This window comes from Oxyura jamaicensis, chromosome 4 (genome assembly GCF_011077185.1).
Source record: "Oxyura jamaicensis isolate SHBP4307 breed ruddy duck chromosome 4, BPBGC_Ojam_1.0, whole genome shotgun sequence".
NCBI classification, from domain to species: domain Eukaryota; kingdom Metazoa; phylum Chordata; class Aves; order Anseriformes; family Anatidae; genus Oxyura; species Oxyura jamaicensis.
Window position 1 is genome coordinate 62119349 of NC_048896.1, and position 143865 is coordinate 62263213.

Genomic DNA, 143865 nt, shown 5'->3' on the forward strand with positions numbered 1-143865 from the left:
CCTTTCCTTTCCTTTCCTTTCCTTTCCCTTTCCTTTCCCTTTCCTTTTCCTTTCCTTTCCTTTCCTTTCCTTTCCTTTCTTTTTTTTTCATTCATAGCTGAAGTCTTATCAAATTTTAGTTGTTTCACGGTACAATAGATTATTAAGAAGGGAGTTGGGAAAAAAAAGCCTCAGTCATTATGTGGCTGTTTATTACTGTCCCAAGCAACAGAGCAGGAGGTGCAGAACAGCTTGTTTGAACATTCAGCATCACTGGGCTGCAGCTGTTGGCAGTGTGGGCTGGCCAGACGTGAGAGCAGAGCCTTTAGTGACAGATGAGAGAGGGAGTCAAAGCCTTCAAACACAAGTGGCTCATTTTCAGTGTGGCAGAGGAGATGCCATCTCAAAGAGATCTTATATCCAAGAGATTGCTGAGAGTCTCTGAATAGGTAGGAACATGAAAAAGAAGAGCTGAAGCTGAAGACTCAGAGACAGGGTGAGGAGTGTATGCTTTGCCTTAGCAAAGGCTGTCCCCAGCTTGAGAACTGCTGGGATGAGGACATTGTGTACCCGGGTGCAGCTGTAGCATTCAGGTAGAAGTAGGCTAGGGTATTGTGACCGCTCCCTTGGGATGGGGACTTTAATCCCCGCTTTCATTAGCTAGAGATTGCACAAGGCTGTTTAAGTGAGTTTCTTATGTTTTGGGGCTGTCTGCCTAAATGCATTGTGCAACGGAGACCAGCACTAGCTTGTTCTGCAGCATGGTCACTGCATCCAGTGCTGCCTGCATCCACTGGGGCAAAGCAGCTGTCCAGATGTACGGGCTGTCTGTCTGTCTGTCTGTCTGCAGGCAACTCACGACACAGCTCCTGCACTCCTGGCTGCAGGGAGGGTTAGCTGTCTGGGATTTTCATTTGTTCAGGGCTATTCAAAGAGCTCAGGTCTGTTTCCATGTACAAAACACCATTTATGACACAGTCAATTCTCTGTTAGTTGAAATTAATGGAAGACTGGGACTCTCCCAGCACACTCCCTCAACTATTAACACCGTGGGATGTGCATGGGAATGCAATGTGCAAATATCCACACATCACCAGGACAAGTTTGGTAGTCCCGAGACACCATTGGCTTTCCCTGACCTGTGCTGGCTCCTGTGGTGCTCCTGAACACAAAATGTCCCCAGAACACCAGTCCTCTGCCCCCTGTGGCCTCTCTGCTCCAGCTCAGTATCCCTGCCGTGCAAAGACATTTGGGTGCCTGGGTACCCGGCCAGGTCTAGCAAGCTTGTGGGATCTCAGCACCATTGCCTTGCTCTCCCTCTCCTGAAACGGGGCAGAGATGCTGCTGTTGGATGGAGGTGCTGCCGGGTGATGTTCCCAAGCTGGCCTTTGAAGCAGCAGCAGAGGCCTGTCTGTGTGGCTCCTTGCCTGGGCAGACCTGCCTGTCACATCTGTGCCACCTCCCTGCCTGCCTCCCTCCTCCCTTTCATGTGGCCAAGGTTAGGGAGAGAGACCTGACTGCAACCCCAAGAAGATCTTGGGGTGACGGAGCAGCACGGGACCCCCAGAGTAGCCCTATAACTGCTGAGCCCCTGCTAGACCTGGTGCAGAGGGAGGAGCTGCTGCCTGTATCTCACAGCAGCTTTGCACCAGGTCTTTTTGCCTCAGCTGCACCCCTTTTTCTGTGGTTCACAAGTAAAATTAGTTTTCAGCCAGTGTGTGCGCTGTGTGATGAGCACGGTGCCCATCCCCGCTCGCTTTTTGAGGTAGGTAGCTATCAGTTTCTTGGCAGAGCTTTCTCTCTGTCATTAGTTTTTTTTAGAGGAAACCAGAACAATGTATGTGCTCATTTTATGCACCACTTTAATCCCAAAATATCTGCTCAGGCTCAAGTTTACTGCAAGTGAGAATTAGTTTACTTTAAAGCAGTCCAAATGGAGCATGATTGAAAACTGCATGGCCAACTGTTCGTACATCGGCCAGCAAGGGGCAAAACATCTATACAGAAGTGGAACAGGCTGACTAAAAAGGAAAGCTACTTTACATAGCTCCATCTTCTCCATCTTGGGCTTAAAAAAAAAAAAAAAAAAAAAAAAAAAAAAAAAAAAAAAGCAAATCCCAAAGCCCTTTCCTCCCACCAGATCACACGCCTATCAGAAAGAACAATGAAATGTAATTTGTAAGAATGCAGGCTGCAATGGTGCCTTATGAAACATGGGTGTAAAAAGACTCAAAACACGAGTCTGAAAAGAATCAAAAAATGATAAACTCAGAACCCATGTGAATGGCTCTGTCACTGTGCTTCGGTGTGCTGTTTTTCTATGTATAGAGACAGAAATAATGACAACTATTTATCACTTATTGATGAAGTTGCTTTATTGTCACCAGGATAGGAGTTCAGGAACTGAAATTCCACTGAAAGAATGATATTTTATCACTGAGCTCAAAACCCAGGGCAGAGTGTCTTGAGAAACATTTACAATCGCATTTTAGTCTGTGACAAATTACACCACAATACTGCTTGGACAGTCCTTGGTATTAACCAGATGCAGTGGGATTCATGCTTCTCCATTGTACAAGAAAATGACTCACATATTCCTCTTTCATCCTAAGGGACAGATGAAAAACTGATTGCAGGCTCTTGCACTGCTCTCCTTTCATGATGCCTGGCCCGTCCTGTACTCAAGCTGGGTTTAAAGAGAAGAAAAGATGCTTGTGTGTAAGAGATTAAGTGTGTTCAGACTGTACCCATTAGTTATTCTCGGCCGTGGTGCTGCGCTCAATTTGCGGTGTGTTCCAGTCCTGGGGTGTGATTACAGGCTGAGCCCACGGTCGGTGCCCCGTCCCGTTTTCACACTGGTTTTTGCTCTACTTGCTTTGCAGGCTTTCTTAACCACGTGGCGTGAGAGGCTGCTCTGGTAAACGGCTGCTGCTCTCATTTGGAGCCTGCCTGAACAACAAACACAGTCTCTTTCCATGGACCTTAAATGTAATGAAAGTTTGGCCCAAACAAATGATGTTTATATTACAGCATTTTGAGAACTATAAGTGCTGATGAGACTCAAAGCCAAATATAACTGAAGTCAATACAGACCCGGAGAAATTGTTTTCAGGCTCATGCCAACAAATTGTGATTAATTTCTTTGTTGTGGTGCAAGCTCGCTTCTGAGCATGTTCCCCATTAGCTCGATGAGCATCCCGTGCAGTCACTGGCACGCTCTGCATAACAGATCAGCTCTCACTTCTGTCGCACTGACAGCACCACACAGCGCCAATCCCACTGAGAAGCTGGGCAACACTGCCTTTGCTCTTTCTTTACCTCCAAACTAGAAAACGCTGTTTATTTTTCCTCTGAGGAGGAGTTTGGGACTCGGAAAAATGAGTGTCGCTTGTCCTGGTCTGTATTGTAGCAATGGGACCAGCAAGGTAACATATCCTAATGCTGACAAGTAAAAAGGTGCCTCTGGGTAGAAGTGACTAGTTCCTCAAACTCTCTCTTATGTCAAGCCTAATCAGAAAGTCTTGGAAAGCTACGTATCTCAGGCAGGCTTTGTTGCTGGAAAAACCAGGAAAGGTCTGTTTTGTTTAAACAATTCCCTTGCAAGTAGCAATTCATCTAAATAGAAACTGTTCAGCAGAAAGCACAGATTCAGAGAAATCACCTACTTTAATTATCTGCAAAGTTTGAAATCATCAGAGCATTTTCTTAGGTAGTTTTATCATTTCAATTTTTTAAACTTTTTTTTTTTTTTTTTTTTTTTAAAGAAACAGAAGCAAAAAGTGTAAAAACTTGTAAATGGCTTAAGATGCAGTCAGGATTTTTAGCTGATCTGAGGCAGTTTCTTCCTCTTTAGATCTCTGGGTCAGGGTAGCTGTCAGATTTTGACCCCAAAGTCTTGCAAGACCAAAAATTTAATCTGCAACCAACTTAGATTTTCATATCTTATCACAATATGGACTTCCTAAATCTATGGAATACCAGCTTTTTCACAGTACAAGCTTTTGTCTCCTTTCAGCTTGCTTTTCAGCCTTAATCACTCAGAAGTATGAGCAAGCATGTTCCAGTCTCTCACCATTCTGCTCTCTGACTTTCCTTTGGCTGCCGTCCATCACATAAGGAGAAGTCCATCAGAAGTAAGGAGCCACAGATCCCATGTAGCTCTATGGGAAGCAGTGGGGAGGTTTCAGAAGCTACTGGGACAGGAACAATGGGAAAAAGGGCATGGGGGAGGAAACTCATTTCCTCCTCTTGCATATTTTTCTCTGGAGTTAATCATCCCAAGGACCCTTTAGATATCAAATCTGAGCATGGGCCCCTTATCTGCTCGTGTATAATGTTTCAGAGCTTTTGCTCAGCATAAACAGACTGAAGCATGTGCACTTTCCCAGAATAGATTAGTTCTTACTTTCTTGAGCTTTTCCTGTCCTCCTTGATCAAACCAAGGGGAGTCGGATTCATGGCCATAAAAAACCTGGAACCTGGCACATCCAACTGCAGGAAGTAAAATGATCGATGAGGTCAAAAAGTACATGGGGTCATCATCTCAGATTGTCAAGAAAACTCATCAGTGTTTTAATCCTCAAGTATAACCAAATTTCCTTTGAAAATTAACTTTTCCATTAACTTTTCCATTAACTTTCCATTGAAGTTAACTTTAGATTGATGTTGATGAAGATCAGGGGAGTTCAAAATTCGGCTCTTAAAGCTGCTTAGCAACTATCTTGGTAGCAGAATGCAAATTTTCCTGTGACTATCCCTGCATGACAGCAGGTAAGAAAGGTGCTATCTTAGTCATTTGGACTGTCAGCAATTGGCCAGGGTGTAATATAAATACAGTTTCTTCTGTATAATGTAGGTCTGTATACAAAAGCTTTAATCAACCTGGATGTACAGTAAGTGCCGTGAAGTGGGAACACCCTGGTAGTTATCCACTGTAAACAAAGATTTATTTCACTTTGTTGCACAAAAAGTTTTAAAACAACCTTTGTTATTGTTAATAATTATATGTATTTGAGAAAAACAAAACCATTTGGGGCCCATTTCTACTTCATTCTGAAAACATGTTAACTGAAACTCTAGCGTCCACTCATGTTTAACATCTCTGTGACATGAAGCAGAATTGGTTTCTTCATGTGTTTAACACAAAAAGCATGGACCTGTTTGTCCTATGCATAAGCATATCACCTTTTTGTCTGACTGATCAATATGAAACCAAGCTGTGTGTTGAGATTCTATTATCATGTTTTCTACTGGGATGCTAAAATGTTCTTAGATGCAATAGTCACTGTTTAAAATGAGTGGTGAGGGAAAGAAAGGTAATCTCTCTTTCTAGGAAAATGTTATGGTGAACTCTACTAACTTGATTTAGAATAATGGAAAATAATGTCTTTGTTCCTCTAAAATAAACACAATTATCCATTCTCATAATCACACTAATCTGTTTGGAACTAACTGTAAAAGATCAACTAATTAGTGTGTGAACTCATTATGCATGATTCAGGAACAAATCTTTTGTCCTATAGACTCCATAAATACCAGCTTCCAAACAGTTAATGTAACTGGTAGAAGATCATACAAATTCAGAACCTAATACAGCTTTAATCTGACTGAAAGTTATGTTGCACAGAGCTTTCAGTTCCGTTATTTGTGTTACCGGGGGCACAGCCTCCTCCCGCGTGCCTGTCCCAGGCCTCAGCTGAGAGAGAAGCAGATGCCCCCCCCCCTTTCTCTGTTCATTAGGGGGTGATCTGTCTGTCGTGCCCAGGGTCCACACACCTATCCATAATGCTCCACCACCCCAGCTGAGGGTGGGGATTTGTTCTGCAGTCTCCTCCAGGATGATGAACCATGCCTCTTCTTCCTTCCAGGTGATTCTGGGTGGCCCACCACCAGCCCCTGGGCCACTAGAGAGACAAATTTCACTACCAATGCAAGCCTGGTAGCTAATGATGTTTTAATAATGCATTATGGTCATTTAAGTTAATAATTGTAGTGGGTTTACGTGGCAAGGTTTTGGTAGCAGAGGGCCATAGGGGTGGCTTCTGTGAGAAGAATTTAGAAGCTGCCCCATGTTAGATAAGGGTCCTGCTGCTGACCAGAGCTGAGCCAATAAGCAATATTGTTTGCGCCTCTGTGAGAGCACATTTAAGACAAGGAAAAAAATAAAAATAAAAATGCTGCGCCACACAGCACCTGGGAGAGTGAGAGGAGTGAGAATAAGCCTTGTAGGCACCAAGGTCAGCGAAGAAGGAAGGGGAGAGGTGCTCCAGGTGCTGGAGCAGAAGTCCCCTGTGGCCTGTGGTGAGGACCATGGTGAAGCAGGCTGTCCCCCTGCAGCCCATGGAGTGCCACGGTGAAGCAGGGTTCCAAGCTGCAGCCCGTGGAAGAGACCACAGTGGAGCAGGTGGACCTGTACCAATGGAGACTGCGGCCTGTGGAAGGCCCCTGCCAGAGCAGATTCTGGGCCAGAACTGTAGGTTGTGGAGAGGAGACCACGCAGGAGCAGGTGACCTGGCAGGAGCTGCCGCCCGTGGGGGACCCAGGTTGGAGCAGTTTGCTCCTGAGGGATGGACCCCATGGTAGGGACCCATATCTGGAGCAGTTCTTGAAGAGCTGCTGCCTGTGGGAAGCCCCCGCAGGATCGATTCAGCAAGGACTGCACCCCGTGGGAGGGACCCCACAGCACAGGGGATGAGAGTGACCGAGAAGGAGCGACAGAAATGAAGAGCTATAGACTAACCACAACCCCCATTCCCCTGTTTCCTGCACCACTTGAAGGCAAGAGGTGGAAGAGCGTGGATGGGGGGGAAGGCGTTTTTGATTTCTTTCTTTTATTTCTCACTTCTCTAGCTTGTTAGTAATAGGCAATAAATTTTACTATCTCCCTATGCTGAATCTGTTTTGCCCGTCACAGTAATTGTTGAGTGATCTCCCTGTCCTTATCTCAACACTTGAGCCCTTTTCATCGTATTTTCTCACCCTTCCTCTTTGAGGAGGGGGAGTGAGAGAGCAGCCATGGTGGAACTGGGCTGCCCTACACAAGTAAAACCACTACAATAATGAATTTGTTCTTGGTTCTAGTGTCACATACAAGGTATTTAGAGGCCTGTTGCATATGTAAGACCTACAAAACATGATAGTTCCTTCTGGTTCCTTGTTTCATTAAAGAAAATGTTGAATCTAATTATATAGACTCCAGGGTTATTACTGGCTCCATTCAGAAAGTGGCAGGTACAATGAGCGTTAATGAGAATGTTATGGTGAAGAAGTCTTCACTAGGCCTGTTGTCTCTGGGTCTCAACCGCATAAACTCCAGGATGTATTTTTATAACTTTCAGTCTGTTTTAGCACTGTCTTGCAGAGAGTGTTTGACAGTAACCTTTAATTTGGGGAGAAGCTACTGCAGACTCTAATTAAGGAAGCCATTTGGTTTAAAAAAAAAATAAAAATAATAATTAACCAATAGCTGTAGCATTTTAAAGAATAGGAGACCTCCCCTTGTTAAGTAGTTCTGAGAGGATATTTTTAATTAGGACGTCTCCCAGGGAGGTCATATGTTCTAGCTGGTGCCTTAAGCAAACAAGAAATAAGCATGAAGCCTTTTTCCTCATGGAAACAACCTTCCATTTAAATACATACAAGGTATTCTAGAGGGAGTCTTTTTGAAGGCAACTTCTTAACAAGTATTTACTAATATAATAAAAACAAAGTTGGGAAGCATTTTGATTATAGCTAGGCTCAAATTTCATTTTGAAAGGAAAAAGTCTTTTGATTATGTCTTAAATAAAAGCTTGTGATAATACAAGCTCCTTTGTAATGTTTAGTTTGAAATAGTTTATATATAAATAGAGCCATTTAATGTAAGAGTAACCTGATCTTGTCTGTATTTTGAACAGTGAGATGCTTCATGCCCTACTATAGGATCAAAAGATTCTCATCTCAGTAGATAGCTGTTTAAAAAGCAGTTTCAATAGTAATTGAACCTAATTACTTGCTTTGTAATGCTTAACCAATATCTTAACCACTTCAAGACTTGTTAAGAAAGAAAGGCGATACCTTTGACAATTTTAGCTAGAGGAACTCATAAATGTTCTATTGAAAAAAAAAAAAAAAAGAAAAAAAAAAAGATTATTTTCTTTCAAAAAATCTTGTAAAAATGAGCTAAATTAGTATGCAGTTTCAGCTTTAAAGAGGTTCTGAGAGTAGTAGTAAGTGCATTGATGGATTTCAACACAAACCTCAGAGGAGATCAGTGTTTTAATTCTTGTTTTGCAGAGGGGAAGTTCAAGGCATGGAGGAGGGGGTGAGTTACCAAAAATTGCCCCAGCGGCCCAGCAACAGAGGTCTGCCAGACATTTCATGTGCCAGCCCAGGCTCCCTCCACTCACCTGCAGCAGTACCACAGCATCAAGCACAGAAACAATGAGCTGAGGGAGTAAGAGGAAAGGTAAGAATTGAATGTCCAGTTTCTCAATTAGTTGATTCAAAGGAAACGATTATATCAGTCTGATATCCATCCATTTTGCATACATGGACTCTTTACAACTGCAAGGATTTGTCAGGGAGTCTAGTGATAGGACAAGGAGTAATGGTTTTAAACTAAAAAAAAAAAAAGGTGGATTTAGATTAGATATTAAGAAGATACTCTTTGCTATGAGGGTGGTGAGGCGCTGGACTAAGTTGCTCAGAGACACTGTGGATATCCCATTCCTGGAAGTGGGGCTTTGAGCAACCTGGTCTAGCGGTAGGTGTCCTTTCCCATGGCAGGGGGGTGGGAATTAGATGGTAGATGGTTCTTTAAGGTCCCTTCCAACCCAAACCATTCTATGACTCTATGATTACCGGGGTTTCTGACACATAAGAAAGAGATTTTATAACAGTCAAAGCAAATCAGTTATATTTAGTGTTGCTGTGAAGGCTTCTGGGTGTACAACAAGGAAAGATCTGATATTTGTGGTTCAGGAACCAAAATCCAGACAAGATTTTCATATTTATTTCATATTTATTCTCTGTGCTGCTCAACAACATTGTACTTTTTATTTTTGCTACAGTGAAGTCAATGTTCCTTGGAGAGAGAGAAATGAGTTAATATCACATGCTTTCTCCAAAACATGCTCATCCTTGAAATGGATATATGTGCTTGTACAAAAACACACTCTTTTTTAAAAACATTTTTATTTATAGTGTTCTAAAACATGAAGTAAATTATTATAGCTACTAGATGAGAAAGAAAAAAAAAAAAAAAACATAAATGTGCTTCAAGGGGGTTTTCTGGTCTGCAACAAAGCAGGTTGCAAGCCTTCAAGCTTCAGCTGTCTTCAGGATTAGACAAGCTGAATATCTTTGAAGGGACCCCTGGTCAGTACCGTAATGCTTTCAGTGTGCTGTGTTAGGGATTGTGAATCCCCAGTTGTATTGTGCTAAATTGCTTGTGCCTTGGTTTAACAGAGGACAAAAGCTTTGACATTGCACTGGCTATTTCTAACATAAACATAATAGTTCATGCCAGCCAGCCAGCTGAGAGACATTGTGTAGGAAATATAGAAAATGAGATGGTTTAGATGTGAAAATAAAGTCTTGAAGAAAATTAGGCACAGCAATTATGATATATGTATTTTTAATTAAATTTCATAGATTTAAAATGTCATTCAAAGAGAGGAGAATTCCCAAGGCTAGCAATTATTTTACACAATATGTAATATCTAGAAAGTACTGTTACCTTTCATCAAACCACAGGAAAAAAATATATATATCTTTGAGTGTAATTTGGGAAGATTTATAGCACTGGAAAAGTTTGCAAGAATGACAATGTTGATATCCAAACTTTAATTTCAGCAATGTTTGCTATTCATTTAATCTTTTTGCTTTAATCTCTGCAAATGAAATTGACTTAAAACTCCTGATTTTTGTTACTATCCAAGCTAATTCTAGGTCCAACAGAATCTGTGATGAATATGCCTGAAGGATCATAAAAATTGCTCTGTTTGGCACTTGCTTTTACACAGGGTGTGCTTTGTACTATATATGCAAAAGTGCTACTGGTTTATCATCACATACAATCTTTTTCTATATTTTTTCTAATGTTTTTGTTTGCATTTAATTGCACTTTGGTATGTGCAGAACACAGCTTTCCAATAGCAATATTCAGTCAGCCTGCTAGAGAAAAGCTCAAGGACATATTTCTACTAAGCAAAAACTCTGAAAGAAAAGGGACAACAGATAAAATACCCACAGAAACAATTCCTCTAGAAGATTCTTCTTTTGAAAATACATAATTATCTAATCACTTCCATCCTGGTAAGAAGCATAGAATTATCAGACATCTTCCTTTCTCTTATAAGGGAACAAATGCTGCATGGATTCAATTAGAAAGTTATTTAATAAAGATGCTGCTAGAGTTCAGTTCAAGGAGAAACCTGAGGAATTCAGATATTTCTTTGCTGTCTCCCAGCATATAAAACAATCATGTAAATTGTATCTTTTAGCTCCTCAAAACAAGAACTCCAGTTGTACAGGAAGGCAAAACATTAATTGGGAAGACTGTTGTGTAAATAAGCTGGAATACAATGCCAACAAGAACACATTTATAACACGAAAGTATAGGGATTACTCTTGTTCACCTCTGAACTTGAGTTTTTCATTATTACAGCCAAGAAAAACTATCTGAGCAAGTTTCATGACCTCTTAAGCAGCAGTCATTAGACAGGATGTTTCATATCAATATGAACTGAATTAGAACAGCATACTTAAATGTGGGGAGGGTATAACAATATTAAATAGCTAGTAATATATTTGGTACATAATGATTTGTTAAATTCAAATAACGAATCATTATATGCTTTAGATACATAGTAACAGATTCTGGCAAATAGCAATGTATAACTTAGCTGTTGTGAGATTGAAATTAATGGAAAAACTATTAAAAGAAAAATGTGAAATCTTCCAGGAAAATAGTGCTACCATGTGCAATAAAGAGTCCTGAGCACTAGCGTCTAATCTCTTCCTTAGCTTCCTCATCTCTAGAGCAGATCTTTTGAATTAATGAAATTAAAGTGGTAAGCAAAAGAGAACTTCAAGAGAAACCATTCCTTTCAAGTTATTTTCACATTAAAAATATCTTAAAAGAACAACTAAAAAAAAGAGAATGATTATTATTCAATGTGCTTTTCCAAACAGATGCAGATGTAGGAAGCCTATATTTACATGTAGAGGTACAACGAGTTAAAATAGCATCTATGCAGTTCCCTTTCATAACTGAACCGTTGTGGCACCAGAGTTTTGTGCACAGAAAATCTGTATCTGTAATCTGGAGTCAACAACATAGCCTACAAATGTATTTATTTCATAATAACAGCTATTTTTCCAGCATTCTATCTCCGAACCTGGTTCCAATTTTCCCGGTGGCATGTGTTGAGTATTATTCCCAACAAAAATTCTCTCTCTCTCAATGCCTGTCTTGGTTTGGCCACATCTCAGTGAGACCCATGTTCAGGGTCTTTGAGAGCAGAGCTTAGCTGCAGGCTGGAAGTCCTTGGCCATGTCTCCATGGCCAATACTTCAGCTGTAGGGCCCCTTTGAAAGATTCTGGTTGTAACCTCACAAGTGTAAATATAGAGAGTTATGCAGAGATATCTGTCTATACACCACGCAGATTGAGTTTATTCACTGGGGAAGCTAGTGCCTGAGTAGGCTATGGGAGAGACCGGGGGCACCAGCATGTCTGTGCCAAGCCAGGGATGCTCCAGCTTGGCAGAGCTGAGTGATGTGTGTTCACAGTGATAGCTGTCAAATTTCTGCTGGTGTTATGTTCTTCTGTTAGCAAAAGACTACCTCCATCATTTAAGATGAGACTGTGTCAACCCTAGACTTCTAAGAACTTGCTTCTCAGTTGGTAAATACAGTTTACTGGGCTAGGTCAGGGGACTTCACACCGTACCACATCGATACATGGCTGTCTGCTGTGCTACGGTTTTAAACCAGACTTTCAGTCTCGTAATTTCATTTTTTTTTCTTTGCTTGTACATGTAATTTTTACTTACTGTAATGCACAGAACATCTTAGGAAAGGTACAGGAGTATTAAGAATGCAGTTTTATGACAGGTGTAAAAATTGTTGATTCTGTATACCTTTATACCTTGCAAAGCATTAGTAACTGCATCCCAGCTACAGGATGTAATTACATTGCTTGGTGCATTGTTGGCCATTAATAGGATTCCTTCCATCTGTCTGATGTATTTCTCTTCCAAGAATACTGTTGTGTTTTATTACAGCCATTTAAAAATTCCTGGTGCTTTTCCAGGTTCACTTGGGGCATGATAATACAGAAGTTCACCCAAAACTGGTGAACTGTTGAACCCAAAACTAAAGGAAAACTGAACTTTATAAGACAGACAAGGATAGTATTTTGCTTGCTGCTGTCTCAGGTTTATGCTTTTGCTATCATAAAATACCTTTAACTTCATTACCTATGATTGACATTTTCATATTTTTATTACTTCAGAGTCAGCATTCAAATACAAAAATGCTTTTCAGACAGCAGGAGCTTCACAAAATCGAGTGTGAATGAACCTATGTTCTCCTGTATCTATTCAGCTCTCTCACTGGATAGGTGACTGACTTAACAGACAGATCCGACAAGGCATCTATTGCATCGAAGTACTCATTAGTTTAATGTAAAGGGGGCAAAGTCCTGGCCCCTTGTCCCTCGCCCTCCCTTGCTCTTTGTTCCCACCGTAGCAGCTGCAGGCACGACATGCTCCCACGTGAAAAGGGAAAGATCCAGCCCCAGCTCTCAGCATTTGTGACATCCAGATGCTTATCAGAGGAAATGCAACATTTTATGCTGGGGTCCTGGCACCAGCAGGAATGTGATGTCTTGGAATGGTAATAATATTCCTCTGTGCTGTAGGTCTCGACAGCCCTCCTACGTCCTCATATGCCACCAATAGCTGTACGTGCAACCCGTCCTCTCAGGGGAGCGCCAGCCATATGGAGGCATCACCACCTCTGCAAATACAAATGATGGTTTGTAAAGAAGGGCAATGACAAGTCAGCCTGTACAAGGAGCACTGGAAAGTAAATATATTTGGTACTCCTCATCAGGATTGTGCTGGCAATGCACCCTCTGAGATGAACAAATCCCACTGCTTCCAGCATCTTCTCAGACAAGGCTGGGAAAGCAACACCGATGCCACAGAGAGTGTTGGGGTTGCCCTGAGAGCAGCTGGCAGTGATCGGTCAGAATTACAAGTGGATTTTAATGTTTTTTTGAAAACAATTGAAGGCTTTTTTTTTTTTTTCCATACATTTGTGGTTTTGATTTAGTTATCAAAGAAAAAATGAAATTCCCAAGCCTATTGGTATCTTTGCTGCCCTATAAGAGAGAGGTCTCCTTAAAAAAAATGCACACACAGATTGTTTATCTTTCCTTCTTGGACATAAACCATTTAAAAATTTATTCTTGATATCCCACTACAAATTAATTTCTGGCTCAAATTCCTTTTTTTCACATTATATCCCTTCCTTTTAAACTTATAGATCAGTTGAGAGAGAAAAGCAAAATATATTCACTGTGCATTTCTTCCCTCCCACAACAACAAAAAAAAATACCAAATATTCACAAACTTAAGGAGTAGAGAGCATATCAAATTTTTGGATTAGAATAGGCTGACTAGACCTCATGAAAGTGTAAGACAGCAACCACTTGTTTTTTGAAGTTAGTTGACATATAATGAGTTGACGTTTTCATTATTTTATTGAAGCAACCTCTTTCTGCCCCAGATCAGGGAAGAGTGGAACAAGAATTGTTTGATGTTATCTTTATGTACAGATTAGTTGGAAGAATCTGTCATTGTCCTGGCAAAAGTGAATATTGCGTGTATATTTTAGGAGAAGGAGATAGAAATTAGATGGAAGTCCCAACATTACAGAGACACCCATCCTGAATGTGGACATATCATTGTGTTGCTCCAATGAAATCTGAGCAGCAGTACCTTTTAATGCACTTTTCCTCAGCCCTTCTATTGTTTCAGCTGTCTATAGTGTCTTGCTTTGAATCACTGATTATAAATGACCTAAATTCTCCAATTACCATTCACATATTTTCTTCAGAAGGCTTCTGTCAGTTTCCAGGACATACTATTTTAGGGAGAAGATCTTAAAATAGGCACATGATTTTTAGAATAAAAGAAAAACACTGCAGTCTGTAAAGCAATCTGAATATAAAAATGGTCTGTCTTTTTTCCCACTCTAATTAGGAAAACAAAAATAGTAATATTGGAGTGATGCATATCCAATTACACTTGCCATTCACCAGGCTTGAGGCTTTCCTACAGAGACTTCTACCATAATGATAAGGAGATGGAAAAAGAAAGCAGTCATTAGCAATGCTCAGGGAATTTGTTTTTCTTGATGTGAACCACTAGTGTGGTAGATCTCAGAGGCAGCAGTATTGGGCGGCTTTTTCTTAGATAGTTCTCCTTGTAGTGAAGAGTGTAATGACAGTCTTTTTGTGGCATCAAAGTGTGTTGGCTACTGGAATGGCTTTGGTGACCTAAGAAATCATCATGCTCACATTCACTGAGCTGTGTATGATAATTTCATTTGAAGGAATAACTTAAAATCAGTGGTTCCCATAAAGGAAGGGTCTGGGGTCCTTGGCCAGATCAGAAGCTTTCCAAGATTCAGTGGCCTTACTGGCAGAGGATGCCTTGGTTTATTGGCAGTAGCGGGATGAGAAAACAAATTAATTTGTGTCATCGGTTCTTGCTTTTTTCTTTTACGGTTGACATATTCTCAAGCTTCTGCTTTGGAGGTGTCTTCTAGAGGCCACCTGAGAAGCACATTTCAGGAGTGTTTCAAAGGAGAGCACCTCTGGCAGCTGTAGCAAGTAGTGCTCCTGGGCTTTAGTTTCTTGATTTCATGGATATGAGAAGGAAAGAGTAGGCCAGATGCCCTCCAGGGGTCCCTTCCAGGCTAAATTATTCTGTGGTATTTCTGTAAGAATTTGATCTGGTGAATAATTTTATGTTGGATTTGGTTTTGAGTAGTGTTCACTCAGCGTCACTTGAAGTGAGCAAGTGTCACTTTCTGAATAGTTCTAGCTGATGCCAGAAAGCTGTCATTCACCACAGAATCTACGACTTACTGAGCAGAATCATTACATCTATAATCTTTAAAGAAAGAAAACTGATGCAATCTGTGTGCGAGTGAATGAAATGTGGCCAGGAAGACAAGCTGAGAATCGTTCTCTAGTAAGTGTTGGGAAATTTTGGAAGACAACATGTCGCTGAGAGATTAATTATCAGACAGGGGGGGGGGGGGGGGAATTCTGAGACATACACATGTACTGCTAAAAATTTACCTAAAGTGACCTTTATAAGCTCTAAGACAATGTCTAAGGTTAGACTATTCATCACTGCTCATTTGCCAAATGAAATTGGTGGATTGGTAAATTATTAGGATAATTTTTATCTACCAAAATAGTTCACCAGTTTACACAGAAGAATATATCATACTAAAAACTGGCCCGCATTTCAAACTGTGGATTAATAACAACTGAATGCATGCTGGCACATAATTTAGATTCCAGCCATGAAGTCTCTGAATTGTGAGCTGGAAACTACAATAAATGTATTTAATAAATACAGCTATTGTTTTTGCTGGCATCATGCTGCACATAGCAGCTAGAAGAGCACTCGGTGACATTTAGTAATCTTAAAGGCCAGGAAACAGTCTGAAAATCTTCTTTGCCTTATTTGGGGTATTGAAATGTTGTTCCAAATGGAAATAAAGCACACAGATCAAATTGCTAAAATGGAAAATGTATGTTGATGGTTTTGAAGTTTTTCCTTATTTGAAACTCTTATTTATAATGGAATATTTATTAAAACATTTTTTTTTAGGTTGGATATTTATATAACTATTAAGCTGTACTTTTCCCCACCACAGAAACACTTGCAGATGTTGGATATTTGTTGTCAATGATTAATTGAAAAGGAATCAAAATGTAACACTGCAGTGAACAATTGATGAACCTAACCAGCTTCATTTCTCTCCTCCAATGATATTATCAGGTACCTTCTCTCCCAATCAAGGCTTTTAGAAATAAAAGCATTTATATGTACATTTTAGATCTCGGGCCACAAACACAGTTCCTGAGCCATATTGCAAATTCCAATCTCAACACCATAAACTTTCTTTTAAACTTAGGTGTAACTCTTTGCCTTAATAGATGCAATTTCATTTTAGATGTAAGGTATGTGTGGAGACTTGAATAAATAAGTACTCTTCTTTTGTTAGAAATAGACTTCATGGCATATTTTCCTTATATTTTAAATCCCACAAAATAAAAGGAGGATGGTAATTTTCTTCCAGATTTTTCTATGGGTAAGCTTTTGCATACATGAATGAAATTAAAATAATTTTTTAAACCCTATTTTAAGTTTTACTCATCCATATTCTAAAGCTGATGAATGAGCTTAAGAGCGAATCTGATGTGCTTAATTCAGGCAAAATAGAGACAAGAGGGAGGAGTAGTTATGTTCCCTGAGCACAGAATTCAACAAGATCAATTGAGTAGGTGTTGTCCATCCTACTCAAAAAGTTTCTATTGATTTGTGAGGGAGCTCATGCTGACTTTTTCAAAGAAAAACAACACATTACAGGAATAGTGCCTTGATTCGCTTGAAGAATATTAGGAGCTTAGTGACTCAAATAAAACACAGAAGCTTTGAGCAGTCACACTGTGAGCCCAGATTTGCACAGCACTTAGGTTGCTGGAGCCAATTGTCTTATCAAGAAACTTTGATCTAAATGGGTCCAATTCACACAAAGCAAAGTCATTAAATTCACGATTTATAAGTCAGGCTGTAGGCACAGGGATGCAACACATCTTGTGTTAGCAGCAAGAACACACAGAGCTCCCAGCTCCTGGACTAAGCTCCTACGTGCTTCCTGGGAACAGTTGCCTATGTGCAAGCATGGGAACAGTTAAATATCTGAGAAGTAGATTCAGAGAAGACTATACATTAAGCCAGAAATCACAGAAGTAGGAAAGGCTGAGAGGGGACTTATTGCTTGCAGTCCATCTTTCAAAGAGAGTTAGAAACCTAATTCCTGGCTAGAGAGTAGCATTTAATCCCAAAATGAAATTACAGCTGTGAACCCTTCTCTGAAGTTAATCACTGCAACTGGGATGGTCTTTTTCAATAGCCACAACAAAAACTAGGAGGAAGATGCCTCCTTTTCAGGAGAGTGCTCAGTATGGCTGTGATGGATCTTGGCCAAATTTTGCCTTGGCTATTGGGCACGAGCATATTTCCCAAGAAACACAATGCCCTACTCTCATACTCCAATCTCGCGATTTTTCCTGGTGAAGCTTACAGGTGTAAAAGTTTAATTATTTTATCCTTTTGTTGAGGATACTGGCTTGGTGCCATGTCCTAACCTTTCCTCCCATTCACCCTGCAGAATAGAGCAGCTTCCCTGGTATGGCCCAAACACAAAATGTCCAGTCAGTCACCAGCCTAACGCTTACAGACTGATGGCAGGAATCACAGACTTTTGCCTTGGTGTTTGATTCTGGAGAGAGTCTGAGATATTCTTAATGTTTACGAATGAAAAGTAATGAAGAACTTATTAACTAGAGTTTCCTCCAGGCAGAAATGTGAATTGCTGATCTTTCTGTGAACTGTGCTTGCTACTTGTCCTGATGACAACTAGTTGGCATCTTAAAATATCTTCTTAGCTGGTGCCTTAAAACAAACACCTACCAAGGGAAGCCATTTATATCATAATATTTGCAGTCGTAACTATATGTAGCAGCTCCTGATTTGTTAGAATTGTTAGACTCTCAAAACTCAATGTAAATTGGTGTCTCTTTTTCCTTTACTTAGTTTTGACTTGTTTAATTTCTTCAGTGTCAGGATAACTATGATAGGGACAGTGATTTTAGTATCTCTGAATATATCTGGATATCTGAAACACAGATTTGCAGCGCTGGATTTTTCTCCAGTGTGTGGATTTTTAAACACCAATTTTTGAGTGTTAAAGGTAATCACATAATCAGGTGTCTGTGTGACTATAAACAATAGCAAAATGGAGGTTGTCTTAAAAAAATGACGAATTCAGGTTTTCTGTTGGGATTTATGTTGTTTCTAGCTGAAAAGGCCTTAAGAATAGAGCTTTTTATTTCTATGGGCAGATGGGGTAGAAGGAAGCTTGGAAAGAGAGAAGGAAAGTGTTGTTTTGACAGTTTCATTTCTGATAGTCTTTGGTGAAAGTGTTAATTTTTGTTTGTTTCTGAGAAACCTACTTAGCATTATTACTAACTGGCCTGAGCTTTGGAGACTAGCTCACCAGACACAAATTTCTGATAAAGGCTGTCATTGTATACCATAAAAGTGTAATAAAACAGAAGTTTTAACACTCTGTGTTGTGGACTTCCGGTGACAGTGCAGTTTTCAGTCACCTAGTTATAGGAAATGAAGAGTTTGTAAACAGAAGGGGATGAAGGGGTTGGAATTAATCCAATTTAATAACGTGCAAATGCATTCACCATCTTGAGTTTCAGTGTTAATGAATTACATTGCAAATGTCATTGTGTCTTTATCCAGAGACACATTCAGCTTTCTGTATGATGTTGTAGTTATTCAGTAGCATTCTTTCCTGGTTTTAGACACCAGCTGATAAGAATATAAAAGCAAAGCAAGCACAATTTTGTGTACCCTTTTCAATGTCTAAAGTGAGCAAATGCAGTCTCCTGTGTCCAATGCAGACCTGTTAAACTTCCTTAGCTTGCCAATGTGTTTCCTGGCAAAAGTCGGAAATGTAACTTAAAGCAAATGAGTTATTTACACTTGAATACTCAAATGACTGATAAACACACCTGGATATATTTACTTTTCAGTAATTGCTGATTTGTTTTTCCATAAGTGTAAAACAATATTTGTTGTATTCTTTTTATTGGGGTTTCTCATCAAATCATTGAGGTGTGAGAGTAAGGCACCCAACTATAAATGTCATTGACCGTAAAAAGCCACACAAAATTAATTGATCTGCCAAACTGCTCTGTCCCAGGAAGGATTAATGGACCAGTTTATCCACTGTTAAGGAAACTCTCAAGAATACCTTGAGACTGGTAAGCTGTTGTTTTAGTTAATGAAAGGAATATTAACTTACTGTATTGATTTCCAGAGAATTTACAGGTGAAAATTGCATAATTATGAATATATTTATATAAGACATGAGAAACGGTCAGAGAAAATGTCTGCAATGAACATCCAATACACAATTGGGAGTTCAATTAGTTCACTTCAAATCTGGGAAGATTAAAGGATTTTGAAAGCAATGTAATATTTCTGACGAAGCCCTCTCTTCCAGCAGTACCTTGTGGCAGAGGGGTTCACTAACTGCTGTCACCTATCAATTATCAGAGAGAAAACTATTTCGCTCTCCCATTTATCCTCCAGATCACATATACACACTTCATCCACAAGAGCAGATTCGTGAAGCCAAGTGCCTGCAGCTCTTGAAATCAGGGACTGGTGTATTCCAGTTTAGTCTTATTTACTAAATACATCATCACACCAGGCTATGGATTAAACATTCATTCTTCATGGTTCAGAAAGCACTCTCGGCTCTTCTGTGACATATGGACAAAGCTGGTGTGGCTACAATTTATGGAGTCAGGCTGCAAAATTGTGATTTATTAAATAGTATCAATCTGGAAGAGGGGAGGAAGAGAGTGAAGGACACAAGATAAATAATAGAGACAGTGCATTACTGTAAAGCATGCTGGAATTGATTTGTAAATGTAAATCCCTTCCTCCCTCCATCTGAAACTGCAAAAGCAACCAGTAATTGGAATTATCTGATAAACGTTACTGAAGTGAAGAAATGTTTCGGGTTTTAGTGCCAAAGTCTCCAAGAGCACATTCTCTATGGGCTTACTCAGCCCCAGACAGGTCAATAACCTTTATTGCAATCCACTGGGGAAATAGAAATGTCAGAACTATAAAGTAGCCTCTATCAGTCCCTTCCAAATAACCAGTTTGACCTATGGATCTAAATACTGAAAACAAATAGTAGTCTTCAGCCATGAGTTTCCAACCATCTCCCCCCACTGTTTAGACTTAAACAAAAGTGACCATTTTGGTAAGGATCCTAGTCATCATTCAACAGCAATGAGTGACCGTTTTTCATTATTATTACTTTTTAAACACAGCAAGACCGCTCTGCTGTCCTCAGAGTCAGTGACACATAAGTCATTTGGCTGACATTTTAATAAACATCTGTTTTTTTCAGAGCAAACCACAACAGTCATCTTTGTTAGGATTTCCTGGCATTCTAATGTCATCTCCATGGATATTGTAGTCTGTTCCTGCGGAAACAAAACAAATATAAAACCAAGCACCCCTCCAGAACTCAGAGTGAGATGGAAAGACCTTGAGAGCTTTCATCCCTCTCCATTTGTGCTTGCCACCCAGCCTTGAAAGCAGCTCAGCTTTGATAAGGCTTCACAAGAGGCTGGCCTTCTCCTCCCTAGGTCTTGAAGTCTTCCTGATGTGGAGCAAGGTTTGAGGACTTTCCCAGATGGGAAAACTGCAGGTGATCAGGTTAGGTTGGAAGCTATCGCTGAATTTCCAATATCCCAAGGGGCTGAAATGGGATGCCTCAGAGGAAGACACTTTGGTTTACTATCATTACATTATATTGTAGATATTAAATTGTGCTCAGAGTTTAACCTAGCACAGTTCTCTTGCCCCAGAATTGCACGTATTTTTAAGGGTGTGGATGGTGGGAGTAATACTGTTCAAGGTGGTGCGAGAGAAAGGCAGACTGCTTTCTCGTAAATTGCTAGCTTAAATAAATAGCGAGCATGCCAGACAACCAAACCTGTAAAAATAGTTTTGTTTCACTGCTTCTTAATCCATACTAGCCAGGAAACACTGAGAGAGAGAATGGTAGTAAGAGCTGTGTAACACTGTGGAAATATGCTGTTATGTCTTAGAGTTCATGTCAGTGAAACCCATTCTTTTTTCTGAGGTCGCAAGGTGAGAAACTTTAGAAAGTGAGAAACTCTCATATTTATGAAGGGACATGGGCTCACATTAAATATTTTCATTTGATAAAAAGTTAATCGTTAAATAACTGGCTTTGGAAACCTCTGCTTTTTTTTTTTTTTTTTTTTTTTTTTATTAAAGTGCAAAAATCTATGCTGGAAAACCTAAACAGACTATTTAATCACTGAGTGTGCACTCTGGGAAGTGTGAATTTATGTCCTCTTTGCTCTTATCAGAAGTGAGAGGGCAGGAGTAAGATCAGCGTAGTGTCTGGAGAAAGCAATCTCAAAAATACAACCTAGTCAAATAACCTGCCTTAAGAGTTGTAAATAACCTCCCACATGCCTATGCAGAGTAGAAACTAAACATAATTCACCATATGAAAATTCCTAGTTTTACTCTAGTATCAGCCCTGATCACTGTAATATCACACAGTTGTCTGGTTAAAGCAGGGAATCAGACAAGCTACTGATCCCATTTTCTGAGGTTCCCTGGGATCCTAAAAGAGGACTAAAGGTTTGTTGCTGTTGTTTTAACTTATGTTAATTTTAGGATATACCAGTTGGCAGATGCCTCATTCAAAGTACATCTGGGTGTACTGAATCATCAGCTCCACAGGAGTATCTTGGAGCTGTGCTGGGTTTCATGGCATATTCGATAAGGAATAGAAATTGAACAAATCTCTTTAGGCAGCTGGAAAGTTGCATACTTTGCGAAAGGGAAATCTCTTCAAAAAACAGAATGAAGGCAAGGGCCCCAGATTATCCTGAGAGTAGTTAAAATATAATAATGTCTAGGACCTACAGGCAAATTTTTGGCAGTAGGTTGCAATGTGCCTGAGAAAGAGGTCAGAGACATTATCCGCATGTTTCAGACAGAGAAGCTGAGACAGTGAATGGTGGGTGATTTGCACCGTCTGGGGGAGGTCACGGTGCCTGTGCAGTCTCACAGGCCCCCACTCACTGCAATTACAAATGCCACACTTAACTTCTAGGGCAGCATCTCACTCAAGAGACAGGTAAGTGTGGCTCAGGGCCAGGGAAATACAAACAACTTAACAAATGACACCCCTGTGCTTTGAGGAAAATTAATGATGCTATATTAATTGCTACTTTGGCAAAAATTTAATCTTGAGCTCTCCTCCAGCTCCCACCACTGCTCTGAGCATGCTTTCTCTGCCTCGTCACATCATGCTTATGTTGAACTCTTGAGCTCCTCTTTGTACATTGCACTGGTCAGCTTTAAGCCTTCCATCCATCTCCCAGGAATGCCATCAGTCATCCCTATCTCCCAACATGGCAAACAGTGATGTTACTGTGAAATCTGCCATATTTTCAGTGCCTCTTGAGCTCTGTATCCTCTTGACAGCTTTCTGTGATATCCAGCAAGACCTAGGGAAAGGCAGGCATGTAACAGTAGTAGTGTCACTCCAGCTAAAACCCCTCAGCCGGTCTGATGCCCACAGCTCTGCCTCCCACCAAGGCACTCCTGCTCCTCTCCTTGGGTCTGTTCCCAGGGAGGAGAAATGAAAGGCCAGTCTGCTTCTGCTTGAGCCAGGCAGCCTAATGCTCCTCTAACACCAGCAATCCCAGAAGGCAGTTGACTTCATAGAGAGGTGGTCATGTTCCGTGTAAGGGTGGAAAGAAACCAGATCATGCTTGTGTTTGTTTTCTTGAAAGCATTGTTGGCTCCAGAACCCTCCTGGGGAGGGCAAATGCTAAGTGTCAGGAAAATGTTTGCAATCAATGTCTTACGGTGGCCACATATTCAGAATAGCTGTAAATCCAATTTAGGCAACAAAGCAGGAGAAGGCATGTATATATATGGTATCTGTACAGGCCTTCCCAAGAGCAAGGGCTGATCCCCATCTGACCAGATGGCTGGCAGTATTTTGAGTGACCTGAATAATCTAGCACCAGGCTATTGGAAGGAGCTGCAGTGACACACATTCAGCTTGGCACAAAGGTGGTAATACTCTGCTTTCACCCCTCCAAACAATTTCAAGCCATCTTTCTGAGGGCAAAGCTTCATTTGGTGCACTGTCAGTGGTAACATGTGCGAGAATATCTTTAAAAGGCAGTATCAGCAGGCAAGGACTTTTTTTGTGCTCCCAGTGAAGCAGTAAAGCAGAAGAGCCACTCCTGCTGATCCAAGTCTGCTGATCAAACAGAAATACTGTCCATCGAACCTTCGATTTCTGCAGAAATCAGAAATTCCTACTACAGAGAGGTGGCTTAAAAATGGCTTGAGAACTTTCCATAGGGAATCAAAAATAGCTGAACAAACTAGCTGGCCAAATCCTGATCTCTCTTCCTCAGCTGTAATTTCTGCCTTCTTCCCAGTGCAAGCACAGTTAATGGCTTACAACTGTTCAACTGTTGCAAAGTATTGCTGAACTCTCATTTCGGTTTGGAGAGTGGTTCTGCTCCACCACATGCCTGCCTTTAATGAGGAATGACTATGCCATTAACTTTCTGGGAGAAGAATAACTGCCAGTAGTTATCACTGTTCACCTTTTGTTGAGCTATTATCACATATTCAACCAGGAAGCACAAAAATACTGCATGGCCTATGTGTCCACGTGGCGTGGAGGGAGAATAATTGGAGCAAAAAGTCTGGGAACTGACTATGCACTGAAAAAATATTTTCCTATGCTATTCATTAAGGGTTTATGAGTAACAAACACATTTTCTTCCATCTGAGAAGCCTGAAATTACTTTCTTATGAGGAAATAGGATGCACATTTCAGATCATTTATATGTAATAAATTAATCAATAGTTCTGCTTCTCTACATGTAAGGACTAGCAGACCCATTCACAGGAACACTGGGGAGTGATGATCTGATCAATGCACATGAATTATGTGTATTGTAACCAAGATATGGTGTTTGAAGTTGATAGATTGAGAAAATACAGATCTAAAGGAGTTCATTGGTCTGGAGAAACCCATCCTTCTGCCCTTCAAACATATAAAAACATCGCATTTTACTAATCTGTCAGAATTAAAGCTGCTTTCTTGTTTTATGGAAATGCTTCTCTAACTATAGAGACACTTCTTTGAGTGAAAAAAAGCAGCAGCACTGAGCCAGAGGACCATTATTTGCCCAACTTCTCAGTATGTTGGTGCGTCCACTCACATCTGCTCAGGTTGCCCTGAACATGATCCAGGCTTCCCTGAAGAACCTGAGCTGGCAGGAGATTTTAGATCAGACTTCATGTATAGCTGATTCCCAAGACAAAAAGAGCATTTTTGACCTGTGCTCTTAAAGGTGCTAATGTGATGTAATACCAGCTGTCCTGAGACAGAGTTTAAGGTGGTGAAAAATCTTTGCAGTGGCTCAATTCCAAGTGTTACTGCTGTAAAGTAGGGTTGTATTAAGATATGATCATTTCACTGTAAATCTGCTCTACTATTGAAAATTGATTCCAGCTGCAGGACCTTGTAAAAATTTCTGGTTAATATAATTGATAAAGATGTGGGATTTTTTCATTGCGTTGTTCAAAAATCATTGATGCTTCTGAGGAGATCCACATTTCTACTACAGTTAGTTATCCTTGTTAACACGTTTTATTACAACATGTCTGAGGTATGTATTGATAAGTCAGCAATGAATTTAACAATTAATAATGAAAATGGTAAAATAATAACATTCCTGGAACTCAGATGACTCTTTGTTGATTTAGTTGTTGGTATTTTTTATGTTTGTTTGGTTTGGTTTTTTTTCATAACTTCATGGCAAATAACTGCAATTTAATCTATATTCTTGATATAGTTAAAATGGACTTTTGAGGATTCATAGCAGGAGTGAATTCGGACTGCTCTGTAGCTGAGCTTTTAATTTTGCATTTTTTTTCTCTCAAGCAAATTCCAAATTTTTCCAAATAAGCTGGAAATTATGAAGCAATAGCAAGCAAATGAGCTGTATTTTAAGGACTGGAGAAAATGCATCTATGTTTCATTGGAGAAAAAATAAAAAATAAAAAAAAATCATCAAATATTAATCTAAACATGGGTAATTAATTAACCTATATACATATATATTCCCCACCCCCCCCAGATTTCTCTGTTAGAACTTAATCATTCTTAATCATTCCACAGCACTAGCAATGTTACTTCTTTGAGCCTGGCAGGAAGCATGGTGTTTTCAACATTTTCCCTTTGCAACTCATGGACTCCTTTAGGTTTCACAATGTGGCTTGGACTCTTTGCTGCAGTTTCTGAGGTGTGCCTTCCATGAGACAAGGTAGAAACGCAGAACAAATCTTCTGAATGGAAAAACTGGGTTGACAAGTCTGAATTTCTGCGGTTTATATTACCTGTTAGTAAAAACAAATAAGCAAATCCCAACCACATTAGGCAGAGAGAGAGAATAATTCATGCATATATTCTCTGTCTTCCAGCATTTTTAATTAGCCAGGTTTGATTCTTCACTTCTTATTTTCCTAGATTGAAAAAAGCACATGTTAATGGTCTTTCCTAAATACAGCTATAAATTCTTCTAATCATTTTGCATTTGTTGTAATGACATCAATTATTTATGGATTGTTATTACTTAGTAGAAATAAGGAAGCCTTCCATTATTCTCCCATATCAATCTCACCCTTATGATATGTGTTTTGACATATCATTGCAGAACTGTACATGGCAGGATGCCAAAACCAAGCACAGGTTGGAAAGGACTGAGATCAATAGTCATGGGTGTACTGCTGTGTTACACAAATGCAGTCAAAACACACTAGCTGCAGTACTAGAAGTAACACTTTAGCACTCCTTTTTATATCTTGTTTGTAATAATCTGAAGGCTGCTCCCCTGGATGTAAGTGGATCCTTTGTTTTTGGAAGAGGGAATGTTGCCAAATGATTAATAAGGGAATGAGTGTAATACCGCAGCAATGTTAATTTCTTTCAGATGCTAAAAGTCAACATTTAAAAGACAAACACTGTGCGTATGCAACCTGTAACTCAGAAAACATATCCATAGCAAATATCCTGCTCAGCCATACCAAATGATATCAAATGTGCGGTCCAACTTTGTGATGTTGACATATAGTTTAAGACCTCAGGAAGCATTCTAGTTGACTATGAGAAATGCCCAGTGTTTTCATGTATGAAAGATGACTCAGATGCAATGCCATGTAATACCTGGCGTCATTCTGGTATGAGGGATGTTACCTCCTTTGTGAGAGCAGTGAAGTACAAATGCCTTGTTATTTAGACATAGTCCATATTTATTTATAGTGCCTTCCATTTTTCATTTATAGTTTTCTTTCTGCCTACGTAACTCTATAATGCTATCTAAATACACTCAGCTAGATGTTCCTGTGAAAAATAAATGAGAACAGGACTTTAAAACTCTGAGAAAAAATGATAATGTGTAGAAATAGAAAATGAAATAGTTTTGTGTTATAGAAAGTATGGGGTTTCTTAGATAACCAGGCAAATAGGCTAATATTTTTAAAATTATAATAGTAGAAATTAGTTAAAAATAATAGCTGAAGAACAGATTATCACAACATAAAATGGGCTTCTTGTATTGTGCTGAAATCAAGATTGGATGCATTGGAAATGAATATGTGAGAAGGAAATACTGTGTGCTAGCACCCAAAAAAAAAGGGGGGGCGGGGGGGGCAATCAAATTGTGAATGAGAAGGGTTGGTGAGGACATGGCAGGACTCTGTAGTCACTGAGCAGGAACAACAGCTCCTTGTTGGCTGTCCCCCAGCTGTCGATCCCTGCTGTTGCTCCCACCTGCGCTGCGGGGCTGGGTGGTGAGGTCCATGTGGGCATCTGGGGCCACCAAATGCTGGGGCATCTTCTGCTGCATCCCCACTTGGCTCCCACTGCAGCACCTTCTCTTCCTCCAAGTGGATCCACACCTTGGTCAGCCTCTGGCTCGTGTCCCTCATGCGCTGTCTCCCTCTCCCTCCCTCCCTTTTAATTTACAGCAGAGGGTATAAAGTAATTGCCCAGCTGTGGGGCCAGGCAGAGCTCCACACCCAGCTCTGTGGCTGCCGACGGTCTCGGCCCACGTCCATGAGGACGCTGCAAGGCAAGCTCCTGGGCTGGCAGAGGAGCCTCAAACGCCATTCAGGACAGAAAGCCAGATGGAAGTAATCCCTACTGGAGCAGCCAGTTTTGGTGTCAGGTTTTCTGAGGAGAGCGGCGGTGCCGGCGCCTCGTGCCACGTTCGCGGTGAGCAGCAGGGCAGCTGCCAGCAGGCTCTGGTGGGGCTGGAAGCTGCTGTGGCTGCTGCTGCTCACGCCAAGGGCCTGTTCCCTCCAGGCCAGATCGCAGCCTTGTGTTTACCAGGTTAGGGGAGGGCGGGAGAAAGATTGTATCTCAAGGAGAGGCTTTTTTTGAGAGTAATTTTTAGATAAGGAAGGAAGAGGAGAAGCAGGCATGGAAGGAGATGCACAGGAGCAAAACAAAGTATTATGTTTTAAGCCCTTTACAAAGGTCAAATCTGTCTAAGTCAGAAAGCAGCTCTGGACACTGATCTGCAGTTGGCCTCTCTTCCCCTCTCAAAGCTGCTCAGGAAGAAACTTCTACTCTGCACCTTCTGTGTGTTCACTTGTATTTGCCTAAGCTTAGGTCATAGCTGTGAGTCTCAAACCCTGGGGTCTCAGTGGGACATAAGCTTCCTCCTACCCACTGCAGAGAGGCCCAGGAACGAGCTGCTGGTGGCCTTGGATGGGCCCAGACCATCAGAGGACTGCAGACTGGGAACAAGGAGTCTGGCCATCACCATCCACAGGTGAATGTGAGGAAATGAGTGCATGGACCAGACCTTGCTCCTGGCATTTCTGTGCTGCTGTTGGAGACAGCTGTGAATCAAAATTCCTTGTGTTTTTAATTGTCAGTAACCAAACTGTGTCACCATGACCAAGTAACATAAATGTTTCTCCAGATGCATCAGGTTGAAGGGCTCCCCCCGACCAGGTCTGCACTCCTTTGCAGCTGAGGAAATGCCACACAAAGCAAATGCTGCATAAAGGAACTACACGCAGAGAAGGTGCCTGCAGGCTCCATCCAAGGCTCCAACCTCTCAGTAGGACAGCTTTCACTGAGGGGCAGGGGGGTGCTCCTGGCAGCCACTAGGACCAGTAGTTAGTTGTCTCTTGTGGGCATACCAAGCTGTGGAGCCTCCAGTCCTTATGGGACAATGGCCATGGTTAAGCCAGGATACCATAGCAGGAGGGAGAAACAGTAGTTTTATTGCCAATTCCCAAGCTCATCCTTCATGTCTCCCTTCCCCAGTAAAATTACCTTTTAATTTTACAATAGATTTGCTGTCTGTGCAGGGAAAACATTTCCACCTGGGAGAAGGCTAATTAATTTTCCCAGACTCTGGGAGCTTGATTTGTTGTTGTTTGTTCTGGCTCCAGAAGGAACCCGACCCTTTTGCTGTGGTGCTGAGCAGAAAAGATCATTTCTTCTGAAAACTATCCTTATCATGAAACCCTTCTTGAATGTTGATACAGTCTATGTCAGGCAATTGTTTTAGTGCAGAGGTAAAGCTGGAAAGTTATCTAAACAGCACCATCATTTGGAGAAACTGCCTTGACCTTCTTTTTGCAGACATATTTGTTCTGCTGGACAAGTACTTTACCTGTTTGCTTACCCTGTCCACCAATACTTGTGTAATTCATAGGCATCATGTACTTTTCTTTGCCAGAATATTATAACTACATCTGGCAGCTTTAATTTCTGTGGTAACTTTTTTTTTTTTTTTTTTTTTTTTTGAGCCAAAGTACTTTTAATTAGATTTAGATTAATTTAGATAGTATAAACATGTTCCAAAAATGTAAGACAGCTGCTCTGTCTCATATGATAAGCAAATTAAACAGGTCATGTTTTCATTCATCATAGCTGCGGATCAGGTGGCAGGGATAGATTGCAAAGGTAAGACGGATTTTTTCTAACAGATGCTGGCAGGGCCTTTGAACATGAAAGGATGCTGTTAAACTGCTGAACCTTAAGTGACAGCACAGTGTTCCTTTGCACAGAAAAGTTGTCTTCTGGCTATGCTGACAACATAAAATGTTCGTGCCATCAAGAACAATCTGTTTCTGAGTCTTCCTTGTGAGTACAGAGGTGGTAACTGAGCATAATGTAGCTGAGGCAACTTTTTGATGGGTTCCCTTATGGAGAGTAGGGACTTCAGGGAAAAAAAAAAAAGGCTTGGAGAGGAAGGCAAATTACAGATGGTGTAATACCCTACTGATGAAAGCTATGACATACGTATGGGTCTAGGAAACAGGAAGTAGGTCCTCAACCACAGTTTGATTCATACCAAATCTTGGAGAAAGTTTCCATCTGGTGTTTCGGTTTGGCCCCATATGCAGCTAGAGATCTGCTTCCAAATGTCATTCTCAATCTGGATTCAGGCTGCAAGCAGCCTGCTTTTCCAGGTTATAGTAAGAGCTTTAATTTGGACCCTTAGTAGTATTTGTATCTTCATTCTGATTTAAAAAACATAGCAGAGAATTTTAAACCCTTCAGATTCTGTTGTCATTGGCCAAAAAGACTGCTAAAATGAAAAGCTTTGTTTCCTTGTTTCCTTTTTTTTTTTTTTTTTGAATAAGAATGTTGATGACTCTGGTGTTGCCTCTGCCATTAAAATTGGAGTGTAACTTTACCTTTTATCCTGTTGCTCTGAAAAAAAAAAAATAAATAAGAGGCCGTACATCTCATTAACCTGGCTGTGAGCTTGAGATCTCTAAAAAGCATGTAAGACTGACTCCTTAGGTGCTAGGGAAAGCGATTGCATAACTGAGTTTTCACTCTGTTGATGCGTATCTGTGTAAGATATCTGTAGTCATCATGCATAGGCATGTGCTGTCTTGCATTTCTTGCATGGCTGTAGGTATTTGTGTAGTCTACGTTTCGTGGATTAATTAAAAATAAAAAAATAAAAGCAGCTTGCTTCCTTCCTTCTGCAGATTGTGAACAATAGCTCTGACTAATTTCAAAGTGTTTTGTTTCATAGATTCTGAACAGAAGGTACTATCATGAGAAAACTTATTCAAAGAAATAAATTCTACATTTAATCTGGCATGCAGTAAAGTCATAATTCTCTTCTGGGAATTGCATTTTCTCTCCTTGTGGATCCAACTCCCAATAAAGTTTTTGTATAGATGTCTTTTTAATATACCTTTCTTATTACTCTATAAAGTTCTTCTAAAAAATGAGGACAGTAGCTATGACTGTTCATCAACTCTCTCTCTCTCTTTTTCTTTTTTCTTTTTTTTTTTTTTTTGTATTATTTCAGTATTTCATTCTTAAAGATATTTTAAGCAAATTGCATTCCCGTAATGCAATCTCCTCACAGCACTGGCAGCAGCAAGTGTCTCATATTGTGGATGGTGTAGAAGGTGATAAGAAGCTTAGAGGAGAAAATAGCTTGGGAGAAAGGAGGATTAACCTCTCTTACTGAAATTGGAACAGATACCAAGAAATTATATTTGGCCTGAATTGCATTCCTAGTTTGAATTCATTCAAATCTGGGGGAGGATGTTCTGGGGGAGGGTGTGTGGGAGGGAGCTGTAGTTCTTGTGTTCGCACTCTGGCTGCATCTGCGCAGGAGACAGTAGCTGATATGGAGCTGTTTTGGTTAAGTACAATCTTTTTGTTATTGGGAAGAGTAATTCTTTTTTAAAAAAGCCTCTTCCTGCATCTCCATTTCTGACAGCTCTTCCTTTCTGAGCTGCTCCGTCTTTCTTTGGGCTGTTCCTCAGAAACATTTCCCGGGGTGAATCCACCAGCAAACAGCACCAGCGACCGCGGCTGACTCCCAGCTGTTGATCTTGGACTGGAGGAGGAAACGCAATCCTCTTTTGTGGAGGATTTTGAGTCTGGTCATTTTGGTACCATTCCAATCCAAACCTAAACCCAAGGATTTCTGAATTCTCCACGAAAGAGAGCACTGCCTTAGGGGGAATGGGGCCTTGTGGGCTGTCCTAGAGCTGCAGGCCTCCAGCTGTGAAGGGGACCACATGGTGGGCCCTCCCAAAGATGCAGGGCCTGTGACTGCAGGCCTTGGAAGCGGGGCGAGCATGGAGGTGTAACTTAACACTGAGAAAGACAGACAGGGCCTCCTGTTCAAGTATGAAACATAAACTGCAAAATCCCAGCAGACTTTAAGCCTCCTGCTCTTAGAAGCGTCCCTGGTGCTGCCGAGCTCCTCTGCCTGGGCAAGAGGCCAGGCTTTCCGCACGGGTGACTTGGAGAGCGCAATTCCCCCGGGGCGTAAAAATCTCAGCCTGTGAGCTCTGCCTCTCCAGGGAAACTGCGATACGTTTTGGATCCGTGTCCCAGCCTTCTCCACAATTTCCTCTTTCCTCAGCAAAAAATCTGCGGGATATAGCTAACAGGGAAATTAGGCCTTTAAACTTTCACTGCTTGGCCTCGCATAGCAGTTGTACCCGTGGTGTCTGAAGGATGGGTCTCAACATTCAGCCACATACCTGCCTTGCTAACACAACTTGTGCTCTCCTCAAAGGATGACATTCTCCCTTTGCTTGTACTCGGGACTTTCTTACCCCATCCATGGCACAACTCCGGTTGCCCTACTAAATATTTTAGAAAACATAACTTCAAATAAAATCTCCAAGGCTTAATTTAGACAAGAATTTTTAAACTTTTCCATAGACATGAAGTCACCAGTTGGCACTAATGTGTGTTTATAGAAATAAAATCTGCTGGTTATTATTTGCTTTTCTGTTGGTTAAGCTCCTTTAACCCATGCTGTCTTTCACACCAGCCTATACTCAGCAGTAGCCTGACAGGTGGTGAACATCTAGATCAGTCGGTGCTTCAGTGGTTGAACAACTTCCACAACAAACTGGCTTAAGAAGTGTCAAAGTCAAACCTGAATGATACTTTTCATGCTTAGCTTTTAGATTAAACACCTCTGGCTATGCCTAGATTACCTTTTCTGTGGTAATCTCTTTTCTCAGCTCCTTGACATAGTGAGGGCGATGTCTGGAATTTAAAGCAAATATTACAGAGTAATTATGGGAAAGAAATTTTGAGTCCATGATAATTGTTTGCATAAAAAGAATGATTTGGAAGTGATATCTGATCAGACAGCAGAGAATTACACCTTGGGCTCCTCTGACCCATTGGTACAAGTTACATTTCAGAGACTTGAGCAGATGCAAGGATCTGCTTACAAAGGAGCATTAAGAGTAAGAATTAAGTATACAAAAAAAATAATTGGAAGATATTTTTTAGAAATGGTGATCAGAATTTATTGGTATGTGATACATAAAAGGAAAAAGCAGAAAGATTAAAAATTGTAGTATTGATTTTTCATTTTTCTCTGATTTTAAATAGATTCCTAGATGTCTGTAAAGAGACTGTAATTTCAAGTGTTACAGCATGACAATCAAAATCTAATATTCCAATGCACTGTTCCCAAAGAAGATGGCAAACTTGAAAACTAGTAAAACAGTTGAATTCAAAGAACTTTCCTTGAACAAATGTCTAAATTACATATTATTTCTGTCACTTTCAAGGAACATCAAAATCAGCATGCTTCTTTAAGCAATGTCCAAAGGGGAGTGAAAGGACTTCATTGTTTATGGTGTAAATGTATTTAAGCATTAAATGGCAGCCTATATTGTTTATATTGGATTTAGATCCAAAGCAGCTCTTGAAGCTGTTTTGTCAGGTGTTAAACTGCACGTAAAGACACCACATTACTGACTTGCAATTGTACCATAAATTATCAGATGATAAAAAGAGGACAATGCACTACTATTATAAAGAAGAGCTATAAAGAATATGAATCTTCTGCAGATATCAATAACATGGCAGTCACAAGATTAAAATCTGAGTACTTTTATGTTGTCTGGGCCTGAAGTGTTTATTTACCTTAAATCTATTTTCTGCCTTGTGAGTTGTTGAGGTTTGCAAGTATTTACGGTCAAATGGATCTGAGGCTGAACACATGACCCAATCTAAGATCTTGGAGGTCAGAGAAAAAGCCATCATTTCTCTTGTGTCTACCACTGGGTTAGAGGAACACAGATATTTATATATGCACTGGTTGGGGGGATGAGATTTTTGCACCATAAACTTGTCATTTTGTTGAAATATACAGAGTGGTTGTTTACTTCTAAATGTAAATCATAAGGCACAAACAGACATTAGGACTGCGTATTCTATCTCATAGATTCAGTACAAAACCATGCACCCAGGATGGATATTTCAAAGCTTATGAAAACAACAGATCCATGTTTACCTACAATTTATTTGCAGGCTGCAGCAGAATTGGTTAACAGCTGATGCAAATCGTTATGAGCGAGCAAAGGGCCCACCCTCCTTGTAACTCTACTGAAACAGAAAGACCTGTAAAAAATATTTCTCCCAATTTTGAAGAAATCTTGTGGCCTTCAGTTGCTTTTTGTTTTAATCCAGTTTATATGCCTAATCCTTAAAGGCAAATAAAGGTAAGCAAATGGAAATGTTCATAATTATCTTCTCCAATTGATACATGGCATTTTTGGTTGTGTTGTACTGGAAACTGAAGTCATAGCTTACATTCCCAATATCATATGAGAGATTCTTTAGGGGATCGTATTTGACTGGCTCAAAGTGCATAGATATTTCAAAGTGGCAGCATCTAGCTGCAATCTCTACAACCTGCCAGCAGTACATATCCCAAGAGAATGATGACCAGAATGCAAATGTATTGTTTCAATCATAATAATAATGTTACGGAACCTTCTACATGTCATTTTAATCTCTTGAGAAATATTCAAATTTAGCTTAACATTCAACCTAGTCAGCCTAATTGGCCTTGCCTACCCTAGACTTTGGTTACAGAATTTTGCACCTCTGTAAAATATATTCCTTGCTGCTTCAATCCTTCCCTTTTCTGATTCCAAGCATGGTATAGGTTTGTATTGCACAAGCCTGTAGTGCAACTAGGAATTTTTCCCTTTTGTTTTGTTTCATCAGAGGTTGTAGTATTGTACTGAAAGGGCAAAAATGTGAGCAAAATGTGCTTTTAGGTTCAGGCAAAGAAAAGTTCTCTAAACCTGACTAGCAAAAGCACGTGGTTCTGACAACTGTTATCTCATTACCATTGTTTTTTATTCCTCCTTGTTTGCCAGGTGGTGTATTTTCAGGATTTCAGAACATTTCCATTGCCTGACATGGAATAATTTGTATATTTATTTTGTTACTATTCATTAAACTGTCATATGTGTTATAACCAACCCAGCTATTTGGGTGTGAGCCTGAAAATGGAATATTGAAATAACACATTAATTCCTGCTAACTTCAGTGGAAGTATGTGGTATTGTTCTTCCAAAAAGCAACCTTAAATTTTCAGGACTCAGCAAAGCTTAAAAAAAAAGATTTTTGTTGTTGGTTTTGTAATAGCAAATATTAGGATGCTTATTGTACAAGAACTCTGCAACAGCAGCAGCAGGAGAGTATGAATCTGCAAACTCTTAACTCTGCGTTAGCCAGGGAAGAGGAATACCTAGGAATGGTTTGTTCCCTGTCAGGGCTGTTAAAATTACATTGAGTCAGAAGGAGCTGAGAGATAGTGGAATAAAAAATAAAAGGTTTCTGTTTGTTCTGCTACTTTTGAACAGCTATTTTTTTTGCTCCTGAAAGACAGAAAGTTGAGCCAAAGATGATTTAGGAAGTGAAGTTCTTCCCTAGCCTTCTTTCCCCTTCCTGGATGATATCTCACCAGCAGATCCTTATGTATTAATCTTTTTTTTTACTTCTTTTTTTCTTTTCCTTCTTCCCATTTCCATGCTGAGCCTTGGCTTCCATCACAGATTTTAGGAAACAGGGAAAAGAGGACTTTTCATTACTTTCTCCTGCTTGTAATCTCGTCTCTGGGGATTAAAATTCTACTTTCCGTAATCTCTGTCCTTAATGTACGTTAAAGCTTTCTTTGTCCTTCCAACAGACACTTGGCTATTCTTAATAGGATCATTGGAGATAGCACTTCCTAAGCATGTTATAGGCTTGAAGAGTCTTACAAGGTTTGTTGTGTTTCAGGAGAGTACAAGTCTTGAAAGAAACATCTCTTCTGGATCATGTCTACATAATCCCTTGGAAAGAGTTCCTTTCACATTACCTCCAGGCTTGGCTAATGCTTTGTTAGCCAGAGCAGTTACCTCAGTTTCAGCACCACTTTTTGTTTTTATTACCTATATAACTGGGAAATTATTTTAAAGTCCAAATATTCTGAAAATGGAGAAACAATTACAGGATGGATCATTTTGAGGACATCTAAAATGGAAAGTCCAATCTCTTTTTAAACTTATATGTCTCTTTTATATCTCAGAACAGGACATATAAATACGAATAAAGTTTAGCTTGATCTGTAAAGTAATTACTGTGAGAGTGAAATATGGCAATGTTAGCTGGTGATCGCTAACTGAAACAACTAGCAATCAGTAGTGGCTGTAAGCCATGGCTATCAGACTACAGTTTGGTCAGCCACATGAAATGATGCCGTCAAAGTTATTCTCACAATATCAACCTCATCAACTCCCCATGAGGCAATAGCAGAGCTGACATTGAGATGATTTCTTTTATTTAATTGAAGGGATAGTCTCAGTAGTTCAAATCTGACCCTCCATCTGTGGGCAACTGAGGAAAATGTGCTTTTCTGCTGAAAAGCATTATTGGAGAAAAAGGGAAGGAAAAGGCTAAACAGCTAGCTCTTATTCATTTGGAGCAGAAGGGCACCTAGTTCCTTTCTCTGACAAACTGTTTTCTGAGAAAGGCTCACCACCTGACTGGGGATTATGCAAAACTGGGGTGGGTGCATGCATTTTTTCCTCAGAAGTGTTATTTATGCTCTCTGGTAAAAGCTGTCGGTAATTGTGCTTTGTTTTCTTTTATCCACTATCTGATTGTTTAAATGGTAAATTTTGCTATGTGCATTTAAGGTATTTAGGATCAGTTGGCCATCTAACCTTACTTCAAGTAGTAAGGTTCAGGTTAAAATGTAGGCAAGTTTAATAGTAATGTGGATAAAATAAATACCAATGAGCTTTGTTTTCTTTTGACAAAAAAAAAAGAACAAATACTCACAGCTGAAGTTTCCCACAGTCCTTCTAGATTCATTTAAAGACTTAAATGAAATATATGGTAATCATGTTTTTAATAAATTTGTATAAGATTGTATTGATTCCTAATTGTTGTTTTGTTTGTTTTGCTTTTTAAAATGGAATCACCAGACACATAATTAGCATGGCCACACAGACACTTGGATGCTCATTTCTACATTTCTCTTCTAGTAAATGAGTTTATTGGGGTAGAGAAGGACCAAACCCCAGCTGTGTAAATCTGTAAATCTTGGTCTCAATACTAGTTTGAAGGATTTCTCTGAACCCTCACCTAGTACCATATTATATTTTAAAATATGCTATTATGAACTTAAAAGATAAATATGCTTGCTGTCTAAACATACTTGTTACCTAAATTATTTTCATTGCTTTCATTGCTACTCGTTATTTGTTTTTCTTGTACTTTCATTTTCTTTTTTCTCATTTCATACATAGCTTTATAAAACCTACAGCGTTTTAGCACGAATACCTTGCCTAGCCATTATCAGGAAGCACTTGTTCACTCAGAAAAATGTTGTGAGGTCATTAATGCAATAACTCTTCCTGACAGGTAAGGAGTTAAACTCATGACAAGTTCCCAGCACTAAAAGGGCAGAGGATTAATTTTTGCCTGTTGTGAACAAGGTAGTCTTGATAGAGAAAGTACCAAGAAGCCTTCTGGTTGTCCAGAACATCTATTTGCCAGCACCCGCATAGACTGCTCCAGTATAAAATTTCAATAGCTGAGCAGCTGGTTTAAAATATCTGGAAGGAATATACGTGGATTATCTCAGGAAGCAATTACTAAATAGCAGTAATTTATAAGAGGGACTGATTCTTCATTTCCCAGTGGTGTAAATCCAGTGTACAGGCACTTTTTAGAACAAATTGCCACTAGAACCGTTTTTTCCCAGAAGGAAGTAGCTTGGTGCTATGAATGTCTGAAAACTAATTTCTTCTTGAAGCTATTCAGAGGGAAAGTATGTTTTGGCCAAAGCATGTATTTACATTGAAATGCTGATCAAAATGCCACCGAGGTTCAAAAGGCAAGTGCCTGGGGTGGGTTTCTCTCCCCTGTCAGATGCTGTCATCGTATCCAGAGCGTGACTCCGTGTCCCAGGCTTCCAGGGGCCACTGTTTCAGGCTGCTTCCAGCAAGAGACTCCCCTGGAGCTGCCAGGGTTGCAGTTTCAGGGCAGCCTGGCTGTATTCACATAGTTGCATGCTTTTGTAGTTAATGTTTTTCACATAATTCTCCCTCTGCAACAAATTTCAGGGACTCTGCTTCCCATCTTGACTAGCAGCTGAAACTCCCCCATCTCATGGTCAAATGGGGACTGTGTTTTGAGCACGCTCACTCCACTGTAACTAGGCTTTGTTTATCAACTATAAGCCACACATTGCTGTTTCCAGACAGTATGAAAATGAATCATCAGCTGGACATTCTGAGTATGTCATTGTGTGCTGAGTGCATACAATTGCTGGGTGCATACCAGTTGCACGTGGGAGTGATAATGGTCCATCGCTGATCTGGTTAATGAAAACTTCTGTAGGTGATGCTGCTCTGAGCCTGTTGGCAAACAAACAGCCGGCAGCAGATAGGCCTGCGAGGCAGGCTGTATGCTGAGAGTTGTGTGGCATCATTATGCGCGTGTAGGCGGTTGAGATATTTGCGGTGAAATCGTGGCCTCATTGAAGTGGGCGGCAGCTGCCTTCAGTTTGGCCAAATACTAGCCTTTCTGATGGTATTTGCTCAGAACACTTGACTGAGTTCAATGGAGACTAAGAGGCATAAAATGCAGCAAGATGCCGTTGCCTTGCAAAACGAGCTCTGGAATCAGTTGACAACCATAGGCTTTGTATTTATTCCACTGTCTAAATTTTGTGTCAGTTTTCAGTCGGAATGGCTTTAGCTTGGAATGTAGAAAATATATGGAGATGATCTGTAAGTTCTCTGTGGGGATTTGCAATTTTCTTGCTAAACAATTCTTTACGTAATAAGAATAAATGATCCAATTCAGGCTGGATAAAGACCAGCAGTATTGCAAAGTATGTAGGCTTCCAGAACAAGATGACCTACTGATGCCTGATGGACTAAAACATATTTTAAAAGCCTCTCTCTTTCATGTGTATTTTCCACAGAATAAGAATGATAGAAAGAGGAAAGCCTGACTTTTAGTATTAAGCAGCAACATTAGCGTATCATGTGAAGGCTGACCTTGTCTCTGTGTTTGTGTTGATCTGAATGCGCTGGTTTTCCTCGGGGTTCAGTTCCTGGCAAGGAAACACTCTTGCACAAAGTCTATTAATTACTGTTACTTTACAACACTGGGATATAAAAATTCCAGGTATTTTTGTGCTTTTAGAAAAAGACTGTAGGTTTGTTAGCAGTGTATAACAAGGTTCAGCGAATCTGGAGGGAGAGGGAATATAACCTCTGGAAGGAGACTGTGCAATTATCGCTCACAATACCATTCAGTAATGCTGTCCCTGCTGTGACATATCCATCTTACTGTAAGACATATAGCTGTGCCTTATCATCAAAATCTATTTCAACTGGTATGGCTTAGATCGTCCTGTTTTCTCATTTGTCTCTGGTATTTCCTGGTCTTTAAATCTCCAGACCACCTGGGGCTCTTAACCCCCTTTAATAAATAGGTCCATCACATTTCTCCCATGTTCAAAAATGGCACAGCTGCTTCCAATATGCTATGCAGGGATCATAAAAATAAGTACAGTATAAAACATTATTACAGCCCTATTTCCAGTTCCTTCAGCGTGGCTCATTTTGAGGCATTAGCCATTCTGCAAACTCTGCTGTGATTATTCTTTCCAATTGCTCTCTTTTAAAGTAACCTGGTCAGATGCTGGTATCTTAGGCTATGCAGCAGCTGTTTAATAGCCTCAAAGAAATCTGCATGTTTTAAAAAAAGGTGGGCAGCATTCTATCCCCAAAGAGCTTTTCATCTCCCAAAGGAAGCTGCTTCCTCTTCTGCCCTGGCTCTGGGATGCACAGCACTGGCATCGCTTGCATATGGTGTGGGGCAGTGTGCGCGTGTGGTCTGCAATGGTGGGTCCTCAGTTTCTCCTCTGCTTTTGGTGTCTGCAGGCACCATCTCTTGTGGACAATAGTCTCTCACGCTAATGGGTCTGGACAGAGAGGAGCCATGGCTTTCAAACAATATTTCCCTGAAATACTGCCTGAACTCATGCTGCATCTGTGACCTGGGCTAACAGAGTAACTGTCAAAAGCTGGTGCATGGTGTTTGGGTTTTCTGTTCCTAATCCGGTCATTCTTTTCACATCAATAGAGACAATATAAATGTCTGTATACATACATCTCTGCAGAGCTCAGGGATTTATTTAAACACATTACAGGATGTTTTCAGGAATAGCAAATTGTGGGTGATGCTGGCCTTGTTGAGGCTCAGCACCAACACCTACATGGTGACTGCTGCATGGGTCAGGATTTTACCCAGCCCACTTGTATTGTACAGTACTTACAAAATGTAAGCAGTTGCAAGTAAGGAGCAAACAGTCCGAGGTTCCTCATTTGCATTTAACCTACATTATAAGCGGACATCTGCAGGTCATTACACAAAAAAAAATCCATCAGAGATAGTAAACCTAATTCTCAATTATAATCTGTTTTGTTTTCATTTTGTCATATTTGTTGTTGGTTTGGTGTTTTGGGCATTATTTTTTTTAGTCACTTTAGAGGTGCCGTTACATAGACTCAACATCATGTATGCTAGCTGACAATAATCTGTTTAGACTACTGCATTTACATTTTTTTTCTCCCCAAGAATGAGATTGTGTATGTGATTTAGGCAGGAGACAGTGCAGCAATGCCATTTTGTTGGCTCCCGGTGTCTGACGACTTGCACCTCAGGCTGCATATGGCATTAATATACTTTAGCTGGTCCTCTTCCAGGAGCAAGATAACATTTTTCAGTGCCTCTCAGTATGTTTCTTTGGAGCAGATGGCTGCAGTATTTCTCAAGAGATGTCTGCCTCCCCGGAGCTCTCTGAGAGCAGGCATCCGCTCTCCTGACAGCTTACGTGACACCCAGTGGTGGTCACTGCACCTAACTAGTTGGAAATGGCAAGCTGCAGCCCTGTGCAGTAGAAGTGTGGGCACCACCTGAGAAATGCTTTCTTTTCCGGGCTCTGTTTGTCCCGCTGTTTTGGGCCTTGGGAAGGGACGCAAGCAGAGGGCCTCCAAGGAATCGCCATCCCAACATGTGATGTTGTCCAGACAGTTCAAAGATTTAGAAATTCCAGAAATGAAATATCTTTCCAAGGAAGAAAGGGATTCCTTCCCTCGGTTTAAAAGCATGAACTACATGCAAGATCTTTGTTAACAGCAAATTATCGAGGGTCTTTTTTGTTGGGGTAACCTTTGAACTATGTGCTTCTGCAGATGATTGTCTTCTTTTTACATGTCATTTGTCATGCTGCATTTGCTGCTCTTCTGTACTGTCAGTGACTAAATAAGGGCTTTAACCCTCATAACCCACATTCTCTCCAGTGGTCCCATTCTGAGCTTGGCATGCCTGTCCAGGAATGCGGATGCTTGCCGTAGCAGCAGAGCATCATCAGAAAGGTATGGGCTGTGACCTCGCAAGGGCATCACAGAGCAACAGCCAAGATCTGGACAGAAAAGGCCCCATTGTCACCTAAATATAGTTTCATCACAGACGGCATGGAAAACAAGAGCTGCAAATGATGTTTTATCTCCTGCAGATGATTTTGCTTCCAACTTTTCTTCTCTGTGTGGCCAACTGGGAAGATGTTTTTAAAAGCTGGAAATCTGTTCTTAATCCAGTCCATTTAGTAGTAAGTATTGCTACAAAAACAGAGCATAACAAATGGATAACAAAATGCTCCTGCCCCAGAAGTACTTCTCAAAGTTTACCTAGAGAATGACAGTGCTTTCAAATGAACTCAGTCATCTTTAACTAAACCTTCATCACTATTTTAATGTTTCTCTTTCCTTTACACAGCCAAAAGGCACTGATTATGGATCTAATCACCAATTAAGTGGTCCAACAATATCCCCAGTAAGGAGGAAAAAAAAAAAAAAAAAAAGAGCTAGAATAAAAGTTACAAGTTTGACTATAAAAATGATGACTGACAAATTGGCAAGTGGACAAAGTATTTTAAGAACTTTCAATGATCAAAGAGCCAGACAGAAGCTATTGAGGTTATTTTGGGCATAAAGAGAATCCAAAATCCCAATTTGCCCCCACAATTTTCACTTTTTTTTTTTTTTCTTTCTAACAGTTTTCCAAGTTTTGTCTGAAGTGTTTTCTTATTTGTTTTCATGTTAAAACGTAGATATATTCTGGGTGATGACTAGTCAGTTTCCATTCTACCTTCTGTTTAGTCCCCATTCTTGGATTAAGACTGTCTATAAATCCTGCAGTAGATTAAACCTTGTTATCAAGCATTCTAGACCTTCCAGTGTCTCCCAGAATGAAAAAGACATCAGATAGTTTCCATCCATATGTCTGTTGTCCAGAAAATATTTGCACCATTCAGCAGTAGGAGTGTAACTCATGAACTAATTGCAGCAACCTCATGCATCCATGAATCTGGCTCCGTTCCATGTGCATGAATCATTCACAACTAGGCCTGGATCCCTGTGAATGTGTACAACCACTTATTTTTAGCAACCACTTATTTTTGTCAAGAAAGTGTTGACTTCTCTGCTGGGTCCCTTGGGTTCTCCTGCTCTCAAGTGCCAGCAAGCCTTCGGTACCATGGGCTACAATGCTGCTGGTTGCACTGCCTTTCCTATCAGCAGGGTAATGTGCTGAGCAACCACTCGTGGCTTTCAATGCTGAGAAGTACCAATGCAAATGGTCTGTCACGTCTGAGAGGGACTTGTCGCTGTTAAGCCCGGGCAGCTCTGGATTGTCAGGAGTTCCTCTTCACCATTAGGAATAAAATTTTCTCTCTCTTCCAAAAATGGTAGCGAAGCTGGAAAAAAGAACTGCTTTGTTCTGATGTGGTGATAAAAGTGGGAGATTTGCTGTGTTTGCACATCATGCTTCTATTCTTGAAATGACTTTTATGAACAACGGTAAGGAAATTAAACAGGGTTTGAATTTGCCCTTCATGTTATAAACAGCTCTAGTATTTACAATGCACTTTGCACTTGACTCTGTTGTAGCAGGAATGTTAACAGCAGCTAAATTAAAGTTGCCTAAAGATTTCCATTAGCCCAGGCAAAAGATATTTGTAAGTGTGTATATAATCTTTCACTTACATGAAAAATCAAAGTTACTTGTTGTAATTCTTTCCATCTTCATTTTTAGATATATTAAAAGAAGCTCAAACTTCTCAGTGTAGGTCAGTTTTTGGCTCCAGTTTTCTATCTTTTCGCCTTTTTTGGCTTTTTTTTTTTTTTTTTTTCAAGGTCAGGAATTGTGAGAAAGCTCTGATATGAGACTCAAGCTTTGAACAGTCACAGCTACACGTGGATTTGCAGAAAGCTCAGCACACAGCACCAGCTCAGCAAAGAGCACTGGGAGAAGCTCCAACCTCTCTGTGCAGCAGTCCCTGGTTGACAAATGGAGTCCTAGGGCACCTCTTGGTGACTTGCTGGGTTTCATGGATAGTTATCTGGGAGAGAAGAGCATGTGCCTTCAGTCTGTGTCGTATCAGGAGAGCGAGCATTTGTAGAGGGCATAGGTTCTTTGGTGATGTGCTCTTTTGCCTTTTTCTTTCTTTTTAAGAAATAAATAAATAAATAAATAAAAATTAAAGTTTATTCTCCTGTGCTTGTAGGAATAAGACTTTCAGATTGGCCTAGTTCATTATTATAGGTATATTTTAAATGTGTAAATGAGGCTCTTTTTCCATCCCTGAAGCAGTGCTTAGACAATAGAGTTAAGAAATTTTAAGTGCCTATGAATAAGCTGTCACACTGTTTAGACCTAATCATAAATGAACAGAAGCTGAAGAGCTGCTTTGCAAGCAAGTTGACCTGCATGTTTTAAAGGCAGACTCCTCTTATCAGGTGAGAGGGAGACAAGGGCAGAGGATCTATAACTTATCCTCTCATGTTTATGGGAGAGAGTCACCTGCAGTATGATTACAGGTCCCCATGGTGTTGGTTACTTGCCCGTAAACTGTAGGATAGTGTGTTGCTGAGCATTTGAATCTATAGGAAAGCACCTGAAGAATTTCAACTTCACCCTCCTTCACCATCAAGAACAGTGGCCTCCATCCATATATCCTCAAGAATCATTTCTGTCAAAGTGCCTTTATTCCCCTCTTGCCCTAGGGTACATCTTTATTTGCCATCCAAATATCTAATATCTTGATGACTACATAACTGAGATAACAGTCTAGACTTTCTTCTGATCTACCACTGGGTGACCGTCTTTAAATTTAGAATTGTTTCTGCGCCTCATTTAACAGATTCAGAAAGGGGCATACATTGCTATTCAGACTCGAATCAAGGCACCTTTGCTCTGGTAGCCCACAACCCACGGCAAGCACTACTGGAGACTGTGCAAGAACTCTGCTACATGCAAATATAGGGTAATTCACTTGTCTCAATTGGCCTTATCTGCATTTTTAATGGATCATGGCTTAAATCTTGAAGTACAAAAGCATAATCATTAAAAATATTCTTACAGATAAATAAAAAATCTGGAAACTTTGGCTTTTATATAAATATTAAAACTGTTTTTGAAGTTTGTTAAATTTTTGATAGTGGAAATGCCAATCACCTTGTGTCCCTGGACACATAACCATGCTTTTTATTTATATTTTACTTATATTCCCCATCTTCTAAACTTTCTCTAAGGTACCTGCTCCTTTGTAATATGCCATTTTAAAATTAAATGAGCGATCCTACATGCACTGTACTAGGTGGGACCAATCTGGTGATTTTAGGTGACTCAAACAGTAGTATTAAGATGTCCTCTGTAATATTTTTCAGTCCTTTAATTACAGAGATGCTGTGTGGCCCAAGGTATTTGAATGAGACCCTAGTCATGTATATATATTTTACTATTTATTTATTTCCTGTAGGTTACGCTACATAAATATTTGCTGTTACAGCAACAGACACTTTGCATATTCAGTTATAACATCGTTTGGTTACACAATGCAATATGCAATTACTTCTCTGCTGCAGGTTTTGCTACCAGTAAGGCTCGTGTTTCCGCAGCCAAAAGATATACTGGAAGATTTTTTTTCCAAAATCTTAACTAAACTAACAAAGCAATTATGGATTGCAATTGATATGTCAATGGAATGTGTATTCTTTACAAAATCAAGTTAATCTGGGAGAATTTATTAGCTGTAGTCCCTCTCCTCAGAGTAGCAACATGGGAGGGAACCAGTATTCCTGAAACACTGATAGAAGTTGTACATGGAGGAAATGCTGCATTTCCTTTGTTCTTTACATGTTCTATAAATATTTCATGTGTTTGTTAAAGCTGTGTTATTTCTGGAAGCATGCCTACTGTCTTGTTTAATTTTTCCTGAACCCTTCAGGGCTGCAGATAGTTTGGGATACACAGAGATTTAACATTCCATATTTATGCTCTTGCTAATAGGCACCACATGAAGATTAGAAATGTAAACGGGTTGTGAGGAACAGAGAGGGAAATTTTTAGCACATCTAAAAAAGGCCTGGACTTAGAGTCCTTTGGATAAAAGTCTATTACATTTCTATTACTCATGCTTGTGACTTTCCATCCTTCTCACAGGGAAAAAAAAAAAAAAAAAAAAAAAAAAAAAAAAAAAATGTCTCAGAGCACCTTAAACTTGATCAGATATCAGGACAGTACTGAAGAGTTTTGAATCTTGATGCTGAATTATAGCAAAAGATTTTTTTTTTCAGTAATACTTTCTTTTTCCATCTCCGTATATTCATTTATCAAAGCCAGTGGTTTTTCACAGCTTCTCTTGATCATATCCAGATTCTTCCCTTGGGAGAAAGTATTTCTTAATATGGAAAGGTTCTCCATTTACCTCTGCAAGTAAATAAAATCACTTTGTTTCCTTTTTCCATAATCCGAACACACTAACCTCCCATTGCCCAGCTCTGAATGAACAGCTGTAATGTTCTACGGCAGTATGTGCAACAAAGATGCTTGAATATCAGAGAGAGAAAAATAAATAAAACTTTGAGTCCATAAATATGCTGAGATAAATGAATAAAATTGTTGAACTGCTTTCAGAAATGACTCACTGCTTGTACCATCCAGTTAGAAACACAGGTCAAATGATGAAAATTTGTTTGGATCACAAATATGAGTTTTAACATGGCCATGATGTATAAATCATTCTTTAAAGTGGAGTATAGGGGCCTGTGTTTCTCAGGTACTTATGAAAGTTTTACTCATGTTTTTATTTTGCATTCTCTTCCACTGTTTGTTTATTTGTCTAAACATCTATATGGAGGAGTCAGTGAAAAATGAGTTGTGGATAACAGTTCTCTGATCTTTCAGATATAGTAGTAATGCTGTTTTGAAAGGAGTCATCCCCTAAAAAGGACTCATTCTCTTGAGCTGCTCCCTTTTTACCTCAGGGACCCATATCTTTGCCTGGAAATTCAGCAGTGATGCTGGCTTGGTAATGTCCATTGGGAGTCACTAGAAAAACATATAAAAGCTGTGCATGAATAGATTTTTCCAATGCAACTGGAAAAAGAATGATTTCACCTTATGCTGTGTACAGAGGTGAAGTAGTGTAAATGTATACTTAAGCCTCAGAATCATATGTTTTCAGGATATATTTTCCTTGATTATTGGCATCTTCAGGATGAACTGATAATGTACAGGATATTTGATACAATGCTACATTGATATATGTAGGGTGAGCTTTTGTTTGTGCTATAACTAGTGAAAAACAGGAGGAGTCCAACTAAAAGCAATGAGATTCCTCAGAGCATAAAATGCTGAGCAGAACATACAGGGCTGTCAAAGTATGGTTTCTTGTATTTTGAACTCCTCCTTCTACAAGGTAGGTAGGAAAGGTCAGGTTTATATTGAGAAAAGAGGAGGCTGGTTGGTGCATTAAGTCTCGAGGGCCTTTTTTCTATTTCCAAGAAATAGAATAGGAATCCCATGCACACCCCAGAAAATAAAAGGCCCAGAGAACAGAGACCTGAATCGTCTGATCTCCCCAGAGATTCAACATTTTTATTTGTAGTGATGATATCTGTAAGAAAGTAAGGCAGCAGCTGATTCACAAACCATAATGGGAGTTTCAAGGGTATTTGCTCAGTGAGTGAAATCTTCGGATCATGACTACAGGTCTTGGCAATCGCTCAGTTATTTTTACTTCAGTTTTAAAACTCATCTGTTCTATTTCCACATGTAAAACAAAACCCACGTGGGTTTCTTGTGTTATATTAGCATTCTCCTATTTGAAGTTACAGCTTTTTATGAGATCTCACATATCAAAATGGAGACCCCAAAGGAAAAAAAAAAAAAAATCAACAGTGTGCCTTGTTTCTCTAAGGCAACAAATAATTAAGAAAAATCTTCGCCTGAAAATTCATTGGTTTAGGGGTTTGGCTCTACATACCAACATGTTAACTGAGTGTAACTATTCAGAAAGCATCTTCTCCTGTAAGCCTAGCTATCCAAACTAAAGTAAAAAGAGCTTTTGAAGCAGTCAACAGTTCTGCATCTTTCAGCAATACCACATAAAACTATTTGAAATAGACACCTCTTAGAGTCAACAAAAGCTTCTCCTGACAACAGAGGAGGAGGATCAAGCCATAAAAGGAAAAAATGAATTGTCTTGCCCTAAAATTTGTTTGCAGTTGTCATGCTAGAGTCAGGGCCCATTTTCCTCCTGCCATGGGTAAACGAGATGTATGTCAAAGATGTTGGCACCACAGACACAGCTGTAGCCTTCCTTATGCTTCCCATTTATACTGCAGAACATCCCACAAGAGGATAGACCCTTTAAATGTAATGCCGTAGGAATTTCCTTCAATAAAACCTTATCTGGATACTGTAGTTCTAGGGTTTTGTGATGTTTCCATGGATTGCCTTAATGCAGGTGAACCTTTACAGCATTTTAACAATTCTTCATTTGTGTTTGTTTCGGTATTATGATACCACAAGTATGTATTTATTTTTGATTTTGAGGGCAACTCATCAAGACCTTCTTGAATGTAATAAGTCTTTTTTTTTTTTTTTTTCTCATTTACCGAGACTTTTCATCAAGTTCAAAACATTCCAGTGCAGCCCAGCCCTCTAAGAGTATTCAGTATAAAAAAAAAAAAATTAAATATAAGTATTTTTTTTAAATGACTCACCTTAAGAGGCTGAAAGAATTACATTATGTTATTTCAAGCCCTGCCCACTCTTTTTAGTTTGTACTGGACTTTCAGACTGCCTTCAGAAATCTGAGATAATTTCCTGCAAAATCTTAGCTCTTTACAATCATTTGTACCAGTGTTTGATCTGTGAAATCTTGATTTAGACTTCCTAGCAGATTTGTACTGAACAGCATCTCTAATCCCTTTTAGGACGTGTTCTGTAGGCTGAAAGAAATTTTTTAACATAGGCAAAATTTTAAAAAGGGCTTTACCTAGAAGATTTCCTTTAACCCAGTCCTCTTTAAAACACAAAACCCAACACCAGATAGACACTAATTCCAATTTGTAATGAAACCTGGAAAAGGGGGGAGTGCCAGTGGATATGTATAAGTCTCAGTATGAGCCAGACAACTTAATAACACCATTTATTAGAGAAGCCTTAAAGGTAATCCCATTAAAGCTATTCAGCAGAACATAGATATTTTTCTGAAATCTGCTTGGAAGCAGACAGGATTACTTGAATGAAATGTGAGCAGCTTTCTAATAAACCTCATCCCCCCACCTTTTATTCCTGAATGCTTTGGACCTTGGTGCTCTACTGCTCTCTCACTTGATGGATGAGGGGAAATTACTGCTTAGAAGTAGGGAGGGATGGAAAGGTGAATGTACAATCTTCTGCATCTCTTCTCATGAAGCCATGGCATGGCAAGAGAGTTTGTTGATGCTGCCACAGGTTCCTTTCCTGGCCCTGGATAGTGGAAATTCGGAAAATTCACCTTACATGGCTGTTAATTTCTGGTAGATAGACTTGGTTTTCATCCCTATGGGTACAGCAATAAAAGCAAGGGGGACTAACACGTTATACAGAAGGCTTTGCATGGGCATTGTTCCCTCTCATTTTCTTAATGCTTATCTCTACCTGCTTTCCCATCCATGGAAATGCCAAGACTCGAATATGTGAAGTGTCCCCACCTTGTGTGAGAGGCAGTGGTTGGGTTATTAGCATCTGGTGAACCCTTGCTGCTGAGAACAAGCACTGGTGGTTGAGAGAGGTACAGAGAAGTTTAGAATGACAGGAAACTACGATCTCGTTTGAACTTGAGAAAGGGTGCATTTCTGTTTTAAAGCACTTTATCTAAACAGAGCTTAAGGAAGGAAACCTTGTGAACTCTTGTTAAAAACCTATAGCTATAATTTAGCAACTCCTTTCATCTAGCATGAAGGGTGTTGTTTTTTTTTTTGTTTTTTGCCTCGAAGAAACAAGGATGCAGTGTTCTCATTTGCATGTACTGTGTCAGTGAAATAGGGATACTGGAACGATCTTTTCACTTCTTATTCGACTCTTTTAAATATCTCTGTTTCTCTTGATTTTTTGGAACTCTTTAAGATCACCACAGAAGTTGTCCTCAAAAGATAGTAATTTTTTTTTTTTCTTTTTAAGTGACAATGTCTGCTATTATTTAGATTTAACAACATAAGGAGATATCTGTACTCTGTGTAAACATTCTGCAAGTAGTTTAATCCAAACCTACAAGGATATCTGATTTCTCTGAAGGTGTCCATAATTATAAGGCAAAGCTCTGAAGAATGCAATTATTCATTTTAGAAACTTGGGCTGGAACATTGCACAACTGTTTGTTTTAGTCTTGGAAAAAGAAATATGATGGATCCAGAGGATTTTTTTTTATTTTTTTCAGGTCAGTGCCTACTTGAGTTTGGGGTAGTGTACTAGTATGACAACAGGGGTGTGCATCAGTGACATCAGTTACACCACTTCAGTCAGTCCTCATGGACATTATCAAGCCCTCTCTGTTCTTTGGAATTTACAATGCCCTGGAAGGGGGATTTTCATCTGGTATTTGGCTGGATGCTGGGACTTGTTTCTCCTGGTGTGTTGCTTTTGGAGTGTTTGAAGTGCAGCTGGTGGTAGCAGTGTCTCCCCCAAACATCCAGAGGATGAAGATGCTTTGGTGTACTTAATGTTGTTTCCTATCAGAACTGTTTTACAACCTGACCTCTGGGTAGCAGCTTCCTTCTTGTCAGTGCTTAACTAAAAGAAGCTCTCTGCTTTAAACAAGATGATGGCTGGATGGGCTGAAAATTTGCAAGGATATGGGAGGACTGGAAAGCTTTGTTAAGCCTCCCAGGAATGGATTCTGTGCTTGCTAAGAGATTAAATGCTGCTCTTCCAGTGGTGTGTGATTAAAAAGTGGAAATAATGCTGCTTTTTTTTTTTTTTTTTTTTTTTTTAGGAAGAAAAAAAGTTTATTGAAGGGTTTAGTGTGCTCGGAAAGTCACTGCTTCAGTGCATCTGATTTTGACTTTCTTCATTTTCCCAGCTGAGACTTGTCCTGATGCTTACCAACAACACTGTGTTGATATATCCGTAGCCTGTCTGGTGGCTTGCTAGTTAACCATCCCTGATGTACCTGAGATACTTAAAGCTTCCTTCAGTGTCTCAGTAGCACCGCCATCTTGATGAATTATAGAGAAGTATGTGTTGATCATTTTCCATTTTTTTGAATGAAAGCCCAAACAATCCATGCCTTCATGTTAATTCAGACTTGTGTTCTGTTTCTGCCTTGGATGTTCGGGTAACTGGAGACCACGTTTTCCAGCATGTCCCTCTTTGTTCTGCTTGCTGTCTCTTCCCTGATTGAACTTTGATTTCATTTTGGCCTGAGGGGAATTAAGTCAAGACAAGGAACAAAAGTTAGCTTTGACGGTCGACAGAAAGGGAGGAGGGTGTTACTCATCTTGGAAATATATCAGCTATGTCCATCTAAGTGCTCTGCCTGGTTAATACTGGTATTAATATGGTCAGGGTTCCTCTGTTGAGTGAATCCATAATATTTATCTATCCCAAACTGGAAATACTCCCATTTTGGTGTCTTTAGTATGCTTCCTGCATTTCAGGATGTTTTAAACTATTTTTCTTCCTCTCACCATAAAGATTTTATTTCCAATTTACCCAGGAGCTGTTGAAATTAATTCCTGTTCATAGCAACTTTTCCTTTCCAGTGAGCATTTCAATTTGCCTCAATTCAGATGTCAGAGTTCTTACAGCTGGAAGTAGAATGGTTCTACTTGATTTTTTTTTTTTTTTTCCTCTAAGTATGTGGAAACATGCGTATTTCAAGTGAAACTGATTCATGATACTGTAGATATTCTTCAGAGGTATAATTGGTCCCTCTTTCAGCTGTCTTTTATATGTACTGTAGAATTAGGTCCTAGTTGATTGTGCTTTCAAAATAGAGCATAGTAAGAAAATACATCCATTTTCCAGAAGGCTACGTCATCTTAAAAAGAAGTGGAGAGGACTCTGAGAATCTAGTGAAACCTGATGACTTGTTTCCTTCTGAGGTGAGAAGAAATCAAGAAGTGCAGTGAGAAGCTTTCTCTTTTTATTTTACTTCCTTAAATCAAAATCAGGGAGGACAGAGCGATAGAGGGGCTATGAAAGACATCTACTTGCTCGTCGTTTAAAAGCTTGGTGAAATACTTCCAGCAATAACACACATCCTGAAAAGCAGAGCCTCTGACATCCTGCAGCCATTTGTGAATAAAGAGCTGATGTGCTGAACAGCCTCACTTGGGAGGAAGGAAGGGGATGAGGTGCTGCAGAGCTGCACGTGCACTTTTAAGGGTTACAAAGGTTTCGTCTCCTCTCTGAGGCATGAGGGCAAGGCCATGAGAGGGTCATGAATGTTGTCTGTTGTTGACAGTTTAAAACCCTTTGCTGCTGCCCTTTTCTCTGTTCCATTCACATAGTATAACGAGTTATCTAAACTCTCAGTGCCAGCTACATAGTTTAACCTGATGGCCAGATGGTAGAGGGCTTCCGTAAGGCTGAAAAGTATGTAGGAATCATCAGCTACATTAAACTTCATTTACGGAAGGGGGCAACCAGGTGGTCCCTTCTTTTGTCACTTCATTCCTCTTACAAACCACCAAGCAACTGGGTGACCTGGAAGCAAATGCTCCCTGTCAAAGAAATTAATATCTAAATCATTGTTCTCCAAAGTGGAACAGGAATGTACCAAGGTTTCCGGGAAAGTTCTTTTTGTGCACTTGTCACACATCGTTCCTTTCATTAATATAACAGATTAATTGTTGCTTTGAGATATTTTTCTTTACTCTCCTTCAGGCTATGCACTTTTGATTAGAGGTGACTGAATAACTTATTGCCAAGTTGCTTATTGGAAAAGGTTTGCTTTATTCCATGCAGCCCAGAATAATTTATTTTCAAATGATTATTCAAATTATTATTCAAGTGATCCTCAGATAGTTTCAGTGAAAAAGTCTTGGTCTAAGGCTTACTTGAAAACAGATTTGTTACAAAAGCAGTAAAACTACTGAAGAGCATTTTGATATTCAAGGCTGTAGGCTGGTTTGGAGTGGGTGAGCAGACCTCTTATTTTGATCCACGCCTCGACTGGTTGTTCACCAGTCTGTTATTGGTTTTCTAATGTAAACACACTTGTGTTTTACAACATTCACTTTTTATAAGTATTCTCCACAAGTCATTGAAAATGTACTATTTCTATAAACATCCCTGCTACTAAATTCATTTGAAGTGATATTCACTGGTAAATAAATGTAGATGGTGCAAGAAGACATGAAAGAAAAATCCCTTGGGGAAAGAGTGAGGGAAGAAATCACAGAGATAACATATCCTTTGGAAGTTTTTATATAAATAGACCTACAGATTTCCACATATTTAGTCACTGGAGAAGATTAAAACGTTTGATGTGCAGTTACCATCACAGATGAAAGCAAAGGTAGTTTTCCAATTGCATTTGGTCCTTATAATTCAAGTGCTGACAATCACCGAAAACCTAATTTAATGAACGTTTTGTAACATCTTCAAGTGCTCCGTGGGAATTCCCCCCTCCCCTCGCCTGGCTGCGCGCTCCCTCTCGCTGCGGTTTCATGTCCGTAGGCCCATTCCTAGCAAGCCCTTCGCATGCCAGCGGCTCTCGTCTCTCTTGTTTGCTCTCTGGAGCTGCTCCCGCTGGCGCAGTCGCTCGACATGCCTACAGCTGCTCTGCTCTTCTCGGCTCAGTCAGGATATTTGTTTAAGCAACACAATTGCTTGTGGCTTGGTCAGCACAAGGTGAACGCGCTGCCAGGCTGGGGCTTGGCTCCTCCTCATCCTGTCCCCAGAGGCATGCCCCTGGCACAGCAGAAATGTTGGTGGCCTTCCAAATGCCTGCAAGGTGTCACTCCAAGGCCAGATACAGGTCCAAACTCCCTGCATCGCCTCATCATTTCCCTCACAGATCCCATTGCCTCTCACTTCTTCCACTGGTTGGCTCCTTATTACTGCATAGGACAGGCACTAGGCCTCAAAAGGACAACTGCCCTTTGCAGCTTTTCTGTAATGCTCTATTTTTTGTTGTGCCTAGTTGGATTTGCTTTCCTGTGGAGAGGTCCCAGGGAATTATCGCCTGTCAATATTGTTCCAATCTTCTTCTTGTCTCTCCAGTGTGGGGAAGACTCACAATGCGAGGTTGGAAAGGCATGCGATGGCAAATCATGAAGGACTTGGGTCACTTTCCCCACTGGTGGTCAGCACAATGCCCTCAGGCAAATGCCTGTTCACCCCTCATCTTCCCTGTACTCTGAGAGTGTAGCAAAAACGTTCCTCTGGCACAAATATCTTTGATGGCATTCCTGGGAGCATAGCTATCCCATCAGGGCTGAGCAAGACAAATGTTTATGATCCCAAGCGAAGGAGGAGTTTGGCTGTGTTCAGGAAGGATGCTGTACCCAAGGGCCTAGTGGAAAGCTCCAGGAAGAGCTTCTTGTATCTTGGGTGATCTCTGCAACACAAGCCTCTGAGCAGCTCGCAGCCCCAGGGCAGTGCTGTGCTGAAGTCAGTCAAGTGTATTAGGAAGAGCAAAGGGAAATCAGGAAGCTGATGAGAGGGGCAGGAGGAAAGGGAGGCTGTTGGCTTCCTGAATGACCTTAGGACAATATGGTTGCTTATAATCATTTGAGCATTTTTCAGAGAAACATTTGCAACAGTCCACAAATGCTGCATAATGTTGTAGAGAAGGTGATTTAATGAGAATAACAACTTACCCTGTGAAAGCAGTCAGAGGTTACACCCCACCTCCACCATGAGACAAAATCCTCTCAGGCTTTTCCACTTTATCAGGAAAAGCATGATTTAGGAGCTAAACATTGCCACCAGGCAGGACTGGGGCAAATCCACCTGTGCAGGCATGGACACAAGGCAGTGCAACAGCAGATGCTTTCCCCAAGGACTGCAAGGTGCTTAGGGTCTTTTCTGTGGCTGTGATCCTTCCCTGCTCCAGGCCAGCAGCTGAGCAGGGCCTCCCAGAGCCACTCTTCATGGGAGGCACCGAACTGTCCCCCGAGAGACCAAGCTGGCCTCCATCGTGTCCTGTGGCAGTGACTTTCACAGAGCAGGCTGTGGTCAGTGTGGAAAGGGGGAGTCATTTCACTGCTAGTGGTTTCGCGTATCCTCTCCCAGTTTCAGTGAACAATGCTATAAATGGAATTAACGTGGATATTTTTTAATTCTGGAGAGAAGAAATCAGGGAAAAGTCACCCTATGAATATTTTAGAAAACGGCTTCCTGGCACAAGCGCATAAAATAAAAGACCAGAAGTTTTTCACATCTTTGCACTTTTAATGAGCACAAGTACAAGATCCAGCACTCTGGGAACAGATTTTACATGGAGGTTTTCAGAGGAATTTAGTAATTTCAACATTCATTTCCCAGTGAAAATTCCAGATACAGGGGAAAGATTTGTAAGGGTAATCACTGCTTTCCAGCATGCTACAGCATCTCTTTTTAAGAGTGACTTTTTTTAATGCACCATCCTTGTTCTTGGGACACAGGTTTCCTTCTTTTGTTCTCTTCCTCACTCCACCCCTACCTCCAAAAATAATGTGCTTCTGTTAACCAGTATGCCTCTGTTAAAGTGATATGAAATACAGAGAACAGATGACACAGTGCATTGTGTGATAGCTAATGGTCATCTGGGGTGTGGTAGTGAGCTTGTGTACAGGGTGTTTCTAAGTTTAGCTCAGTAGCTAAACCAAGTGGCATCTCTTCTCTTCACTCAACTTAAAAGGGAATATGAACTCAAGCCCAAGAAACTCATTCCAAAATTTTCAGCATCTATTTTGTGTACATACTTTACTTTTCATAATGCAGGGAGTTAATATTCCTGTTTAGTCTCGTAATTACTAGGATGCATGCCAGCCCTTTTCACTTTTATTTAATCTGAATCTTCCCAGTCTGCACTAGTTTCACCCAAGTTTAATAGATTTATTTCCTCAACTGCCCCACCAATTCACCTTGTCTCAAGGATAAAAGACATGAGACACTCACAGCTGTGGTGCCAGATTTTCCTTATGATTTCTATATACTCTATCTTTTGTGTACTTGTGTCCATGCTACCACCCACTAAGTCCTCATGTGTATTTTGTAAAGATGTACTTCATGTGAATCCAGGAGATACATGTTTCACCTGGCAGATTCTTGTTTTATTTTAGGTCCAACAAAAGCAGTAGATCTCCATTAAAGCATTGCCCAAACCAGTGGTCAAATTTAATTCCTTTTTTTCTTGTGGCTTTGGAAAATACTCACAACTATATATGATTAAAAATAATAAATAATAATAAATAATAAAAATAATAAATAACTTTAGAAATCATTCTATTTATTTATTTCAAACAGCTGAAAACAGTTTGCTTTTGCTTCCAAGAGTGTAACTCCAGATAGAGATCAAGCATGGACATTTTCAGCTCAGAAGATCAATACCTGGGAAAATAACCCTACGCTTTGCAAAGGGGTCACTGAAATTAACATTTTCAGTATTTGATCACACTGTATTATGGTAGCCAAAATATGCTGTCATACAAATAGCAAAGAGCCACAATACAGCGGGCACCTCTCGCCCCACAGTATTCTGCAGGATCCTTCTTCTGTTGAGGTGAGAACTAAGCATGAAGAAGAAACAAATAAATAAATAGACAAATAAAACCATCCCCAAAGAAGGCAGGCGCCCAGGTTTGTTCATTTTGGCCAAAACAGATGTTCTGTCAATCCTTGTAATGTTTAAACTACAGGTGTTAAAAATAGCTTTTCATGCAGATGCTACCTCTCATGCTGGGTGGGACTGGGAAGCTTGATTTCAGGTGGGGTGGATTCAAACATCACACCCCACTGGTGTTCTCCCCATTGCTCCATGGGCAGTGTTCTCCTCTAGGCACCTAAATCTGACAGCTCCTGCTTGCTGAGAGATTGTCCTGGTTTGGGCCAGCCAAACCAAGCGTCCTGCTTTGAAACGGCAAAGTATGAAAAAAATAAGGCTGTCAAGCACCATATTTTTCTTCTGAGAGGAGAAACAGGATGGGGAGGGAAGCTGCTATGGAAATGTTTCGGTCTTCCCAACCATGGGCAGCACTGTGGAGCAGTCTTCTGAGCCATATGCAGGGGTGGAGGGGATGGATGCCTCCTGACTCCCACCAGGAGCCACACCTGGGGTTAGCTACTCTGTCAGCTTGATTTCTGCACAGCCAGTCAACATACTGCCTTTTCTGCTGGCTGGTTTTTACCCTCTGTGAGTGTAGCAGGAGGCACCTGGTGTAAATTCAATCTTTGTCATTATGTTTTGCCTAGTGAAGCACCAGCAGCAGAGTAGGATTAGGATCCAACGTTTATAATTTTTCCTGATAGGGATGGAATGACTGAAACAGGACCAAGTGGCAAACACAAGACTGGGGGGAGATCTGAGCATTTCACATGCACCTTTGCACAATGAAGTCTGTTTGTGACAATGACGAATTGTATGGCATAACATATGTGGCAATATGCAGTGAGATGGAAAGCTAAAGCCATGCAAAGTGGTATAATGGCAGGAAGGTTCATTTTTATGCATAGATACAAAAAAATGCAGAGAAATTCCAGAGAAGGAAGCCCAGGAGGAAACAGACAGGTTGGAACCAGCCTGAGCTTGGCCCCAGGAGCTCTCATCTTTCTACCCAGACAGCTCTCAGCTAGGGCAGCAGAAGCAACAAGGCCTGATGTATGGGTGTCCCTTCCCTTCCCCATGCCTGTGAGCAATTTTTGGCATCGGGGCAATTGGTGCTGTGAGTGGAGGACATGCCAGCTGTACTAAGGTGCTGGCCAGCCCCAGGAACCAGGCAGCAGCTGAGTCTCTCGATTAGCCACCTGCTCTCTGGAAATTAATGTCCTGGAGACTTTTACGCCACTGTCAAGTTCAGTTGTGACTGGGCAGTAGTGCTTTGTTATGGGGACAGCGATAAGCAGACAGACAGACAGTGTGGTCTCTAGCACTGTGCTTCCTTTGGAAATCAGGCTAAAAATAACGCAGTCGTGAATAGAGCTTAATTGAGAGGCACATTACAGAAGAGAGCTGATGGAGAGTGAAACAAATGTGTCAGTCCCGTTGTTATTTCACAAGTCTGAATGTCAGCAAATGCCCCTCAGAATGTTTCTAGTAATTTACTCTCTTAAAGCATAGCATACAGACGTACCTCCTGATCCAGAGCTCACTGTTCTCAGTGAAAATTAACATCTTGGTAATTTTAAACCCTGAAAAACCACAGAGAATTGCAGCAGAGCTGGGATGGGGTCCAATAGTATCTTAATGTTTTTTTTTCTTCTTGCAACAATCCCAAAGATAATAATTACATGTTCTGTTTAAATAAACAGAAGTGCTGCTCTCAGTGCTCCTGACTACTATCAAAGCATTTATGCAAGTTCATGATCTTAGGACTTCCTAGCTGGAGAGGAATTCAAGAGGTCTAACAGCAAGAGGGCAGAGGAGAAACTGAAAAACATAATATAGTAAAGGAAATTGGCAGCACAAATGATTCTATTAAAAAAAAAAAAAAAAAGGGGGGGGGGGGACACATAACTGAAAAAAAATTATGAATGTGATAGCTTAGCTGAAATTTTTGGAAAAAAAATAAATGTAATTAAAAAAAAGGAAAAAAAAAAAAAAAAAAGCTACTCAACCCCAACCATTGTTTCACTGCAAGTCAGCTTGAAGTATTTTAGCTATTCTGGGTTATTAAGTCCTCTTGTTTAACTGTGGAAGAGATCTGTTCATTTTCAAATGTGGAAAAAAATAAATAAGCACCTTTGGAAACAAGAAGTTAAAATGTTCATATACTTTTTAACCTCAAGACTGTTTTCTTATTTGCTAGCCTTTCCTTATTGCAGACCATTTAAAAGCAATCAAAACATTTCTCCCAGACTTTAAACTTGGAAATCTGATGGCACAAAAGAGATTTTATGTTGTTAGTTCTCTAGGATTTTGCAGAAGTACATATACATTGAGTTGTTTAATGGGCTAACGTAAAATCTATTGTGATTTAGTTTGGCTTTGAATTTAGTCTGCATTTGGTAGCAGAAGCATCAGAAATATGAATCCAAAACTAAAGCATGTATTTACAGACAGGTATTCCTCAAAGAAGAATTAGTAATTACCTTATGTCAGAGAAAGGGATTAGACTGGAATAAGACTAAAGTCGTCATGCCAGTGCATGATGAAAAGACAAAATGGAGCAATGTCACATTAGCCAAGAATGGTTTATCCCTGAAGGTTAAGTTCCTGATGGAACTTGCAACACAGCAATAAAACAATAGAAAGAAGCTATTTTTTTCAAGTCAATATATCCTTTAGCTGTGGCCAACCATGAGTAAAACCACTGCAAAATGAATGTGAGCAGCTACAAATTCTGCAGCCATTTTTCCCAGGGCAGTTTTCTTTCTCAGCCAGCTGACCCACAAGCTACGAAGCTGCAGGAGTTTGGTGTCATCCCAGTTCCAGGGGGCAAGGACGAGGAGCCAGCTGCTCTGCAGCAGGGTCAGCCCAGCACACACAGCCTGTGCGGTGACTGGAAATATGGAGATGATTTTGCACCGATGGGGATTGCTAAAGACCTTAGGGCCTCTGTAGCCAAATGTAAAGCTTGCAGAAATTCCTCATACGTGTGTTTTCTGTGTCGGTGAAAACACATTCATTCAATGTTTGGACCTTTATGGATTTTAGCTACTTCTGGTCAGCTATTCAAATGGGAGCAGACAAGAGATGGAAGTGAATACACCTCCAATGAAATCTGTTCGTAACAGTGTTGTGCACTTCTATGGGTCTCATCCACTGGCTGAAAAACATTTATGAATTCTGGAAAACTAAGCTCCACAGCTGTTTCGTGTTCATAACAGATTATGTTGACTATATTGAACAAAAGGAGAAAATATGATCCTGTACAACAACGATTATTAGCAGAGCACCATTTGTTGATGGTACATTCAGAAATACAACTTCACGGACACAAACAGAAAAGGCTCCTGACCTGAAAAGATGCTCTTCTCTTCCCTCTCCATCCCCACCACCAGCCTCCTCCTAGTCTCAGGTACAAATCAAGGCAATTAACTCCATATTATTCACTCTGTACTGAGAGTCACAGACTGGGCATTTCAGGAGGTGTGGGTCTGAGAGTTTGAAAGGGACCTGAGGGGCTGGTGTTATCAGTCCTATTTGATTCCAAATGGGACTTAGGCACCTGACTTCATTTTGCTTGTCAGAACTCCCAGGCATAGGCTCTGATTTGCATTGCATATTCACCTTTCCAGGTGCAAAAATATCCATTAAATTGTGCTCACTGAGGTAAAAATTCAGTCTTTTGGAAATGCTGGTGCTTTGACAATGCAGCCAGCAGATGACATCTAGGCTAGGCAGAACTTTTGAGTAACTGTGAAGATATTTTTGAGCATAAGGTAACGTACATAAGGTGTTCATTGCTGGCTCTGATATTTGTGTGTATATAGAACCATAAGTGGCTGGCTCTCTTGCAAACATATTTTGAAAAGCCCCTCTCTCTGTCTCCTGCCTTGGACTCACTTACGCAAGAGCAACTCCCTCTCTTCCCATGCATGCGGCTGTTTTATATAGGAGTGTTTGTGTGCTCTGCCCAGCTGTATGTGTTTGAATACGTTGCCAGACACAGCCATTCCAATGAAATCATTTGACTGTTATTCGGAGGGCTGAAATTTCACCCACTTCATAATTTATTTTACTCTCTACAGAGCCAGTCCATCACTTACCCACTGGAATGTGTTGCCAGCTGTCACAGCACACTAATACTCCTTGGCTAGCGAAACTTCAAAGTCTGTTAAGCTGTCCCAATGTGGGGGAAAAATTGGCCGAAAAGTTTGGTGTTTCTTCACAACAGCTTGCTTGCTTGCTTGCTCTCCAGGAATGCACAAATTCCTGTTTCCCATGCACCGTGGCAGCCAAACAAGAGCAGAAAACCTGCCTGCTGTCCCTCACCTCTTTCAGACAGCACCCACAAGTCTCTCATGAGACTCTGCATCTGTGTGAGTGAGAGCAACCCCAAGCTCTCATGTCTCTATGCTGCTGTGTTTTTTCCGTATTAAATATCATACTCCGTCTCATCTGGAGAGAGGCTTAACCCAGCCTAATGGGGAAGAGCAGTCCCAGAAGTGGGGAACACAAATGGGAAAGGCAAAGAGAGAAACTGTAAGTCAGACAAGAGGAGTTCGTTGGTGATGAGAACCTCAGTTTTCCAGTCACTTCAAGGGCTCTGCTTGGCCCTTTGGAGCCTCTCCCATTGTTGGTGAGAAGGGAAAAGAGGAGAGAGGAAGAGGTTCTGGGGAAGGGACCACGTCCTCAAGAGCTGGGGGAAATTTACACCGAGTCCTAGGTGTGCTGCCTTTGCCAGGCACAGTGAAGCACCCACTTAAATCTTGGGTTTGTCCTTCATTTCCTGCCGCTCCAGACAGATTTCGTCAAAATCAGGCATTCCTACTCAGACTATGGGGCTTTGGATCATAACCTCAACTGTATTTTCTTGAGGATGGTAGAAAACTGTTGGCCTTCATTTGTGATTTTCAGAAGATTAATGGTAACCGGTCACTACCTCATTTATTTGTAAGTATAGCTTAAAGGGAGCACTGGTTTCATCAAAGGGATTGGCAACAGGTTGTATGTTACACATAATCTCCACCAGCTGTAAATGCAGCTATACGATATCTTATACCTCAGTTATGCAATTGTATCTATTTGTCTTTTTCCTTTACTGTTTTTCTTAGATATTAATATTTCTAAGTAATTTTCCTGGGGGAAATGCCAACCTTCCTCCCCACCATTTGCCACTCCTTATATCTAATTCTGCTCATTTCCCCTTCACTTTCCATCGCTTTCTGGTTCCTTTGTGCAATCCTTCAACTTGGGTCCTTCTTCAGTTCAATGGAAGACTCAATTCCAGACTTTAGCTTTCTAAATGTTGTTCCTTAGTGACTAAACATAAATCTCTGGTCTTGTTTTGCTATTTTTCTATGAGATGTGAAATACACCAGTCTACGACTCTTGTCTGAGCAACCAAGGGGTGTCATCAAAGCATTATAACAGATAGAATAATTTCTTCATCTTTTATTGGTCTTGATGTATTTACTTTCCTTTATATAAGTTAACAAAAGCTGTGTTTACATTTTTGTCTTTTAAGTTGTCGGTGGTGCTTTTATTTTGGGAAGGAATGAAGGAAGGAAGAAGACATCCCTTCCTCTAAAAACAGGGGCCGTGTTAGCTTATACAGGGGACAGCTGTATTTCTAAAAGCCTGGTTTCATTTCTGAAAACCAGAATATTTAATGCATGGGCTAACCCAGGTGGAGGCTCGTTTCTGTGATAAGACTCTTTTAGGGGCTGCTTTGAAAGGCAGTGTCTATTTTTAATATTGCTGCACACCTGTGTCCTTGAGGCTTGTTTTTCTCTAGCAGGAGGGAAGCAGGGAGCGGAGCAGTGGGTACAGGCTCATTGTGGGGAGAGAGGGAACACCAGTCAGGCAGTGCTGGCTGTGCAAGCTGTGCAGTTTTGTTCCTTTTCTAGCTATCCTTGGTGGAAAATGTTGCTTTTGCTTATTCTGAGAATTTAATTCTTTCTTCACAAGCTAGGAATGTCTCTACTTTGTATAAAAACACCTTAACATGACTTATTTTTTTCTGACTCAGTTATATCTTGGTCACTGGAGGACACAGGAGAGAGATGTCAGACTCAGTCCTGCTCCAGACCTGTTCCTGCTCATCTTTGTCTCTTGATGTTAACAGAAGGTAGGAGAAAGGGAAGGTTATAAGCACTGATGGATCGTATCCGTTTCTTCTTAGTGCCTATCCTAAGCTTAAACATTGCCAAATCCCCAACACAGCAAAGAAACACCAAGGAGGAAAGTACCTGCATTTCCTGGGAATTTCAGATGTGAAACCTACAGGCTGATCCCTGCTACCCTGTGCTTCTGCTCACCTATAGTGGTCCTGCAAGAGGCACGTGTTTGTTCAGTCCACAAGGGAACAGTCTCTTATGGTGGTTGCTGAGACTTCTTGTTTCTTCTTCATCTTCAGCCCACCATGCTTGCATTTAAAAAATAAATAAAATCAACCCAACCTACATACCTTAAGTAGCTGCAGCACAGAGCTATGGATAAGTCACACCCTGCTCACACACACGCAAAAAAATCTCGAGAGAGAGAAAAAGCATTCAGGTCATCTAGTTATTTTATGAGATTCATTTCATCAACTTTTGCTAAGGATTTGGAAGGTGCTCTGCTGTAAAATACACATTACAGAGTTATACATATTCACTGTGCAAAGGGGCTGAAGATGAAGACAGACTGACTCTTTGTTCTGGCCTGGCAATTCATACTCTCGTATCTGCTGTGGCATTATGAAATTGCACTGTTGTGTTTACTGAAATATTGCACGCCCATTGGACTGGATACAAAATAGTATTTTTCAAAACATTTGACAAATACTATAATTTATTTTTACCGTGCCCCTCAAGTCATAATTACATTCCAATTTTACAGAAGAATACACTCTATATCCTTATGACTCTCCCAAACATAATCTGTTCAGTATCAGTCTTTCAGTTCTACATTGGGAAATAGCCATTTGGCTGATACAGTCCTGAGAATGTCTGGATAAATGTCTGGATAATTTCAGCTCGAAATTGCTGAGAGGCATTTGCAGCCCAGTCAGAAAGATTTCAGTTTGCACCCAGATACTCTGGACCATGAGAACACAATAGGAACAAAGTGGGCCCCACTGTCAGACGGATCTATTAAGTCAAGGGGCAGCGGTCATTTTGATGGTATTTCATGAAAAGCTACAGTGCTTCTAAAGCTATACTAGAGTCACACCATCGATGAGGGAATATGCTTTTTTTTTTTTTTTTTCCTCTACAGTGTGTCAGAGAGCAACTTTCAAGAGATTATTAGTTAAGGAAAAACTTGGAGATTTAATATAAAGCCTAATATGAAGTACCTACCAATTCTTTCTTGCATCTTCGAGAAAGGACTCACAAACAGTTAGAGCATTGACCTTGCACAGGATACCCAGGATACCTCTTGGAAGATGAGTAGCACGGGGATATTGGATGCTTCCCTTGCCTTGCAAAAAAAAAAACTTGGGATTAACCCTTATGCACATACAGTATTTCAGATCTCATTGATTCAGTGCTGGCAAGCAAGAAGCTATGTGACCGTGAATGGCCAGTCAATAAGCACCACTGAAGGAACTGCACTGCATCTTACATCTCTGAAATGTCATTTCTCTTGACATTTGCACATCACCTTTCAAAAATCACGCACAGCCAGAGTCTTGTGAGGGTGTTGGTTTTTTTCTTTGCTGCTGGGTTTAAGTGGGAGAATTTGCTACTTGGTTGCTTCCTCTGTGCAGGCATGACCCTTTAGGAAGTTCATCTCTGGAAGATGGATAGGGCTCTGCTCACTGCCCCGAGCCTCCTTTAGCCAAGCAGGACTGTGTCCCTGGTGGCCCTGCTTTCCCTCCTTCCATCTTTGCCCTGGGTTCATGGTTTAATTTATTGCTGCCTTTTCCATCAGCCCCAGTGATTTTTCTGGTCTTCCCTGAAAAATGCCAACTCTGAGGGCTGGGCTTTGATTCCTAGCAGAGGGGAATTTTATCCAGTTGCCCAGCTCAGCGCTGTCCCAGCCTTGCACGCACCCACCAAGTATGGGCTCCAGTTCTCCTGCTCCACGAGGGAGGTTGACTGCTTGTTACACTTCTGGGTAGAGAAAGGGCATTTTGCTTTTCCAGGATTTCACTCAGCCCTGGTAGAGGCTGATTTAACTCTTCAGTCCTCCTTTCAGAAGAGGCACCAAACTCAAAATGATAACAATGCTCAGCTGAGGATATATGGTCATTAAAATTTACTTGTACTGCATGTAAAGTTATTCCATTGACTTTCTCTTTTTCACTTCCCATTGATTGCAAAAGACATAAAATTTGGTTTATAATGTAGTTTTCATTTATTCTTAGCTGGAGACAATTTGAAGAAAAAAAGATGAAAGTGTGAGAAGTGTGTTAATTAATGAGACAATGGGAACAGTGATGCAATAGGGAAAAGAACCTGGAAGTAATCTTCCTTATTTTACACACAGTTAATGATTCCCTGGGGAATTTGCTAGGAGTCCACAAATAACATGTTTTTAGTCATTTACATATCTCCTGTATAGTTTATTTACATAATTTGTCCCTACAGTTTTCCTTTCTCTCATAACATATTTTGCAGTTGCTGGCATGTGTTGTGTCTGGTTATAATTGATTTCCATATTGCATTAGGCAATGTGAATGCTTCCTCAGTTTTGTCTAATGCTGGTGTGAGAGTTGTAAGAGCTGGCATTTCTAACTGAATTCATAAATCTCCACAGAGTTTCAAAGGCATCTCTTGGTCCTGTACTGAAAAGAGGGAGGATGTGGGAGGAATAGGCTAATCACAGAATGAAACTATTCATAATTGTTAAAACCTTGCAAGTGCTACAGCTTGCTTCTCTTATCTGCCCAGTGCAAAGTTCTCTTAAGTTACTTTCCTCAGAAATAACATCAAAGATAACATTAAGGGAGAGGGAGAGCAGTTTGCTTTAAAATGATAAGACAGAGCAACATTCTACAGACTGGAACACAGCAGAAATTTTCAAAAGCATGTTTTAAAAAAAAATACTCTATTGAAAATGAATTCCAGCTCAGTAAAATTTATACATGTCAGAGAAAAAAGAACAATAAAAGAGGATGAAAAATATGTCCCTGCATGCTTCCTTCCCTTTGCCTTGTAACGGGGAGAGCAGGGTGTGAGGAGGAAGGAAACCTGGAACGGAAACTGGACATTTTTTCATTTCCAAACTGAAGCAAACTTCTAAGTTGTTGAGGGGTTTGTTTGTTTGTTTGTATAATAATAATTATTGTTATGTTTTGTGTGCCTCAACATGCTCCTCTCAATTAAAATCTTGATACAGGACTTTGACAGGGAACACATGCAAACGCCTTTAGTATTTTTCAAAGAGTTATTTAGAGAAAACTAAATGCATTCTGTTGGACTTTCAGATCTACACATTCGATACTACTCAGTATCATGCTTGAGTTTAAAAAAAAATAATCCCTGAGCTGTACACAATAGTGGCAGCAAATGGAGCTTGGGCTCCTGCAGAGCCCTTCCTGTATCACCAGTGTTCTGACCAAGAGGAATCCAGAAAACTTTGGGGAAATGTGTATGCTATTATGTTTCATTATTTGGGCTTGAGTATGGGAGCTGCTAATTAATGCCCCATTCTTGCAAAGACGTATGTAAACTCTTAGCTCTGCCCTGTGAGTAATCCCATTAGTACCATGTTACTCTGCGGCACAGAGGGAACCTTCCAAGAAAGGCCGCCACGGTGTGCATGCGGTAATGGAAATGGTATTTCACAGTGAACTACGCCAGCAGTATATAAAAAATAAAAATAAAAAGTGAAAGAATATCAGAGAAAATTCCCTCAGAACTTGAATCATTATGCTTAAATTTTGTTCCCATTGATGAGGCAGCCTTCAGGGAATGTCACAAACCCAGTGTGGCTTAAAGTGCTGGGGTTTTGCACTTGCCCTTGGTAGGCAGGTAGTCGTCTGTAAGCAGATGGCTCTCCTCTGCCTTTGTATTTAAGGATAGGGACTTGAGCATGGAACATTCCTTCAGAAAAAGCACTGGCTTATGTTGGTATATGCTCCATGGATGTGACAGGGAAAAATGTGGCTTAGACCTTATATCTTCACATTTTTTATTAAGGAAGATGAACGAGTACTCTGGGGTCAGGTTCTGCCCTGATTTACATGCTGTGTAATCTCCCTGGCTTCGTCAGGGCTGTTGGAGGTGTAAGCCAGGTATTGGCTCTTTTGCCCTAGCCCCAGACCTGCTGATGCATCTCTGGGGAATCTTCAAACAGCACTGTCTGAGGGGCCTGAATGCCTTTGGGAAGGGAAGCAGAAAGCTTACTCAAACATCCTGCCTCTCGTCTCAGGCTGGATGTTTTCTGTCTAGAGTATAAGGCTCAGTGCAACGCCAAAGGGGAAATTTAGGCGTTTTGTGAGATTTGATATATTCTATTATCTTCATAGTTTTCCAGATTTTGGGAAGCCTTCAGTGTGTGAATATTGTAAATACAGTATGAGTTGTTCTCACAGGTGACACAACAGACTTTTCAGCATGAAAAGATAGATACTGCAGTTGTATTCAGTCCATGCAGTTGAAGTCCTAACAGACTTGAATGAGTACTTGTATGTCATGTACTGAACCTTTAATTCTGATGTGGATATTGTACCAAAATGGTTCTGGCCTAGTGGTGTTCATTCATTGCCAGCATGGAGCGACAGAGTGCAGCCCTCATGTGTAGCATCTCCAAGCCTTTCTGGCAGGCCTGCAATTTCCGTTCTCAGTAAAGTCTCCAGAAGTTAACATGCTGTTCACATTTGGCATGCCAACAGGGAGGTGGAGTGTTCTCTGACTGGGACTGCAGTAGAGTTAAATTCCAGAGTATCTGGTCTATTGCACCTGAAAAAGTGTTTTGCAGGACAGTGCATCAACAGATGTGATCTCCTGCTGCATGCCTCTTGGCACATACGAAAGTGAGAATGCCACCTCAGAAATCAAAGGTGGACTGGTACAGATGGTCTCAAAATCTTTTCTCCCTCCTCTTCAGCAACTTGTGCATTCAAAACACTAGGAAAAAAAAAAAAAAAAAAAAAAAAAGCTCCTTAACTTAATTTTGAAGCTGGACCAGGGGCTAGCACAGGTCTGGTTCCTGCATGGTGCTGGATTGCCATTGCTCCCCCTGTCTCTGGGCAACCTCAGTAGCTTTTGTCCAGAATCTCTGACAAAATAGGTACTGAAATCAGTCAGCCCATTGCCTTAACTGCATCCTTGTGCATCTGGGCATTCACAGCACTGTGTTTAAAAACAGTAAGGGCACCCTGATCTTTTAGCCTGCTCTTGTGTTCTCCCCGCTCAGCAGTCACAGATACTGTGACTTTGATTTTTTTTTTTTTGGTGATGATTTTTTGTAAGGTAATCTCTGTTCTGTGCCTCTTGCCAGTTGCACTGAACACTTAAATGTTATTAAAATGCAATTGAACAAGAGCAAGTCTCATGTTGTTAGCAATTTGTCATCTTCTCATCCAAACGAACAGTCCAGCCTTTCATACCCATTATAGTATCTCTGCTGTGTAGCTGAGCTTTGCGGCACATTTCACTGTTCAGTGTTTAACTGAACCAGACATTTTTCTCTTTCTCATCTTCCTCCTATCAATCTCACTGACATTTTCTTTTCTTTACAATGATGTTGACAGGAAAAATACTATCCCTCCCTCTGCCCTTTGACTACTCAGCCTCTCCCTTTCCTATACTTTACTTCACCAAGATGACTACTTAAGCTCTTTCTCTGGATTCTTCAGTACCTTTTTTTTTTTTTTTTTGGGGGGGGGGGGGGGGCCCCACTGTGCATCCTTCTGAATTATCAAGGGCTTATCTGCCATGTGTTTGCTGCAGTCTGATGTGGAAGTTTTCTCCAATTGATGTGGTTCCCCTTCTTTACCATAGGTTAACTATGACCCTACCAATTATCTGAGTTCAAACAACTGGTTGCTTTCTGATGCTAATGCATAGCCTTGAATCAACTGTTGAGGATTATTGTGCACTCTGTTTCACAACACAATTTCACATTATATTTTGTCACATCAGAAGAGAGCAGGACAGGTTTGAACTAATTAACACAATTAGCAACGACACCAGCTACCACAAGAAATAAACAAGGAGCTCATTGATTTTATAAAAAACTTGTTCATTATACATGAGAAAACGCATATGATTTGCTGACTCTTACTGCTGAAGTAGATGAGTGAAACAAGAAAATCAGAACAAGGCAACTTCCTGCTAACAGTGAAAGATTGTTCTCTGGTCAGACAATTTGTACAAAAGGAGTTGCATGAAACTGAAGCGTGCTCTTTTGTCATTAAAACAGGAGGCGCAATTTACAAAATTATATGTGCTAGATGTTTATACATGTGTGACTTGATCTATAATTTGCTGAAATCCTTGCAAAGGCTCCCATGCATTCCAGCTGGACAATACTACTATGGTTTTACTTCTCTCAAGGCATTGAGAAATCTGCTTCTTTTGGAATGAGGGCGAGAGAGGATATAGCTACTTCAGAAATTTTTCTGCATCCTGCAATTTGTGCAAGTCTAGATCTCAAACTCAATAAAGTCCCTGAGGGGTTTAAGTTTTAGGAACGATGCTCCATGCTGACTTCAGTTATTGCATCCTTCTGCTTCCCAGTCTCATCCTTCCTCTTCACTTCATCTCCCTACCCATTTACCACCAAAATATTCCACTGCAATTTTGAAAGTCTTCAAACTCAATGGTTTCCAGTTTTAATTGGATTTAAACTAAGAATAGATCCTTCAGCTGTAGACTGTATTTCTCCTCTCATCAATTCTGTAGTCTGAAAATCCCTTAAAAATAATAATAAAAAAATAAAAGGGTCTTCTCATTTTATCTCACAGATAACAAAATATTAGTGCAGATGTTATATCCTAAGGGAGGGGTTCTTATTATATTAATGTCACTAAGAACAAACAACTCCAGAAGGAAACGAGAAGTGTTGTAAGTACCAATTGGACCGGTGTGTGTGCGTGTATGGGAGTGTGCAAATCCACATACCTATAGAGGTATCTGTATATATGCATGCACGTATATGTGCACAGTGACTCCCTTGCTTTCTTTAAGTAGATGAGCTCTGTGGAAGGATTATTTAATAAAGCAAGTTATACATTCACAGTACGCTTGGCTTGCTGCATTTGACCGCGTGGGTATTTCCCAGCTCAGCTCTGAACAATGGCTAGCCACAACAGGAAGCGATATCACTCTTTGTCAATAAAAATCAAAATGGCACCGAAGGTCACTGTGGAAAAGCAATGACAAGAGAGTAATACTTGTAAGAACTGTGAATTAGCAGTCGCATTTATGTCTACAGTATAATATAAGGATGCAGTGAAAGTATTTGGTGATCTTTATGAAACTACCGGTTAAAGACAATTAGAAAGGCAACAGACACAGAAAGAGAGGAGTTCAAATAAATTGCCACAGGCAGGGTTGGCTACAGTTTGAGAGTTTATGTAATTGTTTCCTGTTAATGCTTGCAGTTTAGCAATTTGACTAACTATCTGTGACATTTCAAATATCCTCCTTCTGAGAAAATCACTTGCATCAAGTTTATAGATGGGGCTATGAATGCAGCTGCAGGAAAATATAATATGAGGCTGAATTTTTAGAGATCTAAGTGAGCTGACAGTGAAAACAAATACACAAATTAAAGGGAGTGAGACTGTTCACTGGCTTCTGGCAAACTGAGGTTTTTACTGTTTCAGGCAAAGTGGCACGTCAGTCAAATACCAACAAAGACATCGTAAAGCTTACCAGAGAAACTAAGGGTTCTCCTTAGGCAGATTAATCACTGACAAAAGTAAAAGTAACAGCCTATTTACATTACTGATCTATCTGGGAGGTGAAGCCAAGGACATTTTACCCTCCAAATCCCCAGTCCTTATGAAAATAAATAATTCTATAGCATTTGACTGCATGCAGTCTCACTGACTTCAGCAGGACGACCTGTAAAGCATAAAACTGAGGGCTCACGCAAGTCTTGGGATCACATTCAAATGTATAGTAATCCTGCTCCCAAATGTTCAGTGATATCCCAGCTAGCAAATGTGCTTGTGCCCTCCAGTACAACACGCATTTTTTCCATGCTGTTTACATTATCACTTGCTAAATTTATCACAGTGCTTCCCTAGCATTGCATGGCTTTCCAGCCTCGGAATTTCAGATATAAGAGAGTGCATACTCCTGTCTCACTTTCAAAGAAAGCCTACCATGTACAATCACAGTTTGCTAGTGACTGTCCTACAAGGCAGGTTTTGAGAAACATTCACTTTCAGTGTTGGAGAGGAGGCTTACTCCAGCACTACTAAACGTAGGGTCCAGTAGAGATCCACAGGGACAAAGAGCGTTGTGTCCTTCCCATTGTGTAGCTTAGATCATTGGTATGTCTGCTTATTCACCATGTTTCAGCTGAGAATGAGGAAGGAAAGAGGATGTTTAATGGGGAAGCAACACTTAGAAGGAATGGGCGATACCCTCGTGAGTTGCCATGACCTTTGAAAAATAGGATAAAACCTCAGCTGCAAATGGAGCCAGCCTGCTGCATAAGTAGCACATGCATTGGGACAAAATTCCTTGAAAAGATTCCTTGAAAACACAGGAAGCCATCTGACTACATCTAGATATGAATGCAGCTTAGCTTAAGCAATGCTGTGCCTTTATGAATGCATTTGACTTTTAAGTCTGTGTATAAAGGATCCTCAAAAATTGATTCAGGTGAGACCAGAATCCCAGAGCAGAAAATGTGAGATTGTTTCCTGAGCTCAGAGTGCCTGCAATCACTAGCATGTTCCAATCCCAGAACAGCAGGTGAAACAGCACAGCTAGGATAAATTTTCTTGCCTGCACTTGGTACCTGTGACCATTGTTTAAAAGAATAATTTGCCTCAGTCCCACAGCCTTCCACTAAGCTAGAACAGCTACCTGAGGGTTGGTCTTGATATGCTTTTTTATTTCAGAGATTCATCAGAAGACTTTCTGTGTCAAACAACTAGCAAAGATCTCTTCTGCAAATGGCTTTGTCAGAAAAAGTCTCTTTCCTTCTAAATACATCTGAGTTGGTCACATCAGTGGTGTGACAACAAGGTGTGAAATATTTTCTTGCATGCTACTTGACTTTTTAAAAGGCAATCAGTAAAAAAGAACTGTTTGCAAGTGCTTCAGGTTCAATGAAGCTATGCCATACATCCTGCCAGTTGCCTGCCACAAGGTTAAAGGTAGTTTTACCTCTGGTGTAGACATCAGTGTTGTACATATCTAGTGCCAGCAAGGTTGAGATACAACAGTTGTTAATGAATATGTTAATTGTGTCTGAAGGATGAAGGTCAAAGTGTGTTTTTACAAAGAGTCTTAATGTTCCTGTTATTTTAAAAAGAAAAAGGAAAATCAACACAGAGTCCAGAATTTAATTCATTTTCAGACTGACTGTAGTAGTTGTTTTGTTTTCTGTCTGATGTATCTTCTTTTTCCTCGACGCCTCTGTTCTCCTGTCTTTCCTCACTAGAAAGAAATGTAGGGGGAAAAAAAAAAGAGCACACTTATCAAGGCTACATATTTTCAACATAAATGCTTCCATATGCATTTCTCACAGCAGCTAATGTCATCATTTTTTTCTTTGTCGCCAGGAATATCATTAAATCTGTTTTTCAATGATGGGTAACTGGATATAGGATGTAAGAGAATGGCAAGAGATTTGTCAATAACCAGGAGAATTGGAACTGTGAAAGAGGTTTCTTGCATGAAAAATAGTAAGTCGTTTAGTATCAGTCTTCAGAGGGAATATTATGTGAGGCAGTAAATTCCTGAGAGAAGGAATATGTGTTTTTTGTTGTTGTTGTTGTTGTTTGTTTGTTTGTTTGTTTTAGTGGGCATAGACCGTGAATCCCATAAACTCCATCTGTAGGATCAGAAAGGCATATGCTGTTTTCTTTTTGTGTATGTGGAATGCCTCAGTTTTATTAAATACCTGCTGGTAACTATTGCTATTTGAGTTAACATCAGTTAAGCTCTTCACAGAAAAGAAGCTCTTCACTCTCTTAAGTGACAGCAGCTACCCAAAATGCTATTTCAGAGGTACAAAGTTGAGGCCCTACTTTCATCCTGCATACACAGGTAGGATGTGCCACCTACCACAGCAGCTGTTCTAACAAATACTCTAACAGTTCTAACTCAGAAAATTAGAAAATAATTATTTTTCAAAAACGCAGGATCATAATACCATCTGATGTCATATAAACATGTTGACCCTCTTCTGGGGCTACCAGAAATCAAATATTAGTAGCAACTAACCTGTAGGGAATGTCATCTTCAGTGCTCAAGATTTGAGTGACAGCCGGCAGCCTGGAGAGCCACACTGTCACTGTGAGTTGGTAATCTCTAAATGGTGATACTGGAGAGCATTTCCCAGCTCACAGGGCCTGCTGATGTCTCCCACCACATCTCTGTGCTGGGGGAGACCAGAGCATGCATTGCCTTCATATCATATCCTGCTTTTTGTGAGTGGGGAACGCTAGTAAGGACACTGAAAGCAAGCTCTGATGTATTCTGACCACAAAGCATACTAGCCACGCACTTTAGACATGTCTTTAACAACTACGCCGATAAGAAGGAAGGCATATGTATACAAGGGAAGTTGCTTTAAGCCTGCAGCAATTATTCTCCTCCTCCTTTCATAACAGAAACACAGTCTATGTGGCTCTGTTGTTTGCATCCTGCTTCCTTCTTTATCACTAACAATAAAAGCAAGCTTAGAATGACATAGGCAGTCAGAGATCAGAGAAGTGATATTGTGAAAGCCCCAGTCATCAACCTGCACGAGCATTAGCATGGTGTGGAAGCAGAGGTTGGGGTGAAGTTATTAAAGCTATTCTCAGCACCTCATGTATGGTCTGGGAAATGCTGATTGGGAAATCATCTTCAATGTCATGACAGTTAAAGTGTGAGGGACAAAAATGAAAAAGGGTTCCACATGAAATGGTTTTTATACCACTCTTGGCTGGTAAAGCTCCTCAGGAAAAAAAAAAAAAAAAAAAAAAAAAGGACTCATCTAATGCAAATAATATGTAATGTGTGTGTACAAAGAATACAGAAAATTTGAATCCTTAATGTTCTCTTTCAGAGGACAGGAGAATTGAAAAAAATAAATGAAAGCGCTAAGTCTTCCCTGCATGCACCTTTTCTCTCTAGTATTTTATAATTAATGTTATCGTTTATAACTAATGTTATCGTCACCTATTCTAAGTTTTCTTTATGCTTTGTGGTCTATACAGTGCCTGTTACTATGCAGTCTCTGGGCAAGGTAAAAGAAAGTCAAGAAAAATGGTGAATGCATTAGTAGACAGTCTATTACTGATTTTGTTCAGCCTTGAACTATGATTGTTTGAAATGTCAGCATCAGGAGAAATATATCCACTCGCTTATGTATGTGAGACATTTCTTTAGAATGTCGTCTTACTGTTTTTGTTCCTGACAAACTTCATATACACACACATTTAATCACACAGTACAAATTCAATAGTGCAATTACCTCCGTGACTTTTACAGAGGCTCCCCATATACTGAAGAGGCAGATTGAATTGCAAGGCAGCATGAATTACAGAGATAGGTCCATCAAGTGTTTCTGGTGATGTTATAAACAAACAGAATGAACCTCAAGTCACCAGAAATCTGAGACAAAATTATAGCCCCATGCTTCAGATAAAAGCTTGTGAAAAATTAATGTGTGAATGTTAAATTAATTGTGTTCAGTTTGAAAATGATAAGAAGGAGCATGTCTTTAAAATGTGCCTGCCTGCCTTTCCTTTCTTTAGTGTTCAGGAGGCTTTCCATCAAAGGAATGTGCTATGACTTTCCTTTTGCAAAATAAAGCTGGTTCAGTGCTCTCTGATTTGGAGACACATTTGTAAATACTTTCAGCAGTTTAAAATTCTGTAGGGTGGCTAGCCCTCTAATCTACACTCTCAAAATTATTTTTGGCCAGGCTGAGTTAAAGCCTATAATCACAGGGCACCAACTGTTCTTGCGGCTGTGGCACAAGAGGAAAAAGGAGGTTGCACATGCCCATAGGATGATATGCAAAATATGTATCCCTTTAAAAAAAAAAAAAAAGGATAAATGAGCTTTTGGGGTATTTTCAGCCTTCCTCAAACACAGTCAAACAAGGAGGTAAGAGGCTGGACCAAGAGGGGAGCCACTGCACTGAGATGTATGTGGGAGCGTGCCAGGGTTTCCCCTGGGGAATTTCTGAGCTGCTGCAGCCTGGCCTTGCTTGTAAAAGACGGCAAAGCTGAGTGGTGTCCCTGAGAGGCCACATTAGGGTTGATCTCAGGTGTTTTCTTCTCTGACTGCCCACTCACACCACGGCCGCAGGCAAAATGTTTATCCTCAGATAGCCTCTGAGCACCATCCCTTTTTAAAACTTAATTCAGTCTGAACTGATGGAGGGGGCTAGGTTGCTACCTCCGCAGGATAAAATCAATGAGGAAATAAAGACTAATAATTTGCCATTCTGAAGCCCAAAAAAAGCCTTTCATCCCTTAGTGTGATGTATCGAAAGTGACATCCGTTCCTTACGTTAGCGTCTGCAGACTCTAATTATGCATGTAATCTAACAGCTGGGGGGAGTGGCTTTTGATGCTTTGGGCTGCAGGATGCTTTGGAAGGCTAAAGAGTGCTTGCTAATAATAGGATCTCGAAGATGTTACGTGGCTTTCCTTGTGGAAAGGTCCCTTTTCTCTCCCACCTGGAGCCAACCACAGGGACTGAAAAGCAGTGTTCAGCCCCCTGAGGCTCCCCTTCCCCCCGAGCTCCCAGCAGCTCTGCTGCCTGCTATCCTGCCATCCCCCAATTAATCAAGCTGCCTGGTTTTGTTGTCAGAGAGAGGCCTTTTCCTCTTCCTGCTGGGAAGGGAAACCTGCTTTGTCCTTTTAGCCATTTCCAGCCCCAGGATCTGCAGATGGGGCTGGGCAGCAGGGAGGAGGTGAGGAAAGAAAGACAGGCCTCTGCAGCCTGCAGGGGGGAAAGAGAGAGGCTGGCTTCAGACCCTTGCAGCCGGAGTGCCTTCGGAGAAGGAGAAAGAGGGGTTGTCAGCCCCCTGCCTGGGCTATAAGGGCAAGAACTGCTTCTGCGTTTCATTTATTTTACCCATTAGTTGCCCACGGTGGCTTGCAGAACGGCAGCTACAAAAGGGAAGTTCTGAGGTCCGCAGAGTTATTGTCCCCTAAATCGCCTTTCCCTGGCACATGTTTATAAACAGCCCTCCCTGTCACTGACAACAACTACCGTGCTCAATTCAAGGCTTTACTGTGGGAGTGAAATGCTAAAAAGGAGAGGAATTCAAAAGCCCCTACCATCACCTGCGTGCTTTCCATGCTGAGCTCCATTCATCACTGCCATGTCCAAAAGCTTTAACCCCTTGTAGCACCTCAGCTGAGCCCATACAGAGGAACAAAGTTGCCAGACTAAAACCACTGAAAGCCAAGCTTGCTGCTGCATCGGGGGTCCCCACCTCTTGCGACATCCATGGCCTGCATGACAGGTTGGAGAAGGTTCAGGGAGACACCACACAGAGCGATGTGGCAAGGAATCAGAATAGGAAAAACATTTATTATGGGTGTCAGAAATGTCTGTTACCATTAAGGGCAGCCAAGGAATATTCCCCAGGGCCAGTCACAGAGCAGCAGTGTGTTCATTCCCTGCAATGCACCCCCACCACTCTTTTCCCAGAAAGGGCTCCTACAGAAGGGTCGGTTTATGTGGCAGTGGGAACAGTGAGGAAGGTAGTGATTTACCCTTCCACAACAAACACCAAACCTGGCCACTTGCTCTGGACAAGGTAGCTGTTGTCTGCTGAGTGTGCCCAATGTGCCCTGTGTCAGAAGGCTGGTGGTGGAAGGTTCTCTGATGGCACAGAGCTGTGCAGAAGTGTACTGAAGGAAGGACATCTCTGCCCTAACCTATCCTTTCTGGACTGCGCTTCCATGTCTTCCTTCATGTTAGCTGTGGCATATCAATACCATGTGAGAAACCCAAGCCTCAAAATGGAGTCCAATGATTGTTTTCAGTGAGAGACATACCAATTTTTTCTTTGATTTATTAAGCAATGTAATAGCTAGATCTTCAGGCAAACAGGCTTTTTTTTTTTTTTTTTTTTTTTTTTTTTCCAGGTGGGTTTATCAGACAGAGTTTGGGTACTGATTCTCCTGGCCACATCTAATTTTCCTCTCTAAGATTTTCTTTGGAAATAAATTCTTATATTCTCTCATTGTGTGGAAATAGACAGTTTTAGAGGTAAAGCAGACAGTATGTTTCTTCCTCTGTGGGCTAAGAGCAAGTGCTGCTCCTTCAAAGCTGGGTTGGGGTGAGATTCTCTCTGTACTCCCTGGAAGAAGTCCACAAGGGACTGCTTAGGCCAGGTATGTGGGGGCGATAACATGTGGAACAGACAGAGCTGGGGGTGCCAGCACAACACCCTCAACTGATTATATCTTAAGGGAAATACATACCCTGTATCCGCGTGCTGGGAACTACTGCCTGTCCATTTCTTCCAGCTTTTGGTGGAGCAAGAAGCAGCAGGCTCCCCAGCTTTCTGCTTTCTCAGCTGACCCAGAAGAGAGGAACAACTTTCCCTGAAACTACCAGCAGTGACACACATCTATTATGTCTGCTGTTGAGTCACAAATGTCTTTTGTATAGAAACAAGGGGGAAGTGAGGATCACTGTTCAAACGCTGCTTTCTCTCCTTGGACTGGCCATAGGGTGCCTGTGCTATTCTGGGGACAACAGTTACTCTGTGTCCTTCGTTCTGCGTGCCATGGCCAAGGCAAAGAAGATTTGTCTTGCAGAGAACTGAGGAGTGAGTCAGCGCTGGAGTCAAAGACAGACCCTGGGAGCATTGCATCCTAGTTTCCTTTGCTCACCCTCACATGGTATCCCAGAGAATTCTGAAGAAGTCAGGGTGCAACACAAAACCCTGGGAAAACTAATAAGCAGTTTCTGTAATGGCCAATTTTTACAGTACTGGAACTGCAAACTGAGACCTGCAAACTGAGAAGACAAGATTCCAACTGAGCAGGATATCAGTTAAATTAACTTCTCCCCCCCACCCCCCCATTCCCCACACTTGCCAAGTTCCAAGATACTTTACCAAGAAAACAAGAACCAGATCACACAAGTGTTTTCCATTTAGATTTTGTCTAAGCTAAAGACACTAAAGAAACCTTTAGGGAAAATTAAGAGAAAAAGAAAATTGGCTCACTCTTCCCACTTATTGCTTTAATAGAAGGAAATGAAACTTCAGGCTGCAGTTCTTAAACCCAAGGCCCACAGCAATCTGTCACTCTGTGTTTTCCCATGGAACTGGGTAAACAGAATACTGTTTGGCCTTTAATAAATGAGAAAATGAACACATGAAGGACCACTTGATCAGAAGTGACAAGAGCAAGAGCAGAATGATCCAGAGGAATAAATAAAGCTGTGAAATTTAATAATAATATTCCCTAAGATATCACAAATTCTTTTCTGGCTATTGCACAGGTTCCCTGAATACATTCTTCCAGAGACTGAACTGTGTTCCATCAACATGTCCATTGCTTCTACTGTTTCAACTCACCCAGGACAAGGAAATCACCTCAAAATACTGCTGGAAGGTGCTTTAAGAAGTTATACTCCCATGTTTTCTTTCAAGGTAAGTGTGATTTTTTGTTCTGAGAAGTCAAATTAAAGTTAACTGCCCATGGAGAAATGATGGGCTTGCGTTCTTCAGCTCTCCCTAGGGATATGCCCTTCGCAGCTGAATTAAGTTGCTACTGTGTTTCACTAATGTGCATCTGATGCTTAATGAATTGGAGTGTTATTACCATTGGGTAGAGGTGGATTAAAATTGAGTCCAAAGCCTTTCAATTCATTCCACTAATTATTCTCTGCATTCATTGCACACAGATGAAATGATGAAAGGCTCCCTGTTGTGCGGGATTTGGACATTTCACACTTGGAACATAAATTAGGCTGATTATCCATACAGCATTATTGTCACATTTGTGGGTTTTGGTGCCAGGAAGCAATAAGCTGTGAACTGTCATATTCTCAGTGTCTCAGCCCCTGGGGATGGGAAGGAAAACACTTTCTTTGTATGTCCTTCTTCAATTTCTTATCTAGATCATTTTGGCTCATAGACCTATACCAGAGATGGATTCCCCTCTCCTCTCTCCAAACATACAAACAGCCATCACTCTGAAGCTTTGGAGGCATTCAGCTCATGCTTCTAAAAATTAACTTCCATTCCTCTATTCCCACACTCACAGGTTTCAAGCAAAAGGCAAAACATGGAGATGCTGTAAGCGCCTTCTCTTGGCACTATCTGCTGGGGAACACAGTGCAGAAAATCTTTTGAAATAGATGGCTTCTCACACAAATTACACTCTGCTAAGAGACTTCAAGGGATTCTGGTTCCTGGTTGATTCTTACCCAGGCAGAAAGTCTTGAGTGTCTTGGATTGCCTCTCTTAGCTTGCCTTTTCTCAGTCAAGGGGTAGACAAAGTCATTGCTGTCGGGATGCTGGTGTCCCAGGGGCAGACTGCTCTGCCATAAAGACACATTCAGCCCTTAGCTGATGATCCAGTTATGCAAGTGCATTGCTTCATATGTTTTCTGTAGAATAGTGAAGTCCCTTCTCCATTAGGACGTGGCCTTACGAAAACCCAGCACTGCACTAAATACTGGATCAGGACTTAACAGTCACCTCTTTAGCCTGTACTCTTATAGAAATGCCTGATATATTTGTATGTGAAAGTGTATACAAACAGGCTGAAGATACACAATACATATACACAACTACATCTTACTGGTAACATAGGCGAGTTTCTAAGCTACACTTAATTCTGGAGTGTCAAGAGAAAGAAAAAGAAATCTGTGGATGTCATAAAAGTTGAGACATTTGTCTGAAATATTTCTATTTTGAAGAAAAATTTGAGAAATTTCAGATTAAATGTTGTTTTGTCAAAAATCTCCCAATTATAGCAAAAGGGAAACTAATGAGGAAAGCAAGTCTGGCACAGAACTGAACAAACTGGAGGCATCTCATACATAAACTTGGAATCAGATCTTACTCATGTCCCATGGATGTGTGAAATAAATTGGCAGTCTGCTTAGTCAAATGTCTTGTCTGGCTGATGGCTGCAGCACCAGCACATGAAAGAAACTATGTAAAACAGGGGACTAAAATTATTCTTCAGCTATACTCCAATAACAATATTGAAAGCAACAACATCTGTGTTATGTGGCAGAGGCAGTATAAAAAATGACTGTTAACCTCATACTGCAAAACTAGGGAGGTGTTAAACAATTGCATTCCCATTTTGGGAAAATATGACTATGACTGTATCCTTGACAGAAATAAGCTATAATTCCAGAAATAAGAAGCAGAAGAAAAATCCTTTGGCCTTTCAGAACTTCATAACCATTGACAGTATTAAACAAGTCACAGACTTCAGGGTAATTGCTCCTGGAAAACTTTGGAATCTCCTAAGCAAAACATAAATACAAAATATTTTTAAAATAGTGGCTTTAATCCCAGAGTTGAAGGAGCTCACTTGAGAATTTACCCTTTGACACATTAGGACTGAATCTTAGGGATAGTTCTAATGCTATTTTGTGCAATTGGCAGAATTGCAGCTCCAGTTTTTCCTCATACCCACCCAATTTAGATTCAAAGCCACTCTCATATGAGAGCTTTTATTAAGTTTCGGGGTAAGTCTGAGGAAGAAAACTTAATGGGGTTCATGTACTGCGATCACAAGCCCATGTGTGTTCCTACCAGAATATGACTGGCCCTTGACAGTCACAGACATGCACCAGATGCGTGCAATCTATTTTTGGGGTGAAGTGGCACTGTCAATAGTGAGTAGACAGGCTGGTCATGGGAGCATGGGACTTTTTTTTACAAAGTCCTTTATCCTTTTGCTGCAAAGGCAGTAGGATTTTGTAGCCTGCCAGGGTGTAAGCTATGCATTAGTTTTCCAGCTGTGTGGTAGCAAAATACAGCCAATGGTGTGGATACATGGATTATGCCCACTCACTGATTTGCAGTCCTAGGACTAAAGTGCCTCTTAGCCCATGCCCTGCATGGTACAGACCCTCAGGGTTTAACCATGCACTGAATGTTGATAAAGTGCTCTGTAAAACAGTCAGTATACTTACCTTTTAAAGTTAGAAAAAAAGGTCAAATATTTTGCAGAACGGAGACTGAAACTGCTGTATGTTATTTGCGTGCCTGCTGAATGCTGTTCAAACTGTTTGCTACTCCAAAAAAAAATTAAAATAACATTCATATAGAGCTGTTCTTCTATGGAGACCATTACATCTTCTTGAGCCAGACACATATGCTGTTTAGACTGTGTTTATGTGTTAAATCAAAGCCATCTAAGTAAATGCAGTGTTCGTGAGCCACTGCTGTATGCCCTTGCCACTGAGTTTAAACCATCCATAGTAACCCTGTCCAACACACAAGTACATGACATTTTTATTGATAAAATCACACCCAATTACCTTGCACACCATGGTTACACAGCACTTGCCAGTCAGTGCTGAGACGGGTACGTGGCAAATTCTTCCTTTGAAAAAGATTATATAAGTAACTATAAAAATAATAACAATAAAAAAAAAAAAATACTTCCATAGAATAGGACTCCCTGAGCAAGGATAGTTAGCTAGATATATTCTGCAGGAGTTTTGTTATCATGTTGGGATTTATATGTTCTGTAGGCCAGCTGCTAAAACATCCTCCAGTGGGATGTTAATAAAATCTTCCTGAGGGGAAAAGTAATATACCAGACAAAGAGATTTAAGGAAGAGGGGGGAAATTTTCCCAGAAAGAGCCACCTCAGAGAGGAAAATATCTGTGAGCACGTTCACAGGGGAGGTGGGATTACCTCCACACATTGCCATACCCTGGGCCCTCTACCTGGCACAGGCCAAATACACAGGCTAATACAATTTTCTCACATGCTTCTGCTGTGCATCACTTCCACCAGGCTGTTGTGCCAGTCCGGGGCATGAGACGCCACTCCACCAAGTCCCCTAACCTATATGCTGACATATATTCCCTCATGGAGTCTCACGTTTGATAAGATGTCCTCTGACGTGAGATACTGAACCAGGAATGCCTTGTCTTGCCTCCAGAGGTATCCCTCACTGTCAGCAGTGAGCGAGACCAGACCTTGTGGGAATACTTGGCAGCTTGTTCAAAACAAAAATGTTCACCTCAGACACGAAGATTTGAATTGCAGCATGAAGCATAACGTTTGCCTGGAGAGCTTGGAGTCACCGACAAAAGCAGGGGCGTCGCCTGTTTATTTTCCTGTTGGGAACATCTTGTGGGCTTTCTTGCTCTGCTGATGGTTATGAATGTGTTGTTGCTTTGAACAGAGAACACAGGCCTAGGGACTCTTCATTAGAGAGGAGTGACATACAGCGTGCAGATGCTGTGCATAACATTTCTTGACCAGAGAAGGGTTCAGTGCTCTTGGAATGAGGCCCTGCATGCATGATATCAAAGCTGTCCCAGTGCTCAAATGAGGAATCTGAACTTAAAGGAATGTTTGCTCGTTCGTTCACCCTTAATTAGTTTGTATCCACTAAAGCCATAATACACTGTAACTCATTGACCGAACATGAAAGGCAACAAATTGGTTAATTGAGAGAGAGCAATGCAGTGCCTGCTCTGCCTGTGGGAGCCAGGGCTACTGCTCCCCAGGCAGAATTTCCCCCAGAAGGGCTGTGGGGTTATCACCAAGCTGATCCCGTGCACCCTCTGGCAACAAGGGTAGCAAACAGCCCATTGTGCTGCAAGGCTCCCGCAATGTGCCTCCTCCAACACATTTCCTTTGCCCTCCCACACCCACCCCAGATGCACACCAGTTTCTAGTTTGCCTGTTTGAAAGACCCTGGGTGCAAGCAATAGATGCTCTGGTTCTCTCGCTAATGCCCTTCCTCCTTCAGAGCCCCTTTTTGCTGCTCATGCTTCATCCCCCTCCATCATTCCAAGGATCTGGGAAGTGAGAAGTAAGGATGAGCAAAGGGATTGCATTGCAGCCCTCACGGGGCTGGAACAGCTGTCGTATCTCCCCAGGTTCAGAGAATTTGTCCACATATCCTGCTTCCAGCTGCTTAGCTGTCAGGTCTGCTCTGCTCAGCTCCCACTGCCATTCACTTCGAATTTCTGTGGAGAAAGCTCTCTCCACAGCTTGCTTTTCCTAATGACATGCACAGCCCTCAGTTCAGGAGGGTCTGTTGAGATTTCTCATCTTCCCTTCTGGGGCACCACACAGACAGCCAAGATAGAGACTTTTATTTGCTTCTAAAGGAAGAACTCCATTCTTTAATTGAAAAAAAAAAAAAAAAAAAAAAAAGTAAAAATAATAATAAAAAGAAATATCTAATTAAAAAAATACAAACAAACAAAGAAAAACCCTTTAGTTACATTTGCCAGGCATTCCAGCAAGAAAACAAATAATGGTAATTTGGTTCCACTTTTCATTAGAGACCTAAGAATTTGAATGTCTGCAGTGAATGCCAGCCAGTTGCTTTTACTTGAATCTAAAATAATTGAAATAGCAAACATGACATGACGTTCAGCTGGAAATTCAGCCAGCTCAGAAAGTAGCATCACCAAAGTCTAGCCAATGCTGCTCTATAGCTCTTCTCCAGCAAAATGGAACTGTAACTATTGCAAGAACAGAGCTCTCGCAGGATATTTCTTTTCAATTTTGCTGCCAGAAATATCACAGTTACCTTTCAAATGTCTGCAAACATTCCTGAGAGTCTTGTGATGCTGAAATACCCAGTAGTTTTCCAAGCCAAGTCATCAAATCCTGAGAATTCGAAATTCATTTTTAAATGAGTTTACTAATGCTTAACTTGCATTTGTGCCTATCTCAAAGCCTCTTCGTTGTATCCTAAGAACAGGATGTCCTTGCCTTGCCTTTTAACATGTTCAAATTATGAACTGACTGGCTTTCATTTTGATTGACATCATGTAGATTTCTTTAGGTTGGGTAATACACTATTTTTTCACACAAGGAAGACAAGACTTAAAGATTTCTTTTTAGCATAATGTATCTGCCCAAAATGGTATTAGATTACACACTGAATGGAATTATCTCAGTCAGGGAAGAAATAAAAAAGGCCTGGGCTAGTTCCATACTTTAAAGAGAAGTTGTGTTATACTATTCTGGAGCTAAAAGATATAATGACAGTTAGAAGAGTTTTGGTTGGGTTTGGGCTTAGTAGTTCATTAGAGACACTTGATTACTTGTTTTGAGCTTTTTTTTTTCTTTTTTTTTTTCTTTTTTTCTTTTTTTCCATTTCCTTGTTCTGATGCCTAAGTACACAAGCTTCTTTATCCACATGCTCTTGCCTCACTTGGAAAGAAAAATCAGTTGGGCTTGTTTATACCTGTGTGTTCCTACCAACCGATGACAGTGTGTACCATTATCCCTCATTAGGGTGATGAATACTTACAGCTGTGCATATGCTCAGACTTCTTTGTAACCTTTTGGACATGAACACAAAACTGTGAATAGGGCAGTCTGCTGCTCTGAGAATGTGCAGCACTTCGCAGTCACTCACATGCACGTACAAATTTAGATCCCAGCTGAAAGCAAACCTCAGTGTCATAATGCCTCCTTCATGCATGCAAAGTACATTTTAACAGCCTTTGTGTTAGTTACCACATATGTCTAGCAGCTGGATGCTGAGAGACTGGGAAACTCAAACTGTACAGAAGAGCCATAAGGGAGTGCTTGATGAGTATTTTCCAAGTGAACAGCACAAATAAAACTACAAGTAGAAACCACAGCTACTCTAACACAAAACCCTATCTCACCACCACAAAAAGCCCCCATTAGCCATCTTCTGTACTTGGCTTTCCTTTCACCCCAGGTTTTTGATAAGAATCAGAGATGAGTTGCTGTACACTGGTCCATCTCATTGTGATTCTAATAAAGACTAGATTCTAAAGGGACCTCATAAAAGTACTTTATGTTAAGATACTCCACCCTGTTGTTTGTTTTGTTTCTTTTCCTACGGAAATAAGAATCACATAAAGATGATGACGATCTATTTTTCATCTAGTTCCCAGCCTTTATTAGATTACATGCCCATTGGCAGATGCAGCCAAAAGCTGTCAGAGATAGTCTCCAAAGACTCATAACCTTCTTATATGCCTTGTGAAAGTAAGAGATGAGGTTAAAGAGAGAAGTCTAATTTTGTGTAACTACAGGTGTTAGACTATATAGAGAATTCACAGTCCCAGACTGCATTTTCTTAGACTTCGAATTCACTTCACCACAAGACTCAAATCCATAGGATGAGCAAATTCAGAGCCAATGTGGAGCTGAAATATATTACAGAAATCTTTTCCAAAAGTAGGTGGAATGCTTATCAGACTGTTTGCTTCATATGATAAAAGATACGTGCATGCATGTTAATGACAAAACCAAAGATTTTACTACCACTGAATTCCTGTTAGGGCAGCAGAATGAGCTAGTAAAAAGGTTGAAATTCATTTCCATCTTCATTGTACACCATTAGCAGAATTGTTTATTGAGATGGTAGGCCTCTTGTAAGAAAGTATTTGTGAAAGCTGTAATCATGTAGGTGAAACCTAATCATACATGATTATCCAGTCTGGTCAGGGAATTGAAGGAGGTCAGTGAATAACAACTGAGTTATCACCATTGGAAATAACTTTGGATCAAGCCATCATGTGTTGATTTGGTCTAAATTAAATAGAATTAAATTATAACAGGTTTGGGATTTCAGAGAGAAAAAGTGAGAAAGTAAGGGCACAGGTCAGTGAAAACACCTGGACTGGAAAATCTAATTTAATTATCTCAGGGATAGAAAAACTATCAAGACTTTTTCTGAAAAGAAGGAAAAAGAAAAAGCAGAATTTTGAGACAAATAACAAAGAAAATAAAAAGCTATAAAATGATATAGATACTTAAATTATAGAAGTATATTGAAATATGTGATTATATTATCTGCCATATTGTATTTAATTTTGTTTATATTTAACATTGATTTATATTTAATAAAATAAAAAAGTGACACATAACATTAGCAAGAGTCAGCAGTTACCCTATAAAAGTGATTAAAGACTGGCTAGTTCAAATAGATTTCAGAAACTCAGTGACAGACACATCCTGTGTGTTTGGGTGCATTAATTGACTTGCTGGATGACGTTGACATGAAAAAAATAAAATAAAAATGAAAGGCGCTATAAACAGGAAATGATTTCATTAGACCAGGAACAACATGACCAACTATCATAACCAAGCTGGCCTCCTGGACTAACCACGCACTGGAACTGCAGGGCCAAATGAACTCATCTCTATAGAAATTAAATCTCAATAGATTTATAACAAAGACTTCATGATTTACTTCTCTCCAAACCCTTTGTCTTCAGGGGTAGGGAAAAGGAGGATGTTCTTCTAGCCCCATGCTTGGCTTGCACCGCTGATGACCTCAGCTGATTGCAGTGATGTGATAATATGGGAGTGAGGTCATAAGGAACAGCAGGTGGGATAGCTGGGGGTCTTGTAGTTGGGGGCAGAGGGGTCAGTCTGCTAACTTGTGGAGGCAGTTCAGTATCTCCTGAAGAGCAAGGAGACTGTCTGCTGTGATGGAAGATAGAGGAGGTAAGTTTTGCTGGATAATAGCTTCTTGCCCTCTTCCCTTCTAACCTTCCTGAAACACAACTGGTAATTACAATGGGGCTCAATGAGGGTCTTTTTCTAAAGCTTGGTTAGGAAGGGTATCTGAATGTTGGTAAGAACTGTAGTATAATCCATGTGAAGGCTTTAAGTAAACCAGGATTAATGAGCATGTTCAAGGTATTTCCTGTCTTATTCTTAAATAAAAAACTTTAACCAAGAGGTTAGACTAAATGCGACCTGACAAAAATGTAGCAGTAAACTTGGGAAAAACCATTTAATCTAAGGTTAAAATAAATGTGATTCACTTTCCATCTTTGCTCTTGCAGCTTGGATTTATGTTTACTTATTTAAATACATTCATACTCCTGGAGTATTTGTTAAATGTTTGTTTACTTAGTTTTTTTATCCAGAAATTGTAGTGGTTTGAAAAAGAATAAGATCAATTGAACTGTGTAAAGTATCTTGCAAGTGATAACTGAAGTCTCCTTTAGAGAGTTGGAAAAGCTTTAAAATTTAAAAGTAAAAAATCAAAAACCTTGATGTCCTTCATGATATTTTTAACACACTTTAAAAGTAGCTTGATATTTCTTTGTGTAAATCTAGTTTATTTTTATAGATGGGGGAAGCTATTGAAGCTTGCTATGCAGCCATTTCATGGTTAAAGCTGTGGCTTCGTTTTTGTCAGAAGCCTACTTTCAGCTGCTTTTGGTATTCACGTCCTGGTTCAAGCAGCATCTTAACTGATGTGCCTGAGTGGAATGAGTTTGATAAGGAAGATGGATAGATATGGAATTCCTGAACTGCAGTTATGGAAAGGAATTTTATCAGTTGGCTCTAAAGCACCTCACTTGTAACAGTGTGTATACAAGGCTATCTTGTGGCAGTGCTGATACCCCTGTAACGTGCAGTGGTATGCAATGGTGATGTGGAGTGGGGTGGCTTTTGCTTGCCTGGGTTGCTGTAGTGCAGTGCTCCCCTGTGGGTCTTGCTGCAGTGAACCACTAATGAACAGCATCTGTGCTATGGGAGAGCTGGGAGTTCTGAGGGAGTGGGAGGAGGGAAGGCAAGGCTGCCTGCAGGGCAGGTGGGCAGCTTTGAGACAGTCAGGCTATAGGTCTCTTTCCTCAGACTGAACTGCACGGGCAGTCTGCTAGCCATACTCTTTCAGTGGGGGCTGAAGCCTTGGGATGATTGGGAAACAAAACTGGTCCTATAGTGTCTCTATTTGCAGACTGCACAGGTGACATCCTAAAACTTTAAATAGCTCTGCTAGGCAGATTAACCTCCAAATCCACGCAGTCATGGTGCACGGTGCTTCCTTACCAGCTGACTCCAAGCTGTGTTTGTTGCTCTTCCCTCCCCCCACCACAGCTCCCTCTTAGGAGGCTGGGCTCTACCCGCAGTGTTGTGGTATTTGCAGGATTGCAGACCTGTAAGGTAAACAGTTGTGGGGTGAACTGATAAGTTTCCTGTGAGCGTTTAACAAAGAAAATAACTTTGTGTGATGGTAAGTCACCTTTAGAAAGCTGCAATTGTTTCATCAGGAAACAGCGCTTTGAGTAGGAAACCTGTATGAGTGTATTGGTGTAGAGGGGACTGCAAAGCAGGCTGGTATCCTGCCTTGTGTGCAGCAGTGTGTGAGCTTCTTGAAGGAAAGCCCCAGTTCTGTGAAAGGCCTTGACTCGGCAGCTAAATGCCAGCAAGGGGATGGGAGGAGGGGACAGGAAGATGCTGAAACTGCAGAACGCTTCTTACTGTCTGTAATTCGTAAAAGTTCAAAGTTTTTCCTTTGTGGAAAGAGGTGGCCATCCATGTGTTCTAGACATGACAAAAACATAATGAGGCTCAAAAGACACAAAATACTAGATGACCTTCAAATAAAGGGTTCTGATGGAGAAACAGAATGGGGATTGAGTGATGGTAGCAATAACCTGATCTTATCAGGATGCTGATAGCTCGAAGGAATATATTTCAAGTGGGCAGAAGGAAGGTACTACACTTCAGGATAGCTTCCAGTTTTTGGGTTGTGAGTAGTCACTGAGACAATTTAGCAAAAAGTATCTGCAGAGATGCTGGTACTTTTACATCATATGGTGGTGGTCTTTGTCCAAGACAGGTGGAAAGAGAAGCATGATAGTAAAGCAAACTGCTTCATCCGATTCCCCATGAGGATGAAGAAGTCCAGCCCCTCTGTTCAGATCCTTGTGTAGCCATCCATACTTTGTAAATAGCAGAAATGTGCTGACAGATGGATAAAAAGAAATTGAATATATTACAGCACTGCATAAACTCACAGGCTAAGCACTGGGTTTGATCTGATGAATGCGAGATCAGTTTATAATGCAGATGAGAATACTGATTATACTGTGATTACAATGCCTGTGTATTTCAGTGCAGATATAAACATCCAGCTGAAGACTGAAATAGTCATTTTTCTAGGTGTTTTGTAAGGGCTGTCCATGTCTCTTTTTTTGGGGGGGGGGGTAAGAGTTAGAATCCTACTGTTATATATAATAAAAGGGGGGACTATATGCAAACGCCACGATTCAGTTCAAAGCCATTCCCTTTCTTCTATTCTTGTTAAGTCTTCCTGGAACTAATGTTTCCTTTCCCCCAAGCAGAGCAGTGAAGCACTCTAAATGTGTTCTGCTTTCTGTATGTTAATGGCTGGAGTTTAAGTTGGAAATTGTTCCACTGCCAATTATGTGAGTAGACTTGAGCAAGGAGACAATGGGGCTGAATACCAAATAACCATGTGGCTGGGAAGGCAGAGAAGAAGGGTGGGGGTGCTGTCTGTGAAAGGCAGCATACCAGAAGAATTTTGCCGTGTGCGTTACTGAACAATTCAGATTGTGTGGAGGACAGCTTGGTGTCCTGAGCCACCCCGGTGGCCTGGGTGCACCCTTGCTTGCTGGGAGGAGGATGCACAGCTCAATTAAATGCAGATGCTGCTGATTCAGCCACCTCCTATCTGCTACGTGTGCCAGCTCCCCCTTTCTGCTTTTGAAGGGGCAGGGTGAAACTAGCTCTCACTACTGTTAGCACCCTTGCTTAGAGTGGGTGGGTTTTTCCCTTCCTCTGAAGGAAAACCACTAAGACCTTTAGTAATTTACTCATACTCCGTGGAGAAGTTGTCTTAACTACTGTGAAGAAACTCTAAGGCACAGGGATCAGGAGGTCTGGCGCAGATCATCTTGACCTTGTGCAAAAAGCTAGCAGAGCATGCTGCTTGGGTGCTGTGCATTGAAAGCACTGCATCACTGCAGTGACAGAGGTGTATGCTGATGTGTCTTCAAGTTGCTATGGAATCTGAAAGCCACAGGCCATTAGTCAGGTGACAGCTTGTGGTTAGGTACTGCTGTGATGGATGCTCTATAAATGAGACTGAAGGGGGGGAAGGCAGGGAGGGATGGGCTGATAGAAATGACCTTATCCCAAGAGTTGCTAAATACCCATGATGGCCATAAAACCTTAGGCTAACAAAAATAATTTCTAATCAACTGAGGATTCAATGCTATAAAAAACGAAACTAATAAAGTAGAAGCTCCCTATTTCCATTTTAACTTCAATATATTAAGCAGCTTGTAAAATCCCCTACAGAAGGGAAAAACCTCCTTGGGTGTATGTAGTGTCTTTGGTATACAAGGGGGGAAGCCTGTCTGAGGCTTAATGTGTGTGGCTGGGTGTCTGGACTTGATTAACTTCTCACTGTAGACCTTTTCTGTCACTCTGGTCAAGACACTTATCCTCTCTGTTCTCCTGTCTAAGTAAAGGTAATGTACCCCTTCTCAGAGGTACTGAGAAGTGTTGCTATTCATAGTAGAAGTGCATGGGCCACCATAATGAATTCAAGTATTGTACTAGTTGAAGCCACAAAGATAGTAACCAAGTTACTAAGATAGATAGACAAAAGAGTTTGTCCCTGTCATGGTTGTTCTGCATTAGACATCTGATGCTAATTGCCACCAGGATCTCACAAAAAGAAGTCACTTTGTCCCAGGAATGCATGGACAGTGTTTCTGCTGGCTTCCTCTGTGCTGGCAAGCCCTCTCTGTAATGGAAGGGTCTGGGGCTGAGTGGAATCCAAGAGCCTCTCCTTAAAACATTATAATTGTTTGACTCCTCTTTCCTCCCTTAGCTGGGAGGGGGAACTCTTGAAATGGGTTTGTGAGGAAAAAGCTACACGCTGTTGCTCAGTGTCTATGTTGTCTTAGGATGAGACCTTCTGTAAAAAAAAAAAAAAATGTAGTTAATATAATGAGTGTGTCAAGGGACATGGTGAGGATATCTGCTACAAGTCCTCAGGTAGAATGTTATGAATCTTCTTCCCAGCTGGAGAGAAGTGAGTGACTCAGGTAAGGGGTATCTGGGTCCCCTTAGAGAGGGGTGGCTGTGAATCCAGTTTTTATTCACTATCCTAACCATTTTGAGCTATCTTTCTGTTGGGTACGGAAGACTCAAAAGGTGCTCCTTGCAAAACCTGTCACTGATTCATGGATAGCAGGTATCATTGTGCCATGTCTACAACAGCTTCATGTGTATCCAAGAAGATGTAGATGCTGACTTAATTTGTTCTGGGTGTCATATGTGAAGAAGCAAAAAGGCTCATGTTTCTGAAATAGTTAATATATATTTAAAAAAAAAAAAAGTAATATATAATTATAACAACACTGCATTGGGACTGGTCTTCTAGTCTATATGTATAACCTAAGGGTCTGAGTTGTGAATTGCTTTATAGTAATTTTCACATTTTGCAGCAGGTGCCTTTCAATGAGCTTTACTTCTGTTTACTTTTGATCAGTTCTACACTAAACTAAATTGAACTAGTGTCTTTCTCTAGCATGTCCACACCACAGACTCAGTTGTAAGATAGAGGTTTTCAATCCAAATCATGTGAATTAGCCAAAAGCTTGGAGGGGATGTGGTCACTGTGCTACAGCTTTGATTTTTCTCTTTTCCCAAGGCAGGTATATCCTTTTCATCTTTAAAGTTTGTATGATATAGTAAGGGACATACTGACTGTAGTCTAGATGTTTTCACCTGGCATGGGAGACATCTGCTTGAGTTTGTCAACTGCATGTCACAATTGAATCCTGTTTTGTCTCCATCAGCTGTCTTAAAATACAGCTATTGCTCAGGTGATGTCACTTACTGCTGCATCTTAGATTTATGCTTTTGTTGTTTCAATGCAAATTTGATGTTTGGGCAAGTCATTTTCTGCCAACTTCTTCTGTCAATTTACTACCAGCACTTGTTCAAGTGCTTTCAGGTAATATGTTTTTTATGTTAGTAGTTAAGGAAGTTGCATCCTCCTGTGCTGAAGTTGCTTGTGCCAACTTTTGAAAGGGAATAGGTTGATTTCATCTCTGGCCAAGGTCAGGATTCCACGAGACTTGAGTCTTGGTAGACTGTCAGTTAGATCCTACTATATAGATCGCCTAGTATTTCCTAAACAGAAATTAGCTGCATCCTATGAGGTTTTTGAGAGGAAGTTTGAGCCTTGGATTATTGCTTAGGGGGATAAAGTGCTGGTCCTGCCATAAACAAGAAGGGAATCTGACTGTATATAAATCTGCAATAAGTTAGCATGATTAGATATAAAAGCAGCTGTGTGCTCACATGACTTCTGAGATAGACATGTGCATTCCTTAATACTACAAAGAAGAAAGAGGCAGTTCAAAGGCAGCCTTGAAATAACTTCTGTTTGAAATTCTGCTACTGCTTTTGCTTGAGGGCTGGAAATAAAGGTCTATGCTTTCTCTAACATTTGTTTATCTGAGGAGAGCAGAGGATCTTGTCAGGAATAACATCTGTCACATGTTTTGTATTTTGTCTCAGTTCTGCTGGGAAGGACTGTAGATTTTGTGCTCCATCTTTCCTGACTTTGTGGAAGCCTCTACAGCACCCTTACTTCTAGGAGCCTGTTTTTCTTCTGCTATTATTGAGCACTGGGTGTAACAAGCTGTCAGGTTCTCTCTAAAGATGAAAACATTTAGGCAATATCATCAGAGGTCAGGTTGTAAGGTGTTTTCAGTGGTCTCCACAGGTACCTCAAGGCCCCAGAGTGTAGGGAGGAATACAGCCCTTGAAGGCTCTTAGGTAGTCTAAGCATGGCAGGTGGCTGCTACTCATCCATCCTGTGCTATCACATGCAGGTAGACAGGAGACCTGAGAAAGAACCCTAAAGACTGTTTTTTTGGCCTGGGATCTCTGTCCCATTTTTTGCCAAAGAGCATTTCTGGACAACTGGGCAAGTCAAGCATTGCTCTTCACAGAAATCCCATAGTTTCATATGTGATGCACACATCAAAGCCAAGGCGAGTGCTGACAGTAGGGGTGTCAAAAGGTTCATGGAATAAATGTAGTACCTGGGCTTTCCCCATCTCTGCCCTGAATGTGTCTAGGCCAGGCAAGATATGCTGAACATGCCACGGATGTGGAATAGGTGGGATAGTCAGAATGGGGCAGTCCTCAGGCTCAGCTTCGCAGTAACAAAATGCAGCTAACATAGTCTATTTTCAAGGATGAAATTTCTGGAAACATCTACAAGAATGCTGCTTATTTTATGAAATTTGTATTTACAGTTCTAATGCATAAAATCTAGAAGAGAGTAAATGGTGAAGCACCCATATCTTAATTGCAAATACTAATTTTAGCTGAATATTGGCAAATACAGATCTAAATTTGTTCTTAATAGGTAATAACTTGCATTTCATCATATTATATGTGTTTTCCTTGCTGACTAGTGTCACTGCAATGATACTGTGGAAGAAGTAGTTGTCTATAAAGGGATTACTAATGTAATTATTCTCCCAAATCAATTTTCCTGTGCTCTCTGCTTAACCAGCAAAATTTCAGGTTCCCTATACCTCCTGCTGGAGGCTGGTGAATTGAAGAACCCACATGCAAACCCAAAAGCTTTCAAACTTAGTACTAGATAAAGACCCTACACTTGTGCTATGCTATGTGCCTCCCTGCACAGAGCATTTGCTATTCCTTCTTTCCTTGCATTTCTATTCCTTTTCCTACGTATGCCAAGTCTGGTCTGATGGCTGTACCCATGTGTAGCTGTAGTGAGTGAAGTAGCACGCTTTACAAATAGCTCTTCTTTTTAGATAGGCATTGGTCTGGTCTCTCTTAATTTTAACAACCATCAGTGGGATTTTAAACACAAACATTTGTGGAAATAGCCATAGGCAGAAAGGGGGAAAACATGAAATACCAAGTCAGAAGACTTTTGTTGTGACAGTTGGTGAAAGGCTACCTTTTTCAGTCTTGCAGGAGTCTGAAACTTTGTATGTGTATTACTTTGTCAGGGCTACTGATGCAATCACCTTCATCAGATCACAAGTGCTGTAGAATAACTTAACATGCCATGAACTGCTATAATTTTAGGTAACCTATTTCTTAATTTATATCTTTAGGCCTCCAAGATGCTGTCAGTTTTAAAGGTTATAAAAAAGGTATTGCATCACCTCTAAAAATGCATTGCTTAATTTAATTTCATGACTAGCAGCTAAAGCAGTAGGTATGTGACTCTTTTTTTGGTATATGCTAATTGTCTAACACCCTGTTGCAATTCTGTTGTGTGTGTCCTCTATTTGGGGTAACACAGACTATGATTAATGAACTTGTTAGCTCCAGATTTCAGTTCATCTGAAGGCAGGATGCTCAGGTTGCCACTGCCAACTCATTTTTTGGAAATGAAAGCAGCCAGTAGCCAATACATGATAAGGTGGTCCTAAACATACATTGAATGCATGTTTGTTTTTCCTGCTGTCTTGTAAATTGCATGAGTCTGAATTACTGTATATGCCTGTGCAGATGGAGAGGAAACCAATGTGTGTTCTGCTGTTTTGTGTGCCGAGTGATGTTTTACAGCTAGGAAAAGATAGCTTAATTGAGTCTATCTGTGCATGGCATTCCCCATGTTTAGTGTTTTGCCAGCTTGCAGGAAGGAAATGTAGTTTCTTGCCAGATCAAACATCACAGCAGAATATTGGTTTCCCTCAACACAAATTGTATCATGTTTTCTTGTCCTCTGCTATTAAATATATATATATATGTACACACTCCCTAGTGCTCTGAATATTGGCATCAATGTTGCTCTCCTTAGGAGGACTGGCTTTTATTAGGTCTAGCTGGTGACTTGTCTTGCTCATTATAGAAAACACTAAAATCTCTGCCAACCACCAGGACTGTCAGTGGTGCCAGTAATCCACTGGCTCTACATACGTGATGTGCATCATAATCTGCAGTGATTTTTGTGATGACACTCTGGCAGATTGGTAATTTGGACTGGTGGACTGGGCACTGAAACAGATGAGCAGTGTTTGCATGATTCTTCCAGCAGGTGAGGTATGGGGCAGGAAACTCCACTAGAAATATCAGAAGGACTCTCGCTGTGGGGAAAAATAACATCTTCAATCATCACATATGCATCTGGTAGCTAGTTCTCAGAAGGAAAAACTTCCTATCAAAACTGAACTTGTCTTAAACCCGTACATTTATCTGCTTTCCAGTGGAATGGAGAAGTCCATGCTCTGTTCATTGATGCTGGTGACAGGAATACTGACTACAACTTGTATGCCATCCTTTGCTAACATGGCATCATATCTAAGATGTGGCACCAGCTAGGAATCTTATTTTGTCCATCTGTTTCTGTCCAGTCACCAGACAGACTTGCTGATGGCCTAAACTCAATGAGTGGTGGTTTATTAGGAATCCCATAGGCAGTTGCTGCACAACACACTTTGTGCTTTGAATCTTGCTCTTCAAGGTGCTTTACACAGCAGTGAACTGCAAATATGGTTAGTATGGCTGTGTACTAATACACAATGACTGCTCAGCCAGGCACTTTGGTATGCTTTAGAGCATTCTGGCTGGTTTTGTATGCTGATGTGGCTGATAAGTTTGGTTTTGACATGTTTACCTGCAAAGGGTATTTTGACTGTAGCTAGAGCTGCTGAAAACAGCCACTGAAACCACTGGGCTATTTGCAGATAACAATGCATCATAGGGCAGATGGTACAACATATTCCATGGCAAATCTTGTTGCCAGTATGCGTTGAGTACTACAGTTCTTCATTAATGGACTTAGAGTCCATGAATATACCTAAAACTTGGGACTTTCAGTGTATTCCGAGGTTGCATTCCATCCCTGGGCTGTGACCTCAACATGCATTGGCTGTCTTTCCCCATTTGTCCTGGAGTATATCTGCACTGCAGTCTGGATACATCCCCTGCTGAGAGTGGTCTCACAGGGCTGTTACTGGCGTGGGGAAATATGGCAGAATAAAGTCTCTTTTTTATATACTCCATTCCTCAAAGCTTTAAAGCTTGAATCTGCAGTTTCAAACCCAGCTGGCTTTCGTGCTTTTCTGTAAGAGTTTTGCCAAAATACCAACAATGGTCTGAACTGTTTGTTGGTTTGGCACAGCTGTGTTCACAGTGGTCTTCACAAAACAACTGCAATATTTAGAAAAATGCACAAGAAACTTGAGCCTATTAATTGTTAAATATTTTTGTATGAGGCATGACGTTCAAAAGATTTTGCTTTTTTCAGTTCAACTGTGGGAATTCCAGTCCTAAGTGACAGTTTCCCTTATTACTGCGTATAAAACATTTCATAACTCAGCAAAAACAGTCAAAAAAGAATCCTATTTTAGTAGTTTTAACAATAGCAAAATGATTTTGGTCAGTCCTACAGCTTCATAGAAATTACAGAGGAGTGTTTCTTATTACAAAACTGCTTGTTCATTCAAGTGGAAAGCAGTCTGATCCTGTTTAGTCAAACTGGACTTGCATCTAAAGGATTAAAAAAAAAAGAACAAATCACACATAGCAGGGGTTCTCACACCCAGCTAAAATGTTTGCCCCCAGTACTTCCTCTTCTTGACCCTATTGTCCTTCTGGAAGCCCCAGGCCTCTCATCTGGGAATTGTTTGAATTATTATATCCCTAGTCATTTCAACATTGAAATAGAGAACAGATTGATCTTTCCAAGCACTGTGGACTCTGAGCTTTGTCTTCCAAAGTGTTTGCAGAGCACCTACCAGGATGGAGCCTAAGCAAGCCCTGCAATGCTACTTCTTGCGAAGATATTAAAGGCTGGAGTAAAGCAGTTATCCAGATAAGCATTGGAAGAAGTCCTCTAACCACTAGCCTATAGAAGGAGGTAGTACTTCATGCCATAAGATGGCATGAGATTTGTTCTGTTTTTCTTGGATCTTGCATATTTATCTGCAAGGCTCTAGCAAGTGAGAGGGTACCTTCATGCTAAGTTTAGCTGCAGTCAGTGTAATGTTTTTACCTCTCAGTATATTACAAAAATGTCCACAGCCAGTTTACTAAGCTCATAGGTGGCAATCTAACAGCTACTCCAGTTTTATTTCAGTTGACCAGTTCTCTTTTACACTGAGTGAAACCACACTAGGTTAACCTTGCCAAGTGAGATGTTTTGCTATACTGGGACAATTTCTCATATCGAAGGTTCTTTTCACTCAATATTATGTTTTTACAGTCTGTGCTTCAAGTAGTCATCTTGCGTTTTGACAACCCCTTGTGTCTTTTGGCTGCTCATGCCAAGCTATGCTGACTAGGCTTCCTCCCCTATGCAAATAGGGGAAAATGTCATTAGTTTCCTAGGCATGCCTCAGTCTCTCTAGGTCTAATCCATAGACTGGAGGATGGCTGTTAATTGGTCATTTCTAATCAGTGTCTATCAGGTGAGGATTCAGTAACAGTATGAGATATAACCAGAACCTTATCCCAGATTTGGGGGTTTCTCCTGTAACTGCTGGAATAGAAAATGGAGCAGACTGACAAGTTATTTAAGAGATAGATATTTGAAATAAATACATGGAAAGGTCAGTTCAAGGAATTTAACTGAACTGTAAGCTACCACTTCAGGGAATAGAGAGAAAATGACCTCCTCTGCTGTGGAGAGTGTGCTGAAATATTGCCAAGCCTTGAAATATTCAGATGATTGGTCAGCTGCCAGAAATTTGTTATTCATGAAATGCCTAGTGTATATACAAGCTTGTAGAGCCATTACAGATCTTAATGAACTACAATAGAGACTTGCCCTGCAAAAGGCAGAGTAAGTGGTTTGTTCTACCAGCATCTTTGTTTCAGCTGAGGTCTACAAGAGTGGGACGAGAGAATTAAATAGCTTTATTTGGTTTGAGAGACCAGCTACTTCCATTGCTAATGCATGCAGGAAGATACTTGCAATGCAGGCAAGGTCTTTGTGACTTAACTCACTAGATGAGGTCGTTAAATTTTTGCCTGAGTACCTATGCAGTGGGAGTGATCCATGTTTCGGTCCATCCTTTGACTGCTCAGTTTTGGATTAGTGATCAATGCAGCCCTGCCTTCTGTGAATTCCCAGCCCCAGTTCTCCTGGCTTTGCACATCTGACAAAGACTGCAAAGCACTTGATTAGATGGAGAATCATGTCCTGCTGCGCTCTCTCATTTTTGGTTTATTCAGCTAAGTAGCTTACTGCTTGACTTGTAATTGCAAGGCAGGCACTACTTAAAAGCTACTTGTTTTCCAGAAATGAGGCTCTATTCCTTCTGTTACCGTTCACATACTTTCTGATCACCGGAGCTAAAAGATTTTTATCATTGGTCTCCCATACTTTTCTTTCAAAGCATTCACAATTTAACCTTAACATTTTTTTTCTCTCCATTTTGCATGAAACTGCAAACTGCAGGTGACCTAGTCAAATGTTCAAATCATTCAAGTCTCACTGTGAAAAGTCCTTACCTGAATTTATTCTGTTTTCTGGTTAGTAAGCTAATTCTGAAAAAAGAAGCCAGAAAGTGGTCTATATTTATAGTTGGCTTAGCAATTTTTGAGATGGAGTCCAAATAGGAACCTGAGGCTTCCTGGGCCCAAAGCTTTGTTTTACCAAACACATCTAACATTTTCTTGTTATTCTTTTCCCTCTGGGTTTGAGAAAGAGGTCAGGACTCTTCAATTTCTTGCACCTTGGATGAACATCACTATCACTTCTCACTTAACAAGGGTTAAATGTTGTTCTTGGTGTACGGTGCGATTTTTGTCTTCAAGGTTTCTAACAAAATCCAATATGAAAACATGCCACTATTCATGTAACTTAATAGCTTCTAGGATAATCCTCACTAAAGGTTGGAAAAGAATATAAGAATTTAATTAGCTGTATGAGCAGAACAACATATTCCCCAAATGATATACTAGAATCTACAAGACTCCTTCACTGAAGGAACACCACTTTGTAAACATCAAATTAGTAGGAAGAAAACTTTGAAAATGTTTGCCCTTTCCCATGAGCTCTGTGCTGTACATCAGTGCGATGCCCACTGTAATGTGTCAGAGGATAAAATCTGTTTTCTTACAGTATGTTAGTGTTATATTTGAACACATTATATTTAAACTAATATAGCACTGACTCTAGTGACAAAGCAATCAGCTACTTTGGATTCTTGCAAGGTAGTGAAACTAGTGTGGGAGTGCAATTCAAACACCTTGAGCAGGATGATATTTTGCATTTGCTGACTGTCCTGAATAATAATGAAACTATTCTAAATTAATAGCAATAAACCATTAGGACTTCAGCGCAATTTTTCATGATTTTTTTTTCAATCTGACAGGAAAGATGCTGTGCTGAACTGCTACTTGTGCAGCACCTAGTCATGGCTATCTGAATTTGTGCTGTGAAGCTAGAGCAGAAGGATCCTCTGACACACAAAAGGATCGTATTGTCTTCACCTTATATAGACTTTTTTTCTATTTTTCAACCTTTTTCCTTCGAAGGTAGCCACATAAACTAGCTCAAAGCATCATATTGACAGCTGCCTTGCCTGATACTCAATTCCTATCAGAGTAGTCTGGGAGGTCAGACCCAGCCACGCGGCTGGCTGGGGCCAGCAGCGACTGGGCTTGGGCTCTGCAGGGGGATTTGCCAGGCTCCAGCTGACCCCTGGTGGCAACTGCGTGAGAGACCAGACCCCGGCGGTTTCTTCCAGAGCTGAGATGCTTTCTTAATTTCCTGATATGTGTTTTGTCTTGCTTTTGCAAAATCATACAGGAGGGGGGAGTGTGTGCGCGCATATATATGCGCAACTACATAGATACACACTGTATATGGATGGTCCTGCTCCTGGATGTAACTGTATGTCTGCAGCTGGTGCTCTTTGGCCCCTCAGAAATGTGCAAACTCTGCCAGCAAGGAGGGGAAGGCAGTATTTTCTGTATCTGTGGGCTCAAAGGGAGAGAAGCACCCCCAATGAAATGCAGCATGGAAATACAAGTGTGGTCTCTCAGTGGTGGAGGAATTTAGATGTTGCTGTTCCTGCTGGTGGCAACAGAGCTGCTTGGAGAAAATGAGTCCCAGGTTAGCTGTGAATCTGAGTTTGGACCTGTCTGAGAAAATGTGGCTCTTTGTCTTCCTAATGATAGGAAATCTGCCCCTTGATTGCTTGCACAAGGAGTCTCTGTGGCGTCACTACAAACCAAATATTTTGGGAGATGCATGCAGGGGCCAGGAAGAAAGGAAAAAAGAGAACAGGGAAAAAGTCCCACTTCTGTAAATTTTTTTTCTTTGGCAGGTATAGTTCAAAAAATACCCTCTAGCAAATCTTTGAAACACTACTTTTTCATCTTCAACGATAATTACTCTGTTCTAAAATCTCTTCTGTTTCTGAGAATGTGTTTTAAAGTTGAGAGGAAAAAGTTGGTTCCAAACCCTTTAAATTCACACACACCTATTAACTAGAGTTAAAAGTATGTAGCCATAAAAAGAGCGGTGTAAAGTATGTGTGTGCAGCGTGTATACTTTAGGGTAGTATTGTCCTGGGACTGGTATAAGATGGTCGGGAAGCCAAATTTCAGATCCAAGCAAAACTGAAAACCCAAACTTCTGTCTGGCAGCTGGGAGGCCTTATGAGGTCAGTTGTATTTAATTGCACACTGTAGTTACCTGTAACTGGGACAACCATCCCCAACAACTAGAAATGGTTCCACTTAGGATTTCAGAAGCCAATTAAGCGTGCATGTTAAAGTCATACAGTAAGGGCTTCGGTGGAGGGCAAAGTCAGACCTCAAAAGCTCTGGAGCAAGCAGCCCCCTCCTGTTGTGGGGGAGAGCTGGTCTGAAGCTCAGATTTCTCATTTGGGGAGATTAGTTTGTTCTGCCACACACACACAGCGCTCCTCAGGACTTCAGCTGGACTTACCTGCACATAAAAGAGTGACTAATGTGGCAAAGTATTTAAATATTTAAGTCTCTTTAACATAATCTCTATTAATTTTTATGGATTAAGGAATTCTCAGTGTTAATGCAGTCACAGAGGCTTTTGAACTTCTGGTTTGCTAATTGGTGGATAGAAAATAATTCCTTTTGTATGTCAACACAACTTTGGACTGATAGCAAATTAAGGAATTACACTAAAAACTGCAAGGCATTATTGGTCTCCCTTGATAAATGTTTAGTAATAATTGAAGAATTAGGAAAAATACCTAGAAATGGTCAGCAGACACATGTGCGATTTATCAGTCCATCTAAGCCAACAAGGTCAGAAAGGATGCTGTCAGAGGTGAACCTGCACTTGGTCCTGACAAGAAGTTATTTTTAGAGCAGTCAATTGAAAGGATGTGGAAAACAAGCTTGACTGAGGTTACAGTTCTATGGCAACAGAAAAGCAGGAATAAAAGAAACTTCTGAAGAGTTGCAAGTTGGCCTGACTAATGTTTCAAGATACCTTTGTAGGATTTGCCTCATCTGCAAGTTTTTCTGGGTCAAAACAGGGGTAAGGATACTTGTTCATGTTTGCACAAAATTGTGCACATGTGCAGGTGTGGGGAGGGCTGCTCTGGGCCCTCTTAGTTGGCCTTGCACAGCCCCATTGCAAACAAGGGTGTGAGCAATGTAGTAGACTTTTTTTCCCACAAGATGCTGGAGCACCTTATTGTGCCCTGAGCTCAACCTGTTTGAAACAGGTCTTTGAATACTGTGCTCATGGGGAAGCACGATTTTGCTCAGTAACTTCAGGGGAGTGCAATGGGTGGGAGTGTACAGACTCCTTTCTGTTCCATGTAGTTTCATTAAGCTCTTGGATGACAATCTGGAAAATAATATCTGAATTTACTTTTCCTTATCAAATGCTGAACCAGCAGCTGGCAATCTCTAATAGATGTTTCTGTCTGTATAAAAATAGTGACAATAAATTAATGCTGTCTAGGATCGGAAATGTTCACTTTCTCTGTTTTAAGATAGCACTCTTTTGTTTTAGTCACACTCCTTGTGCTGCTTTGCCTTTCCAGTTAGACCTATTTCCATCATTTCAGCCCTTGTCTCTCCCTTACTGAAGGGAACTTCATAGACCACTTAGGTAAGCACTTATCCTACTTTTTTAATGCATTCACTTGGGATGCAATCCATTCCTGCGCAGGCTTTCTGTGGGTCAACTGGTGCTTACAGATCCCCTTAATGGCTTAGCAGGGACTTCTGCCATGTGCTGCTAGTGAGTAAACCCTTTTTTTTTTTTTTGCATAGTACTGGTGACTTCTGAGAGCCTATTTGGTAGCCATGCCATCACATTTTCCAACTCCTCTGCCAGACAGTGGTGAGAGTGGTGACACCAGTGCTGGCTGTGCCCATGCCTGTGGAGCAACATCCCCCAGGGCTGGGGTGTGGTGGGCAGAGGGGGCTGCTGATGAGGTCTGCTAGCAGCCCCAGACATGGCAGGTGGTCAACCACATCTGGGACTCAACCAGAGAGCCTGTTGTGGAGCAAGAGGAGATGGGTGGGTCTGCAGTGAGATGAAGAGCTTCACCGGGACTGTCAGGCACCCCATGATCACAATCAGCAGCAGAATGCTCTTTGATCAGTCTAAGTGCCTGTGATACAAAGCTTCCACCTCAGGGCTGAGGTGTGCATCTGTGGGCTGTCTCTTGTCAGTGAAGTGTCTAACTGTGGAGGGAACTGATGAACCTTTCTAATTCTTCACGTCTCTGTTGTAGAAATGTTTTGGTTCTGCTTGCCTAGTGAAAATTGCTCTTCTGGATGTGAATCCTTAAAATGTCATGAGTTTCTGTAATGGCTGTAAATATGCATGAGAAATACATCTTGTTTTTGCTCTGATACCTAGGGAATGTAATGCTGGCGATGTCAGGTTCAGCACAACAATTGCAAGCAAACTGGAGATAAGCCTCCTAAAACTACCTGTGGCAGATCTGAAAAAGGAACTGGGTATCTGTTTTGCGGCTGTTCATGGAGTTTTAAGTGTGATGAATTTTATCTAGTTGTTCTCTTAATCTGCTAGCTTTTAAATCTGCCTGTTCTGTAATAAATGAACATGACTTCTGCCTTCTTCCAGCTTAGGAAGGCTGCTATATAAATAAGCAACATAACAATGTGATGTGACTTAACCTATTAGGAAATGGCACAATTTACTACCGCAAGTCTATACAAGGGCTGCTTTCACTATCCACTCTCAGCACCTCCATAGCCACTCACACCTTTCCCAGTGCTTATGTACTGAGAACCAATCATCAAAAGTAGGAAAAGTAATCTACAAGAGCCATAGAACAGTTTTAAAAAACATATATATTAAAAAAAATCATTAAATGATTTTAAATATTAGTTCAATAGAATATTTTAACAAGTGCTTAGTTTCGTTCACAGATGCGAACCTAGCAGCAGAGTGCCTCTAACTGCAATGTATGGTAGCTGAATGTAGTCTTAGAGCAATTAATAGGATTTTTCTCTGTGATTCAAGCATCTCTGCAATGTGCTCCTAGGCATATTGTGTGTGTATGCACAGAATATTCCTTTCAACTCCAGCTGTGGTTGGGAACTTGTCAATAGCAAACACTGGTGGAGCGGGCATGTAGGTCCATTCTCTGGTGGATATTTAAGCCTATCCAGCTTATTCCTCTTCTATTTCTCACTGATCTCAGAATACCAAAAATATCTTTCTTTAAACTTTGCAGGCCTAAGACCTCCAGCATATGAATGCTGCTGACAGTTCACAAATCTGTTGCCCCTAGCTGTCCAAAGGGACTGAGGTGCCTCTGCTCTGCTGGCTGTAGGGTGCAAGGGTTTCTCTGCACTCATCCTCCACTGCATCTCACAGATCAGTGTCCCCAGCACCCCACACATGCACACCTCTGAGGAAACATCACTAGCAAAGGGGGGGACCACAGAGCAGATGACAATTAGCTGCTATTAAATTTCTAATGCAAAGTCTACAGTTAAGTCTGCAAGCAGATTTCAGTCTCATGAACGATATTTTGGAATGCTTTGGGTGTGGGAAGTGCTCCAACTTAAAGCTGCCTTCACTTTCCCATATTTCAAGATGTTTTTTCCTGTATTGGTGTGAAATGGTTTTTCTACATCCTTTCTTAAAAATTGTTCCAGTAACTTCCATGTAGCCAAGTTAATGCTTAACCAGTAAGTATCCCAATGACCAGGCATATAGCATCATTAATTACAAAGCTTTAGTTTTGTCATAATACTCTTCAAGCACACAACATTAGCTTAGAGTTGAATTCAATGAAGTCAGCCAAAAATATTTAATAGGGTTAGCAGATTTGTTTCTATTGTCTCAGACTTTGGACTAGCCTTGGAGTGGATGGGAGGCTAATATTGCATGAGCAGCAAACTAGTACAGCCTCCTCCTGATGCAGTGCGCTTTCAAAGTCTCGCTGGTATTTAGGATATTTGCTTTGATAGACATTATTCCCAAAACATGTAATGCAAAAGACAATTGTTGCTTATCTGAGAAATGAGTGACATCTTCCTGAACTACTTGATATAATATTGCCAATGAATCTATGGAAAAACAAACTTTTACAGTGAAAAATATGAATAACTTGAACGGAATTCAGGAGAAAAAGAATAATCAGTACTACTGGAAGGGTTTATCAAAGCAGATTATTATGACTTAAATGAACAATAGATAAAGTTATTTCACAAACAGTGGGGAAAAATATTAAGGTGAAGGCAGAAGGCTGCTTATTCTAGGGGGATCAAGTCAAGACAACAATCTTTATGCTGTTTTGGGGTGGGGTTTTTTGAGACAGACTTAAAGGTGAAGTGGAAATATTCACCTTTGACTTGCTCAATTTATAGGGATCAAGTACTCTAAGAATAACTCAGAAGGTGTGAAGTAGGTCATAGATACGCAGAATATGGTAATGTTTGGTATTCTCATAAATCCATTGTTTAGAAAAATCTTATTCAAAAAATGGTGGCTTAGTCTACAGAAAGTATAAGCCTTCATCCCTCCATATTACTAACCTGAAAATTTATTTCCTTTCCGCAGTTATGTGGACTCTGCTATTGTCTTGTGGGGAGAAAACTGATAAGCCTTAGGTCTTCGCTGAAAACTTCACTTCAAGAAAGGGTCTGGGGTGAAGGGCACAGGGTATATATGTAGGCTATTAGAGATGTGGGACGCTCCTCAGAAATACTGAGCAATCAGTAGATCTAGCGGAAGGGAAGGAAGCAATTCAGGAGTAAATAGACTTTTTAAACTGACCACTTAAATCTGAAATCTCATGGTTTTAGGCTTTTTAATCTATTTGAATGTTCTGGGGGTTTCATTGACCCACAGTTACATTGGCATGACAAATATAGTCTCCTGTGCTTTCTACTGTCTGTGAATAGCATTGGGATTCTGCCCTCATTAGAAAGAGGGATTTTTATCACTAGCATCAGCAGTGTAATGTAAGCATCAGCACATCAGTGTAAAATCAAGTAACAAAAGACTAAAAGGGAAGAGGGAAGGAAAAATAAAAACAGCAACCATATTTTTTTCTGATTTTTCTGGAGTACTGCGCTCTCAAACCTTGGAATAAGAAATCAATTCTTGATATGCATTAATAAGCAGGCTTGATAAAGGATGAAATCACTTATTTCAATGGGATTGAACTATTGTGAGATGTAAAAGTCTTGCAGTTTTTTCTCCCCCTTACAGTTACTGAAAGTCTGTACTTTCTGTAAAAGCTGCTTTTCTTCAGATTAAAATTTCTGCTTGACTTCAGGATCCATAGTGAAAGCTTTTTTTTTTCCCCATACCTTCTTTGGAAGCTTAACTTTTAAAAATACACTAAACCAGATAGTTTCCAAGTTTCAATTTTATTTTACTTTGAAAAGTACTGGAAATCACTTCTCATATAAATAACAGCACATTAGTAATGAGAACTTAAAGACCTCACTTATGTTTCTCTAATAGACTCCTATTCTTTACAGCAATTATATTGTTTTCCTTTTCATATCTTCCCATTTAAATACTCTCTCACATCTCATATGAAAATCAAGTAACAACTTCTCAGTGCACTACAGCAGCCCACTTGAAGACTAAGCATAAAACTAAGGCCATTTTTTAAAAGTTTTTTAAAAAAATGAATCGATTTGCTGACTGCATTTGGAAATGTAGATAGGTGTCTGTGTTTAACACTTAACTAGGATGAATTACACACAGAAATAGTGCTTTTTCAGGTACAAGTTCAGTGAATTGTGATCCAGGATAATATGCATTTGGGCAGTTAACATGAAGATTTGTTACTTTCTCATAGCTGTTATTTGTGTGGTCTTGAATAGCCTGATAAAACAGGAGGCAGTCGAAAGGGGAACTATACACTGCTCTTTTACTCATGGTTCAGTATATCAGTTTAGGGGAAAAAGATTTTTTTTTCTGCCGAAAATACAAAAAGAAATCAATTGAGAATCCAAAATCAATACAATACTTAAATACAGTGCATAGAAAAGTTAAAATGATGTAACTTTGACACAAAGGAAATTTTAATTCAAAATATATATATATCACTCGAATGCCATTTTGTTCTGTATAGTTTGCTTCATGTGTTGGAGATTGGGTACCTAGGAAGAGAAAAATCAGTATTATAACATGGGTGGTGAATACAGACATCTTCAGAAGACTTTCTACGTAGAATTTAGGTGAATTTTTTTTCATGAGGATTAAAAAAAAAGTCTTCAGGAAAACAAGCAAAATCCATTTACAATGAATCCTGCACTAAAAATGGTACTTTGTACAAAGCAATATTCTGCGTGTGTGTGTATATATATATTTCCCTCTCCTGGAGATTTGAGCTCCAGAATTGCCTTTTCCTAGAGGTGATTTTCTAGTGCTTTTAATATAGCTTGGATGTGCTTTTTCTCATTGCGCTTTCTTGTGGATGATTTCTCTAGGGGCACTCTTTCTGGAGCTTGAAATCTAGTCTGGTACCTTTGCTAGTGCTTTTCCTGGAACTTCAAGTCTAGCCTGGATGCACTTTCCTAGAGGTGCTCTTCTAGAACTTTGAGTCTAGCTTAGAGGCACCTTTTCTTGAGGTTTGTCTTGTGGAGGTGTTTTTTTTTTTAGTGCTCTGGATATAGACTAATGTTTTTTCTGAGGCTGGTCACCCCACAGATCTCTTTTTCCTGGAGCTTTTTTTTGGTTTGTTTTAGATTTTTTGAGCTTCAAAGCTGGACTGGCAATGCTCTTCTGGAGCTTTTTTAGACACTTGAGTCTAGAAAAGAGACTTTTCTAGAGGTGCTTTTATGAAGCTTTGAGTCTTGTCTGTAGGGTTTGGAGGAGCTTTTTCTGGACCTCTGAGTCTCAGGTGGCAGGGCTTTTTCTGGAATTCTTGTTGAGTCTTGAGTCTAGTTTGGTGGACTACCCTCCATTTCCCCCTAGGAGCCATTGTAGCTTTGAGTCTAGGCTGAGAAGCATTTTTGTTTTCCTTCTGGAGCTGAGGTGTTTCTTTTTCTTTCTGCTGGTGTGGTTGTTGGGTGACTGGCTTTCTGCAAGATTTAGATCCTCTGGTATCTATATCAAGAGGCTTTTACCTCTTAACCTTATTTTCCAAGATGTACATTTGTTCCCAACGTTTTGTGATCTCCCACAGGCCAACTGTTGTAGGCTGCATTGCAGCCAAATGATTGTAACAATCAAATGTTTAATTCAGCAAGCAGCTGTAGACATACAGTGTTTCTCAGAATCCTGCACCCTTTGTTTCTCAAATACTGGCTCAAGTCCCTCTTTCTAGATGTTCACAGTTCTAAAGAGCTGACTAAGTAAACTTACTTTTAGCAGTGATGATGTGAGATGGGTTGTCCATATAAAAATTCAGATGGAAGCTTAATTATCTCTAAAGTTGGAGATATAGGAGAGAACTATGGTGAGGTTACTTCCACATCTCCCAAGTCTCCGGGACCCTCAGAGTGACTTAATCTGTTTTCCACTTCTTCAGTATAATTCCTGCAGGATTAAATACTGCAGCTTTGCCTAGTACTATAATGCTTGGGGTGGAGATGAATTTGGGATGCACGTCTGGCATTTTCATTTATTGACTGTTCTTTCCAGGAGTTACAACTCAACTGCAAAAGCATTGCTTGTGTCTGAAACTTGGCAAGTGAATTCTAAATCCCACAGAAATTAGTTACTGTAAACTCCCAAGACTAGAATCATTTGGCAGCCTCTAACCCTCTGGCCATCCGCTAAATAATTATGTAAACAAAAACCAAAGCACAGCAGTTCCAGATGTTTATTTGTACTCAGATGGGGAGAAAATAATTTGCTATTTTAAATGAAATTAGAGGGAATCTTGCTTTTGGAAGTAGGAAGCAAGTGTACTGTAACTGCTCATTTTCATTCAAACAGAGCTTATTAGCGTTTGAATGTTTGTTCCAGCAGACTGTAGCTGCAGCCATACTGTTTTAAATGCTGTTTAGCTTGTACTTCTGGATTCCGGCTTCAGCTGGAGCTGCGCAAAACCCTTCCTGAAACAGGGCTGGACTTGCTTGGCTCTGCATTTTGCTGCAGCCTTGAAACACACCCAGGTGTGCAAACCAGATCTACTGCCACCCAGTCACACTGGGATTTGCAGTGGAAATGGTCAGGCATGCAAAGGTGGTCTTTCAGGGCAATTGAAAGATGAAATAAAGTTGTAACTTAGTTATTTGATTTTTCTTTTTTTTGTCACCAGAATGAGTCTCAGTATTGTCTTCTGTATTTTGTTGTCGCAAGTAGACCTCACTTGTACTCCAGCTATATCAGCAAAACACTATAAGACTAAACATGTAAATAAGCTACACTGAACTCCTACATCTAGAACAGTTTTCCTAGTTCTTGTCACTTTTACTAAGTTTTCTACTATTTACCACTTTACTATTTTTTTGTCCTTTTCAGTGAGAATTGCTTGCTTTCCTATGCATGGATGGCCTGTTTGCAATTGCTGTGCTCATGAAGCCCACCTTCACTTTGATCACTGGCTTCTGAATTATTTTCATCTCAGCTCTCCTAATTGCACTTAAAGGCACTGGGTTTCCATATGCACACTCTCCTAGTCAAACAGCATCAGGTTTTGGATTGATAATGTAGGCTGGTCTAATACTTATTAGACGAGTCAGTGGTAAATCACTGAAATCTGGCAGGCATTTCACAGAAATCAGAAAATCTTGCCATGTAAGGCAGAGTTCATTTTTCTGATTTAAAAAGTAAGCAGAGATTTCAAATGAAATATAGGATTTTATTCATTTCATACTGCACTATGCACTGCTGGCCTTTTTTAAAGGTACCCTTGAGAGGGATTTTGCTAACACTTTGTAGGGTTTGGGCTGTTTTATTTACTGTTCTCTTGGCAGATCTATTATAAGGCAGGGGGGGACAGGGTCTTCTAGCCACATAAAATATTCCAGAATAATTGTGAAACTTACTTTCAGGGCAATGCAGAAAGGCTGCACACTGCAGTGCAGACAGGTTATTCATCAAAGTGACTGGAGAAGACTACCCAAGGCACTGACCCATCTGTCAGCATGACTGAAGGCAGAAAGGAAAGGAGTACCAGGGTTTTCATATATACGTATATATTTTTGTTACCAGCAAAGAGGAAATCAGAAAGGAGGAAGATAACTGCAGGAGTTAATTTCTTCCTCCGTGTATGTTAGGATAATCAGTATTTAGCAGACCAAAGATCGGGTCCTGACTCTTGTGTGCAGAAATAAGTACAGTGTGTGCAGCCACTGGCACTATTCCCAGACACTGCTTTTAGGTGTCCCTATAGGCTCTAGCAAGGTCAGGTTACTGCTTTCTGATGGATGGGCTTTTAAGGCTCTATCACAGCTATCCTGCAAATAACATGCAGTAACTTCTCAGGAAAGTACTGCGCCTTTTGGAAGCTTTTTTTGTCCTTCTTCCAAACACCTTTGGAACTGAGAGCTTTCAGGCCAGAGGAAAACTATTAAATTCAGCTGTAACTGAATTATTTTGGAAGCCACTTCCATATTCTAACACTTCTAGGTTACAAAGAGAAGAATGTGAGCCACCAAGATGTTAATTCTGAAAGCATGTCATCCCACCTCCAGCCAAGACCTGCCACGCTCAGGTTAAGAGAAGATCCTTAGAAGGATACAAAGGCCATGTTGGCACTTCTAGAACATGTTGTTCTTTAACCCCCTAGGCCTGATCATGCTAGGTTCACTCTGTAGATGTCATTTTCAATGTGTCTAGCTTTGGTACATTCCTGATGTGAGTAGCACTTTTAATTTCTTTGCAGCTATTTAATTCTTCCTGTTTTCATCAGACAGGAATATAAAAGGAGCAAAGAATATAATCTAGCTGTATAGGAACTATGAATGAGTGTTTAGTAGTGTAGTGTGTAATTCGGTGTTCATAGGTGGTAAAGAAAAAAAATCTGATTCACAGCTTTTAGTTCTGTAGGAACTAAAGTTAGTAGGAGCTTCTAGAGCTCCCTGTAAAATGAGGGTCCGGGACAACATAAATAGCTAGTCCCAGTGGCATGGTGCATTAATGGGGAGGAAACACCTGTGAAGCTCCAGGAAAATCTTGTGATTCCTTCCCCAGTTTGTCAGGGTTCACAGGAGGCTTTACAGCTGAAGTAGTGTTCTCTATTCAGATACTCAAATATCAAGGTAAATTATGAGTAGTGGACTCAGACTATGAATTAACACAGTATGTGGCTCTGTCTCCTACTCACGCCTCCCTAGGGCTGCTTCCTACTGTCCTCCCCTGCCAGCCAGGCAGATGGGCAGGAACATGAGCAAAACCCTGAGTGCAGATGTGGTGATGGTGGCCTCAGCAGTAGGCTGTGGGTCAGCCGCTGTCTCGTACAAGAAACCTGGGGAGGGAGCTGTGGCCACGTAGCACATATCACCTGAGGAGATAAACATGCGTGTCAGTGTTAATAATCCTTGCTCCTGATGTGTTCATTGTTTCCCAGCCCAAAGTTCCCAGCACAGCAGCCTCCTACCGGGGCAAGAAGTGAAATAACAGAAGGAAGTCTTGTGATTTGCAGAAGATGCTGGCATCTGCTGTCACTTTAAGAAAGTTATACAAGGTGGTTTCTGGCTAAGCCACTGCTTCCTCCATAGTGTTTAGGGGATATAGGGTTGATCATGCAGTTTTTCGGCCTGTGGTTCCGCTTGGCCGGTGTTCCTCTCCCTCTGACTTCTGCACAGTGAAACAACAATGCAGGTCCTAATAACACACCAACACAGCGGATTGCATTTGAACTTGCTGCTCTGGTAATGAAGCAGTAAATACTTGTCACTAGATCACGGAGCCACTAGAGGGCACAGAAGTACTCTGAATTGGATAATTCTGAGCATTGCCACTGCCGCAATAACAAAAGTAAGAAATAGCACATCATTAAGAAGACCTAGTGCCATCTGCCTTTTCAGTTAATTTGCTACAGCAGTCATCTCGAAACATAAATAGTGATTGCTAATTAGCAGTTGTTTGTGCTGGTTCTCACACTTTTGCATAACAACTTGGCTGATCTTGGTGATCTCCACTTAGTTAACCACTGGGAGAGAGTGGAAGTTGTCAAAACTGACCATTGCTGTGGATAGGACAAATAAGGTTTCATAGTCCAAGTCTTAATTAAAGATTTAGAGTGAAACTAGTGACTTTTTATTTACTCTTTCCTTCTTCAAAATATTATTAATTTGATTAAAAAATTATTAACCTTGTTCAAAAGTTATTAACTTTGCCATTGAGACTGGTTGACATCTATTTCTGGATATGGTCTTCCTCAAATATATCACTTTTAATTCCTCTATTGGTATATCGGATATTGATATATCCAAAGCTTTGAATGTCCAGTTTTTCTCTAAAGAATAAGGTGCTTGTTTCTTAATGTTGCCTTCCTGTATATGTATGGATATGTATGTATCAACCTATATTAGTAATAGGTAATGTGTATCAAAACACATTAGTAAGATTTTTAATGGTCAATCTACATCCCCAAGGGTTTTAGTGTTCTGTAAGGCAGACTCCATAATGTTGCAAGGTAATAAATATTGCATGAGTTATTGAAGCTAGATGAAATGAGCTGAACAGAATACATTAAAATGAAGAAAAGGGTAGTCACATGTTCAAGACATAGTTGCAAAGCAGTACCAGTCTGCTGATATAGAGTAACTTAAGAAGTTGTATTAATCAGTGAAAACAAGACAACTTCTACCTCCATTTCATCTCTGTGCTGCAATTCAAGATCGTCAACATTGCCTTTTTCACCTTGGCAGATGCCAGCAGGGAGCAGCAGCTCATGCAGGAGCTGTTCTATGTGACTGGCCTTTAAGCTTTTTATATTAAACATGAAAAAAAGTATTTATGAGGAAGGGATGGGACTTGGGTCATCAAGCTCCCTACTGGGACCCATGTCTGCCTCCTCTGCAATATGATGTCGTGCCAAGGGGAACAATCACTGTCATTTTGTACCACTTGTGTGTCATGGGGGATGTATACCAGTAACTGCCTGTGCAGGTCCACATTTCTATTTTCATTATAATGAGGGACGTCTGTGATAGAATCTATCAGTTTCTCAGACAGGCATCAGTAAATAAACTTCTTGGGGAGGAACTCAGGACCTTTATGGTCCTCCTAGTCTTCACTTGCTATCTACAATTGCAGTTAACTCTTGCCTCTAAACACATTTTCTCCTCACTGGCTACTCTGTCAAACACAATGACATGCATGCTACATTCATGTAGCAGACTTTTCTCTTTTTGCATGTTTTTATTTGAGAAGTAAGCAGCTATATAGGTATCTGAGCACACTGAAACCAGTTCCAAGAAACTTTATTAAAAATATTAGTTTTAATTAGACACCGATTTTTGAAGTTTTATGGCACTCCTTTGGCTTTCTCAACTCATTTCTTCAGTGCAGTCTGTCCTGTCACATTCCTAGGGCTTTATTGTGTTTTGTTGTTATGCTTGTCTTTTTTACACTGTGTAGTTCCAGCTATTTCAAATACTGTTAGGAATGGTTAATATGTTTTATTCAAATAATAATTGTAGACCAAATTCTTGTCGAAGCCATCAAACACATCCCATAACAGACTTCTACATAAGATACATAGTCACATCCCATGCAGTATGAGAAGGGTCCTGTTGGTGGCTTTAGCTTTACAGGACATGTGCTTGTCCTCATCCGTGGCCTTCCCATGTATTTTGGGGCAGGCCCTTTACAGAGGTGGCAGTATGTGTCAAGGTAAATCCCACAGATGACAGGTATGTGGCTTGTGGATACACTGGCCTCCCTGGGGGCATTTTCTTGATTAAGTGTGGTGGCAGATTTAAGGCAGAGTGGTTGCCAGTGGGAGGTTGCTGATTACACAGCATCTAATTACAGGCTTTCCACTTTACAGGGTAACCTAGTGTCACACATAAACCTGTCAAAATTCCTCCAAGATACAAAATATGATGGAAAATCAAGATGACCAGCGGCAGAGGACTCAGATCACTTACAACCATGTTTAGGTGAAGGGTTGTCTTCTGCAGCTGGTGCATGGCATGTTCTTCTCTTCTTCCTCTCCATTTGCTTGGCTTTAACCACTTTGAAGTAATGTTCAAAAGGGAATTGTGCAGTACTGTAGATATTAAAAAAAAAAAAAAAACTGAATGACACTTCAAACAGTTTTCCACTGTAAAGAAAATATTTTTTTGTTCTGATGGTGCTAATCAACTGCCTGTGCAGAATAAGCTGAAAAAGGGTGTTTTGCTTACCAGTTGTCAATGATTCTAAACTGAGTTTCTTTTAACCCTAAAAGACTAAAGGGTCTTTAGATTTAGCTGCTTTGGGGCAGCTTCATTTCTCACAAGGACAGGTTTAATGAGACTAATACAGTCACCAGGTATTTAAGGAGAAAGGAGCAGGTGAGATATTCCAAGCCTTGTCTGAGAACTGCACTGCAGAGTTTTGTCAATGAGACATCTGAAAAAGGGGGAAAAAAGTATCGAAGGACATGGGGGAAACCTGTATTAATGATTGGGCTACAGCAAGTTACAATTAGAGATAAACACCTGAGAAAATAATACATTATAGCCATTCTGTACAATACTTTCAATAGTACAGCTATTTTAAAACTTGAAGAGATTAAGGGAGGGGAGAAAATCTTTAGGGGAAATTCGAAATGATCTAACTGTGCAGTTAGCAGACTCACCAAGTTGATGCTAATCAACTATAATAATGAAGAATACAAGTTCTCTCCTCACTTTGGGAAATTTGGTAAGAGATTCTGAACATCCTTGCTTTGACTAGTATAACACAAGAAGAGCTTCTCCTAGTACTAATGCATTTCAACATCTGATCTTGAAACTAAGCCAGAAATAAAAATGATGAAAAGGAAAATATTCACTTGGCCACAGCATTAGAAACAAATGAAACTCATTATGAGTGAATTTGGCATTTTCAGGGAGCACTGTGCTTGAATGTTCAGTCTAATAAGGCAGGATGAAATGATGGTAGAGGGTTCAGGCACCATCCAAAAAAAAAAAAAAAAAAGGAAAAAAGGCCATTTATCTAGTGGCTCTGCAGTTTTGCATAGTCCCTGGGAAGTTGTTTAACATTTGCACTTGGCTCTCTTAATTAGTAAGACGGAGGACTCAAAGCAGAAATGAATGTGTTGCATTCACAAATGGCATGAATCCATGTTGTAGAGCCTCATGAAAAATCTTGAAGGGAAATAATACTGTAGGATCTCACATTGTTTTACAAAGACAAAATATTAACTAGAACAAAGTTTATACTGATTGCATTCCGGGAGTTATTTGACAACATGGAGTTTTCAGAGTGATGATGATGGTTAGGTATCCTTTGAAAACAATATATGACTTCCTAGAACAAAGTTGCACAGGTCAGAATAAGAAATAACATGTTAAGCTTGTTATACTTCAGGAGCATGGGGGGGGGAGGGGTGTTGTTTTTTAATTATTTTCCTGGTTCCAGGTCCAATAACACCAGTGTACATCAGTGTTGTAATAGCATTCAGGAGATTATTTTTTTTTAGTTTTAACTTTCAAAACAATTTGAAGCATCTAAATCTTCACAGAGAGAAAGTTGGGTTTTTCGGGGTATTTTTCTCTTCTTTCCTCTTGAAACTTTCAACACAATTTGAAGAGATGAGCATCTTGGAGAGAATTCACAGCTGTATCTGCACTTCTGTACCTCTACCTACATACCTTTAGGGATTTTCTGAGCAAAACTATCATTTATTAAATTGAAGGACCTCAGTACATGGTTGAGACGAGTGTTCTTCTGGAAAAAAATGGTCAGTCAAGTTTTGATATGGTATAAAACTCTGTAAGTGACATGTCAGTCTGCCAGTGGTGAGGGTTCCTTTTCTTAAAAAGAAAACACTTTATTTAAAATGGTGTTAAAATATTCACCTTTAATTCCCTCCTCCTTTAGTTGGTAATTTAGTGATCCATTGAAGCACATCATTTCACTGATGGCCTTTAGCCAGTAAGCAGCCGTTCATTACTTTTGAGGTCTATGTTGCTTACTTTGTGTACCTCCAGTTTATTGGTTTGGCACAGTGGTTCTTGCATCTCTGGGTTTATGCTCATGGTTTTCATTACTGTCAGGTTGGTAGACATTATTAAATCAATTGCTGTGCTGTGTATTAGTCACCATGTAACAAAACTGTCATGTCAATGTAGGATGATACAGTAGTATCTATCGAGCACTCCTCCATAACTTGGTGTTTGACACCGAGCTCTGCAAGTTTGTTTCTAAATTTGTTTTGAAGCATGTTAATAGAGGTGGTCTTATTTTGGAAAGATTATGAGGGTCAAGTCAGGATTTAGTTCTTAACACCCACAGCTTTGACCTTTCAGCCATAACTCAGAAATCACCAGTTCTCATGGCCAGCATGGGGCTCCCCAGCGTGTTCCCATATGGCAGTGAGGGGACTGGGGACCACCAGGGTCCCCACACAAGTAGTGAGGAGCATCTCGGTGACCTCTGGTTCACACAGCCATCATGCACCCTCACGTTACCTGCTGTAGTACTTCAGCCACTACCAAGTGATTTATGTGATCTGATTTGCTGCTGTCAGTTACCTCTGATTTGTGAACAAGCTGGAATGAGCCTCAGGGAGAGGTTGGGAAGGTGACAGAGGGTTGCTTGAAAGAAAGGTTACATACCTCCACACTCTGAAAAGCTAAACATATAATCTTCCAATGTTGCTTTATAATTTTTACCATGCCTGGTCATCTGGTAGGAAGAAAAACTGCTAACTGATGACAGCCTTGAAACGGGCAATTGAAGCAGCTTTTCTTCTATCTGCAGGTAGAAAATGTAGGAAAGGGTATAAGAAAGGAGTGGTTTGCATTTCTGGCACATGGAATTAGTCACTGCTGCCAAAGCACTGATGGAAATGTTATGGGAAGAGAGCTGCTCGTAATAGAAATAATACAGCAGCATTTATTATCATTTGAAAATAAATAGGTAACTTACTCCCTTCTTCCTGATGACTCATTTGAAACGTTCATGGGATTTGCAATGGCATTGGGCTGGGACCTCACCAGTCGTGGAGTCATTGCTTCTGAGGGCAGCCCCTGATGAGGTGCTGTACTGGGTCTGGCTGGGATGTTAACTTTCCCTGCAGCAGCCCATCCAGTGCTGTGCTCTGCACTTGAGCTAGAACAGCAGTGGTATCACACCAGTGTTGTGTCTGCTGCTGAGAAGTGCTGGCACAGCATCAGGACTCTCTCTGACCCTCCTAGGGGGTGGGCAAAAAGTGAGAAAGAAACATCAGCAGGGCAGCTGAGCTAAACCAACCAAAGGGATATTCCATACCATGTGATGTCACACTCAGCAATAAAAGGTGGAAAAAGGAAGAAGAGGGGAGGGGTGGGCTCTCGTTGTGAGAACATCTGTCCTCCTCCCGAACACCAGCTATGTGCGTTGAGGCCCTGCTTCAAGGACGTGGTCAAGCATCGCTCATTTGTGGGAAGTAGAGAGTAATTTCTTTCCTCTGCATTTCCACATAGCCTTTACTTGTTTTGTTTAGTTATTCCCTTTCCCCCTCCCTCTTCCCCTTTCCCTTTTTTCCCTTTAGTTGAATCGTTTAATTAATAATATTTCCTTAATAACATATATATATATTTCTCTTTAATTAAATCATCCTTATCTCAACCCGTGAGTTGTTCTTTCCTTTACTTCTTCCCCTCCTCATCTGAGGAGGGGGAGTGAGAGAGTGGTTGTGGTGTTCAACTGCCTAGCACGGTAAAACCACCACACCACACCTGCTCACCCCTCCAGGGAAAGCCCTCAGCATGCCCCAAGACTGCCTAGACACCTCTGTGTTGCTTACCATCTTGGTACCTTCAGGTAGGAGCCTTGCCCAAGGCAGCAAGTGAAAGGATGCATGAGAGGGCTCTGGTAGTCAGGTGACACGTAATCTCTTCAGGGCAAGGGCTAAGCCCTTTGCTGTCATCCCCTTTGCTCTTACACAGGCTGCGTGTGTGGCCTGGCCTCTTGGGTAAGCCTGAGGGCACCCTGGAGCACCCCCACACTCCCAGCTGCAGGACAGTAAATCTCAAGAACCTGTGAGCCAGTAGGGCCCCTTTACCCTCACCTCAAAATCCAGAGCCCTGGATTTCTTCTTCTGGATATTTGTCAGGTTTGGTCTTCTGAAAACTGTTAAAGACCTGTCTAATGCACACTTTATGTAGTGAAGGCTACAGAGGTCTTGGTGCAAGTGAGGAATCTCAGCTTAGTGTCCTCATTACCCCTTGTTCCATCTAACTCCAGCCTCCCACTTCTCTTCATCCTGGCGTTGATTCTGCTGCTACATCAGCTCTGCCACAATTGCAATACAGAAGTAAATCCATGGGGAAATATGAGGAAAAGATCCTGTTGAGGAATTAAATACGATATTCCCCCATAAACTCACATACCCCATTCCACAAACAGCTGTTTTCATGCGCGTGTTCTCTTGTACCAGCTGTTTAACAACAACAAGTATTACAAAGTACCTGATGTAAACATTCACAGTGCCTGGGTTGAGGTTTCAGATCCTGGTTTTGGAGTTTAGCAGCACAAGCACTCACCATGGCATGCTGCTAACCTGCCTACCCAGCTCCTAAAAGCATTGATAGAACAGGTTTGTGCTGTGTCAGAGAATAAAAGTTGAACCCTAATACCCAAATCAGACAGGCTAGGCTTTCTTGCTGCCTACAGAAATGTGTGAAGTATCCAGCTGTTCTTCCTGCATCTGTGATGTGAAGTGTGAGTAGCTCTGCACAAATAAACACTGTGGAAAGATTAAATCAATAGTTGCAAGCAGAATATAAGTTCTGGCATTCAATAAAACACCATACCAACAGAGCTGAATAAGTAGCTATCCTTCGTTAATGAAGAATCAAACATGCCATGTGATGTGCTAATCTTTTTAATCACATTAGTCTGCATGAGAATTGGACAGAGCAATTTATTATCCATCCTGCTTCCACAATTGAGGTTTCTAGCTCAAGCAGAGGGACAGAAGATGTCAAGTTTCTTTTTTCTTCTTTCAACTTTAACTTGAAGCAGCTGCTAAAAACACTCAAAAAACAATATCAGTGCTTTGGGAAGGCACGACAGGACCCCACATCACTTCTTTTGCTTGCTTTTGAAGTCCTGTGGGCATTCACCACCTATTAGCAGCCATGGCGACAGCTCTGTCCCCTGCCCTACAGCGTTGTCTGGCCACACTGCCACCGTCTTCTCCATCACTGGGAGATGCGTGGGGGAAACGCCCTGGTTTAGGCAGCATAAATACAACACCACTGGCTGCTGCTGCTGAGCCTGTGGAAATGAATTTGTGTTGGTCCTTTTTACTTTCAATTGCTCAAAATCTGAGAATAGACTTTAATTACAAATAGCTTTTTTTCAATATATTTTTTTATATCTGCTACAGACAGGTATAGTATTGCCTGATATGAGTTTTTTCCAGTATAGGTATATCTTACAGAAAAAAAAGCCTCCTTCTGGAAATACTTAATATCTGGATGACTCATTTTTCTTAACTTTTTCTTAATTCAGCATAACCCAGCAAAGATCCATCTGAATTGTTTCATCTGGTCTCATATAATTTATTTTCTAATATTTCCTTGCAAAATGAAAGGGTATTTTGGGCCTACACAAAATTCTGGCAGTGTGTCGAGGCTTTTGATACTGACTTTACAGTATAGCTTCTGAGCTGAAATTCTGAGTGAACTGGTCATGACTCTTGTACAAATACCTAGAAGAGAAATTATAAAACTAAATGTCGTTGCTACTGCTGTCCCTAGGAGCTTTACAGTACATGTATCCTGACTGATATTAAACAGTGAAATGTTTTTATGTATCAATGATTATTTCTGATTCAAGAAAAATACAGCAATTGTGTATATGCACGTGTCTGTGTGTGTGCAAGGTTTGGATGGAAAAAATTCCTGGCACAGGAATGGCTACAGCAAGCATCACATCATATTTAGGTGAACAAAATCTTAGTGTATGCATTATCAAAGATACAATATGTGGGAAAAAAGGTAAGCGTTCCCAGGCAAGGGAATAGGAAATCCCTGCTTTCTTTCATTTCAAATGAACTCTAGACAAAAAAAGTTGCAATTATCTAAGCAGTTTTAAGGAGATGAGTGAGCAGTTACTTTAGAAACAGCCCGGGTGTTAAACATACACAGGTCAGGTGTTGCCTTCTGGCAGTTTTTGTGTGTTCTTTAATATTAATCTTTGTAATTTAATAGGCATAAATAGAGTTCATAATTACCTTAAACAAAAATGCTTTTAAAGTTTTGTCTAGCACATTATTTTGCACTTTTCCTTTGGAGTGTGAACCATACAGGCAGAGCTGTAACCTGGGTGAGAAATGCAATGCTTGCTGTCCTGTATCGTGCAGCAGTGAGCTTCACTGCAGAGGTAACATCCAAAGCTGTGAGAACCTCCGTGGCAACTTGTTTGGGTTATTTTAGTGATAGCCAGCATTCAGACTCCTTGGAAATCATTCCTTATTCTGACAGTCGGTAGCATATGTAAGTATTTTATGGAGTGGCCCAGTGGGATCTCGGGGAATTTATGAGATGCTATATGCCATAAAACCAGCTCACTAATTCATAAATAACCTTCTGAGCAAACGGGAGGGAGGGAGAGAAACTTTCACCTAAACCTGGAAGAAAAATGCAAAATACACTCTAGCATGGTGTTGGCTTACCATTCCCCTGTCCTGCTGTCACGGCTGGGCACTGTGGCTGTACCTGTGGACCCCGCAGAGGCACCGCTTCCCTTCGCTGGGGCAACCAGCCTGTGCTGTGATGGATCAGCGTGTGCTCGCTGCCATGGGAGGCGTTCACACTGGCTCCTGGTTGCTTCCCTGGCTATATATATGCTCCAACTGAGCCAATTAAAAAAAAAAAAAAAAGTACAGATCTAGTTTGAAACCAACTCCAGCTTTCTCTAAGGTCAACTTTGTTATTTATGAAGCAGCTCAAGTCTGGAGAGCGCTTTCCAGAACGTGTTTAAGACCCAGCCTTCTGCTCCTGAGGGACCGAGGCTGTAAGGTCTTACCATTTCACAGTCCTCGATTTGCATGCATGGGTACGGCCACTGACTCACCAGCACAAACTTCCTGCAGGGCCAGAGCCTAGCTCTGGCCACTCTGTGGTAAGAGATGCAGGAAAAGTGGTGGGAAAGTGAGAAACACCCAGGTGTGTTTTCTGCAGTTGCTGAATTGTAGCATGTGCCCGTTGCAAGTGACCTAGGGGAAGGGTGTTAGGGTTTTTGTGTGTTTCTGATTTTTTTTGACTGTTGTTTCTGATAGCTGAGAAATGGAAATGGGGAGGATGCTTCAGGAGGCAACAACAAAGCATCCAAAGTGGGGCCAGTCCCTTTCTCCCTCCCTTTTATTTACTTCCTGCCAGTAGTGGCAACCCTTTAGAAGGAAAAAGCTGTATCCAATCAGTCCCCTACCTCTTTTAGGGTTTCCTTTTTACAGCTGGCCAAGTGTTTTGCTCTCTGCTACATGCTCTTCCAAAGGAGGAAAATGCATGGCAAGGTTTAAAAGCCCAGGGCAGAGCTGGTACTTCCCCTTCTTGCTTTCCTCCATCTGCTAACCTTCCCTGTGCGAGGAGCCTCTTCCTTAGACGTGCAGGGAGCAGTTCAGGCCAAAAGAATGAGAGGAGAGGTGGGGGGTTAATTTGGTTTATTGTTTAGGGTAGGTTGCCTAATTTTAGGTGAATGGCCATTTGTTATATTAGCTGATGCATATTTTGATATCGTAACTTGAATTACGGGAGACTCTGGTGCCAAGATTAGCATCATAAAATGAAATAAGGTAAATAAAAAGGGTTAAAAAAAATAATCAGCCAGTCCAATTAAAATTGTGGCTGTCTGGAGCCATGGAAAAATGTAGCATAAACAGAGCTGCAAGATTTGCAGGGTGGAGCTGGCATGGCAGCGGGGTGTACAGGTATATACCTGTCTCTCTGATTTGGCCCAAACAACCCACAGTGTGCTCCTTTTGGGGATCAGAGAACAAAAGTCAGGCAATCACTGCTGAACTGTGGGAGAAGCAGATCTGCGCAGAAGGAGTACCTGTTCAAACAGTCCCCGCTTTACCAAAACGTCTCCCATCTAAAGACTTCTAGCTTCTGTGCGTATCAGTTCATTGCCGTGCTCGCTGGCAATTAGTGATCCACTTCACCCCTTGCGAGCTCACATCATCACTGAGCTAACCTGACAAGATAAACTCGGTGCTTAAAATTCCATTTCCAGCCATAGAGAACGTCTCTATGACTACGTACCCCATCCTGTCATCTTTTGAGCGGACATTTTTTGAAGTTGTACGGAATACCGCCATATTAGGTTAAGCCTGCAAGGCATGCATTTAAAGGGAGAAACCTGTGTTTCTGAACAGTGTGACAGTTTATATTTTTCACATTATAATGTTTTCAAAATAACCATTTCCTAATGGTCTTACACACTTTACATTTGCTCAGGTTTCTTCTTATTATGCCCTTCACAGTCTTTTACTTTTTTTCCCTATCCTTTTACTTCATTTTGTACAATTAAGCCTGGAATCAGTAAAAAGTAAAAACTCTTAAATGTATATTTTACTGTAAGCTTGTACCTGGTCCTCTTGAAATGAATGGGTATTAAGGTCTTGCCTAAGTGCTCCATTAAATCATAACCAGGATCTTTGTACTTTGGCATTACTATGGGGACAGGGTATTTCACTGCACGTGGAGAGCTTTAAAGCTACATAGACCTTGCATAAATATGGACAAGCCAGGTTTGCTCATTGGCAGTGTTTTCTTCTGGGGGTACTTCTAGAAAAAAACATCAAAAGGAAAAGAACCTGTTGAGACTTCACTGGCATGCAGATTCCTGGATGGCCATGCTGGAAATAAACTTGGTTTATAGGGCTGGGAAGTGTCACACACTCCTAAGCACATGAAAAGCAATCACTGTGACTCCCTGGTCTGAAATGCAGAACAGAAGCAGCTCCTCTTGCAAAAAGAGATGTTCTTCCCCTCCATGGCATGACAGAAATGCTGCTGGGATGGTAGCATCGTATGGTGCATGGTGTTTCCCAACCAGCTTGCTGTCAGTCCACTCACAGGTGAGAGCTTACTGCATGATCCTGTGCCAAAGGTGGCCACCACAGCTGCCTCCCTGGCAGCTAGTGGCTTGGTGTCCCTCCTCTGAAGCACAGACACCCACAGTTGTGACTCTTGGGCAAAACCTGGTAAAATGAGCAAAGTTTGAGAGCTCTCCTGTGTTTGGAGCAATCTTGGAGGCCTTTGGAGAGCCTGAACAGAGGATTAGTTACTTTTGGGGAGTGTGTGATCCAGTAGTGGTTTAGTGGTTTGTATCTAACTGAGAATGAAGGTGTCATCAAAGCTCAGCATCTGTCTGTCCCTTCTCCAAACCGGTCTTTTCCTTACACCGTTATCGCTTTTCTATGCATTGTCCTGAATTGAAATGCTTATGAAAGATATGATATTCTTATTCCTTTCCTTCTCATCTGAATTTGCTGTATGAACCAAGTCAGCAAACACCCAAATGCTCTTAGACAAAGTCTTTCATGTAGGTAACAGTGGACTTTTTTTTTAGGAGGGCAGTCTGCCAAAGGGTGTCCAATATAAGCTTTTGTCGACAGCAGTTTTTCTACATAGAGCTGAGTTGACAGCTTTCCTCCTGGGATAATCACAATCTTCATTCTTCTGGGACAAAATTGCTTCTGACAGTATAAAACCCAGGACATCTTTGATGTAAGATCTGACTCAAACACATGAATGGTGAGACTACAGAGTCATCCCATTCAAGAGAAAAGGTTAGTGGTGGAAGTGGGATCAGAGGTGCCAGCTGAATTAATCAGACTGGTAAAGTGTGAGGAAGTATCAGTCCATAAAGCTGCCTAGTAAATCTGAGTGCACAGCGTTTGAAGGAAAGTGTCTTTGGACACTAAGCTGGGTGTCAGACCGGGAATGGGCCCTCTGTGTGCGTAGCCCTGTCCTGTTGGTATATGCATGCTGCGCTGCATTAAATATTTTGAATGAGCGTTTCTCAAAAAGCCCATCTGAACCTCTCGTGCTTGTTGACACAGCGTAATACCCAGCGGCGCGTTGCTCTCCCTCTTTGTCCTCCTTTGGGGGTGAGGCCCCCAGGAGCTGCTGTCTGGGGTGCACCTGCAAGGTTTGGCTCTGCTCCCACGCCCTGCCCTGTGGCTGGTCTGCAGAGGGGGGTCCAACAACAGCTTGAGTTTGTCAAGATAACTGTTAATTTCCCTAGATGGGACCAGAGGATCAAGAGGAGGATCACCTAGCAAATGTTTTGCAGGGGTCCTGGTAGCAAACGCTACCATGTTTTTCTTACTTTTTTTTTTTCTCCTCCTTATGAGAAAACCCACTGGGTGGCTCTGTCGGGGAGGAAGTGTGGGTGATATTTCTGTATCTGTGACCATCACCCAGAAACTGATCTTGTACCTGAGGGAATGCTGTGCTCCTGAAAAGCATCTCCCCCCTGCAGGACCCCTTTTGGGAGGCTCCCTCCTCAACTCCATCCATGGGCTGGTGGCTATCGTGCCACTGCTTGAGCTGCTGTGCTACAGAGAGAGCGATGACCTGGGTCCTGTGGGAGTCACTGGAGCTAAAGTTAATGTGGCTACAGTGTTTTACATGACCTGAGGTTTCAGTCTGGGCATCCTGCACTGCCAAGCTGCTTTGTCCACCGCCACCGTGCTGTTCTCACACCAGCCTGCTTCTGTTAATCTGTTTTCCATCTGTCCTTCCTCTTACTGCTGCCTCTCGCTGTTACTGCGGCATGGCAAGGTGACCAAATCCTGCCCGTGCTCTGCATGGCATTGGACTGTGGCAGCGCCCTGCAATCCCTGCCGTGACTCCAGGGAGAACGTGTTCCTGCACGCCTGGCAGTCCCAGCACCGGTGGGAAGTTAATGAAGGAACCTGGGAGCATTTCGCTGGTGGCGCAGGACACCACTCTCACACTCCACTTGTGGGTGAGGGCTGTGCAGCTCTCCTGTCCCAGGGTGGCTGCGGGTTAGTTTTGGCAATGCTCAGCGGGCCATGCGATAACCGAAGGCACAGCAGCCAAACGAGGCGCAGCGTGCCACCGCGCCCGGCGCTATCCACGCCTTAGCAGCCTGGCGAGCCTCCATGTGAGCATCGCTTGCTGTAAAAGGCTGGGAGATGGAACCGAGCATCTAAACCAGAAGCACAAAAGTCGAAGGGCTGTTTCGGCTCCCGAGCCTTGCAGCGAAGAGCCAGCCGCAGCTCGCCAGAGGGCGGTCGAGGCTGCGAGTCGCGGGCTGGCCCCGCAGCCCGGCAGCGGCAGGGGGCACTGGCGGCACGGCCGGCCGGAGGCTCCCCACCGCAGCCCCGTGGCAGCCCTGCCCTTCTCCGCCTCCCCGCTCGGCGTCGCCCGGCCGCGGTGCTCGTCCTGCTCCGGGAGCAGCTGCAGATTTGGGGGGCGCCCGCGTAGCGAAGTTAGGGACCGCCGGCTCTCTCCGGCCACCTTGCAGCAGGAATGGAATAGCTAGCAGCTGTAAGCTTCGCGATGTATTGCAGGTTGTTTTCCGTCTTGTTTTTTTTATACTCACTTTTCTTCGTATTACTGTGTTTAACCACGTGTGCCTTAGCACCCCTGCAAGTCTGCCCTAGAAAAGTAATGGAGACTGAGGAGAAGCTGGCTGGGAAAAGCCTGCAGAAATCACTCATACTGACAGGGCACGCACAGGCTTCCCTATTCCCATTGCTATTTCTGCAGCAGGTCTCTAAGTCCTCCTGGTTTCTCAAAGAAATGTCTGCTCCTCAAGTTTGCTCAGTGCCTTTCTCTCTTATTTGCACTGCTTCTTCCTATGTGCTCCCTGTTCTCTGCTCTCAGCAAGCACAAAGCAGCCCCTGTTCTTGGTTCAGCACAGCATCTAAGCATGCAAGTAATTTCATCTCTATTCAGCAAAACACTTAGCCACATGCTTACCTTTAATTATGTACTTAAACCAAGGACTTGTGAACTTGCGTAATGCTCTTATTCTGGAGTCGCATTGGACAGCATAGGACTTAACGAGATGCTTAAAGTTAAATAAGTACTCAATGATTTCCTGGATCAGGACCTAAAGAGAAGATTGCTCCACCTGATATTTAAAATTAGATTGTTTAATTTCAAAGTCAGGACATTTCCCCGAAGTCACATCAATTTGCCATAAATAGTTCTGGGAGGCAGTGCCCTTGGGGTCTAATCCAGGCCCCTTTGATCAGACTCCCATTGACGTCAGTGGATTTACATCGGGCCCTGGGTCCCCGCAGAGCAGAGAGAAGGAAGGAAGCAAGGAAGGAAGGAGGCAGCTGAGATCACACTCTGTTGCCTGACCCCCAGAGTGATGCTGGTGAAAGCTGGCAAGGAAGGCTTATGAGCCTCATCCCCCTTTGGCTGGGAGAAGACTGCAGGGGGGCAGCAGGGTGGGAACAGCACTGAGCCCTGCAGAAGCCAGGGTACCTGAAAATATGCACCTACTTCCTCTCTTTAAGCCCTACGTCCCAAATAAATATCTTAAAAGATCTCCATTTTGTATGTGCAGACAAAATGTGCTGTGTGCTGCTTTGCTGTGCACTGCATTTGCTCCTGGAATTAGATGGGACTAACTTACTGCATGCAAGCTTTAAAACAAGGCAGAGACTTTTGTGTGGGAAGTCCAGGGAGCTGACCACTGCCTGCATAAAGTGAGTGTCTGTAGCTGTGGTCCTCTGGTACAAATATGACTTTTGAAGAGCTTTTAGTTCTGTTTTCTTCAAAGAGGTGGAATGAATAAATCAACAAACTGAATTAAAACATATCCATAAATTTGTACACATTTGTGTGCCTCTAGATGGTAATATATCCACCTACTTCAGGGAAAAAAAAAAAAAAAAAAAAAAAAAAAAAGAAAATTTGAGTTTGTTTTGATTTTAAGTGTCTGACTAAGATACTGGAACCATCTTAAAACACACTAAGTACAGCTCAGTGAGGAATTCACATATAATTTTGTGCTCAAATGCTAGCTTTTTTTCTTCATGCAAAACATCTATCATCAGAAAGGGGAAACCATCTCATTTAATTTGCGTTCCAGGTTACTAAGGAATTCTTTAGTTTGTTGCAGTAAGCCTGTGCAGTGTTTTGCTTAGCTACAGAAGCCAGAGGCATTTTGTATAATTCCCGTTTCCTGGTTATATGACATACATAAGCGAAGGGGCAGAACTCGGATAGCTCAATTTACGACTGGATGCAGAGTTTGAAGAACTATTCCCAAAATCAGAACTGTGAAGGAAGAGCATCTCTGAAGATTAGCTTGTTCTTACCTCCTGTACTGGTATTCTTGTGAAGGACCCCTTCATTTATACCTCTAGTTTGTTGCATAAGGAGGTTGAATAATAGTAGCTGTTCTTTATTAACAGGAATATGTTTGCAGTGTGTTTTAAGTTGTGGTGAGTGCCTAACACAATCCAGTTCTTCATCTTGCAGTTCTGAGACACTGGAGAAGAGCAAAAGCTCTTCTCTGGGGACCAGTCCCTAGGAAGTGTAGGAAACACATGTCCTGGACTCACTCTTCTGACAGATCTAGTATACTTTTTGGCAGCATCTGCCACACAATGCCTTTTTCCTTTCTTCCTTTTCATAGGAGACATTTTCCTTCCCTTCCACTGTCTGCAGGGTTTTTACTCTTTACTCTTTCTTGCTTCTGATCCTTCCTCTACCCTTTATTGTATTCCCTCCCTTTCCTTGGGTCTTTCTGACCACCTTTAGCATCACCTTCCTCACCTCTTCGGCTGTGCCTTGCTCTGCAAGAAGAAATATCTTGCTGCCTTCTTCCACAGCCTACACAAGCTATTTCCAACTCCCCCTTACCCCAGCCCCCACCCCACAGCAGATGTCAGGCATCCAAATATCGCCCATCCCCTAGGCCGGGTGCAGGTGGCAGTCGCAGAGCAGATCCTCCCCTTGCTTGCCCGAGCTGTAACCAGCAGGAAGGAAGCAGCTGCTTGCTCTGCAGCTTCTCCTGGCTGCCTGCACGGCTGCCTTCCCTCTTTGCTCCTGCCATGGTAAGCACCAGCTCCACTGCTGACTGCGATAGCAGCAGCGGCGAGCTGAGCCTCTCCAGGTCTCTGGCTGCTTTGTCTCCTCATCTCTCTGCTTGAGACTTAAAATATAGAAGGCAGAGGCCTCTTGCAGTGCAAGTAAAATTAGTTGGTCCCTTAAAAGCTTGTCTGTTTTGCAGTTGGAAATACTTGATTTTCTGTGTTCATAATTCTTCTTTCCTCCACCCCAGTACTTCAGTTAGCAGAGCATCTGTTGTCAGATACTTGTAGAAAACATATGCTAGGGCAGGGATTACATACACGACCTGAAATCCGCTACAAGTCAGATGGATGTTGCTTGGAGGTGTCATACGCCAGTTTCTCATTGCAAGTGTCAGACGTAGAGTCATGTCTGTCCTTTTGCAAACTGACGCTGTGTCTGGCAGCGCCCCGACGAAGCATTAAGAGATAGGCCTCAGCCGGAAGCCCACATCCAAACAAGTCTCAGCTCTGAAAATGCTCAGTCCTGGGTCCAGATCCAAGCTTCATGGCTCAGGCCCATCTCCATAAAGAATGAGAGAGAGAAATTAAACACTCTGTTACTTCAGCTGACCAAGATATGATATTTTGTAATCATAACAAAAAGACAGCCACGGGGCCAAAGTACGTCTTGGCTGTTCTTATGTTTGTCTGTAGGGTGGAAAGACAAAAGTCAGATACGATGAGCACAGTTTAGGCTGTAAGGCCTAAGAGAGGAGCCCCTCACAGCTTGTGGCTCTACAGGATGGGTCAAGGATGAGTGGCTGGTGCCATTCCTCTGGATCCTGGACTAAGGATCTGCCAGAGCCACCTTTGCCAGGGCTCAAAGCAGTGGTGATGTTTGTTTCCTCAACTTTTCCCTTTAATTTATTTATAAACTGCTTTGAAATCAAGCCTGTAGTCAACTGTGCACAAAGGCATGATTACAGACATGACCTTTCCCGAAATGCTGGTGCTCTCCTGTCAGCCCTCCCCAAGCAGAGCAGTCTGTACCACCACCCTTTCACTTAATTCAGAAATTCAGCTGAATGCTCTTATATAAAAACACCAGTTTGGCAATCCTGTGTTGGGGTTTTGCTTGAAAAGCGACCTCCACCTTGGAGGATCTGTGAACTTCAGTCTTGCAAAAAGGTGTAAAACTGGCTCCCGAAGTCTAGAGGTAATCAAACACTCAGGCACAAAACTACCTACAATTACAGTACTTGACAACACCAAAAATGACTTAGACAGATGGTTGTTATTACCTCGGGCCCCAGCGAGCTGTGCTGGCACCATATGACTGAACATCTTCCAGGGACTCCTGCTGCTCTTCCAGCAGCTACCATAATCTCCTCGGCACAATCTGCAGTTCCTGAGGGCTGACCTTTCCAGACTGGCTTGCAAATGCAAGGGCAGCATTAAACACAGCTTATCAAGCCTTGTCAGTCCCATATTCAAATGTGGGAACTTCCCCGTGCTGATGGCACAGGTCCCTTGTGCAGGACAGAAGTTTAAGGTATGGGATGGTGGGTCTGGAGTCTGCAGAAGCGTGGAGGAGTCCCTAAAAGGTGTTATTTAAGATATGCTATTCTGCTGGACATACAGGGGGCTGTAGAGGAAAACAGGCTATGCTGCAGTTACTTCACAGTCTTACTGTTTGTGTCTTTGTCCTTGCTTTGGACCATGGAGTCCTTTGATTTGGGACTCCCATTTTTCCTAGAAAGCACATAGGGGAATGCTTTCAGTCTGGTGCGTCCTACAATTTGGGATAAACATCCCATTGCTATGGAGCAAGGCAGGATGGTTCTGCTCTACAAAGGCTGTGTTCTGGAAACGTGGATGTACGAGGCATTTGGGGTATGCACGAGGATGGCCAGGAGGTGGTGTAAGGGGCTGCCCAAGCAGTTGCAACAGAGTGGGTGACTCCCATTGGGACCAGCCCTGTTGCCAGCCCCCACCACAGGGAGATGGAGGCCAGGGAGAGAAGTTGCAGCAGAGGCCACCCAAACCTGCCCAGGCTGACACTCGGTTTGTGCACACGTGGGCTAGCTGTGGCTCTGCTCGGTGCTGGCGCCTTCCTCCCCTCCCTATCCAGGTTTTCCGTGGTGGCTCCTGTGCTGTGTATAGGAGAAGGTTCTGTTTCTTGTTCTTTTGCAATACTAGTAGCACTTGGTTTAAATTTAATTTTCTTCTTTCCAACAAGCGTTTTTTGGCAGTGCCTTCTTTGCCCTTCAGCTGTTTTAAATGTTTATTTCTCATTTTGCACATGTTTGACAAAGACAGCACTTACACAATTCCTCTCTGAATAATTCCCTTTCTCCCTAGAGCCAATAAAGTAAAGAGATTATAAAATGAGACACTGCACTTCTGTGTTAAGCGTCTAGGTTGCCCATCTTGTTTTCCTACTCTAGAAAAGAGCGCTGAGATATGAAACCTCCAGAGGACTATGGTCTAGCCACCAGGTGCCAGCTCCTTTTAACTGCTGGGTTTGTACACTTTTTTTTTTTTTTTTTTTTTTTTTACCTATGCAAAAACTCAGCTTTTGGAAAAATTGAGCAACATATGCGAACTGTCAGTTTATAGCCCATACTTGTCTTTTGTCATGTTCTCCAGGGCTTTGAAGCGTAATTAGGAGCTATAAACCATACCCTCAGAACGTGGTTGTATTTTCTGCTCAAGGTGCTTGTTTTGCAGCCCTGGTGCTGGGGCTTGCCGGCATCTTCAGGGCGCGTGGCTCATGGCTGCACAGACCTAGTAGCTTTGGGTGCTTGCCAAATGGCACGGGTGGGAATAGCGCTGTGTGGGGCACTACCAGGGCAGGAATCCTTTCCAGTGAGTAACAAGGATGGGCATTAATGAGCAGGTGTAAGTTTGAGTGCTTGGTTATTTAGCAGAGAGGGAAAATGTTTCAAGACCTGGCTGCTTTCAGACACGTGGCTTCTTTATGCATATATTTCTCTGAGAAAACCATAAGCCCTCCAGTTAACCATCTTATCCAAACAAGTGACTGGTGACTAAATGACCAACTACTTTCTGTAAGTTCTTTATTATTTATTTTTAATCCACTGATGAGAGAAATAAATAGGTCTGGAACAAACTCCAGTATATAGGAAAAGGGGTTTTAGCAGAGAAAATTTGGTTGGGTATTTAAGGTAAATTAATCTCAAAACTTGTTCTAAATTTAATCCAAAATCAAAGCTGATAAATGGCTGGGGAAAAAAAAAAAAAAAAAAAAAAAGCTTTTGTTTTAATTGTCTACTTGCTATCAATGATAACAATGAAAAATCAGAAGGAATAGGCATAACACCTACCCCATCTCTCCCCCAAGCACACACTAATACTTCACGTTGACCCTGTAAGTTGATTTGAAATTCAATGTCATAACAATAACACAACAATTCCTTACAACACTTTTCAGGGTTTTTAAATGCAACCCGAGAAGAGGGCTGCTTTCTTTTCAAGTGCCAGCTTCACAAACTGTAAAGAGAGTCATAGCGTAAGTTATGCATCCCAGGAATTTTAGATTGACTACTGGGGCCACGTATATGGAACAGATTTAATTCACTCAAATTCTGTATAAAGTTGGCAAAATTGTTTTGGTTTGGAATTCTAGCCTGAGCCAATAACTCACGTTACAATAAACAACTACCGCTCTTTTCTTGTCCACAAAGTTCCTGTCCATAAATGACTTAGATGAACTCACTATCTACTTTTTTATTTCTTCTGAGTGGAAATCTTCTTTTTGACCGTTGTGGATAGTTGAAATTTGCAGCTGTCTTGTTTGCTATATTACAAATGTGAGCTGAAATCCTGCCATTGGAAAAAGCTCTCCCAAATTTCATTCAACCAGATTTTCCCTCATGGGATACTTTCATTCTTCCGCCATCTATCTAACTAATTGCTATAATGAGATTTGCAAAGGGCAAGCATAGAAGTCAACTATACAGTCCAAAGTGAGCTGTTACCTGAAATTCACTTTCCATGAGGATTCTCACAAAGAAGGCTGGAGTGTTGAAATGCGCAGGGAAAAATGAACACAAAAGGCCTGCAAACATCATTATATCCAAACTTTTTTTTGGAGTTCAAATTACCTTGCAAAGAAGGTGGTTTTTTTCAATATTTTTTCAGCTCTGCAAACTTCATACTGTGAAACTGCCCATGAAAAAGAAAAAGAAGAAGAAAAAGGAAATGAGATATGTAGGTGACATGACAGAATTTGCCAGATGCTCAAGCACACCTGAGAATACGAGCTCTAAGCTTGTCCTCCCCAGCTCAGCCCCAGGAGTGATTGCACCTGGTTCGTTGCTCACAGCAGCCCCATGGGGACGGCTGTGCTGGGCACAGACCCGGGTGCAGATCACCTGAGCGGGTTGGATCCTGGCATGATGCCTGCAGCCACCAGGAGTTCTACACGGATGGCTTTTGAAACCCAAAGACACCCGCTTGTTTCTTTGCAGCAAATATTCAGGATGGTGTCTGCAACAAAATGCTTTGACGTTCAGTGATTGCGTCAGCCACACCCTAGCCGAGAGGAAGCTCAGCCTTTTGTTGTGCTGAGCTTTGGCATCCGCTTTTATCTCATCTTCAGTTTGAGTGCATGGGGCAGCTAGGCAGCTGCACTCCGCAGTAAAGAGGCCATAAGCCTAGTATATATTTCCACTTTAATGATGCAATCTTTTATTAGGATATTTAGCAATTCCAGAACAAAAGAATTTACCCTGCACTAAACAATTTGCAGCTCAGACTTGTCTGGCCATTGTTCTCTTGTCCTACCAGGTCCTTCATTGCTGCAACAAAAATGCTTGGCTCCAATTTAATGATTTCCTCTGTGAGCTCTGAGCTGGCAGACAGGAAAAAAGGTCATGTTCCCTGGCATGCTCTATAGGCATCCTCTTGGAGCTCCACACAGTGCCCCGCTGCGTATAGGCAGCACAAATCCCCACAATAGATCTGTGGCAGGAGCTGGGGAGAGGAGTGATGCTTGCAGTGCTCCCTGCTAAGCTAGCAAATGCCTCCTCCAGATCAGACCTAAAGATACTCCCGTGACTTGATCTAAATCAGACTGAAGTCATTTGCTGAATCAGAGCTCTGTCAACAGCTCTTTACTTGTCTCTGATGCATTTACTCTGTCTTTGCCAAGCAGTAGTTGATCTGGGGACTTTGAGTAAAGGAGAAATCACTGGAGCAGGAGGCTGAAGTATACATAGTGAAGGTGTTTTCCTCTATAAGTCCATGAGTAATAGAATAAAGGTGGTCCCAAGAAGCTTTAGGCAACTCATTTAATTAGAAATTGCGTTCCAAGTACCCATTTCCAGGAAGTGACTTTGTACAAAGAATAGGCTTCAGTAAGCTTAGCAAACACGACTAATTCTTCCATTGTTCATCCTTCCTAAATTAATCAACGATCGCGAAGCAATTCACAGAGGTGCTTACAGCTAAGAGAAAAACCTGAACTTTGCTGGACGTCGTGCCACATCATTTTGATGTTGGTTTTATGTGTGTGTGTGTGTCCTATGTGGACCAATTTGATCCAAAAGTGATCAGCGGACCAATTAGAATATCATCACGTACATCTTCTGCTCCTTCCCAACCCCTCTACTGTCTGCAGGAAAGCATGATGAAAGTGTTAGTGGCACGATTGTCACCTGAACAAACACATCAATATGCAGGTTAAAAGACAGGCACTCTGCCAGTGGTTGATATTTCTAGAAAGCTCTGAAGAGCAAGAAATCTTTCTGATGATTATACTTGGGCAGGGGGACTGTCAAAATCCTAAGTCTCGGTTGCTGGTTATCATGAGGTTGATATCAGTCTTGGAAAGAGGTACTCCGTCTTCATTCTTCTTCATTCTCTTTCCCTACTGTATTCTCAATTTCTCTTCCATTATTAAGTTTAGACAGGGACTTCGGATTCTTTCTTGTAAATCTGTGCACATGTTATGAAGAATTGAATGAGGTAGCATGAGGACTGGCTTCTGAAAACAGCTTCCAAATGGTAAAAGCTGTGAAGATCTGGAATAATGTGCTAAGGAGAATGTGTAGAAAATGCTGCCACTTGGGCCCCTTAAAATCACTTCGACAAACCATTTGAAACCACACTGCAGGGAACAATCCCACCCTGATGGCTGTGAAAACACCTAATTGCCTGTATAAGTACAATATTCCATGATGAAGCAGTATTCACATTTATTCATATCCTCTTCAAAATGAGTGAGGATACCAACACCCATTCAGTTCTAACAACTAATTTTTGTCATGTCTATATTTATGAAACACATTTTATATGGCTAGAAAACTAATGCATCATAAATATTGGATCCTGCTGTGTGTATGTATTAAAAACTCCCTGTGTCTCTTTGGGGAAAAAAAAAAAAAAAAAAAAAGAAAAAAGCATATGTTCTTGTTAAATAGTCATGTAGTTAAAGCACTGCAAGTCAAAAGTTTATCTCTGGATAGGAAAGTGTCTTGCTCCTTTGAGCTGCCATTAGTAGTAGCAGTTTTATTTCCTCTAAAGCTTTATGGCATGGTAAAAGGAATTTTATTTACACGCAACCTTGGGCTCGTGGGCAGTCCTTCTGCTGGCCAAGTTCTGCAGCGATGCAGTCAGCTCACCTACGTGTAAGAATGTTCAGTGAAGCTGGTCTGAGAAAATCCCACTAGGCCAGTACAGTCCTTGCAGAAGTCTATGAAAGAACAGGCTCAATGCAGGTAAAAGCTGCCTTTTGACATCAGCCAGATCACCAGCGTGGTCTTGTGGTGCTTGCCACACCATTCCCTGAAGCTCCTCAGTGGTGCTCTTCAGACCCACGTGTGTCTTCTGGTGAGACATGGCAGCCCCCACTGTGCTCCCAAGGAGCACGGTGAGGAAAGCATGACACAGCCAGGGCTATGGGGGCCTGCTCATGGCCTCGTCTCCTTCAGCCATTGGTTTTGTCTTTGATGGCCAAGTAGGGCCCACCATTGTGGTCAGAACATCGCAATTTGGTTGGACCAGCAGCAAAGGTTGTGCTAGCACCTGCTCTCTGCGACTTTTGTAAATACCATTCCCTAAGCACTGTTTGAGTTTGTGTAGCCAAAGCGTGGGAGCTGGGACACTCAGTGCTGTGCAGAGGTGGGAAGGTCCCACAGGCAGGGCTGCCATGGGCATGGCAGGCGGTGCAGGAGCCCAAACCTTCCTGGGGACAGCTGCAGCAAGGGCAAAGAGCCCCAGTGCTAAAGAACAGCTCTTGGGCAGGAGCAGTGGCCATCTACTGCCTCTTGGCATCCGCAGGTATGGCACCTACAAGCACTGCTGTGTATTTTCTTTGGTTTCCTGGCCAAGTTGGAGAATAAACAGAATTTCATTTTTATTTGATCTGAAACAAAATATAATTATTTTTTTTTCCCAAGGAAAACAGAAAGATAAAACATACATCGTGTCAAAGAAAATGATTAATTCAACACAAATTAAACAGTTTAATTTTTGTTTTGTTTTGTTTCTAGATTTTATTCTTGTCTTTGTGTGCACATGCTCTCTCTCTCCATTCAGATAATATTCAAGCAATTCAGATAATATTCATAATGAAATGGAATGGAAAAGTTAAAACCTTTGTTTTGAAATTTCCCAGCTTTTTTGTTTGTTTGTTTTTCTTCCATCTGAAGCAAGCAATGGGCTTGACATCAAACTGGGAAGAAAAAAAAAAAAAAAAAAAAAGTGTCCAAGAGATTTCTGTTCACCAAAAAAATTAATAGGAAAATATTTGCTCTTCTATATGCAGCAGTTTCTATGCTTCTGAAAGCAAATAATTCCTTTTAGTAGGCTCTTGCTATTGAAAAAATGCTGTTTGGAGAGTCCAGAATCCTCAGACTTGAATTTGTCAGTTAAAAAACAAACAAAAAAAAACCTTCAAGTTGTAAGTCATGGGATTTACAAAGATGCTAGTGACTTTCTTTTGGCAGCATCTCAGAGCTGTTTGTGGTAAACTGACCTAAAATAATTACTTGTTTTAAGTTTAATAAAGCTAATGTGCAGTTCATTTTCTTTACATTTGAAAAACAGCAGACCTAGCTCATTCTTTACTATTACATGGATTTTCCACATGGCCTCAAAAGTTTTGTAACATTAGGTTATGGTTTTTATATCCCTTCTTTCTCACTGAGAAGGTTTTGCTCAAGTCATTCCTCTTCTGAGTAGGCATAGCAGGTGGAAGATGGTTATTCAATTGAAATCCTAGCATATGTATTTTTTTTAATGTTCAAGTCTCCATCATTCTCTTTCCACTGCCTCACTGAGGCTCTGTAATTGCTTTTCCTGTCAGCTGCAATGCTGCCTTGGACTTCCAGTAGTGCCATTTGCTCCTACCTCTTTGCACGCAACTATCAACCATATTAAATACAGCACCCCCATGTAGATTTATCTGGTTGTACTTGTTGGAACAGCTCTGTGGCATTTATTCAAGGGAGTAAGGAATTGCTTTTGCAATCATGGCTTGGCAAAGAGCAAACCAGGAAAGGATGCCCAGACAAGAATGAATCTGTCAGACTCATTTTCTTCTTGCTTTTAATGCTGAATTTATTTTGTCAGCTTCTCGAGGAAGTAAAACATACAGATGTTTGATACTTAACTGGAAACTCAAATTCATTTACATTCCTGAGATAAAATTAAAATTAAACAAAGTCTGCTTCACTTCTTACCATCCTCTTACCATCTTCTCCATCTTCTGCTGACCAGACTTGGAGTCTAGTAAGGGCAACGAGGCATCACTTTGTCATGATAAAGCCACCTAAGATTGGGTTTGAAGGTTAATAGGGGCTCGAAGAGCATGGATATTTAATTGAAATCAAATATTCAGGCTCTGTGAGAAAAGAATATCTGCAGTATCTGAGATTAAATGACTGTAGGATGAAAAAATACATTTCTTCCAATGTCCGTCTGGTTCAACTGGACACAGTTGAACTGTAACGTGGTGATACCTGAGGAAAGGTGTTGTTCTTCCTGGGAGTGTGTTCAGCTTCCCTGGGGCAGGGTGAAATCTGTCCTGGGGGAGCCCAAACCCCTAACAACCACTGCCTTCTGCTGGACCCCTGTGCAGAAGTGACTTTAGCCTTCCTGGATCAGTAAAAATATACGTTCCCTCTCTTCCCACCCGAGGCATGCTCACTGAACTATCTCCAGGTCTTGTATGTCTAAATCTTTTTGTCCCTGTCTCTCATGTTATTGGTTGTCTTTCATCCTACCACTTGTTGTATCTCACCAAGGATTATTAGCTTTCCAGGACAAAGTTAAAATCTTCCATTTCTTGCAGGACATCTCATGTGCTTTTGAGGGCCTTGCAAATAAACAGGCAAGGTCAATGCTGCCATGGCACCTTCTCCCTCTAGATAGCAGGGCTGAGCAGGAGCAACTGTGTTTGCAGTGGGACACTTGTTGGGAAGGCAGGTGTGTCCTCTGGATCTCTGCTGGATCTTTGCAGGGTTGTGTATACAGCTGAGCTACCATTACCTGCCACCCAAATAAAGCTGCCAGTCTAGTACCCTGCTTACGTACTTAACCAAACAAAGCTTCACTTTGGCGTCAGTGGGTGTTAGCAAACCAGTGTGACTCCTGGAGGTCACAGGGCTTTTTGGGAGCTGGTTCCTAAGTAGAAATATTTCTGAGGGAGGCAGAAAAGTGGGAAAAAATAAAAATAAAAAATAAAATAAAACAAAGAAGGTTCCTACAGGAACAAGGTCTCGCTCAAGTCCCAGCTCCTTCAGACTGGTAGTGCAATGTTCAGTCCCATTAATTCCTGATCACAACTCTAAATTAAACGTTTGTGTGTGTGCCTAAGTTGCTAGTTGAAATTGATACACTATATCATAGAACTAGGGAAAAAAAAAAAAAACAAAAAACAAACAAACAAAAAAAAAAACAATATATACTTCTCTCTAATAATATATGATTGGAAACCAAATAGAAAAAAAAAAAAAAAAGGAAAGAAAGATCTTATTTCCTACTTCTTATCTGCGAAGGTCTTCACTAAGTTAAAGTGACTAACATTTCCATATGGACTCCAGCTGCAGAATGCATAACTGAAATGGAGATATAGGGCATAAATAACCAGAAAGATCATTTTCCAACATGCAAACCATCAACTTCCTAAATTGGTCATGGGATAAACCCCATAAAGAAGAAAAAGTAGCACAGGAAGTTCCAAAAACAGATTTAAGAAACAGGTTCTCCTAATTCTTGTCTGCTAGCAATTTTCCAGAGAGGCGATGAGGCAGGGGTCCCCACAAGGCAGACAGGGCTTCATGCCACCATACCTCAGCAGAACAGTAAAGAACCCATCAAATTCCAAGAACTAGAGAAAGCTGAAAACCAGAGCATGCACCACCCTCCCAGTCTTGATCAGAAAGCTCAGCAGCTTGCAATGCCATTTAAAGTTAACATCAAGTGGGAGCATGGCAGCTTTGTCAGGAATGTTTTCTCATATCCTTTTGTGAAACCTAAATGCTTTCCAGACTCAGAAAGCCCTGCCCTTAGAACAGGAGACCTAAGTAAATTTGAGCATTTTTAAGAAGTAACATTTCACAGTGTTAGCCATGCAAACACAACTCCAACTCAAATTAGGAGGTGTGAAGATGCACTGGATTTATGAATATGTTAATTGAAACCCTTTTCAGTTATAGAATCCTTTTATTTTCCATATTTTATCACTTCAGGTTTAGCACTGAATTGCATAAAATCTTTTTATTTAAAGCTCTATTGTGATTTTTCTAAAGTTATGGTATCACAGATATATTGTACCTTCTCTTCATGACTCCTACATAGTATACAAAGCTATACAAATCAGATTGGCCATCTCAAATTTGATGAATGGCAAACTTAATCCTTTATAATGTCCTTTTTAAAAATGAAATATTTCAACTTAGTTTATCCCTTTCCCAAATCTAAGTGTGGTTGGCCTTTTTCAAAATATGGTTATTTAAATTTGCAGCTGCCACAAAATGCTTGCCTGTTTTTAGAATGAGAGATTCAATCCCATACCTATGTGGTAACTGATGCTTTAACTGTGACCACTGCATAAAGCACTCAGGATCTGCAAATAACAGAACAGTTTGCTTAGAGGTAATGTGAAATGTAGCATTTGTCAGTGCTGCTGGGTAGTCTACACATGATAAATGACTTCAGACAACAGTGATTGCGCTGTAGAAGAGAATATTTACTGTAGTGAAAGAAAGTTACATTTCCAAGGTCAATATTTTCCCTTATGCTCTGTACTGAACCTGAGGAAATCTTTTGTGCACACCCTGTAATTTAAAATTTGAAAGAAATGTTGACAGAAAGAAATGCATGCTGCTTTTGCATGTCAACTAATCTCTTTTAGCAATACAGAGTGTTACCTTGATTGTCAGGTTCATTTTAGACCTTTCAATCTTCATTCAAGGAAACCTTCACTGTTTGGTTTGGTTTGACTGGTTTTATTAATTTACTTGGTCACTTGTTTGGAAACAAGATCAATACTCTAAAGGAACAAGCTGACATACACAATTAACAAAGGTCTAGTGCCAAAAATAGATTGCTAACTACTGAAATGGCATACAGCTCTTTTGGAAGAAGAGATGTGTGTGCCTTGGCTTTAAAACCATGTTCTCCTGACCATTTTCTGATCCAGAAGGATTAAACATTACTTCATAACTGGCAGATCCATGTCATGATTATCCTGAAGAAATCACCTCTTTAGTAACCTTGCTGAAGAGCGTTGTGCTAGCAGAGCTTGGCTGGGAAGATGGGGAGCTATGAGAGCCTTTGATGAGAGGGCAACAGATGCTTAGCCTTGTGGTGACAGCCGGGTGCTTTGGCATCATACAGGCAAGCCTGAGGAAGCCTTCACCACCAGTAGCTTGAGAAGGGTAGCTCTGTTTTGCTCCCGGAGGAAGAAGAGTGAAGGCAGTATAATAAGCTGAATTGTTGATTTCTGCTACATGCTGAGTAAGGCTTTCTATGTTGAGTAATTAGGAGAATGTGCATGGAATATATTTTTCTCAGTGAGATTAAAGGATCAGAGTCAACATGTGCATGGGACAGACTGCTGCCACGGAGATCAGCCTGAGTCGGCCTCGCAAAACTGCATCACAGTCATGTCCTCACACCGGTGTTTTCATCACACTGGGTGCAGTCGCATTCTTTCTGGAGTGAAACCCCTCAGGTTGAGGACAATGTTTGGTTGCAAAATAGTCACAGAGCTTTCCCTGAGAAGGCTGTCTTCCCCTTCCTTGCAGACATTGTCTGTGCACTGTCAGCTGCAGTGCAAAGGCAGACCACAAAAGCTGCTTTGAGGCCTGAAGTGAGACTGTCCCGGAGGTAGTTATTATCAGAGCAATTCAGGACAACATGCACAACCTCCAGGAGGAACCATGGTGTCCTATATGACATTCTCATGCATATATATATATACATACTTACAAACACATGTATACACAGAAGTAAATATATTAGTTCTGGTTATTTAGCTGCTAATTGGATGATTAGCAAAGGACAATGCGTTAAATGAATCCCTTGTGTAAGCACATTGTTTTTCATGAAGTTATACCAGAGATAATTAAGCCCCCCGTTCATTTCTCCCAGCTTTCCTATCTGTTTAGGGACAGAAAAGAAGTCCCCAGCCCAATTAAACAATCCATCTGGGAAAAGCGTGAATTTTGGAGGCCATTCTTCTCTCAGACTTGGCTGTCTCCTCCTTAATTATTATAAACATATTAGTTACAGTAGTTTGTTTTGGAAGGTAAACAGAAATAAAACATTATGAAAAGTGATACAGTAGTGCAGACCACAAGTATGTCTAACTCTGTCTGTGGATTCCCATAAATGTCAATATTTTCATTAGATTACTGGTGTTCCTATTGAAGTGGCCAACACAGTTCCAGTAATTCATTATTTATTTTCTCTCTTGTTCTCCTCGAATATGAGCTACCTCCTGCTGCTTGTACATCTAGCCCAGTATGGTGGGTTGCTTATAGCATTTGAAATACCCTCATGTTGAGAACAGAAAACAAACAAAATATTTTCCCACAATCACAAGAAACCATGCTATGAAAGGATTTTCAAACAGAGCTTGTTTGTGCCACCTGGAAAGCAGCCCTTTCACTAGCTCTGACTGACAGAGTTCGAGCCCTATCATTATTTCTCTTAAGGAAAATCCAACACCTTGGATATAGACATACCAGAGAAAAAAAAAAAAAAAAAAAGTAATTTTACTGCCATGAAACACTTTGGAGTCAATGTCGAGTAATAGCAGATAATTGTAAAAGAAGCCATGCTTTCTAGAAACATAATAGAGATGAGGAAGTCACTTTCACACCTCTGCAAAGAGAGAGAGAGAGAGAATGGTATGGTTGTCTGAAATAATTATCTTTCCCTTCAAGCAGAAATCAGCTATAAGCTCAGTAGTTCCATTATTTCTTCTATATAGTGTTAATATTTCTGGGAACCTGTAGATTGAAGTAACATCCAGAAAAAGCAGAAAACATTTTAAATAAGTGCCCTTGGGGGCGGGGGGGAGTTAAGGTCTAGGAATATTTTGTCCATTTATACAGTACCTGAAAAGCTTGAGTTTCACTCCTGTAACAATATGCAAATAGTAGGAAAGCTTTATATCAGTTAGGACCAAGAGCATATGTTCACATCCTATCATGTCTTGGCATGTCAGGAAATAGCTGGCTAGCAAGATTGATCAATTGATAGGAGAGTCATACAAGAATCTGACTAAGACTGTACCCTGTGTCACCAAGTTTCAGCTGCTGCAGGTAATGCTGTCATGCATGTCCATCCTAGTGCTGCTCTCATGCATCCTCTGAGCAGTGTTTGATGGAGTCGTGCAGTCAGCTCTGCTCATCCATTTCTCCGTTACCCAACAGCATCCCTAACATGGCAGATGTTTGCCTTCACTCTAGACGTGTCTGAGATGCACCCATTTTATTTGTCAGAGTTTCAGAGCTATCAAGCTCTTTGGTAGCTCCTGGCATTTATTATAAACCCATTCCCTTTTGCATTTTCATTCCATTTAGCATTTTGCAGGCATTTGCTTCCAAAAGCTTTAAGATGTCTGCCTGTGTGCCTCTGGGGGACGTCCCAGTTTCATATCCATATGTTCACATGGAAATAACATTTGAGTTATTTCATAGATTCATAGTTTGGTCAATGAGATGTTGATTGGCCTTTGAGTTGTAGATTTTCAACAAACGAATCTTGTTTAAACTGGTAAATGCAGCTGCCGCACTGCCAATTTGTGACCTTATTTCCTTCTGGATATCCCCATTGGCTTGCATGCTGCTGCCAAGGTATGTAAATTGACCTAGGGGTATTCCCTTGCCCTCTAAAGTAATTCTTCAGCTGGGAGTCGCTGGGGTTCTCATTAGATTGACCTTATAAAACTGATTATGAAACCCATCTGTTTGTGATTAAAAATAATTTGTTGTGATTATATGGTGAAATGTTGTTACTTTGGTACCCCATAGCTGCTGCTATGAAGCAGTATGTTTTCAAGATTTCTAGCTGTTCATCACCTGTGTCTGCTCCTAGATCATCCTTTGCTACCAATGTCATGGAAAATATATGCCACTATGATGGCAGCATTTCTCCCATCTTCCTAAAAATAGGCCAGTGGTATTAATAAGATGGTAATCAAAATTATTCCAGTTACTTGCAAACTTATTTTCTGATTTTCATGGTCTTATTCTCCAACTTAAAAGAAAAGAAAAGAAAGCTAGGCAAGCAAAAGTTAAAAAGAGAGAGAAAAATAGATAAGGGAAGCATTTATTTTTTGCAGTCAGATTTATACTAAATGTAGGGATTTTACATCAGGCTGAATTTATTACCTTTATTTCTAGTTTAATTTATTACAGTAGTAGGATGACTACTTATCTAACTCTGAATCCTCACCCTGCCCACCCATGTCCTTGTCCCCTGCATTTTAGAGAAGAAACCTTGGAGCATCTAAGGGTGCTGGATAGTGATTTACCTGGCCTGCAGCGAGACTCCTTTCAAATCTTTCTCACTTGGTATGTTGGTGTATGGGATTTGGTTTTCCATGAGAATTGTTGATTTAGCAGCTGTGGTAAATGGTGTTCCCCCAAACCCCATCACCTGCACATACTGCTGCAGAAGTACATGTGAGGATTGCATGCGGCACAGGATCACACACTAAAAATGGATCTCTGTGTATATTGCTTTTATTCGCAGGTCCTCTCCTTGTCAACACACACAAAGAGATGAATCAGAGCCCAGATCAGTTTTCATTATCATAAGCCTTGTTTTATACATTTCTGTTATGTTTCCTATTACTCAAATCTTTGACTGAACACATATTTTTCTTACTTGTCATCTTAGTACAAACTTTCCCAGGAATTTCAGATCATTTTTGTTGCTCTTTCTGGATATTTGCAGTTGCTATGTAACTAAGATAAGGCAATGACAACCAACCTATTATTCAGAATATTTTTTTGCCTAGGTACATAAGAGTATATATAGTTGTATACAATATGGAGATATGAAAGCCATATATTCTACATCCCCTTGTTAAAATACACAAAATAAGTTATGCAGGCTATGTACTGCAGAGTTTTGGAAGCAGTATGACTGTTTATCCATCTCCGATCAGCTCTCGAGTGTACACAAAAAAGCTGCAGTGACTCAGTGATATGGCTCCAGATTCACACAGCCAGCATCTGGGCTGGATTTTGTCTCAGTGCTGGCAATTTTATGTACAGCCCATGTACCTGAGAAGTTGCAATGATGTTTCTCGCATTAATTGATTTTGCACTAATGCAAATTAGGCTTTTTCAATGACAGCTATGCTTGCTCCAATCCAATACCCTCACACCACTGTCACCAGGAATATATTAAAGACTGCAAGCTGCAGCCTTTACAAACAAGTACTTGTTGGGCTGATGGGTATCACCCGTATCAGCTGCCATTAGAGAAAGCACATGTCAGAGGCAGGGAACCAGCACCTTCACCCCTCCAAGCTGGATACTGCTGCTGGGCTCCCTTGTCCAGCTATGGGGTGATGGAGCTGGGGATGGTGCCTCTGCCCTCCCTGGCTTGGCCAGCCCCCAGCACGGCAGGGCTCATGCTCCTGCCATGCTGGGGAGCCCCGTGGGTCTCAGTGACTCATTAAAGCCCAAGTGTGTGTGTTATGTGGTCGCCAAGGCAACGAGATAATTGAAGTAATTACTTCCACAAAGTCTCCTTTCGATATCCAGCACGTCAGCCTGCCTGTCGTTGGGCAACCTGAGGCATGCATGCTGCAGCCATCTTTTCTGGAAACCCAAAACGCATTTCCAGTATGGGGAGTGCATGCTCTCGCAAGGATTTTGTTGTTGTTGTTGTTGTTGTTTTTTCCACTCCACAGAGCACAATGCCTTTTTCCAAGTAAGTTGGTTTTTGCCTTGGGTACCCCTTGGAGACTCGTGGCAGATAAAGCAGCCACAGATCTGGTTCTCTCCTTACATTTAAATAAACATTCCTGTCCCGATTGGCAAAAGCCCCATCTCTGCTTCCAGCCCTGCCTGAATAGGCAGGGCCGCTACTGCTACCGCGCAGACGCTGATGCTATCAGCCGAATGTGCTCCCAGAGAAAGTAGGGAAAACACACTAGAAAACCCCACACTGTTGATAAGAGTAGCGGAGGCTCAGAAAATGTCCTAATTAGCAGCCAGTAAAAGAGATTGCTTCACCAAAACAGCTGGGGCTCATCTCGGCCAATTATACCAGCTCGTGTTTCTGCTCATGCATGGTGGTGAGGTTGGTTTTCCTGAAGTATGCAACTAGGGGCTCAGGGAAGAGCCAGGCACACCGCAGCTGGGCAGCTCCACGTGCCCCCATCCCACTCCCGTCTCCTTCAGAATTCCCCACAGCCTGCATAGGGAAGTTTTTGTTTGGGATTTGGTTCATGCTGATGGGCCTGTGCTGGGTACTTCACTGGAACTGAAGCATTCATTTGAGTCGTGACCCGAGGCAAATTTGAATGTAGGTTTCCAGAAGTGCTAAAACAGTATAGACAGAGTTTAATGGGCCAGTCTCCAAGCTCTATAAATTTAACTATTCCCGTATATCTAGTGTAAGTTACAAGTTGATTAAAACATGTGTGAATTGATTCCTGTAGACTGACACTTCACGGGTGGCTTTAGACTGAGAAATGATCTGGTTTTGCTTTATAAAGTGTTCTGTATCTCATCGGTATGGCTTGGAAGTTGTCTTAGAAAATCTCTGTGGCTGCTGGACCAGCTGAGCTGGCAGTTTGGCCAGGAGGCAACAGACAGATGACTATACTCCTTTTATCACCTGGAGGTTGCAGAAAATGCAAACAATATGGCCTTGAAGAGAGAGTGCATCAGAAAAGCAGTGTCTCCTTAATCCTTTGAATGAAAATTTACTCCAGCCTCGGACTTATCCTCATCAGTGGTAGCACGCCCATATCAATCTAGGAAAAAAAAAAAAAAAAAAAAAAAAAAAAAAAAAAAAACATAAACAATCCCCCCCCCATTAAACCTCCCCCAACCACTCCCGCACCCCCAGAGGAGAACACAAGGATAAGGGGGGGGCTCTGGGCAAAGCCTTGTCTGCATGTTGGGGCAGAAGAAATGGGCTAGAGGCCTTCAAAGGGGGTGGGCATCCTTTCAGCCTGAGGACCCCTGGGTTGTTGGGAAGGGCTGTGCGCTCTGGACAAGCCTGGGGATGAAAAGAAGGCTTTCTCATTCTCATGTTGCGGGAGGCTTCCCTTGTCCCTGCCATAGCCAGCAGGACATCACTGTTTCCTTGCAGACGTG

The 143865-nt window shown here is 41.2% G+C and overlaps 2 long non-coding RNA genes across 2 annotated transcripts; both read left to right on the forward strand.

The window, feature by feature from the left end:
- The first annotated feature begins 7505 nt into the window (after nucleotides 1-7505).
- Nucleotides 7506-31198, forward strand: LOC118167155. Its single transcript, XR_004750975.1, has 3 exons — nucleotides 7506-7620; nucleotides 8254-8425; nucleotides 30734-31198. It is a non-coding gene; the product is annotated as an uncharacterized LOC118167155 (long non-coding RNA).
- A 2187-nt stretch (nucleotides 31199-33385) lies between these two features.
- LOC118167152 lies at nucleotides 33386-79165 on the forward strand. Its single transcript, XR_004750973.1, has 4 exons — nucleotides 33386-33497; nucleotides 73308-73399; nucleotides 77032-77182; nucleotides 77437-79165. It is a non-coding gene; the product is annotated as an uncharacterized LOC118167152 (long non-coding RNA).
- Nucleotides 79166-143865: the final 64700 nt, after the last annotated feature.